General features: G+C 35.2%; 2 protein-coding genes across 2 annotated transcripts; both read left to right on the top strand.

Moving 5' to 3' along the window:
- Window positions 1-43,798: 43,798 nt before the first annotated feature.
- Window positions 43,799-114,477, top strand: LOC115972745 (receptor-like protein EIX2). Its single transcript, XM_031093005.1, has 3 exons — window positions 43,799-44,404; window positions 76,945-79,091; window positions 113,883-114,477. The coding sequence occupies exons 1-3, from the start codon at window positions 43,799-43,801 to the stop codon at window positions 114,475-114,477; spliced, it is 3,348 nt and encodes a 1,115-aa protein (XP_030948865.1).
- Window positions 114,478-132,894: 18,417 nt separating this feature from the next.
- On the top strand, window positions 132,895-134,690 carry LOC115972746. Its single transcript, XM_031093006.1, has 2 exons — window positions 132,895-133,301; window positions 133,445-134,690. Exons 1-2 carry the CDS (start codon window positions 132,895-132,897, stop codon window positions 134,688-134,690), a joined length of 1,653 nt encoding a protein of 550 aa, XP_030948866.1.
- Window positions 134,691-144,179: the final 9,489 nt, after the last annotated feature.

Consider the following 144,179-nt stretch of genomic DNA (forward strand, 5'->3'; position numbering starts at 1 on the left):
TCTAATGGGGTTTTTGTCGTTAGGTTTTCCCCATTCGTAAACAAATCACTGTGTCAAATTTATTTTCCACTGCATACTTAGTTTATTGGTGATTTGTTTGTGCTATCACGCGTTTGCATGTTAATTAACTTAATTAATTCACTTGGCTAAATGAATTGGTTAATTTATCACAAGGGGTCAATTCGTTTTTAACCTATCAAGTGGTATCAGAGCAGGCACACTCTGATCAAGGTTAATTTTTGCTGTGTTGATCCATTGACCCCTGTTTGTCATGGATAAAGGATAGTCTTTAATCATACCTCCTTTATTTGATGGCACTAACTATGCATACTAGAAAGTACGCATGAGAGCTTTCTTCCTATCCTTATATGAGAAACTGTGGCAAGTTGTGGAGATAGGCTGGACTAAGCCTACAAAAGCGTCGGCCGATTGGGATGATGCCAAGATCAAGGTGGCAAACTTCAACAGCAGGGCATTGAATGCTTTATTCAGTGCAGTCACGAATAAGGAGTTCAAGAAAATATCCTTAATTGAAACTGCTAGGGAGGCATGGGCCATCCTTCAGACAACCTATGAGGGAACCAAGGTTGTCAAGGATTTGAAGCTATAGAGGCTCACTACAAGCTTCGAAGAGATTAAGATGGAGGAGGATGAGTCGTTCGATAAGTTCTATGCCAAGATCAAAGACATAGTGAACTCAGCGTTCAATCTTGGGAAAACTATTCTTGAACCCAAGATTGTGAGAAATGTGCTCATATCTCTGCTTGAGAGATTCCATGCCAAGATCATGACGATAGAAGAGTCAAAGGATATTGACAAGATTCCTTTAACTGAACTAGTTGGTAATCTGCAGACCTACGAGCTAGGGTTGACTAGGATTGGTAAGTCGGGTAAGAGCAAGAGCATGGCACTGAAGGCTAAGAGCAGTGAGACAGATGAGTCTTCAAATGATGAAGATTCTAAGATGAAGTCCTACATCACTAGGCAGTTCAAGAAGTTTATGAAGAATGCTAATGGAAAGGGCTTCGGCAAAGACCGTAGGCAATCCAATTCTTCTTAGTTCAAGAGCCAAGACAAAGGGAAGAAGGATGCAAGAGATGGCGGTCAGTACTTTGTTCCCGCAGGACCTAAGTGCTTTGGGTGTCAAGGCTTCAGTCACATGAAATAGTAGTGTCATACATATCTCAAGAGTATTAGGAAGAGTAAGGCACTTGCTGCTACTTTGAGCGATACCGAGCCTGAGGATGATTCTGACAATGAGGATGACAGAATTTTGAATGCCTTTACTGCCACTGTCAATCCTACTAATGGGATTGTTAAAGATGTGGTTTAAGAAGAGGAATTGGTGGAGTCTAAGTTTGAGAAGATGGATGATCAAGATGATATCCATACAACCTATGAGAAATTATACAAGCTTTCTGAGAAACATGAGAAACTTTATAGGCTGACCACCAAGAAGTTTAGTGATGTGGAACTTGATCATGAAGAGCTTTCCACAAAGTTTGATGAAGCTAATTAGACTATTGGAGCATTGAGGTTCGAGAATAATTTCTTGGCTGAGAAGACTAAGAAGCTTGAAGCGGAGTTGTTTCAAGTCAGTGCTCAATTGGAGAGAACTTCAAGTGCAAAGCTTGATGAGATGCTCAGTCTTCAGAAATCTACTTATGATCGAACAGGTTTAGGATATGGTTTCTCTTCCTCTAATATTGTTTCAACTAGTACTACTGTTTTTGTTCCTCCTAGCAATAATGTTGAAATTGAGAATAATAATGTTAAAACTGATTTAGCTAGTGATAACTTAGACAAAGGTAAATCTATCTTAGGAGCACCCCCAAAGCAAGATAAGAAGGAAGCTAAGAACCCTAGGGCTAAGAAGGCTAACTCTTAAAAGCCTAAACAAAAAAAGCAACATCTCTGTCATCATTGTGGAGTTGCCGATCATACTTGACCAAATTGCTATAAGTGGTTAGCCACTCAACAGAGCAACGGCATGATAGCATCTGGGAACTAGAATCAACTTCAATCCTCTCTTGCTCCTCTTAGAGATCTTCTCAAAGCCCTCATGTTCCTTTCGAACTTGAACGGTTTCAATTCTTCCCTCACCGCCGATTCAAGGGTTTAATCAAAGGAAAGGTTCTTCCAAGGTGTGGAAGAAAAAGGACTCCAAGTGATTCTATCACTTTTCTCTTTCTCTCTTTTTGTTTTATTTTTGCATAACTTGTGTGCTTTGCTTTTGTTTTGAGTCAGTCTAGTTTTTATGCTTTGCTTTATTTAACTTGTTTTTGTTTGTTTTTAGTTTTGTTTATTTTGTTTTTGATAGAAAAAAAATTTGAAAAATCAAAAAAATACAAAAACAGTGTGTGTTTGTGTACATTGGTACTTGTGTACCTTGGATGACCATTGAAACAAAGTTTTCTAAACTTTGTATCTTTTGTAGCTTAGATGAGCATCTCTATGCACAACTAAGTAAGTGAGCTTTGTGGCTCTTGTTTGTGATGAGTAAGATTAAGTTATCTCGTATACTTAACACTCGTATTACTCTTTTTTTGGCGGGAAGGACTAGAAAATCTTAAAAGAAAGGCATAAATAACCATCTCACCACTATTGCCTGCCAATCATGAAATGACATCTGTATGGTTCGACATAGCAAAAGTGCAATGTCAATGACATTTGTGTGCTTCGGGGCATAGCAAAATTGGAATGTCAAAAACTTAACATAATTGGGTATTTCTTTTCTCTCTCTTATATGCCCTTGTATGATTTGCTTAAAAATAAAAATATGCAAAGAAAAATAAAAAGCAAAAAAATCAAAAATGCTTTTAAATATGATTGCAAGCATGTATTCTATGAGATGTGGGAGTTATAGGATGTACCTCAAAGGTGATAGTCCCCATCAAACAGTTATGATTGTGTGTGAGTTAAAGTGATTTTCTCATATCTCAAATCGTCATAACATGTATACACTTATGCGATCTTGCAATGTTTTTCACGCACAACACGCAATATTCTTTGTTACTCTTGATACATGTGCAGGTACAATGTGATTTGGCCATCACAAGATTTTACATGTGTTAATGTATGCTCACTAAACTGTCTTAACTTATTTTTGAAATATAAAATTGGTTAGACTTGTTTAGTGTGTGTGTGTGTGTGTGTTTTTGGGATCATTGTGCTTAAAATTGTTGTTGATAGATGATTTTGAGAGGATAATATGGTGTTTGGATCATTGGTTGAGTTGCACGCTTGATTGCATTCATGTTTGTGTTTTTCTCTTCTCAAAAAACTGTTTTTAAAAGCTAGCTCGACACCTCCTCGACACCTGGCTATCTGTTGAGCTTCCAAGCTTTTTTTTTATCGCAATCTCGACACCTGGTGGGTTGATTGAGAAAGTTCCTGTCCCCTCGATAGCTTCTCGACACCTAGTGGATCGATAGAGCCTAAACTCTTGTGTTTGATGTTTTGTACCTCGACACTTGTATCTGTCGACGGCCAAATCCTCAATACTCGGCTCGACACCTGTCGACACCTTCTTCAAATTTACTGAACCTCTATATGTAGGTTCTATGCGATCTGTTCTTCATTTCTGTCGATCTCTCTCTCGATACCTTTGTCTCCTCACCTCCCAAAACACTTCTCTCACTCCAAACATCTACCAAAGTGATTTTCAAGCTTTTTCAAGGCTTTTTCTACACTTGGTAAGTTTCTTCTCCTTCATTTACATGCATTTCATGTTTTTAAACCTAGGATTTGGGGTTTTTGAGAAATTTTGGGGTTTTTCAAAATTGATGAGTTATTGTTGAAATTTTGGGATGGGTTTTCACTTAAATGAGTTTAAAATTTCATGCATTGCATCACATAAGCATTATAACAGTATTTTCATGCATTTAGATGTGTGTAAACTGATTGTGTGCAGGTAGGATTGGATTGGGTTGATCCCATGATGCAATTTACTTTGTATGTCACATGTTCATACTTTTCTCATGCATACGTACTCCATTTCAATATACTTGTTATATTTGAATTGTTTTGGAGCTTTTATGATTGTCTTTCTTTCTCTCCCTCTCTTTCTGTTTACGTTAGTTGTGTCTACGACACCTAAGTGTAAATCTACTCCATCTTGGAACCCTCTTTGTTCCGAGACATCTTCATCTTCTGATCCTACTCCTTCTCATCTTCGGTTTCGTGATGAGGATGCTTGACAGGCTTTCTCAGAGAACTTTTCTCGACAAGGCATTCATTCTGAACGCTAAGTCATTCTGGCGGACTTTGCCGACATCAACCTTCCAGATGTCATTCACAGTCGGTGATGGGAGTCACTATGTGACGTCTCGGTCACTTGTACTCTCGTGCTTATCTAAGAGTTTTACTCTAACATGCACGGGATTGATCGTTCAGTACCTATTTTCTTCACTCGCGTTCGAGGTACGCGCATTCATATCACACTGCAGCTTGTTGCGGATGTGCTTCGGGTTCCTAGGGTATCGTTCCTTGACTACCCTAGTTGTGAGCATCTACGGACTGTGTCCAAGGATGAGCTCAAATCTACTTTTTTGAGCGTCCTTTCGAGTAGGGTAAGCGCCAGTTCACTTATTATTCAGGCTTTGCAAAAGGCCTTCAGTTTTTGAACATGGTGATGACCTTTGTACTCCATCTTCCCTCTCATTATAACTCCATTACAGAACCTCGTGCTCGGTTTTTGTTATCCCTCCTTGAGTATCTTATTATTGATTTCCCTTCTCAATTTATTCTTTCCATTATAGATGTTCATCTGGATTCAGGGACCCATGATAAGCTCATCTTTCCTTCCGCTATCATGAGGATATTACGCCATTTTTCCGTCCCTTTTCCTATGTCCAACCACTTCACTCATATTTGTGCCATAGATTACACTACCATTAAATGTAGTGAGGCTCAGTTCAGGTCACGACAGATGGATTCAACAGCTCTTCTCTTCCGTTCGGTTCCATCTCGATTTACTCGATCCACATCCGCTCCTTCCTTTTCCATGAGCGATGTGTCACTAGGAGACATCATGGCGCAGCTTCAGCGTATGGATGCTTGCCTAGATACACACTCTCTACAGAGTTGTATCAGGTGAATGTCCGTGTTGGCCGCATTGCTAGATGGCAGGCGACTATAGGCGGTTTTGCTCCTGAGGCTTCTCCTCCACCTCCTCCAGTGGCTTCTAATTCTGATTTTGAGGATGATGATGATGGTATTGACGATGATGCTTCTAATGACGATGATCAAGATGCTAGCTTTACCGACGAGATGTCTACTTGACACTTTTACCTTTTGTCACTTGTGACAAAAAGGGAAAGTAGTTTTGGGTATATGAGAGTAGTCATACTTAGGTTGAGAGTTAGTATATGACATTTTTGTTAGGGGGAGTGTTGATATCTTAAGGGATGTAGTGAGGATTGTATGTATCTTTTCTTTTCTTTCTTTTATAGATATATTGTTCTTGTACTTTAGGTCTTGTGACCATTTATTGACATACATTGTACTTTTTCTTCTCTTTATATGGATGTATGTTTTTCTTTCACCTACCCCCTACATGTGTTGTTTCTTTTCTTTCTTTATACACATGGTTCTTATTACCTGTATGCAATCTATTATTTCTGTTTCACACAACGATGCCTTGATGAGTTTTGTTTTAAGTGTTTCAGAAATATAGGTTGTCAAAGTTTACTTGCTATAAACACTCTTCTTGTAAAGTTTTTCAAGAGTTTGTGTTAGGATAGATTTTATTGTATTCTGAAAGTTCAAATAATGTAAAAACACCCTTGAACGTTTAGACCCCCAATTTACAAATTAACCAATTCAAACTTTATGTCAAACAACAAGTGTGCGGAAAATGAACAAAAGCTATAAAACAGAATTGGAAAACAATCTAAGCCAAATTAAAATCACAAGCTATAGCAGATAATAAAAGGTAAAGATAAAAGGGAAGGAAGATGTAAACACAAGGACAACACGCGATATGTTATCGAAGAGGAAACCGAAGCCCTCAGCGTAAAACCTCTCCGCCGCCCTCCAAGCGGTAAGTAATCCACTAGAAAATGTAGTTGTGATACATAGACAGCAATAGACCCTCCAAGCCTAATCTATCCAGTGCACGTAAGCCCTCCAAGCTTCTTACTCCAACGAGGTTGCGCCGAACCTATTTCTTTTCTAACTTCCCGGATTTCGCTACTTGACCATAGCATCAACCAATGTAAATTGGTTCCTTTCTAACTGCTTCCCAGAATACCAAACAGCCCTTTCACAGTAATGGATATGGTGAGAAAAGGTTTTGGTAAAATGCCTCTCAAGGGTTTAACAATGGAGAGGAAGAGAGTTGAGGAATTTGAAGAGACTCTTATGTAAAGATTGTAGATGAATCAATCTTGTTTTACTCTAGGGTTTCTCTCTCAAAATTCTCTCTGGAAGTTCTCTTTCTTTTGTGGGTATAAGGGGTATTTATACTGGGGTGAGAAGAAAATGTGAAACGTTAGGTTTTTTAAAACAGGGGTGGCTCGCGGCTTGACTGAGTCGCGAGATCCAGCCGCGCGATAACAGAACTGCCAGTTGTCCTATTTTGTCCTATAGTGCTCCAGCTAGCATGACGCTTCAACTTCTGGCATGCTTGGCACGTGTGCTACTTCTGGCAGCTTGCAGCCATGAGTCACCCGCGAGATCCAGCCGCGAGACTCTGTTTTATTGCACACTTTTGAGCATTCAACACTCTATCTCACTCACTACCCTTACAACAAACCCACCTAAATACAGGGTTACTAATTGCTGAAATACAAGCAAATTTGGCATGGAATAAAGTCAACAAGATGGTTGATTAAATTCAACCTTACAATCTCCCCCTTTGGCTATTCCATGACAAAACCCTAAAACAGACTTTAGACTTAACATGTGAGTTAAGAACAATTGAGCAAAACTCACTCACACCTAATTCTAGAAACTATGAGGCACTTGAATCATATGAACATGAAACTCCTGAAACACAACAATATACCATGATCATTGTATGCAAAAAACATGAAATGCATATGAAACAGGCATAAGGTGATCAAGCAAGGATGAAGTTAAGAAAAAAACCATGACTTGATCAAACAAGTAATCACTACAAGGTAGTGATCACAATGCTCATTTACACTTGGAATGAACACTTGAACATACAAGCAAACAAGAACAATGCAAGTTACTTGTATGCCCAACACTCAACCAATGCATAATACACTAAGTATATGCATCTAGGAACAATCCTACAAGGGCACAAGAGTGACAGTACTTAACCAGAAAATGCATGACATTTGGATAGAAGTACTGATTTAACAAAAAACATAGAGGCTGCATAAAGCATGGTACAAACCATAAAGCCTACAAGAAAAAAATAAACCCTAAAAGTTTACATAAGCAACATGGGTACAAATACAATATACACAGAATAACAACTTAAACTGAAAAACAACCTAAAGTAAAGTATTGAAACTGCTTACAGAAACACTCCCCCTTAGGTAATATCCTCCCCCTCTGATCAAGCTATCACTCCCTCTTTCATCCCTTATGACATCATCTCCCACTTTTTGTCATGGAATAGCTACACATTCTCTTCTAACTTCCTCTGAATCTGATCCAATTGAGTTTGGAGTGAGGTAAGCAGGGTTCTGAACCTCTCCAAATTGGAGTCTTGAGATGACTGAGATGAGAGTCGAGTCCTTTTAGCAACTGGGGTTGATGGATCATCGGTAACAATGTCTTTGCCCTTAGAGGATCGACAAGACATCTGCAAGAGAATAGGCACACAGTAAAGAACCAAAAACAGCACCGCAAATGACAAATATCAACTTAATTAGATTCGGAAATGAATGTAAGCCATAGAAATCACACACAATTTCAAACATAAGTCATGTCAATATAGAATGAGGCAGGTGCAACAAAATTGTGAAAGTGCAATAGAGCACAGAGTAAGACAAACTTAAAGATAACTGTCAATAAGACAATCTACCATGAGTCTGAAATGCACAATGAAAACCACATACAACCAAAAAAAAAAAAAATTGCAGTGGGACATATCAAACTGAAAATTAAATGTATTAAAGTAATACACTCAAGTCAGAAGCACACACATGTTATGACAACATAAAAACATAGTGATACAAGATAGGTAATCCAAAACCATAGATACAAGTAAACTTTCATACACACAAACAGAGTAAAAACCAGAAAAACACCAAACCCATTTCCCAAAAGAGTATGAAAACCAACAAATGCCAAAGCTCAGAATAGAGATGAGTACATTGTGACCAACAAAACGATACCAGATGAAATCAGCAACAAACACAATCCACCATACCCAGCACACAAAGAGTAAAACGTTTGAACACAATATGACAAAAATAACAACCCAAAAAGCAAGAAAGTAACACACAAAACATACTCACACAATATGACAAAAATAACAACCCAAAAAGCAAGAAAGTAACACACAAAACATAACATATGAAGTGAGGAAGAGAAGACCCATACCATTTCTTGATGATTTTGAGAAGAAAGGAAGCAACGATGGAGTTCAAAATGGGTTACACAGAACGTTTGGGAAGGAGACAGTTGAGAGAGAAGATGAATAGTCACAAAAAGTTCGAGGGAAAACTGAAAAAGATTTTAAAAACTGCCCTCACTGTGTAAAACACGCGTTTTTCGTGGCTGAGGTAAGTCGCCAGATAGTCGCCAGATCCACTTCAAGACAAAAGTTTTGAAAATTTTTCTAAGTGTTTTTCGCGACTGGAAGTTTCACTCACGAGTGAGTCGCGAAAATCTCTGTGTACTCCTCGTGACTGGACCTTCGACTTGCGAACAAGTCACCAAAATTGACCCGCGAGGTCGCGACTGTGGCATGTGACTTGACTTACCCGCGACTGAGTCGCCAAAACAGGGCAAAAATGGTTTTTTGAAATTTTCAGTTTTTGAAGAAGAAAATACTTTCCAAAAACACCTAACACACTCAAAAATCTTTTTGTGCTTGAATCAACAAAGATTGAGCATGTGAAAACATATTTTATCAAGTACAATCACACAAATGAATGTGGCATTTATTGAACATAAACTTGTGTGCTGTGTGTGGATATCAACAATGAGATAGTCCTTAGTCTAATGTGAAGCTTCAATGATCAATTCAACCAAGGCATACACAATTAGCACTAGATCATGTGACCCATCTCAATTATAGAAGTATGCATATATGACCTCCCACAAGACTTGATAACATAACTTGGAGCTTTACATTTGACTCCACTTTCAATCATAACATTTGATCTTTTTGGTCCTTTTAAGACAAGTACCTCTCATTGTGAGAGTGATATTTGATATTTCACCTTGATGAGACAGCCTTTGGCTTTTTGAATAAACATTCATATAAATTTTTGGTCGCTTTCCCTTTTTCCTAGTCAAATACTAGTATGTGCGACAGGCTTTTGCAGCTCAATATCTCTTTTCATTTGGAGATTTACATTTGGTGAGATCTTTAAAAAAAAAAAAAAGAGTGGGAAGATATATAGGCACAAGTCTATGCAAGTCTCAAGATCAACATAACCATTCACTAATCATTCATGACAAGTTTGAAGATCTATTTACAACAATCACATAGATTTCAAGATTTCTTCCACAGTGATAAGTGTGCAAAGAAACAAGCTACGCTCGTAAATGCACAAAGCTATTAGCACAAAGGTACAAGACAAAATAAGTTTTGAGACAAAACATCAACAATGTCGATCAAACTTTTTGATTTTCTACTTTTTATGTGGTTTTTGGATTTTTGACACATAAGAAGGAAACGATAGATCAAGAACAACAAAAAACAATAAACGATAGAATGCAAAAATAAATAAACACAATTCAACCCACACAATTAAAAAGCAAACAACCAAACTAAGTCACAAAGCATAGGAAGAATTGATGCATGGACATGTTGTAATGCTTATGCATGAGTACCCTTTTTCACCCACACGTCACTTGCGTTTGGGGTGATTTCCTTAAAGAATTGGGTACGAGAGTTAGGGCTTTCAAACCTTCGTGTGAAGCTCTCCAAGCAGTTGGTGAAAGCACCAATCATCTTCATCACGTCCATCATTCTGGTATCACCACTTTGATCTCTTGATGGTTCAACAGCCCAATTTCTTCTGTCATTTCTAGGTCCTCGTGACCTTGGAGCAGTTGCATTATTCAGTGCTCTCAGCTTTTGACAATTTGGTCGAGCATGCCCTTGAAGTCCGCAATGATGACACACATAGTTTGATTTAGGGCCTCTTTGTAGTCGTGGTCGAGACTTGGCTCGGGATTCAGACCTGCCCACTGATTGATTACGTGGATTCAACAACCATTTGTTCCCCACATTCCTCTTCTCCTCTTTCTTGGGCTTCCCAGCAGTAGGGCCAACATCAGCTGATTCTTTGGCCTTTATAAACTACATGTCTTTAGTGATATTGCCAGATGAGCTACTTCCTTCGGTATATCCCAATTCGGATTTGTCTGAAAAACTCTTTTGAGATAAAATAACATCATCTAGCTTCTTGGTGGTGACCTTCTCTATTTTAGCATTTGCTTGCACAACCTCTTGCTCAAGAAATCTCACTTTTGTGTAAGCTTCTAACAACTCACCATTCAGTGTTTCTATCTCACATTTGGCCTCCTTATATCGAATTAGGAGACTTTTATAGTCCTCCTCTGCCTTCTTCTTTTTTCTCACAGCTGCCTTTGCCACCCTTGTGTACTCATCCGACCTCTCCAGGAGTGAGTTATAATTGTCTTGAAGATTGGCTATGTTTTCATCTTCTTTTGCATCTAATTCCTCAACAGCTCCAAATGATTCTTCATCACTATGTACTCCAAGCTCTTGTACAAGCAGATTCAACTCGTCTGAAGACTCAACATGGGCAATAGTCATAAAAGCTGAATAATTCCCTTCTCCGTCATAGCTTTCCTCAGAATCTGAGTCGGATGAATCCAAGTCACTTAATGTCGTGGCATACACTTTGCCTTTCGATTTTAAATAATTCGGACATTCTTTCTTAAAGTGTCTATGCCCGTTGCATTCGAAACAAGTGACACCTTGTGTAGATTGGGATTCTTTTCCATCTTTCTTTTTGAATTCCCTTTTCTCCCTTCCTGAACTTTGGAATTTTCCTTTATCACCAAATTTGCCATTATTCTTGAATTTCAAGAATTTTCGGAAATTTTTTACAAGGTATGCAACATCTTTGTCAACCACATCTTCTTCCGATGAGTCATGGTCTTCCACCTTCTCATTGATGGTCTTAAGAGCAAGAGATTTACTCTTCCATTGATTGGGCAGTGACATTTCATAAGTCTGAAGAGAACCAACCAGCTCCTGGACTTTTATGTCATCAAGGTCCTTGCTCTCTTCAATCGCTGTCACTTTGGCACGAAAACTTTCCGGCAAAGATCGAAGGATCTTCCTTACAATTTTAGAATCCTCCGTTTTCTCTCCCAGATTGAACTTGCTTACAATCACCTCATTCAGATTGCTATAGAAAGAGTCAAAGGACTCATCCTCACTCATTTTTAGCTCCTCAAACCGAGTGGTTAGCATCTGCAGCTTGTTATCTTTTACTTTCTTTGTGCCTTCGTATGTGGTCTCCAATATCTCCCACGCTTCTTTGGCAACGGTAATGTGAGAGATCCTGTGAAATTCATCTGGAGACACATCATAGAAAATAGCATTGAGTGCTTTACTGTTAGCATTAGATGCGGCGAGTGCTGCCTTATCCCATGTGGATTTGGCTGCCTCAGGCCTGGTCCAACCTATCTCAACAGCATCCCAAACAGATTCATCAATGGAACACAAAAATGCTCTCATGCGAACCTTCCAAAAAGCATAATTACTACCATCAAAATATGGAGGAGTATTTAGGGATTGAGACCGATCCATCTCAATAGGGAGTCAAGGATCACACTATGGTAATGAAACTACTAGAAATGTACCCGCTCTGATACCAATTGAAAGTTCAAATAGTGTAAAAACACCCTTGAACGTTTAGACCCCCAATTTACAAATTAACCAATTCAAGCTTTATGTCAAACAATAAGTGTGCGGAAAATGAACAAAAGCTATAAAATAGAATTGGAAAACAATTTAAGCCAAATTAAAATCACAACCCACAGCAGATAATAAAAGGCAAAGATAAAAGGGAAGGAAGATGCAAACACAAGGACAACACGCGATGTGTTATCGAAGAGGAAACAGAAGCCCTCGGCATAAAACCTCTCCGCCGCCCTCCAAGCGGTAAGTAATCTACTAGAAAATGTAGTTGGGATACATAGATAGCAATAGACCCTCCAAGCCTAATCTACCCAGTGCACCTAAGCCCTCCAAGCTTCTTGCTCCAACGAGGTTGCGCCGAACCTATTTCTTTTCTAACTTCTCGGATTCCACTACTTGACCATAGCATCAACCAATGTAAATTGGTTCTTTCCTAACTACTTCCCAGAACACCAAACAACCCTCTCACAGTAATGGATATGGTGAGAAAAGGTTTTGGTAAAATGCCTCTCAAGGGTTTAACAATGGAGAGGAAGAGAGTTGAAGAATTTGAAGAGACTCTTATGTAAAGATTGTAGATGAATCAATCTTGTTTTACTCTAGGGTTTCTCTCTCAAAATTCTCTCTGGAAGCACTCTTTCTTTTGTGGGTATAAGGGGTATTTATACTAGGGTGAGAAGAGAATGTGAAACGTCAAGTTTTTCAAAATAGGGGTGGCTCGCGGCTTGGCCTCACGGCTTAACTGAGTCGTGAGATCCAGCCACGCGATAACAGAACGACCAGTTGTCCTATTTTGTCCTGTAGTGCTCCAGCTAGCATGACACTTCAACTTCTGACATGCTTGGCACGTGTGTTGCTTCTGGCGGCTTGCAGCCGCGAGTCACCCGCGAGATCCAACTGCGAGACTCTGTTTTCTTGCACACTCTTGAGCATTCAACACTTTATCTCATTCACTACCTTTACAACAAACCCACCTAAATACAGGGTTACTAATTGCTGACATACAAGCAAATTTGGCACGGAATAAAGCCAACAAGATGGTTGATTAAATTCAACCTTACATATTCAACAAGTGAATATGAGTTGAGTGATTTATGAGTTCTCTCATATATTCATTTGTTTGTTGTGGTTTTGTCACGGATTGCCAAAGATGGGGATTGTTAGGATATATATGATTCACTTGTTAGGAACATATGTCACTATTTTATGTAATTGGCTAATCCTTTGACAAAACGCATTTTACTTGTAATTGGGTAGATCTAGGTGTTTTTAATACTTCAAGAAACAAGGTTTCAAAATCAAGTGTTGAAGTCATTCAAGTCTGTCCAAGAAACAAGCTAAATAGTGCAAATTCATTAAAGCTTGACAGCTGCATCTATCGAGCTTAAGAAAGCTGTTTCAGCCCATGTGCTCGACACCTGCTCGACAGCTGCTCAACACCTTCTATCTGTCGAGGTTTAAAAAAAACAGAAATTATGTTCTGTTTTCTTGGAATCCGTGAATGTGTCTTTGGGCCTTCTTTTCTCCTAACCCTAGACATATAAAAGGATTATTTTAAGGGCCGTCAAAGAATTCATAAGTTGTACAAGTGTTGAGCAAAGTTTGTTCAAACAAATTGTGACCGGAGACAGAATTTGCTCTAATTCATCGTTCTTGAAGAAGTTGTTGTGTATGTGCACCATAGGGTTTTATGACCAAGCATCTTCTTGATCTTCATCGTTGGGATGAACTGAAGAACTTTGCAGCCAACAACCTTCTCTAGTTGGTGATTGAAGTCGCGTACTGGGATCCGCACATTGGTTAGTCACGTACTTGGGAGCCATGCATCGAAAGAAGAAATTGTCACTACAGAACAAATCCAATTAGGTATTGGGGTAAGGGTTCAACTTTAGGTTGGTATAAGGTACTGGGATTCCTTTACTTATAACCGCTTGTTGTGATAATAGTGGAATTTCAGGAGTGGTGACCTGAAAATCACCCGGTGGGGTTTTTGCCGTTAGGTTTTCCCTATTTGTAAACAAATCACCGTGTCAAATTTATTTTCCGCTGCATACTTAGTTTATTAGTGATTTGTTTGTGCTACAACGCATTTGCATGTTAATAAACTTAATTAATTCACTTGGCTAAATTAATTGGTTAATTTATCACAAGGGATAAATTCGTTTTTGGTCTATCAATTTTCCCTCACAAGAAAAGGCTCTCTCTCTCTCTCTCAATTTTTTGGTGGATTTTTTATTTTCTTGTATCTATACTTTAGGTTGATAATTTTTTATATTCTTTAAAATTCTACTTTAGGTTAATGCAATTTAGTTTTGTTTCTTTTTTTTTTTTTTTTTTTTTTTTTTTTTTTTTTTGTTTTCTTTGATTGTTAAATTTTATCCTATCACATTATAAAGAATTAAATATAGCATATAAAAATATAATATTATTCTATTATATAGCATGATTTGGATAATTTGGTATTTATTCTATTACACAGCATGATTTTTTATAGTGCTCAATTTAATGTTAAATTATAGACTTTACTAATTTTGTTTATTTTTTAATCCTTTGTAGTGGACAAAGTACTCTTAATAATTGTATTAGAAGTACTCTATAATGCCATTTATTTAGAGAAAATCAAAAGTTAGCCAAACAAAAATAATCAGATTTTGCAGAACTTTTACATTTTGGATCTTTCCTACAATAAATTTTCAGGTTCAATACCTCATTGCTGGACAAAATGGGCTTTTGCCCTTTTCGGGCAAATTAATTTACTTTATACCCCATTTCCCAAATTAAGTAGGGAAATGCCCCTCTTTTAAAACTCAATTTATGATAAATCGAGTTAGAATTTTTTTTTTTTTGAAGCCCTATAGTGGCGTTTTTAACACCTATAGTGACGTTTTTTAACTCGACTTCAATGAAATCGAGTTATAGGCAATTTTCTATAACTCGATTTTATTGAGGTCGAGTTAAGAAACGTCACTATAGGCTCCTTAAAACGCCATTATAGGGCCTAACTCGATTTATCATAAATCGAGTTTTAAAAGAGAGACATTTCGCTACTTAGTTTGGGAAATGGGGTATAAAGCTAATTAATTTGCCCGAAAAGGGCAAAAGTCCATTTTGTCCCCTCATTGCTTGAGTAACATTACTTTTGAGGCATCCACCCAAGTACAAACTTGGATAGGTTACTCAGTAAATGTTAAAAGGCGGGATCCATAGGCATACTTTAAGACAAAGCCAAGAAATAGGCATGTTTTCGATATGGGTTTAATTACCGTTTTTTCAAATGTGGATGACAAAGAGGTAGTGGAGTTCACAACAAAAAGTATGACTTACTCCTACAAGGGTGACATCCTAGAGCAGATGTTTGGAATTGACCTCTCGTGCAACAACCTAGCAGGAAAAATCCCACCAGGACTCGGTAGGATAAGCAGCTACATTCGTGCATTAAACTTGTCACATAACAATCTATCCGGACCAATTCCTGTAACATTCTCAAATTTAAAGCAAATAGAAAGTCTGGATCTTTCCTATAACAATTTGAATGGTAAAATACCACCTCAGTTGACAGAAATGACCTTTCTAGCGGTCTTTATTGTGGCACACAACTTATCAGGTACAACGCCAGAGAGAAAAAATCAATTTAGAACATTTGATGAAAGCAGTTACGATGGGAACCCTCTCCTTTGTGGACCTCCATTACATGATTGCACCAAAATTGGACCATCCTCTAAAATGCCAGAGGATATTGAGGGGGAAGAAAGTGATAGTTTCATAGACATGGGTGTCTTTTACATAAGCTTTGTGGTGACTTGCATAACAGTGTTGTTGGGAATTGTTGCAGTTCTCTACATAAATCCATATTGGCGTAGGGCATGGTTTAACCTCATTGAAGTGTGTATTGACACTTCCTACTGTTTTGTTGTGGTTCATTACCGTAAGTTCTTCAATTTCAGGATTGCATAGCCTTGCATTGCTACTGTTTTGTTGTGGTTCATTACCATAAGTTGTTCAATTTCAAGCATGCATAGCTTTGCATTTTAATAATTACATGTATGATGTATGTCTCTTCTTGTTGGATTTTGAATCCGGAGATTAAATTTTAATACTATGTTGTGCAAAATTTGTATTTGGTGTGTAATTTTAATGGACTAAGATTTTGTTTTTGCATTGTTCGCTTTAATTGAATATGTGAGTTGTGCAAAGACACAGAAATGCACCTTCCCCCGTGGGGCTACGAGACTATCCATGAAGTGCTATGTAATAGCAAGGAAATCTTAATTCTTGCAAATTCTATCGAAAAATTCTGTCAACTCTTTTTCTACTCACCATGAACTCTGCCAAATCGCATCTATCATGCTCATGAATTCACAATGTTCAAAACCAGAAGATGGGCACATCCAATCCTATTGGAGAAACAAGCACTTGTCAAATCCGACAATGCCAAAGAAAACTAATTAAATATCGTTTAGCTTTCTAAAAGCTTCGCTACATATTTAATAATCTACATAGTCAACTCTAAGATATATTCCAAGTGACATTTTAAGATTCATTCCAAGTTGCTTCAATTGAAATTCTAGGGGTTTATTGATACAAGGAACAAGAATGCTAAAATGTGAAAGGACCAATTATGTCACACGCTACTAGATAGAGAGAAGAATGCAAGTGGCAAGCCAAAATAGAATCATTTATCACACAAAAATTTCTATAAATGAACATAATGAAATTTGGCATGTCTGGTTCACCAACCCTTTATTCTTCAAAACTACCTTCTCACCAGGCTGGGTGCTAGAGTGAACCTGAATATCAAAAATTAGTTAAATCATGAAAGAACCTCTACAAGAAGCTAGTAATCTTAGGCTGAAAGCCAACCCCATAGGAATGACATGAAGGGTTAGAGAGACGCTATTTAGCTCTGGTTTTTCCTATCCCAGTAAAGGGACAAGGACATGAAAGAACCTCAACAAGCAAACCAGATCACATTACTAAGTGAGAAAAGTTGTCTTCACATCCACCTGAAGTACAAATAATTTGTAAATAGGTGCAAGTGCAAAAAAAAAAAAAAAAAAGACATGATCCCATAAGTGCTTTATTCACTATTTTTGTATCCTGGCAAAATTTAGCAAGAATTTTGTCCTAACATCAATACATTATGCACTCCCTGTAAATTCTCTCTTTTTTTTTTTTCTTTTTTTTTGTTGTTGTTGTTGTTGTTGTTGTTGAGAAAGATAGACTTTAATTTTGAGGAAAAGTTGAAATTGGTTAAACCACCAATAGTGCTTTATCCTACAATGAATTCAGGACGGGAGGACAATACTATTTGAAATTCTTGTGCTGTGAGTATAGTTTGTGTTTAATATGAGTAAAGTTTTTGTTCAAATGACAAATATTTTAATTTTTCCCTCCTTGGAAATTTAAAAAAAAAAAAAAAAAGTATTAATGCCCAAAAATTTTAAGGTTTTTGAACTTAATTTCTTGAATACAGAAATGTTATTTAGAATTTGAATAAAATTTTCGGATTTGTAATTAGTGTATAAATGAACAATTGAGAGAATGTGATCGTAATTCTCATTAATATTGTGAAATAATACATCGCTATTTTATATACAAGAATTAGCTAACTAACTACAACGTCTACAATTTTCTTCTAAGCCTAAGCTTATTGCTGGCAAAAGCAGCAAATTAGTGAAAAAACTAGTTTCTAATATCTATTGGTATGGATCATAAGCAACTAACAAAAAAAAAAAAAACTGCCAATATGATTTGTGAGAGGACATACTTGTTCTGTGTTTGGCATATTAATTAAAATCTATTTCACGATTAGAATTCCAGTTTATTATTTCCTAAATTAAAAAATTTTGGCGGAATATTAATTGTTTTAGGTAAGGCGGTTTCCATTTGGTCCCAAGTTTTTTTTTTTTTTTTTTTTTGAGTAAACAGTAATACTTATTAGAGTACACACGAAAATAATAATATTGGTATTTTAAACCGGGTTTATAATACATTATTTAATCAAAGTACAACTACAAAAGGGCCTATCATTTGTAGTTATAGACTGGGATTATAAACAGTGGAAACTAGACACACACAACCAATGTGGTATAAATATCCTTTTTTTTTTTAGTAAAGAGTAATACTGATTAGAACACACAAAAATAGTAATATTAGTATTTTAAATTGGGTTTATAATACATTATTTAACCAAGTTTCTCTATCTAAAAGATTCATGCATTAGATTTTGAACCACGTTTCTATACATGTCACCATTGGTATTTTATTTTTATTATTTTTCTTCCTAATCAAAATATTCAGTCCAGTTGATTAAGTATTAATATGAAGTCTCCTCTGTTCATGGTACATATTAGTGGCTTGAATTTAACTAACATAAAATTGTTGTTAACTGTTTTGAACCTTTTTTTTTTTTTTTTTAAATGTGAATAAGAATATAAGATCACAAAAAATAGCTAATAACCATCTCCATCAATTATTATTATTATCATTATGTATTTTTATAAATACGATAGAATTTTCTTCTAAAAAAAATGATAGAATTTTAACTTATGCCCTTATATCATCAAGTTAAGATATCAATTAATTTTTTTTTATGTACATGGGGTTTGAAATTTGAATTCCAAATTTCTTACTTGACAATAAGAGACTTTATTAGTTGAACTAACCGGAACCCACTACTTTTATATAATTTTAGCTATTATATATATGTTCTATGCTTCCAAGTTGAATCTTCAATTAAATAAAAACTATAGTAATACCCGGCAACTTAAAGTCAGAGTTGGACCTATTTCATTTCAATGATCCTTCGATATATATATATATATATATATTTTTTTTTTTTTTTAAATTTTGATACATGTAATGAATGGTGACTGATGAATGATGATGACAAATCAAAGTTCAGTCTAGAATACAATGCACAATTGGTCAAATTAGAAAATAGAAAATTGAAATGCATTCAAATGAACTAGAGTATATTCAACATTAGTGTGCCTAGATGACTTCCCAGATACAAACACTAACAAGAAAATCAATGTGTGTCAAAATAATTTAGATTTTGACACTTGCACATTCATGAACTTTTGGTTGCACACTAGTATTGATTGGAAAAGATTTTGTGCCAGAGCATCACACATTTTCAATTAATTTGGATGACAATTTTCACAATATATTATCAAATGGAGAAAAAACTAGAGTAAATTCAACATTGGTGTGCTTGGAAATAAATTTGTTCCTAATGAGATCTTTTCTAAGAAAATTGTGCCAAGCACGAGGAAGACTTCCAAGATAGAAACACTGACAAGACTTCTTTTTAACCTTTTTTTTTTTTTTTTTTTTGAAACACTTTCTTTTTAACTTTCAATACATTCTACCCATGAAACTCTAGTTTGTTACCTTATTCTACCTATGTGCAATATTGATGAAATTTCCAATGCTACTTATTTTAAAGTTTCATTTGGATATAATAATCGTTTTCAACTAAATTCAATCGTTTGATTAGGGCAATGCTTCATTTTTTTGAGTAACCTTTCTAAAATTAGTAACAAGCATAACAACTTGGACAGTGGACACTGCTTCATCTGACCTTAAAATGAATTTGATTCATAATTAAAATGCAAAGCCTATTTCAAGGCATATTCTTTTTGGCAAGCACGCACTACTTGTATATTATAAATGCTATCAGCATTGACAAAGTTTGATGCTTTATTCTGCAACCCTCTTTTTCTAATGGAAATGGAGGACCTTGCCTGTTGCCACTGCCAATGAGGCTACCACTTAGTTGATTCTGCGGCGGTTTCAATCTCTGACTCTACTACTACTTAGTTGCTGATTTTTTTTTTTTTGTAGGTAAGATCAAAATTATTTTTGTTTATAATTTTTTAAACAGCAGGGTTGTTTATTTTGGATAAAATTGGTTAATTGAGCTTAATTTTTTTTTAGTTTTATTATTGGTAATTTTTGTTGTTGAGCTATTTTTTTGGGGCTTTTATATTTTGTTTTAGATTTTAGATCTATAAATTTCTTTTATGGTCACTAAAATGAGGAAAATGCTAGACCTACAAGTTTTTTTTATTTTTTTTTATTTATTTATAAATTATTGATGTGATAAATGGTTACTGGAAAATAAAATAATGATGTAAATGATGAGCCCATATGCGAACCAATATGAATTTGCTACCAAAACAGTTAGTAAAAATGTTGTAAAAAAGTTTTTGAGTATAGCATTACTCTTAAAAAAATCAACAGTATTGTTTAAGGGAAACAAAATATAATTTTATAGAACAAAATTGCTAAAATTAGTACATAATAATAATAATAATAATAATAATAATAATTCAAAAAAATTGGGAGGGGTGGCATTTGCCCCCTAGTCCAATTAATGGTGGCTCTGTCATCCGTTCTGCTTATGAGTAGCACTCCTATTGCAGCTTCAACTCTAGCGTTTGTTGCCCAGAATTACAGTACAAATAAAACCCAAAATATATGGAAATATATCATCATGGAGCCAATACTAAAAACTAACATTTTAAATGAGTAGTCACAACTCACAAGGAAGTAAAATTGAAATCTCAAATTCTGAGTTTTTCTGTGGTGCCATATGGAACTAAACCATCTTGAGAAAGCAATTTCTTGATAAATTTGTTCACAAATTTTTTATTATTTTGGAAAGTCTTAAAATGCTATGATTTCATTCAACAAATCAACAAAGTTGTAACCTATAACTTATGTGTCTAGTAGCTTATTTTGATTAGTGGTTGATTGATTAATAATAATAGGGATCTGTTGTGTTAATTCATCAGGTAGTTTAATGTGTGGCACTTTGAGATCCCTTCCCTGCCTACAAAGTATCTCATGATATCAACTTAAAAATGAACATTGGCTGTGGATTCCAGTTAGCTCAACTGGTAAAGTCTTTATATAAAAGATCTAGGGTTCAATCTCCGCCTACACCAAAAATTGATTGGTATCTTGGTCTGATGATAAAGAGCTATCATTAGGAGCAGACGCTATAAATTGAAACTCTAAACAAAAAAAATAAAATAAAATAAAATAACATTGGCTTGATTGTTTGTTTCATCTCACGTTTGAAATATCAGAGGTAGTCATGAAGGGATTCAACTATAATTTTTGCATTTTTAGAGAAAACAATAAATATAATAGATAAAAGTTTTTTTTTTAAATAATTCCAAACGCATCCGTTAACCATTTTTTTTTTTGTAATTCCAATAAATTATATTTGCCTAATGATCTCATTAAAACTGTTGTCCCTTTTTCCACAATATTTCAAAGTAAAATCCAGCTAAACCCCATATTATTATTATTATTATTAATGTTCTATCCTTGGAAGTAGTACTCCCTCCGTCCCACTTTATTTGTCCTATTTGACAAGTCAAATTTTTTAAGGGAACATCATTTATTATCTTGTCTACCTTTTAAAAATGTATAAGTTTACAAAACTATCCTTAAATAAATTTATCAAAAAATTGAATTATTAATAAAATAGGGGTATAATAGGAACATTAGTAAATTAATGACTTTTATTTTTAGAAACATGACAATATTTTAGGACATCCCAAAATAGAATAGAGGAGAAATAAAATGAGACGGAGGAAGTATCACTTTAAAAAATAAAAAAATCACTATAATAAATACAGTCACTTTTTTTTTTTTTGAGTAAAAAATACATGGCCACTTAAAAGTTAAAATCAAAGTGGCACATATTCTATATTAATGACCCTTGAATATTTTAAATTTTTTTTGATAAAGTAATGAATGATGATGACAGATCAAACCGTCGTGTAAAATAAGTTGCACTGCACTTTTCCCAAGTTAGAAAATTGATATATGTATCCAAAAATGAACCTATTAATGTCCAACAAAATTGTCGCATATACAAGACTAACTGAGTCAATGCTTTATGCCAAATCCCTAATGCGTGGTGCAAATTTAAAGCATTAAAAACTGATTAAGCTCAAGTCAACAACATAGAAATTCCCGCCAACTCTAACAGCCTATCACCAAACAACACGTGGTAAAGTCCATAACTAATAAATAGTCTAAACAACGCTTAATTTAGTTTGCATCGAAATAATGTACACGACAAGTAGCACAACAATAGCTTAAAACTAAGCAACACAAGCACACTGGGATGTGTAATTGCTTCAATCTTTAATATATACTTTGTTGTGGATCAAAATTTCAGTTAAGTCTATATACAGTAATAATTAATCAATGACTGGCTGCAAAAAAATTAATAATAATCATTGACGAACATTTTTAGATTTATTTTCATATGAATTTATTTTTCTTTTCAAATATTCTCTACAACTTATAATGAATATTTGAAATTCAAGATATCAATTTCTTTTACAACTAGAAGTTTCATCATATATATTTTTGGCATGAATTTCAAATAAAACAATGTTGTCAACTGTGAATAAGACCACTAAAATAGCTCATAAATAGAATAACTAGGACACCACTTCATTTCGCCTAACATCAAAAAATTACGCGATCCCTGCATTTTTTTTTTTTTTTTTTTTTTTTTTTTTGAGATAGATAAACTTCATTTTTGAGCGAATGTTGAAATTAAGTTAAACCACAAATAGTGCCTGAAATGAATTCAGGGCAGTAGGCCATTACCACCTAACATCAAAAAATTGGCTCATTTTTTTGACACGCTCATAAAATGCATTCTCAATAATCTCAGAGGTAGTCGTGAAGGGATTCACCTATGATTTTTGCGTTTTTAGAGAAAACAACAAAAATCAAAGATAAAAATTTTTCTTATAAAAAAAAAAAGATAAAAGTTTTAAAATGGAAATAACTATCACAAATTATGTAAACAAGTAAACATAGTGGGATTTATCAAAAATGATGAATCAAAATCCTATCTAAACAAGTAAACACAATGGGATTTATCACAAATGACGAATCAAAATCCTGTCTAAAATACGTTACACTTTTTGTGTTATGTTTAGAAAATTGATATAAATCCAAGAACCTAATACGGCCCAAAATATGGAGGGTCCTCATCTACAAGACTTACGGTCAATGCTTGTTGCCAAAACGTGTGGTTACATCAACAAACAAATGCACATGGCCACATTGTCTTTACAATAGCAAATTCCAATATCTCCTATTGCATCAAACTTACAGTCAATGCTTGTTGCCAAAATGTGTGGTTGCATCAACAAACAAATGCACATGGTCACATTGTCCTTACGATAGCAAATTCCAATATCTCCTATTGCATCAATGTAATTAATGTTGAATGTGCATGGGAAGAAATTTCATCCTAGGTCTTTTATGAAAAAGTTTTTCCCAGCACGAGGAAGACTTCTAGGATACAGACACTAACTAGAAAATCAAGGTTTCTTTTTTCCTTCAGTTTTTGACACTTTCAAATTTATAAACTATAGATTTTCTTGATGGTAAAATTAACACTCGGCTCCACTACTCTTGCATTTCGAGAATCCGTTTGAGTAAAGGTAGTAGTTTTTTGTTTTTTGTTTTTTGTTTTTTTTTTAATTTTTTTTTTCTCTTTTAATGCTTTTTGCTTTTTGTCTCAATTTTTTTTTTTTCAAATAATCTAACTTTTTTTTTCAAATAAACTAGTTTTTAATTTTTTCACACATTTAACGTTAAAATTACTAAAAACTATATTTCTTTTGGTAAACACTATAAGAATAAGTACGGACACCAAAACTCAATGCAATATGCTTGACTCATGCACAATAAATATTGATACCTTCAAAAAGAAACCAATATCTAGGACAAAATCCATCCAATGTAACTAATTTGTTTTGCAACTCCACCAAAAAAAAAAAAAAATTGTCTTTGGGAGCTCCAGAATTACATAAATCTTGTCTAATTTTTGTAAGGAAAAAGTTGATGGATACTATAAGAACATTATTTTAGAAAATATTTTAAGATAAGTCGGACTTTTAGCAAGAAAGAAAACTGATGTCTAGACAAATCAAGCTAAGACCGACCAAATGGACTATATTCTTAATTTCTTATCTCGATTTGTTCCATCTACAAGACTTAGAGTCAATTCTTGGCATTTAAGAGTTGAACACCTTATCTAAAGTCCATGCTCTAAAAGGTTGAGAAAAAAATCCATTTAAACCAACACATAACAAGAAATTATAAAGAAATTAAAGAAAAAAAAAAGAATTGTAAAAAATAACGAAAATTTAATCTATGCTTAAATTCTTATAAGGATGAACACAATATAGCCTGTTAAAAAAAATAAAGATAAAAAAGTCTGTTTATTTTGTATGTACGATAAAGTTTCCTGTCACAAAGGTTCATTAGTTTTCAAGGTTATGCCATCATTTTCCATTTGTACTCATCTTATTGCTGGCAAAGCAGCAAAAACAATAGATTGTAAAACATGTTACTAATATCTTTTGGTGTGGATCATAGGATAAACAAAGTTAATGACGAATCTACCATTCTGAGATTAATTACTAGTTAAGTGTTTGACATCCCAACGAAAATCTATTATATGATAATTAGAATTCCAATTGATCATTCTTGAATTAAATTTTCTGGCGGGATATTAATTATTTTAGGTAAGGTAGTTTGGAATTGATCCTAACTCTCTAATTAAAAGATTCATGCATAAGAACTTTTTTTTTTTTTGTTAATTCAATCTTAACAACATGGGGAGGGTATCCTCAATCCTCATAATTCATAAAGAAGGGTCAACAATGTCATTAAAGTAAAAGACTCTTGATCATATTTCTATACATGCCACCATTGGTATGTTATTTTCATTATTTTTTCCCAATTGACGAATTCAATCCAGTTAATAAAGCTATTAATATCTGCAATAGGAACTTTAAAATGTGTGGAACTAGAAGTTTCATCGTACATATTGGTGGCATGAATTTACAAACAAAAGAACAAAAAAATATATTCAATTGTAAATAAGACCACTAAACTAGCTAATAAACATAACAACATTTGGCCGAACATCAATACATTATGCACTCCCTGCAAAATCTCTCTCTCTCTCTCTTCTTTTTTTTTTTTGAGAAAGATGACTTTGATTTTGAGGGAAAGTCAAAATTGGTTAAACCAACAATAGTGCCCTATTCCACAATGAATTCTGGACAGGAGTGCACTACTATTTGACATAAAAAATTCTGTTCACATCCATGACACATTCATAAAATGCATTTTTTAATAATCAGAATTTTTATTAATAATCACTCGTAAAGTACATGACTTCTGGAACTAATCATACTAGACTTTTTAAAAGCTAGCTTAGGCAATTTCACAACATCAAACAAACCTACCGTATATGATAGTGAATTCCTATATCACCTATTCCATCAAAGGAATGTTGAATTGTTCACACTAATATTGATTAGAAAAGATTCTAGGCCAGGGCGCATAATTTTTTCCAATTAACTTTGATGACAATTTACACAGATGGAGAAAAAAATTGAGTATATTTAATGTTAGTGTGCATGGGAAGGAATTTGATCATAGCTAGGCCTTTTATGTGAAAATTGTGCAAGCACTAGGAAGACTTCCAAAATATGGACACTAATAAGAAAATCAATATGTTATATTTTGACACTTTTTTTTTTTTTTCTAATAATTCAATAGTTACAATCAAGATGGAAGGATTTAAACTATAATTGTCTCTAACTCTCTGTTTGAAACACCATAAGGTGCTAATTGAGTAACAAACTTTTAAGTCAAAGCTCAAAAAAAATCCAAAATGATCACTTCACTCATGACTCAACTAAGTAAAACTATCTTATTATCACTATTACTAAATGTTTTTGTGTGTAAGCACAGATTACAAGTTAATATATTATAAATTTTGAGCATTGTATCATCATACCGTCCAATGAAATAAATTTGTTTTGCGATTAGAGGGAGGAATTGACAAACTCAGCCCATTAATCAATTTATGATAATTCACCTTTTGCGCCTTAGAATAGTTCAATCCAGCCTAGTTTTTGTAATTCCAATGAGGAGTATTTGCCTATGATAACATAAAACTTTTGTCCTCTTTTTCTTTGCAATGTTTAAATGTAAGATCCAGGTAAAGTCCACACAATATCCTATTATTATTACTATTATTATATAATTTTAGAATACAAGCAGTGATATTATCAGTTTATCACCTTAAAAACTTTGTTGCCAAACAATCACTACCATAATACAAGTAATGAATAAGTATTGACCAATCAAATTAACTCTAAAATGCGTTGCACTTTTCATAAATATAGAAAAATTGATATGTATCCAAATGAACCTAAGGACTACAAATAGAGGGTCCCTTCTACAAGACTTACTCAGTCAGTCAATCCCTAATGTGTGGTTGAAATTGAAAGCATCAAACAAACCGACTAATATGCTCAAACAAACCGACTAATATGCTCAAACAAACTCCATAGAAAATTGATATGTATCCAAATGAACCTAAAGGACTACAAATAGAGGGTCCCATCTACAAGACTTACTCAATCAGTCAATCCCTAATGTGTGGTTGAAATCGAAAGCATCAAACAAACCGACTAATAAGCTCAAACAAACTCCTTGAGCTCTATGGATGGATGCATCCGCTTCCTAGAAATAAATACGCCATTGGTACCATTTATGTATCACACAACCTAACAAAATCATAAATCAGTTTTATTTTGTTTTTATAAAAGCATATGATGATGAGAATAATAATAGCTGTCACTTTAAGCCTTCTCCTTTGTTTGCTCACTATTCTTCCTCTTGACGGTTTTTTTTTTTTTTTTCTTTTTCAATTTTAAATTATATAAATTTCTCTCCATGAATTCCAACAACAACAACATCATTATTGTTATTATTATTAATGTAATTGTCAGGCTTAATTACATATTTTCAATAATAATTTTTTTTTAAAAAAACACTGATTAAAGGAAAAATAACAAAATAACCTTAACAAAATAGTTAAGTCATTTTTTGGAATTTACACTCAAAACAGCCATTTTTAAAACAACTTATCCAAACGCTTAATATGACTTTAAAAATAGAAAACGCATATTTTCACATTTTTACCAAACGCTTATCTGTGGTTTTTAAAATGAGGTTTTCAAAATGCACGTTTTAAAAACGCTCATTTTTAAAATGCACGTTTTAAAAACGCTCATTTTTAAAATGCACCTTTGTAAACAACCTATCCAAATGGGCCCATAGTGTGTATCTTTGGTTGATAGAGTCGTTGCAATAAGAGGCTTTCTTTTTGTTGAATTGGCTTGAGGAAAAGAGAGATCCCTACCAGAGATGAGGGTTAGGGTTTAAAGCTAAGGGGTCTTTTTTGGTCTGGGGTTTTAGATTCCACTTAATAACTGAAAGGCAAAGTAGTGGAGTATAAGGAAGGAGGATACATCAGTCATTTTATTTTAAGGAGGGTAATTACGGTATAAAAAAAATGAAAGAGGAAATAATAGTATAGTCCAGCAGACAACAGTACAATTTTTTTTTGATAAACGACAACAATACGAATTAGTAACAAAACAAAGCTAGGCAAGATTTATACATTTATATAGTTAAATAACACATTTGTACCTTCTTCTTTTCTCTTTTTTTTCGCTTTCTTTCTTTTTAGAAATAAATTTTAGAGATCTACCACGTCATAGATCTAGAAATTCATGAAATAAACCAAAATAGACCGAATAGATTGAAGTGAACTGAAAATGACCAAAATGGACCAAATGGACAAAAGTGGACCGAAGAAGACTAAAATTGATCAACATGGATCAAAATGGACCGAAGTAGACCGAAAGTGGAAGTGGTCTGAAATTGACTGAAGTGGATCAAAATGGACTGAAGTAGAACAAAATGTACCGAAATGAAACAAAATAGACCGAAATTAACCTAATGGAACAAAGTGAACTGAATGGACCATAATGGAATGAAATTGACTGATATGGACTTACTGGAACGTAAGTAGACCGAATGGATTACCTAAGTTTCTGCTTCTTCCACAAGAAATTAACCAAAAATCTTGAGCTTGGCAATTGTTTAACCTTTTGGGTCAAGAATATGCAGAGAACATGCGATCCCAATGCACTCTCAAAACCAGAAAAATCATAGATATCCATAAAGACCCACACAAAATAAGAAATTGTTAAAAACTAAAAAAAGAAAAAAGAAAAAAGACTCGTCATTTTTTAAAAAAAATTCAGATTTTTTTTTTTTCAAAAAGATTGGACGTGTTAATTTCATCTTTCTTCTGTTATTTTGACTTTACTCCAAAATGTACAATTCAATTCTCAAATGGTATATGTTTAATCATTATCTAAAAAAAAAAAAAAACATTTGTTTGGAAGAAAACAGACGAAATAGAGAAAAGAGAAGAGATTGAGTGACTGCACGAACCGAAAAATGACAAACTAGCCGTTGCAATGAACATCAACAACAGACTTTAAACTAACTAACTGCACCTTTATCAATTGAAATAATACAAGTGTCTATTAATAACTAATCTTGAATACACGACTATTGTAAGCTTTGTAGCTGAACTGCAGACCAAAACCACGACTTGTAGTAGGAGCTAAACGACTTTGTGGTGAAGCTGTGATAAATGGGACGATGACATGTTTTTCTGAATTCTGGAAACATATTCAGTGGCAATTTATTTTTAATAATATTTTTGAGAGGGGATTGTTTTGGAGACAATGAATTTTTTTTTCTTTAAAAATAAAAAGGATTCTAACTTCATTGTTTATTAGGGGCAGGGGCGGAGCTGTGTTGAAAATTTTTAATGCTTTCAAAATTTAGTTTATAAAAATAAGAGTTGGCTCTCCCAAATATTTGAATTAGTCCAATGATGCTCTTAAAAAAAAATAATTGGTCTAATAGTAATAAAGATATAACTTTATTTTTCGCAATTTTATTTTTTATTGTAAAATGTGCTCTTATATCTGTTAAATATTTGATAAAGTTTGGCATCAAACATATTTGAATCTATCTTTTTTAACCTGTTATGTGGTGATTAACAAGTCATTGACTCATTAAAAAAATATTGTCATTAAAACTATACATGAAATGTGTCTTTAGTTGCCACATAATTGGTTAGAGCAAGGTAGCTTCAAATATGTTTGAAGACTAATTTATTCCTCCATGTTTTAGATCATTCATATTTTTGAAAATTTCATTAGTTCAATTGAAAGATTTTTTACTTATTTTAGTATAAAATTTGATAATTTGTATTTAAAATGAAATTTTCTAAGAATTTCACTATGAAAATGGAAAAAATGAATTTTATTTTATGAAAGATCATCATTGAACATAATTTTGATTGAAAATACAAAACTCTATTTATTTTTGCTGGGTGTGTGTATATATATAACTTATCAAATAAAAAAGTGTGTGTATATATGTGTGTGTATATAATAAAAAAAACGTGTGTGTGTATATATATATATATATATATATGTATGTATGTGGGGGTTGTCTTGATAAATATATTAGTGCCACAACTTAGCTCCCCCAAACAAAAATTCCTAGCTCCGCCCCTGATTAGGGGAACATATTTTTGTGACATTTTTGTTAAAAGAGGGATCATCTAGTTCCATACTTGTAACTAATGTACAATAGCTATACCTCTTTGTTATTGATTAATGCAGCTAGACTGAAGTAGACTAAATTGAACTATTTTTTTTTTTTTTTTTTTTTTGGGGATAACTATGGCTACAGGATTTTCTTTTTAAATTTGGGGTGTTATAATGCTTTTCATTGGAAAATTAAAATCCTTTTGCTGCGTTGATGAGTCCATAAAAACTATTAAGGTCGTCCATCTTAATGGACGGTCATTGCGTCATTAGTAGGCCATCAAAGATAGATGAGTAACTGCCCAACACATTCAATTACGATCATCAAAGTCCTTAAACCCTCTTATCAAGACAAAGAATGTTACAATTAGGGTAATAATCACCCTCGTTTATGTCCAACAGCTACCTAAGTCACCTATAAAAGGGACAATCTGTCCATTTGCTAAGGTATGTAAAAAAAAACTACTACAAAATACTATCTATATACAAAATATACGGGTTGGTACTAATTTAAGTATCAGAGGCTCTCCCACCGGGCACAACCTGGTGGTCTCTTCAATCTATCTCTCATTTATCTTGCAGGTTTTATAAGGTTGTCTAATGCTTCGAATTGAACAAAGGACCCAAATGACGATTTTGGCATCATCATTTTGGCGTTGTCTGTGGGGAAAGACAAGTGATTGTTCTCTTCCCATGACAAAGGGTCACTTAGTTCATTCAAAAGATATGAACATCATGATACCGTAGTCAGTCTCAGTCAGCTAGATGGAATGTGGTGTAAAGATCCTCTGATAGAAGCAAATCTACCCACGACAAAGCAGTCTTGCAGTGTCTTCCAACCCAAAGGGACGAGCACACGAAATTTGGAGGCCAAATCAAATCACCTCGATGTGATTTCGCAAAAAATGTCACCGTGTTACTGTGGGTCGATGATCCTGGGCACAAACGAGATGGTTCACATCAAGAACCCAAGGTAACTCTTAAACCTTTATTCAAAAAATTAAATAAATAAATAAGAAGCAAGAGCAAAGATAAAATTTCCCCAAAGATACATAGCCTAACCCACTGAGCCATTCGATCTATGAGTATCATTGCTCCTGTATGTTTATGGGTTTATTCTCCCAAAAGTTATTTTTCTACGTGATACTATTATGTTTTGCATAAGATTTTGAATTCCTAGATTACTCCAAATAAGTCAACCATAATAATGGTAGTCCCAAATCATAGCTTTGTCTTTCTATATTTATTTTAGATCTCAATTTGATCATACCGAAGTTCCTATATATGGTGATATATAAATGGAAGGAATGGAAATCATAGCTTCGGCTAAAGGCTTTATAAAATAACAATATAAAAAAGAAATTAAGCTACAATTGATGAGACTTATTGTGCATATATATATATATATATATATATATATATACATCAATACATGCTTCTTAAGATAAATACAATCAACCCAATGCGGAGCAAATCCCATTTTGATCATTCACAATTTCACATGTACTGTTCAGTTGCATGTTTGATGTTAGACATACTTGTTTGGCACATAATTCACCAATGTTGGTATTGACACGTATGGTGCCACTTACCAGTTTATCACCCCTTTTCTTTCCTAAACGTATCTAGCTTAAATAGGAAAGATGAAGTAAACATGTTATTACCTTGCAATAGGTAATAAAACTCAATGCTTGAATATTAGAAAATATTTATTATCTTAACAAAATTTTAATTTTGGACATTAAATGGCAGGGTCAAATTTTATTGTCGTTTCAAGTTATAAAAATAAATACCCATTTCAAGCATTAAAACCAAACCTTCTCCAAAAAAAAAAAAAAAAAAAAAAAAGCATTAAAATCGGAATTCATTCTATTGTCTTTTTAGAATTTATAATTATATTTAAGGATAAAATTATAGTATTAATAACATATTTAATGAGATTATCCTAAAAAAATTATCACGCATAACGCGCGGGTATGTGACTAGTAATTAATTAAAAAGAGGAAAAGAAGTGAGATTGAATGCATTAACGGGGTTCATCAAAAAAAAGAATGCATTAACGGGCTTAAATCAATAATGGCCCAATTGGTTAGAGATTTTTAGTATTATTGTTTAAGTATTGTAGAAATACGCGTGGGTTAAAAAGTGCAGTAGGAAAACGTGTTTTAGTGTTTAAAAACTGAAAGTGAAAACTATTGTTTAAACAGCAGTACTAAACATCCCCTTGAAGATACAACATTTTTCACCATTTTTTTTAATTATGAAATAAGTTTTCTTTGGATTTATTGTTAAGTTTTTCCTTGTGAAATGACAGGCAACCTCACTTTGAAGATTTTATGTTTTTCTTTTTTTCGTTTTTAGTCGGTAAGTTAAATTACACAAGAAACAATTATGAATTTGGAAGTCTATAGGCGTGTGCGTCCCAAAATTCCACCCCTGTCGAAAAAAAAATGTGGTTTGCATTCAAGTAATGAATGGGGCCAAGAAAATGGAGAAAACAGAGAGTTATCAATTCACACTAGACAAGACTTGTACCGAACATGACAAGAAATAATGGCCAAGTTTTTTGTGAAAGAGACAAAAAAGAAGAACAGCTGTTTTCACTTTGTGAATTGGAGGTGATCATGTGATGACAAAGAAGAACAGCTATTTTCCTCAGTGCTAGACTAATCGAAGTAGCACACAAATTTTACCCCAAAAATCTTCCACATCAATCTTTCTAAAATTGTGTATATTTACACATTTGCTGCAGTAACTGTGCATATATGCACCGCTACTATAGCTTGTGTATACCATTATTTTATTAATTTCACATTTTTGCGCTTTTTTTTCTCTCCCTTCTCCTCATCGTCTTTTTCCTCAAATACAGACAAACACAAACACACCCACACACAAACACACCCACGCAAACAAACCAACAGAGAGACAGATCGGTGCTGGTGGCGGAGATCAGTGCTTGTGGGTCAACAGAGTCCGTGCTTGTGGGTTTTGATTCTTGTGGTGCTGGTGGGTTTTTATTCTTGTGGTTCTTGTGGTGGAGATTGGTGCTTATGGTGGATAAATTATTTGACCATGAGAGGAAAAGAAAGAAGAAGATGCTTGTGGAGGGAAGTGATTTGACCGTGAGGAAAGGAAGAATGAGGAGTTTACGATGAAAGGAAGAAGAAAGAAGTAGAAGAAGCCAGAAGGACAAAGATTGGTCTGAGTGAGAAATGAGATAAGAACAAAGAAAAAGGGATAAGTACAAAAGAAAAAGTAGGTACTTTGGAAAAAGGGATAAGTACAAAAGAAAAATAATAATTAAAAATAAAAAAATATTACTATTTAAATAGAGGGAATTGTAAAATAGATGAACTGATGTGGGTACTTTGAAAAAGTGGTAGGGTGAAATAGAAAAAGTAGGTTTTTAGTGTAAAATAGATGAAAAAAGTCCATAGTCGGTGAACCTTTATTTTTCTATAAGGATAGATCTACGTGGGAAGGTAATCAAGCCTACGATTCTATTAGAATATCATTTTCAACTTTATAGCAAAACCTATTTTTTAATAACGGTCTATTTATTAATTAATTATTTTAGAAAATTTTCTTACTACTATTGTGCTTTTTTATTTTTTAATAAAAAGTTTTTAAAAGAATTTTCTAAAAAAAGGGTATTTATTAAATTATTATTTTTAAAAATTTCATACTACTATTATGTTTTTTTTTTTAATAAAAAGTTTTTAAAAGCATTTCCTAAAAAAGGGTATTTATTAATTAATTATTTTAAAAAAATTTCATACTACTATTATGTTTTTTTTTTTTTTTAATAAATGTTTTTAAAAAAAATTTCCTAAAAAAAAACCAATTCCATTTAAACAAAATACTTGTACCATAAACGACAAGGAATAAATGGCTAAGTAATTGTTTTAATCTTTAAAATAAATAAATAAAACCACTTCAGATGCTTGACTAGAGTCACATTAAACATTTTTTAATATGAAAAAACAATGATAATATATATATATATACACAATTATTTACACAATTTTTTTAAAATGGGATACTTTCATGCAACAACAACATGACTAGGAGTAAATTAATGCAAAACAGAGAGCTAGCAATAGCAACAATACTGACTAGAAATGACTTGTACAGTACATGAGAGGAAAAAATGGCCATTTCATTGTGCAAGGGAGGTGATGGCAGAGAACAATTTACTGGCATCAAGCAGTTATTATACCGTCCAAACTTCCAAGACTTTAGCTTTTCAAAGTCTTTGGGAGTTCCAAACAATAACCAAAGACTTGTGAAACGCTAACAATAAGTCTACTAATCTAAACCACACGTTTTCAAGGTTCATTGAATCTTTTAGTAAGAATAGTCGTATTTTGTTTTCTCTCATACAAATTGATGGCAGATATCTTTCATTCAACCACCGTGTGTTTCGCTGAGTCTTTTGGTCTTTGCTCAGAACTTCCACAAGACTTGGGAAGTTATAGTCTTGTCTATTAACCAGTGTGCATTTTCAAGGTCGATGAATGGCTGAGTCGAAAGCAACGAACAAGAAACTAAAAAGAGAAATAAGAGAGTTTGGGAAGCAAAGAGAAAAGGAAACTAAGAAGCAAGAGACATTTAGATTAAAAAAAATAGAGAATCAATTGAATTAATTCATCTCAATACAAATATATTATTTATATATAAGAGCTAGGCTTAACTACTTGCTTCTTAGTTTGAATCCAAAGTAAATCAAAATTTTTTTAATTTACTTTGGATTATGAGGAAACACTTGATCGAGAAGCAAGCTAGATCAAGTGTTTCCTCATAAACCCCTTTTTTATGGTTTTATATATGAATTGCACATCACACTCATCATGGTGAAGTTCTATTTTTCGTCCATAATTTTTCATTATTTGTGAATTCTAATGCATAAAATTGTTTATTAAAAAAAATATGTCATCATTTTAAAAGGGGAAAAAATAAGTTCATGTAGATCATGAGGATCGAGAATTTATTTAATGTTCACTAAATTGATATTTAATTTATTGTAACATTGAAACTTAATAGTTGATAATGATGCTCAATGGCAAAGTCATCTTGTTGAGGACCAACTAAAGAAAAAACAACTAAACAAACTCTAACAAACACAAGAATTATTATATGTACTAGCCTCTGAGCACGCGCGTTGGGTAAGGGTTAATTTAGAGCATTTATTATAATTTGGAATTATTACATTTTTCAATCACAAAAAAAAAACCTAGGGGTGTGATGAGTGTCATGTGTGGAGAAATAATTTCCCAATCACAATAATTTTTCATCACAAAAAAATCTAGGAGTGTGATTGGAAAAATTATTTCTCCACACATGACACTCATCACACCCCTAGGTTTATTTTTTGTGATTGAAAAATGTAATAATTCCAAATTATAATAAATGCTCTAAATTAACCCTTACCCAAAAAATAGAAGAGCCACGTGCGTGCTCAGAGACTAGTACATATAATAATTCTTGTAAAGTCTTTCACCCGAACTTATCTAATATTCCATTCCAATGACTCCTCAATGCAATCCAAAAAGTTTGTGCGTACGTGAACCTGAGAGAGATAAAAGAATTAGGGTTAAAACAAGTATTTAAAAAAAAAAAAAAACTTTAATTAACAAACCAACGTTTGAATGTATATGTTGTTAAAGATAATAGCTTAAGTTTGTTAGAGTTTGTGTTTGAAATATTTGAATTCAAATAGAAATAGAAAATTCTTCTCCAAAAAAAAAAAAAAAAAAAAAAAAAAAAAAAGAAATAGAATAAAGCAAACATTTGAATAAAATAGTAGTAACCATTTTTTCTGGGTAGTGGGCTTTCAGTGGAGTTAAGTTATCCGAAAATGTTGGTAGTGATAGCTGAGAAGGATAATGCAATAATTTAGGAAATTTGAACATGGTGAGATGCTTACTGGAAATTTGAAATTCGAAAATTTGCAGTTATTTAGGAAACGTTTAGTGGTTGTAGCCTTGCATTGTGTAGATAAAAAAAATAATAGTCATAAATTATGTGGATAAAAAAATTATGGAATAAAAAAATAATAGTAATGAAATTGATAATTTCTCAACAATCAAAGCAACGCAATCCTCTTCTCAAAAAAAAAAAAATAAATAAACAAATAAAAATCAATGCAATACTTAAGGCACTCATCATTGGAATGAATCATTCATCCCTGTTCAAAATTAATCATGCTGTGATGAAAACAAATAAGATTCTAGGTCGAATACTAATAAAAGGACAAAATTTATATACAATTTCTTAAATTACTTAATTACATTTAATTAAATAATCACATTAACCAATAAATTGCATAGTTGATTTTTTTTTTTTAATTATTGAAACTACAGAAATCACACCATTGAATATTTTTTTTTTTTTTATTTTAGATAAAATTTTTAGTACTGAATTGCTCAAAATAAATAATTAATTATAACAATTATTAGACTTTAGACTTTTAAATTGATGATTTTTTCTTTTTTCTTGAACCCACCCGATGACCAAATGCATGTGGGCCCATAAATTTGAGATGGATAACCCTTTTTTAAATGTAGACAACTTTAATTGGATAATTTAGATATACTTAAAATTTACACAAATTAAAAAAAAAAAATCATTCTAAATAAAAAAATTTAGTAGCTGTTTAGTAGTGATAGACGTGTAGATGATTGTGGTTAACCTTTTGATAAAGTTGGATGTATTTAGTGCAAATGCAATTAGAAATAGATAATTGTGGTTAACCTTTTGATAAAATTAAAGACCTTTTTTTTTTTTTTTTTAAGAAAGAATAAAATTAAAAACCTAATAAGAGAGTGATGGACGTTGTTGACCTTATTTTTTTAAAAAAAAACTCACTATCTATTCATGAGGTGATCATGGTTGTAATTTCTTAAAATGTAAACAAAGGCTATTAAAAGAGGTAAGGGAAGCCATACTGTTTAACTGTTGGAGAATGATTTTGAATACTTCTTTTTTTGAATACTTCTTTTGTAGCATAAGACAGCACTGTCTTTGGACCACAATACCTACAACATGAAATGACAATTCATTAAGAAGTACAATGGTAGAGTATATGAAGGAACCATTTATTTCAAAATTACATTTTAAAATAAAGAAGAAGGGAAAAAAAAAAAAAAGAGTTAACGTGATACATATAAGAAAAAAGAAGAAGTAGAACTTAAAGAAAGTCAATCATAAATAAAAGAAAAGAATTAATTATTTAAAAAAAAATTTCATACTACTATTATGTTTTTTTTTCTTAATAAAAAGTTTTTTAAAGCATTTCCTAAAAAAAACCAATTCCGTTTAAACAAGATACTTGTACCATAAACGGTAAGGAATAAATGGCTAAGTAATTGTTTTCATCTTTAGAAAACAAAAAAACACTTCGGATGCTTGACTATAGTTGCATTAAACTTTTTTTATTATGAGAAAACAATGATAATATATATATATATATATATATATATATATTTTTAATGGGCAAAATACATATTTAGTCCTCAACCTTTACACCATATGTCAATTTGATCCTTAACCCTTTAAATGTGTCAATTCGGTCCTTGACTTTTTGATACTGTGTCAAAATAGTCACTGCCGTTAAGTGATGGATGAAAAATGCTAATGTGGCTAACAGCCAAAACAAAGTATAATTTTTTATGTCACATAGACTACCATGTGTACTGCCATACCAGCATAAATTAAAAAAAAAAAAAAAAAAATGTAGATCAAACAAAATCCCTAAATCTCAAACAAATATCTTTGACTCCGCCTCACTAAAACTTGATGACAAATTCAAAGAACATTAATAAAAAAACAAAATCTAACACAAAAATTCCAACTTGAGCATAAATGCGTAATAATAATCGTCCATAAATGCTTTTAAATCAAATGGGTAATTGTTAAAAAAATTCCAATCTTTCCATCAGAGTTTCCGAGAAAAAGAAGAAGAAGAAGAAGAAGTAATACCCAAATCAATTGAGACATGGATGAAGAACAACATTGGAGTTTTTTTTTTTTTTTTTTTTTCCTTATAAAAAAAAGGGGTTTCTTTTCCAGTATTTTCGTTGGAACCAAACACAGCAGAATCAGTACACAAAAACTTGAAAAGGCAGATATGGAAGGTGAAAACGCAGGGGTGACAGAGGTAGAGAGGATATTCACTAAGAAAGGAGAAAGGGGAGACCATCAAATAGCTTAAGCCTCTAGTTCAGTCCTCACTGTGACAGACCCAACAAGTAGTCTCACCTCTATGTACTCACGCCACAACTTTACAATAAAACCCAACAGAGAAATTGGGCTATTCAACTCACAACCATAAAAAAAATGACTTATTACATGCCTCTTATATTAGGTAGTCCCCACCAAATGATGGACAATAAATTTTGGAAAAGTGATTGTGGGTTTTAGGATGCCATTGCAAAAATAGGATGATAGAGAAAAAGTGAGTAATTCCTGGGTTGTTGTTTGATAGATTTTCAGATTTTTTTTTTTTTTTTTTTGAAGTATTTTGCTAATGGTGACGGTAGATTGAGAGGTTCCATTCTTTGGCAAGGCGGGGAGATGGGGATTGATTAAGGATGGGAACAGAGAGAGATTTTTATTTTGTATTAGTTTAATCTTTAATGATGTGGGGATCTAAGTGTCAATTTAATGACGTGGTTTTTTTTAAGATTCTGCTGATGCGGTAGAGTAGAAGTTATGTGGCAAAAAAATTATACTTTATTTATTTTTTTTTTTGAGAAACAAATTATACTTTATTTTAATTGTTAGCCATGTCCACATTTTTCATCTATCACTTAACGGTAAGGACAATTTTGACCCAATATCAAAAAGTCAAGGACCAAATTGACACATTCGAAAGGTTAAAGACCAAATTGAAATATGATGTAAACGTTAGAGACCAAATATGTAATTTACCCTACATTAATATATATATATATATATATATATATACACACACAATATTTTACACAATTTTTTTTAAATGGGATACTTCCACACAACAACAACATGACTAGGAGTAAATGCCAAAAAAGAGAGCCAGCAATAGCAACAGTGATGGTTTTTAGACCCCTTAAAACACAATTGGATTAACTTAAGTAATTAGCCAAGTTGTTACTTAGTCCAAATTCCAAATCTAGGTTATCACAATCAAACAATCATATCATGCAAAGCAGCGGAAAGATAAATAACACAATGAAATAGATATAGGCTCGTTAAAAATTTTAAAACAATTTCAAAACAGTTTCGATTGATCGAACAACAGATTGGATCAATCGAAACAGACAGAGGCTCACAAAAAATTGAAAAGAAAAACACAGTTTTTGAAAAAAATTTTAGAAACATCTCAAAGCATTGAAATTGATGAACAAAATGCATGAGTATGTGATCATATGATTTTCAAAAACAAGGAGTTAAGCCCAATCTTCCCAAAGTTAAAATTTCTTACATTCTCTATAAATTTTCAAACATCAAATCAGTTTTGCACAAAACTCAAAGTATTTGCAAACTTGGTTGGTCAGACCAAAGACACACATAATAACATGTACAATGTTTAGCAAAGAGTAACTTGTGTAGTGTGTGCAACTAGCAAAAGCTTGAGTTACATGTGAGGTGATATATGCATAGCAATTAAATACAAAGTCTACAAAATTCATCACATAGAATTTGAAAGAGACTATCACTTAAAGAGTTACATCATATAACTCTCATATCTTCTAGATCAGAAGCTTGCAATCATGTAAATTTCTTGATTTTGCCCCATATTGTACACACAAATTTTAATTATTCAGAAACTTATTAAAATAGCCGGGATAATGTACACACCAATTTTATTTGATAGATTTAATCATTAAATCCAATAATGTACACACCAATTTTAGCATTTAAACCAAGGCTATACCTTATGTTCTTTTTGTGCATGTGCTACACTTTCTCGAGCACAAAATCTTACAATATGCACTAAAGTGTTCATGATTGGCAAGTAAACAGTAGTGAGATGGTTATTTATGCCTTTCTCTAAAGGTTCAAGTCCGACAGTCAAAAGACATGTGACTTCAAGATCAAGACAAAGTGATCAAAACCATAAACATCTTTCCCACACAACATGCACTACAAAGCTTCAACTAGTAAAGTGCAATAAGTAAGCTCATCAAGGCTAAACAAGGTACAAAAGATATGTTATGTGAAAATAAATTGACCAACCTTGTTCTCAAAAACCAAGAAAATAGTGCAAAACATAATTTGGTTCCTTTTTCTATCCCTTTTTTTTTTTTAAATGAAAAAAAAAAAAAACAAAAACAACCTAGAATAAATGCATGTATGTTATGCAATGCAAATCCTAGATACAAAAAGAAAAACACAAAACCAAATAACAATGGTCACAAAAGGTAGAGTAATGAAGCACAAGGACCAAGAAAGCCAAGATAGATCAGGGACATAGAATCACACCAATTACTTGACGAAGTGTCTTAAACTTACTTCTATCAAGAGGTTTGGTGAAGATGTCAGCATTCTGTCGTTCAGTAGGGATATACTTAAGACACAAAATCTTTCTTTCAACAAGATCCCTAATGAAGTGATACCTAATCTTTATGTGCTTAGTCTTAGAATGTTGAACAGAGTTCTTAGATATATCAATAGCACTAGAGTTATCACAGTAAATAACCATGGTATCCTAGGATATCCCATAATCAGTTAAAACATTTTTCATCCAAAGAAGCTGTGAGTAACAACTTCTAGCAGCAATATATTCTGCTTCTGCAGTAGACAAAGACACAGAATTTTGCTTTTTACTCATCCAAGTAACAAGATTGGCTCCTACATAAAAACACCCACCGGTGGTGCTTTTTCTATCATTAGCATTACCAGCCCAATCAGAATCAGAAAAAACAGCAAGTGACAGATTAGATTCTTTACTATAAAATAATCTATAATCACAAGTTCCACCAACATATTTAATGATTCTTTTGACAGCATTCAAGTGTGAAACTTTAGGATTAGATTGAAATCTAGAACAAACACCAACACTAAAGGCAATATCAGGCCGACTAGCAGTCAAATACAAAAGGATGTTACAATATCAGGCCGACTAGCAGGCCAACACTTTAGGATCATTTGTTAATTTTGCATTGGCAGCCATTGGTGTTCTAGCGTGTGCAGCATTGTCTAGTCCAAATCTCTTGACTAGATTTCTTACATATTTTGCTTGGTTGATGTAGATTCCTGAGTCTGTTTGCTTCACCTGTAATCCCAAGAAATAAGTTAGTTCACCAACCATACTCATTTCGAACATAGCCTTCATTTCATGTGCAAAAGAACAAGCAAGAAAGTCATTAGTAACACCAAAAACAATATCATCAACATAAATTTGAGCTACAACAAAACTATTCTTATCATTACTTATGAAGAAAGTAGTGTCTGCAGATCCCCTTTTGAATCCATGCTCAGTGAGATATGTAGTCAATCTATCATACCAAGCCCGTAGAGCTTGTTTCAAACCTTACAAGGCTCTCTTCAATTTATACACATCATCCGATCTGTGAGGATCAACAAAGCCTTTCGGTTGTTCAACATATACCTCTTCTTGCAACATTCCATTCAAGAAAGCACTTTTGACATCCATTTGATATAGCTTGAAATTCAGATGACTAGCTATAGCCAACAGTATCCTAATGGATTCCAATCTTGCTACCGATGCAAAGGTCTCATCAAAGTCAATCCCTTCCACTTGTGTGTAACCTTGAGCAACAAGTCTTGATTTATTTCTGATAATAGTGTCATGTTCATCTGACTTGTTCTTAAAGATCCATTTTGTTCCAATTACATTTACACCCTTTGGTCTAGGAACTAATTCCCACACATCATTCTGAACAAATTGATGAAGTTCTTCATGCATAGAGTTTACCCAATCAGCATCTTGAAGTGTCTCATCTACCATTTTTGGTTCAAATTAGGACAGATAGCATAAGTGTGTAATTACATTTAAGGCTTTTGATCTTAGTCTCATGTTATCATTCAGACTTCCCAATATGTTTGTGGAGGGATGATTAAGCCTTACTCTAGAAGGACCTTTAACTAGAGATGTGAAGGTACCTTTCTGTTCTGATGAAGGACTAAACTTATGTTGAGTCAGTTGAGTCTCATGAATCGGAGTGGATGGTTCCGGACTTGATGGCACAGAAATTGCATCATTCAACACCATTAACTCTTCATCACTATGCTTCACAACATAATCAACAGGAAGTAAGTCATTAACCTCCATAGGCTTATCTTGAACTGGAGCAGTACTTTCTGAATGTGCTTCTGGACAAACTTCATCATTGATCACAACATTTGACGATTCCATGACTATTTTAGTTCTCAAATTATACACTCTGTATGCTCTACTAGTAGAGGAGTACCCTAGAAAATATCCCTTGTCACTCTTTGCATAAAATTTTTCTAGGTTCTCTCTATCACGTAGAATGTAACAATCACTACCAAATATCCTGAAATACTTAACAACTGGCTTCTTTCCTCTCCAGAGTTCATAAGGAGCCTTCTTGGAATCAGGTCTAAAATACACCCAGTTGAGTGTATGACAAGTAGTGTTAACTGCTTCTCCTCAAAAGGATTTGGACAACTTTTTATTGTGTAGCATGACACGTGCCATCTCCTGAACAACCCTATTTTTCCATTCCACTATTCCATTTTGTTGAGGTGTCTTGGGTGAAGAGAACTCTTGATGTGTGCCTTGATCATTGCAGAAAGTAGCCAGCTTGGTATTCTCATATTCTCTTCCATGGTCACTTCTGATTTTGGCTATCACAGTATCTTTCTCAACCTCTAATTTCTTGCACAGATGTATCATCTTCTCAGGAGCCTCAGCTTTATCTTTCAAAAGCACAACCCAAGTATATCTAGTAAAGTCATCCACAACCACTAGAATATATTTCTTTCCACCTAAACTCTGAACTCTAGCAAGACCCATAAGATCAATGTGTAGTAACTCCAGAGGTCTTGAAGTTTGAACACTTACTACAGATGGATGTTTAGATTTTATCTGTTTACCTATCTAACATGGTCCACATATGCACTTGTCTATCTTCTCAAACTTAGGTAAACCAACAACTGCATCACATTTGGAAATCTTTTCTAACTGCTTATGACTTGCATACCCTAACTGTTGGTGCCGCAAATCAACTTGATCAATCTTTGCACTAAAGCACTTGTTGCTTATGCTTGGTGTCAATCCATAATAGTTGTCCGCTGTCCTTACACCGACACACATACAGTCACCTCCTCCATCAAGTATCTCACATTCATACTTAGTAAAGAGAACAGTCAGTCCATTGTCGCAAATCTGACTAATGCTGAGTAAATTTGCCTTCAGTCCATTAACATACCAAACATCTTCAAAGACCGGCAACCTTGGAATGTCCACAGTTCCAATGCCTCTGATCACAAATTTGCTTCCATCACCAAAGGTGACTGTCCCAATCTTTCCTCCAAAGAGGGTCTTGAATAATCCTTTATTTCCTGTCATATGCCTGGAACAACCACTGTCCAAATATCAAAGACAAGAATCACGTGCCTTTAAGGCGGTTAAAGTAGTATAACACAAATAATTATTATCACATGTGATAAGACCAAGAAGTCCAAGGAAAGATTTAACAAAAGCAACAGGAGACAAATACACAAAGTGAGCAAGTTGATAAAGAAGCAAAAAGATTTTCCAAGAATAGTTTTTACATTGTTCAAAAGTTCATTAGTATCAAACAGTTTTACAAGCAAATTCTTCTTATCAAGCTTAAGAGATTCAATTTTCTTCAGACTAAGTTCAACATTCATAGCATCATTTGTAGCAACTTTAAAAAACGTCACTATAGGTCTTAAAAAATGTCACTATAGGCTCCTTAAAACGCCACTATAAGGCATTTTAAAAGAGAGACATTTCCCTACTTAGTTTGAGAAACGGGGTATAAAGCTAATTAATTTGCCCAAAAAGGACAAAAGCCCATTTTGTCCCCTCATTGCTTGAGTAACATTACTTTTGAGGCATCCACCCACGTACAAACTTGGATAGGTTACTCAGTAAATGTTAAAAGGCGGGATCCATAGGCATACTTTAAGACAAAGCCAAGAAATAGGCATGTTTTCGATATGGGTTTAATTACCGTTTTTTCAAATGTGGATGACAAAAGAGGTAGTGGAGTTCACAACAAAAAGTATAACTTACTCCTACAAGGGTGATATCCTAGAGCAGATGTTTGGAATTGACCTCTCGTGCAACAACCTAGCAGGAAAAATCCCACCGGGACTCGGTAGGATAAGCAGCAGCACTTATGCATTAAACTTGTCACATAACAATCTATCCGGACCAATTCCTGTAACATTCTCAAATTTAAAGCAAATAGAAAGTCTGGATCTTTCCTATAACAATTTGAATGGTAAAATACCACCTCAGTTGACAGAAATGACCTTTCTAGCGGTCTTTATTGTGGCACACAACAACTTATCAGGTACAACGCCAGAGAGAAAAAATCAATTTGGAACATTTGATGAAAGCAGTTACGATGGGAACCCTCTCCTTTGTGGACCTCCATTACATGATTGCACCAAAATTGGACCATCCTCTAAAATGCCAGAGGATATTGAGGGGGAAGAAAGTGATAGTTTCATAGACATGGGTGTCTTTCACATAAGCTTTGTGGTGACTTGCATAACAGTGTTGTTGGGAATTGTTGCAGTTCTCTACATAAATCCATATTGGCGTAGGGCATGGTTTAACCTCATTGAAGTGTGTATTGACACTTCCTACTGTTTTGTTGTGGTTCATTACCGTAAGTTCTTCAATTTCAGGATTGCATAGCCTTGCATTGCTACTGTTTTGTTGTGGTTCATTACCATAAGTTGTTCAATTTCAAGCATGCATAGCTTTGCATTTTAATAATTACATGTATGATGTATGTCTCTTCTTGTTGGATTTTGAATCCGGAGATTAAATTTTAATACTATGTTGTGCAAAATTTGTATTTGGTGTGTAATTTTAATGGGCTAAGATTTTGTTTTTGCATTGTTCGCTTTAATTGAATATGTGAGTTGTGCAAAGACACAGAAATGCACCTTCCCCCGTGGGGCTACGAGACTATCCATGAAGTGCTATGTAATAGCAAGGAAATCTTAATTCTTGCAAATTCTATCGAAAAATTTTGTCAACTCTTTTTCTACTCACCATGAACTCTGCCAAATCGCATCTATCATGCTCATGAATTCACAATGTTCAAAACCAGAAGATGGGCACATCCAATCCTATTGGAGAAACAAGCACTTGTCAAATCCGACAATGCCAAAGAAAACTAATTAAATATTGTTTAACCTAAAAGCTTCGCTAAATATTTAATAATCTATATAGTCAACTCTAAGATATATTCCAAGTGACATTTTAAGATTCATTCCAAGTTGCTTCAATTGAAATTCTAGGGGTTTATTGATACAAGGAACAAGAATGCTAAAATGTGAAAGGACCAATTGTGTCACACACTACTAGATAGAGAGAAGAATGCAAGTGGCAAGCCAAAATAGAATCATTTATCACACAAAAATTTCTATAAATGAACATAATGAAATTTGGCATGTCTGGTTCACCAACCCTTTCTTCTTCAAAACTACCTTCTCACCAGGCTGGGTGCTAGAGTGAACCTGAATATCAAAAATTAGTTAAATCATGAAAGAATCTCTACAAGAAGCTAGTAATCTTAGGCTGAAAGCCAACCCCATAGGAATGACATGAAGGGTTAGAGAGATGCTATTTAGCTCTGGTTTTTCCTATCCCAGTAAAGGGACAAGGACATGAAAGAACCTCAACAATCAAACCAGATCACATTACTAAGTGAGAAAAGTTGTCTTCACATCCACCTCAAGTACAAATAATTTGTAAATAGGTGCAAGTGCAAGTGCAAGTGCAAAAAAAAGAAAAAAAAAGAAAAAAAAGAAAAAAGAAGACATGATCCTAGCATAAGTGCTTTATTAACTATTTTTGTATCCTAGCAAAATTTAGCAAGAATTTTGTCCTAACATCAATACATTATGCACTCCCTGTAAAATCTCTTTTTTTTTTTCTTTTTTTTTTTTTTTTTTTTTGAGAAAGATAGACTTTAATTTTGAGGGAAAGTTGAAATTGGTTAAACCATCAATAGTGCTTTATTCTACAATGAATTCAGGACGGGAGGACAATACTATTTGAAATTCTTGTGCGGTGAGTATAGTTTGTGTTTAATCTGAGTAAAGTTTTTGTTCAAATGACAAATATTTTAATTTTTCCCTCCTTGGAAATTGTAAGGTTGAATTTATTCAACCATCTAATTAGCTTTATTCCGTGCCAAATTTGCTTGTATTTCAGCATTTAGTAACCCTGTATTTAGGTGGGTTTGATGTAAGGGTAGTGAGTGAGATAGAGTGAAATTTGCTCAAGAGTGTGCAAGAAAACAGAGACTCGCGGCTTGGCCTCGCGGGTGACTCGCGGCTGCAAGCCGCCAGACGCAGCACACGTGCCAAGCATGCCGGAAGGTGAACAAATCATGCTAGCTGGAGCACTACAGGACAAAACAGGACAACTGGCCATACGGTTATCTCGCGACTGGATCTCGCGACTTAGTCAAGCCGCGAGCCACCCCTGTTTTGTAAATCCTGACGTTTCACATTCCTCTCTCACTCCAGTATAAATACCCCCTTTACCCATAAATGTAAGAGAGCTTCCAGAGAGAATTTTGAGAGAGAAACCCTAAAGAAAAGCAAGATTGATTCACCCACAATCTATACATTAGAGTCTCTTCAAAATTCCTCAACTCTCTTCCTCTCCATTGTCAAATCCTTGAAAGGCATCTTACCAAACCTGGTTCTTACCATTTTTCATTACTGTGAGAGAGCTGTTTGGATTTCTAGGAAGCAGTTAGGAAGGAACCAATCTTCATTGGTTGATGCTACGGTCTAGTAGCGGAATCCAGGAAGCTAGAAAAGAAAAAGGTTCAGCGCAACCTCGTTGGAGCAAGAAGCTTAGAGGGCTTAGGTGCACTGGGTAGATTAGGCTTGGAGGGTCTATTGCTGTCCATGTATCCCAACTATATTTTCTAGTGGATTGTTTACCGCTTGGAGGGCGGCGGAGAGATTTTACACCGAGGGCTTCGGTTTCCTCTTCGATAACACATCACGTGTTGTCTTTGTGTTTGCATCTTCCTTCCTCTTTATCTTTGCCTTTTTATTATCTGCTGTGGGTTGTGATTTTAATTTGGCTTAGATAGTTTTACCAATTCCATATTATAGCTTATGTTAAGTTTCCGCACACTAGTTGTTTGACATAATGCTTGAATTGGTTAAGTTGTAATTTGAGAGTCTAAACGTTCAAGGGTGTTTATACACATATTTGAACTTTCATTTGGTATCAGAGTAGGTACACTTGTTGTGGTTTTATTACCTAAGTGTGATCCCAGACCCCTGTGTTGTGTTAGCTGTTATGGAAAATACCATGCTGAATTGTAGCTTAAGTATTTGTGAAAATGACTCTATGCATATGTCTGAAAGGGTGTTTTACTAATGATCTTGTAGAGTTGTTAAAAACTAAGAAACATGCTAGAGTATTTGTTCACATGCTGGAATATTTTGAAAATCAGAATCATGTCTTACACAGTAGCATATCTGAATCTAAATCATTGATTAAGAAATATAAAAGAAAGAATAGAATGTTGTGTGAGATGATTGAGAGTCTGAAAAAGAAAAGTCAATCTGAAAGAAGCATGAAAACTGATAATGAATTTGTGTTTGAAGGTCAAGAATGTTTGTCACATGTGAGCTTATTTGTGCATACCTCATTGAAGGTGTTTAATGCATGTTTGTGGTATCTTGACAGTGGGTGTTCTCGCCATATGACAGGGGATAAGTCATTGTTTAAGACACTCAAAGAAAAGGTTGGTGACTATGTGACCTTTGGTGATGGAAGTCATGCTCAAGTCCTAGGCAAAGGAACCATTGAGATACCTGGTTTACCGCTGTTGAAAGATGTGTTGTACATAAAAGGGCTGAAGGCAAATCTACTGAGCATCACTCAAATTTGTGATGATGAATTCCTGGTACAATTCTCTAAGAAGGGATGCTTGATCATCAATGAAGATGGGATTCAGGTTTTGGAGGGAAATCGGACTACAGATAACTGTTATGGAATAGTTCCCACGGCACCCATATCGTGTAGAAGTGCTCGTGTGGATATGTTGGAGTTGTGGCATCACAAATTTGGGCATCCCAACTTCAAACAAGTAGCAAAAGTGTCCAAACTTGAAGCAGTTGAGGGACTTCCTAAGTTTGGAAAGGTGAAGAAGATCGTTTGTGGTGCATGCCAAATAGGGAAGCAAACAAAGGCAAGTCATCACAAGGTGAATGTGATTGCCACTTCTCGGTGTTTGGAGTTACTTCATGTTGATCTAATGGGGCCTACCAGAACTGAAAGCCTAGGGGGAAAGAGATACATTATGGTCATTGTGGATGATTACTCAAGATACACTTGGGTTGAATTCCTTAGGGAAAAATCAGACGCATGTGAGAGGTTGGAGATTCTGTGCAAGAAACTACAAAACGAAAAAGGGGTCCCTATTGCCAAAATTAGAAGGGATCATGGGAGAGAATTTGAGAATGCAAGATTCGAGTCCTTCTGTGAAAAGAATGGAATCAAAAGAGAATTTTCAGCCCCCAAAACTCCACAACAAAATGGAGTGGTAGAGAGAAAAAATCGAGTGATTCAGGAGATGGCAAGAGTCATGTTGCTTAACAAGCAAATACCTCAAAATTTTTGGGGAGAAGCTGTCAACACCTCGTGTCACATTGGCAATAGAATATTTTTCCGAGTAGGTACAAAGAAGACCGCCTATGAGATTTGGAATGGAAAGAAGCCTAGAGTGAAGTATTTTTGGGTGTTTGGAAGTAAATGCTATATCCTAAATGATCGGGAGAATCTTGGGAAGTTTGATGCGAGAAGTGATGAGGGTATTTTTCTTGGGTACTCTACTACGAGTCGAGCATATAGAGTTTTTAACAAGAGAACTAAGACTGTGATGGAGTCCATAAATGTCAAGATTGATGATGCCTTATCTAAGGTGGAGATGATTGATGATGTAGAAGGGCCGAGCACCAAAGAGCCCGATGTTGAGGAAGAAGCTCTGGATATAGAAGGTGAAGAACCTACACCAGAAGTAGAATCGACTCCCATCAACCCAAGAATGGAAACGAGATCGATGTCTAGAACACCAAGTCCTCTTACTCCTCCAGAAGTTCATCCTCCTATCTCTCGAAGTGATGAAGTCTCCACATCAAAGAAGCCATCTTCAAGAGTAATCAAGAACCATCAGGAAAGCAACATCATAGGGTCTCTAGATGAAGGTCTTCGCCTCAGAAAAGGAAACATCCTGTTAGCCAATCATGTAACATATCACTGCTATCTTGCGCAGTTTGAACCAAAAAGGGTTGAAGAGGCTCTTCAAGATGAGAATTGGGTTGAGTCAATGCATGAAGAGCTGAATCAGTTTGTGAGGAATGATGTGTGGGAACTTGCTCCAACGCCTGAAAACGTTCATGTTATAGGCACAAAATGGATTTTAAAAAAAAAAAAACTGATGAAGATGGAGAGATAATTCGAAACAAATCTCGGTTAGTAGCTCAAGGATACACTCAAGTAGAAGGAGTAGATTTTGATGAATCCTTCGCTCTTGTGGCAAGACTCGAATCCATTCGAATCCTCATGTCCATTGCATGCACTTTGAATTTCAAACTCTATCAAATGGATGTAAAGTGTGCATTTCTGAATGGATATCTAAATGAAGAAGTGTTTGTTGAGCAACCAAAAGGATTTGAGGATCCTCACTTTCCAGATCATGTATTGAGATTGAAGAAAGCCCTTTATGGCTTAAAACAAGCGCTTAGAGCCTGGTCGGCTTACACATTACCTTCTAGATAGAGGATTCAAAAGAGGGTATGCCGACCGAACTCTGTTTGTCAAAAATGATGAAGATTATCTCCTTGTGGCATAAGTTTATGTTGATGACATAGTGTTTGGGGCAACCATTGAAGATCGTGCTATTGAATTTTCTGAGGAGATGAAGAAGGAATTTGAGATGAGTATGGTGGGGGAACTCACATTTTTCTTGGGTCTTCAAGTCAAACAACAGAAGGAGGGTATATTTGTATCACAAGAGAAGTATGCTAGAAAATTGTCAAGAAGTTTGGACTAGGCTCCAAAAAACATGCCTCCACTCCCATGAGCTCATCCACTAAACTGAATGTTGATTCTTCTGGAGTAGAAGTAAGTCCTACCTTATGTAGGAGCATCATTGGGAGTTTACTCTATCTTACAGCCAGTAGACCGGACATTGCATTCAGTGTTGGCGTTTGTGCCAGATATCAAGCTAATCCGAAGGAATCTCACCTGACTGCTACTAAGCGAATCATTCGATATGTGAATGGTACTTCAAACTATGGTATGTGGTATTCAAAAGACTCAAATGCTTGTCTTGTCGGGTATTCAGATGCTGACTGGGCTGGCAGTGTAGACGATCGGAAAAGTACTTCAGGCGGTTGTTTCTACCTTGGTAACAATCTTGTCTCATGGATGAGCAAGAAACAAAATTCCGTGTCTCTATCTACTGCTGAAGCAGAATACATCGCTGCTGGAAGTTGCTGCACTCAGCTTCTTTGGATGAAGAAATTACTTCATGACTATGGAATTCCTCAAGAAACGATGTGTGTCTTCTGTGACAACACCAGTGCCATCAATCTTTCCAAGAATCCTGTCCAGCATTCAAAATCTAAACACATAGAGATACGTTACCATTTCATTCGGGATCTGGTAGAGGAAAGAGTTGTGTGTCTTGAGTTCATACACACCGACAATCAAAAGGCGGACATCTTCACCAAGCCTCTCGATGGTCCACGGTTTGAATCACTCCGTAAGACCATTGGTGTTGGTACAATTCCTTGACTCTCTTGTGTGATGTGTACTTCACATATTTATTGTTGTTTGTCTATTTGTGAATACTGTTGCTCCTTTTTATTTTTGATCAATCTTTTTCTTCTTTTATGTCAAAAATCCAAAAATCACATAAAAATTAGAAAATCAAAAAGTTTGATTGACATTGTTGAGCTTTTGTCTCAAAACTTGTTTTGCCTTGTACCTTTGTGCTAATGGCTTTGTGCATTTTCGAGCATTGCTTGTTTCTTTGCACTCATATCACTGTGGGAGAAATCTTGAAATCTATGTGATTGTTGTAAATAGATCTTCAAACTTGTCATGAATGATTAGTGAATGGTTATGATGATCTTGAAACATGCATAGACTTGTGTCTATATATCTTCCCACTCTTTATTTTTGTTTTTGCTAAAAAGAGCTCACCAAATGTAAATCTCCAAATGAAAAGAGATATTGAGCTGCAAAAACTTGTCGCACATTCTAGTATTCGACTAGGAAAAAGGGTAAGCGACCTTATATTAAAGAGAATGTTTATTCAAAAAGCCAAAGGCTTGTTCATTAAAGTGAAATATCAAATATCACTCTCACAATGAGAGGTGATTGCCTCAAAAGATCAAAATGATCAAATGTTATGATTAAAAGTGGAGTCAAATGTAATGCTCCAAGTTATGTTATCAAGTTTTGTGGGAGGTCATATATACATATTTCTATAATTGAGATGGGTCACATGATGTAGTGCTAATTGTGTATGCCTTGGTTGAATTGATCATTGAATCTTCACATTAGACTAAGGACTATCTCATTGTTGATATCCACACACAACACACAAGTTTATGTTCAATAAATGCCATATTCATTTGTGTGATTGTACTTGATGAAATGTGTTTTCACATGCTCAATCTTTGTTAATTCAAGCACAAAAATATTTTTGAGTGTTTTAGGTGTTTTTGGAAAGTATTTTGTTTAAAAAATCTGAAAATTTCAAAAATCCAGTTTTGCCCTGTTTTGGCGACTCAGTCGTGGGTATGTCAAGTCGCGGGCCTCAGTCGCTTCTTCGCGGGTTATTTTTGGCGACTTGTTCGCGAGTGGAAGGTCCAGTCGCGAGGGTTACTCAGAGATTTTCGCGGCTCAGCTCGCGACTCACTCACGGATAGACCTTCCAGTCGCGAAAAACACTTAGAAATGTTTTTCAAACTTGTGTCCTTGAGTGTCTTGGCAGCTTGAATTGGAGACTCACTATAGTCGCGAAAAATGCGTGTTTGGCAAAAATAGGGGCAGTTTTTAAATCTTTTTCAGTTTTTCCCTCGAACTTTTGTGACTGTTCATCTTCTCTCTAAACTGTCTCCTTCCCAAACACTCCGTGCTCCCATTTTCGATCTCCATTTTTGCCTCTTTTTAGCTCAAAATCCTCAAGTAATAGGTATGAGTTTTCTGTCTTGATCTCTATTCTACTTGTTTTTGTGTTTCCCCTCTGGATTATTCGCATTTGTTTGTGATTTTGAGATGGGTTTTTAGCTCGGTTTTTACTCTTTGTCCATGCTTAGCTTATGGAAGCTTTTGTTTCTGTTTTGAGCTATATTAAATTGTTGGTTTTTGTTATTCATCATGTGTTTAGCTAGGGTTTGCTATTTGTTGGTTTCTCATCTTGCCTAATCCGCTGTTGATGTGTTGATTCAAAATGATCCTGTGTTGAATGTGTGTTTGTTTTCTCAGCTGATTGTGTGGTTTTATTCTGACCCTCTCTACTGTGTAGCTACATTTGGGCCATTTTTGTCCCTCATTGCTATTTCCTGGTCATTTTCATCTAGCTATTAAGGTTTCTTCATAATTCCTATATTACGACTAACCCACTGCTAATAAAGTCTGTTGGATTGTGTTCTGTCATTTCCTCTATTCATGATTCAGACTAGACATGTCACCATTCAAGAAAGCAGCTATGAAAGGAGGTAGTTCCAAAGGGAAGGAACCAGTCATTGATGTTGATGATTACCCACCTCAAACAAAAGAGACTCGTTCTTCATCGAAGAGATTCGATCCCAACAAGTTCAGATCCTATGCAGCCTATCAGTCTCATGAGAATTATTTCCAAAAAGCTACACCATTACTAGAAAGAACTGTGGATCAATCAACACTTCATGACACTGACATTCCGAAATGGTTTGCTCACAAGGACTGGAATTACCTTCTCTTTGATCTGGATGACGCGTATGAAGATTTGGTAAAGGAATTTTATGCCAACGCGATTGTGGAAGGAGATGAACTTAAGTGCTGGGTTAGGAAAAAGAGCTTTTCAGTCTCTCCTGCATATCTGGCAGAAATTCTTCACATCAACAGACCAATATTCCGACACTCACCAGTTTATGATGATCTTTGTCCGGATGAGGAGCTTCTCAAAGAAAGTCTTGGACAAGACTTGGAGTTCTCACCCAATGGAAAATCCATCAGTGTTTCCTCTCTTCCTCCAAAACTGAGAGTGCTTACAATTGTGATGTTTCACAATTTGTACCCTTTATCAAGCACTGGGTATATGAACCTCGGACGTGCTTTGTTTCTTCATGATCTAATCTCTGATGTTGAAATTGACATCTGTGCACATATCTTTCATGTTCTGCGCAAAACGGTTCTACGAACTGAGTCCAGAACATGCATTCCTTTCTGCTGTCTCATCTCAAGGATCTTGAAGCTCAAGGGAATTTATCCAACGGCAGATGAATCTCCTTTCTCGAAACCGAGTCCAATCAACATGCGTACATTCAATGCAAGCATTGGACATAGTCGGAAGAGAGTCAAACCAGAAACTTCTGCATCTCACAGTGGCTCTCATTTCAGCACTCTCTCCCTTGATGAAAAGCTTGATCACATTGTATCCTCTGTACAAGAGTTAAATTCAAAGATGTCTGGTCTCACATCTGCTCTACACCATCACAGCACTCGATGGGATATGAAGTTTACTTCACTTCAAACTCAATTGGATCAAATTCAGAGAAGGCTAGAAGAGGATGTATAGCCTATTCCATGACAAAAAGGGGGAGTGATAGGCCTGATCAGAGGGGGAGGATATTACCTAAGGGGGAGTGTCTTTGTATTCTTCTTCAGTTTAAATTGTTATCTTTTATATATTTTGTTGATGTTATTCAGGATAATATTGTGGTTTGTACCCATGTGCTTATGTAAACTTTTAGGGTTAATGTTTTATGCATATTTTATAGGCTTTATGGTATGTACCTTACTTAATGCAGCCTTTTATGCTATGTTGAAATCAGTACTTACATCTAAATGTCTTGCATTTTGATTTATGTACTGTCACTCTTGTGCCCTTGTAGGATTGTTCCTAGATACATATACTTAGTGTATTATGCATTGGTTGAGTGTTGAGCATACAAGTATCTTGCCTTGTGCTTGTTAGCTTGTATGTCCTTATGTTCATTCCAAGTGTGAATGAGCATTGTGGTCACTACCTTGTAGTGATTACTTGGTTGATCAAGCCATGGTTTGTTTCTTAACTCCATCTTTGCTTGATCACATATTGCCTGTTTCATATGCATTTTACAATTTTCTACTTACAATGATCATGGTGTATTGTTGTATTTCAGGAGTATTATGTTCATATGATTCAAGTGCTTCACAGCTTATAGAATTAGGTGTGAGTGAGTTTTGTTCAACTGTTCCCAACTCACATGTTAAGTCTAGAGTTTGTTTTAGGGTATTGTCACAGAATAGCCAAAGGGGGAGATTGTAAGGTTGAATTTATTCAACCATCAAATTGGCTTTATTCCGTGCCAAATTTGCTTGTATTTCAGCATTTAGTAACTCTGTATTTAGGTGGGTTTGATGTAAGGGTAGTGAGTGAGATAGAGTGAAGTTTGCTCAAGAGTGTGCAAGAAAACAGAGACTCGCGGCTTGGCCTCGCGGGTGACTCGCGGCTACAAGCCGCCAGACGCAGCACACGTGCCAAGCATGCCGGAAGGTGAACAGTCATGCTAGCTGGAGCACTACAGGACAAAATAAGACAACTGGCCATATGGTTATCTCGCGACTGGATCTCGCGACTTAGTCAAGCCGTGAGGTCAAGCCGCGAGCCACCCCTGTTTTGTAAATCCTAACATTTCACATTCCTCTATCACTCCAGTATAAATACCCCCTTTAACCACAAATGTAAGAGAGCTTCCAGAGAAAATTTTGAGAGAGAAACCCTAAAGAAAAACAAGATTGATTCACCCACAATCTATACATTAGAGTCTCTTCAAAATTCCTCAACTCTCTTCCTCTCCATTGTCAAATCTTTGAGAGGCATCTTACCAAACCTGGTTCTCACCATTTTTCATTACTATGAGAGAGCTGTTTGGATTTCTGGGAAGCAGTTAGGAAGGAACCAATCTTCATTGGTTGATGCTACGGTCTAGTAGTGGAATCCGGGAAGCTAGAAAAGAAAAAGGTTCGGCGCAACCTCGTTGGAGCAAGAAGCTTGGAGGGCTTAGGTGCACTGGGTAGATTAGGCTTGGAAGGTCTATTGCCGTCCATGTATCCCAACTATATTTTCTAGTGGATTGTTTACCGCTTGGAGGGCGGCAGAGAGGTTTTACGCCGAGGGTTTCGGTTTTCTCTTCGATAACACATCACGTGTTGTCTTTGTGTTTGCATCTTCCTTCCTCTTTGTCTTTGCCTTTTTATTATCTGCTGTGGGTTGTGATTTTAATTTGGCTTAGATAGTTTTACCAATTCCATATTATAGCTTATGTTAAGTTTCCGCACACTAGTTGTTTGACATAATGCTTGAATTGGTTAAGTTGTAATTTGGGGGTCTAAACGTTCAAGGGTGTTTATACACATATTTGAACTTTCAGAAATTTTAAAAAAAAAAGTATTAATGCCCAAAAATTTTAAGGTTTTTGAACTTAATTTCTTGAATACAGAAATGTTATTTAGAATTTGAATAAAATTTTCGGATTGGTAATTAGTGTATAAATGAACAATTGAGAGAATGTGATCGTAATTCTCATTAATATTGTGAAATAATACATCGCTATTTTATATACAAGAATTAGCTAACTAACTACAACGTCTACAATTTTCTTCTAAGCCTAAGCTTATTGCTGGCAAAAGCAGCAAATTAGTGAAAAAACTAGTTTCTAATATCTATTGGTATGGATCATAAGCAACTAAAAAAAAAAAAACTGCCATTGTTAAATATTAACATTGATACACCATGTTGAATATACTAGTATGGATGCGGAAGCGAAAGCATAAAGTATAGAACACAGTAACACACGAGAGTTACATGGTTCAGCCTAACAACCTACATCCACGGAGGAAATCCTAAAGGGCTACATCAATAATATATTAGAGTGTAGTACAAATCCTGTGTTACAATGAATTATAACACGTGTATATATAGTAGACTAAACCCTAAACTAATAGGCTTCTAGTACAAGTAAGAGACTAAACCCTAAACTATTGGATTCTGCTTGTTGCAATCACATGACTCCTCACTCGTCCTTATTTTTTGAAATTAAACCTGCACCACACTATATCTGGTCATAATATAGGTTCCGTTTCAACCTCCAATCTCTCGGTTCCTAGTGTCTTTAATGTTCCTGACCTTTCTTACAATTTATTTTCTGTGGGCCAATTAGCTGAGTTAGGTTATCGCATTATCTTTGATTATTCTGGGTATATTGTGCAGGATCCAAGGACGGGACAGGAGCTTGGGACCGGTCCCAGAGTTGGGCGTATGTTTCCCGTGGATAACCTTCGTCTTCCACTTGTTGCTCCTGTTTCTGTTGTTGCAGCTGCTGCAGTTTCTTCTACTCCTTCCCTTACACTTTGGCATGCTCGACTTGGTCACGCATCTTCCTCTCGTGTACAACAATTGGCTTCTAGAGGTTTGTTAGGTTCAGTGTCTACAGAAAATTTTGATTGTGTTTCATGTCAGTTAGGAAAACAACCAGCTTTGCCTTTCAATACTAGTAAATCAATATCCACTGATATCTTTGACCTTGTTCATTTTGATGTTTGGGGGCCTTCTTCTGTCTCTAGTATTGGTGGGTCTCGATATTTTGTTGTCTTTGTTGATGATTACTCTCGCTATAGCTGGATTTTTAATATGAAACATCGTTCTGAGTTATTGCAAGTATATTCTAATTTTGTGAAAATGGTTGAAACTCAATTTTCAAAACGTATCAAAATTTTTCGATCTGATAATGCTCTTGAGTACACTCAATATGCTTTCCAAGCTGTTTTGCATTCCTATGGCACCGTTCATCAACTAACTTGTCCAGGTACCTCTCAGTAAAATGGTAGAGCCGAATGAAAACTTCGTCATATTCTTGACACTGTTCGTGCTCTTCTTCTCTTTGCCAAAGTTCCTGCTCCTTTTTAGGGTGAAGCTGCCCTTCATGCTGTTCATGCTATTAATCGCATTCCAAGTCCTGTTATTCAAAATCAAACTCCATATGAGCGCTTTTTTGGGTCACCTCCAGACTATCACCACCTTCGCTCCTTCGGTTCTGCTTGTTTCGTTCTTCTTCAGCCATATGAGCATAACAAACTTGAGCCTCGGTCAAGGCTTTGTTGTTTTCTTGGCTATGGCGAAACTCAAAAGGGGTATCGGTGTTATGATCCTGTCTCTCATCATCTTCGTATCTCCCGCAATGTTGTCTTTTGGGAACATCGCTCCTTTGTCGAGCTCTCTCACTTCCGTGCCTCCCTATCTTCCTCCTCTGTTTTAGATCTTTTTCCAGATGAGGCACATATTCCTTCTGTAACTGCTCCTGATCCTCCTATAGTTGCTTCTGATCCTGCTATAGACTTCTCTGTCCAACCACCAGATATCTTTGATCCCTTTTCTAGTTCACCCTTTAATGAACAAGTGGAAGATGCACAGGTTGAAGACGAGCTATCCAACCCTGAGCTTGGGTCCCCTGCTCCTGCTCCGCCTGAAGATCTTGCACAAGACATTCCACCTCGTCACTCAACTCGGGTAAGATCCATTCCTACACATTTACTTGATTATCATTGTTACACTGCCCGTGCTACACTGCATGAGCCTCACACCTATCGTGAGGCTTCCACTGACCTTTTATGGCAGATTGCAATGAAAGAGGAATTTGATGCATTATCTAAAAACCATACTTGGGATTTGGTGACTCTCCCCCCTAGGAAATCTGTGGTTGGTTGTAAGTGGATCTACAAGATTAAGACTCGCTCTGATGGGTCCATTGAGCGCTACAAAGCTCGTCTTGTTGCAAAAGGTTTTACACAGAAGTATGGGATTAATTATGAAGAGACCTTTACTCCGGTTACTCATATCTCATCTGTTCGAGCTCTCTTAGCTGTTGCTGCTGCCAGAAAATGAGATCTTTTTCAGATGGATGTCAAAAATGCATTCCTTAATGGGGATTTAAGTGAAGAAGTTTATATGCAACCTCCTCCTGGTCTCTCTGTTGAATCAAATAAGGTTTGTTACCTTCGGCGTGCTCTTTATGGCCTTAAACAAGCTCCACGAGCTTGGTTTGCCAAATTCAGCTCTACCATCTCTCGCTTAGGTTACATGGCCAGTTATTATGATTCTGCCTTATTTCTTCGTCGCACTGACAAAGGCACTATTTTACTTCTCCTGTATGTGGATGATATGATCATAACTGGTGATGACCTTAGTGGCATTCAAGAACTCAAGGATTTTCTCAGTCAGCAGTTTGAGATGAAAGATCTTGGCCATCTCAGCTACTTCTTGGGTCTTGAAGTCACTCATTCTACAGATGGAATTTATATTACTCAAGCCAAGTATGCCTCTGAACTCTTGTCTCGAGCTGGACTCACTGATAGTAAGACTGTTGACACTCCAGTTGAGCTTAATGCGCATCTGACTCCGTCAGGGGGGAAACCGTTGTTTAATCCCTCTCTTTACAGACGCTTGGTTGGCAGCCTAGTTTATCTCAATGTCACTCGTCCAGACATTTCCTATGCTGTTCACTAGGTGAGTCAGTATCTATCTGCTCCACGATCGACTCACTATGCTGCTGTTCTGCGCATTCTTTGATACCTAAAGGGCACTCTCTTCCATGGTCTTTTCTACTCTGCTCAGTCTCCTCTTGTTTTCCATGCATTTTCTGATGCTGATTGGGCAGGAGATCCCACTGATCGCAGGTCCACCACCGGTTATTGCTTTCTTCTTGGTTCTTCTCTGATTTCTTGGAGAAGCAAGAAACAAACTCATGTGGCCCGCTCCAGTACTGAAGCAGAATATCGTGCCCTTGCTGATACCACATCTGAGCTCCTTTGGCTACGGTGGCTTCTCAAAGACTTAGGTGTATCCACATCCTCCGCTACTCCTCTTTATTGTGACAACCAGAGTGCCATTCATATTACTCACAATGATGTCTTCCATGAACGGACTAAACACATCGAGATTGATTGTCATTTTATCCGTTATCATCTTGTCCATGGTGCTCTCAAGCTGATCTCAGTTTCTTCTAAAGATCAACTTGCAGATATCTTCACCAAGTCACATCCTAAGGGACGTCTTCGCTCTTTTGTTGACAACCTCAACTTGGTCTCACATCCACCTTGAGTTTGAGGGGGGCTGTTAACATGTATTAGGGTATGTGGGCTTTAGGCCCACCTTGTTTACTTAACTTGCACACAAAGTAGAATTAGGCTTGGGCTTATGCTAATGGGCTAAAATATCTCTAACACCCCCTCTCAAACTCAAGATGGAAGTTTGATAAAATCTTGAGATTTGATAAGGTTGAGAAGATCCCTTAAATGAAGTTTGGCTCTGTGACGGTAGTTTAAGGCAATGGTCTTGCAGTGTTGATGCGACTTCTAACGGTGGCTTGACAATACTGGAGAGTTTTGACGGCAGCAGTAGGAAGCCAAAGAAGATGAACGCAGCGAAAAAAAAAACACCGAGGAAGACAAAGATTGCTCTTAAATATACCGTAAGGACAGAAAACCATGGCCACAAGAACCTGGCTCTGATACCATGTTAAATATTAGCATTAATACACCATGTTGAATATACTAGTATGGATGTGGAAGCGAAAGCATAAAGTATAGAACATAGTAACACACGAGAGTTACGTGGTTCAGCCTAACAGCCTACATCCACGAAGGAAACCCTAAAGGGCTACATCAATAATATATTAGAGTGTAGTACAAATCCTATGTTACAATGAATTATAACATGTGTATATATAGTAGACTAAAACCTAAACTAATAGACTTCTAGTACAAGTAAGAGACTTGACTTGCACACAAAGTAGAATTAGGCTTGGGCTTATGCTAATGGGCTAAAATATCTCTAACAACCATTATGATTTGTGAGAGGACATACTTGTTCTGTGTCTGGCATATTAATTAAAATCTATTTCACGATTAGAATTCTAGTTTATTATTTCCTAAATTAAAAAATTTTGGCGGGATATTAATTGTTTTAGGTAAGGCGGTTTCCATTTGGTCCCAAGTTTTTTTTTTTTTTTTTAGTAAACAGTAATACTTATTAGAATACACACGAAAATAGTAATATTAGTATTTTAAACCGGGTTAATAATACATTATTTAACCAAAGTACAACTACAAAAGGGTCTATCCTTTGTAGTTGTAGACTGGGATTATAAACAGCGGAAACAAGACACACACAACCAATGTGGTATAAATATCCCCCTTTTTTTTAGTAAACAGTAATACTTATTAGAACACATAGAAATAGTAATATTAGTGTTTTAAACCGGGTTTATAATACATTATTTAACCTAGTTTCTCTATCTAAAAGATTCATGCATTAGATTTAGAACCATGTTTCTGCACATGTCACCATTGGTATTTTATTTTTATTATTTTTCTTCCTAATCAACATATTCAGTCCAGTTGATTAAGTATTAATATGAAGTCTCCTCTGTTCATGGTACATATTAGTGGCTTGAATTTAACTAATATAAAATTGTTGTTAACTGTTTTGAACCTTTTTTTTTTTTTTTTTAAATGTGAATAAGAATATAAGATCACAAAAAATAGCTAATAACCATCTCCATCCATTATTATTATTATCATTATGTATTTTTATAAATACAATATAATTTTCTTCTAAAAAAAATGATAGAATTTTAACTTATGCCCTTATATCATCAAGTTAAGATATCAATTAGTTTTTTTTATGTACGTGGGGTTTGAAATTTGAATTCCGAATTTCTTACTTGACAATAAGAGACTTTATTAATTTTTTTTTGAGAAACAAGAGACTTTATTAATTGAACTAACCGGAACCCACTATTTTTATATAATTTTAGCTATTATATATATGTTCTATAGTTCCAAGTAGAACCTTCAATTAAATAAAAAATAAAAACTATAGTAATACCCGGCGACTTAAAGTCAGAGTTGGACCTATTCCATTTCAATGATCCTTTGATATATATATATATATTTTTTTTACATGTAATGAATGGTGACTGATGAATGATGATGACAAATCAAAGTTCAGTCTAGAATACAATGCACAATTGGTCAAATTAGAAAATAGAAAATTGAAATACATTCAAATGAACTAGAGTATATTCAACATTAGTGTGCCTAGATGACTTCCCAGATACAAACACTAACAAGAAAATCAATGTGTGTCAAAATAATTTAGATTTTGACACTTGCACATTCATGAACTTTTGGTTGCACACTAGTATTGATTGGAAAAGATTTTGTGCCAGAGCATCACACATTTTCAATTAATTTGGATGACAATTTTCACAATATATTATCAAATGGAGAAAAAACTAGAGTAAATTCAACATTGGTGTGCTTGGAAATAAATTTGTTCCTAATGAGATCTTTTCTAAGAAAATTGTGCCAAGCACGAGGAAGACTTCCAAGATAGAAACACTGACAAGACTTCTTTTTAACCTTTTTTTTTTTTTTTTTTTTTGAAACACTTTCTTTTTAACTTTCAATACATTCTACCCATGAAACTCTAGTTTGTTACCTTATTCTACCTATGTGCAATATTGATGAAATTTCCAATGCTACTTATTTTAAAGTTTCATTTGGATATAATAATCGTTTTCAACTAAATTCAATCGTTTAATTAGGGCAATGCTTCATTTTTTTGAGTAACCTTTCTAAAATTAGTAACAAGCATAACAACTTGGACAGTGGACACTGCTTCATCTGACCTTAAAATGAATTTGATTCATAATTAAAATGCAAAGCCTATTTCAAGGCATATTCTTTTTGGCAAGCACGCACTACTTGTATATTATAAATGCTATCAGCATTGACAAAGTTTGATGCTTTATTCTGCAACCCTCTTTTTCTAATGGAAAATGGAGGACCTTGCCTGTTGCCACTGCCAATGAGGCTACCACTTAGTTGATTCTGCGGCGGCTTCAATCTTTGACTCTACTACTACTTAGTTGCTGAATTTTTTTATTTTTTTATTTAATTTTTTTTTGTAGGTAAGAACAAAATTATTTTTGTTTATAATTTTTTAAACAGCAGGGTTGTTTATTTTGGATAAAATTGGTTAATTGAGCTCAATTTTTTTTAGTTTTATTATTGGTAATTTTTGTTGTTGAGCTATTTTTTTGGGGGCTTCTATATTTTGTTTTAGATTTTAGATCTATAAATTTTTTTTATGGTCACTAAAATGAGGAAAATGCTAGACCTACAAGTTTTCTATTTTTTTTATTTATAAATTATTGATGTGATAAATGGTTATTGGCAAATAAAATAATGATGTAAATGATGAGCCCATATGCGAACCAATATGAATTTGCTACCAAAACAGTTAGTAAAAATGTTGTAAAAAAGTTTTTGAGTATAGCATTACTCTTAAAAAAATCAACGGTATTGTTTAAGGGAAACAAAATATAATTTTATAGAACAAAATTGCTAAAATTAGTACATATATAATATATATATTTTTTTAAAAAAAAAAAAAATTGGGGAGGGGTGGCATTTGCCCCCTAGTCCAATTAATGGTGGCTCTGTCATCCGTTTTGCTTATGAGTAGCACTCCTTTTGCAGCTTCAACTCTAGCGTTTGTTGCCCAGAATTACAGTACAAATAAAACCCAAAATATATGGAAATATATCATCATGGAGCCAATACTAAAAACTAACATTTTAAATGAGTAGTCCCAACTCACAAGGAAGTAAAATTGAAATCTCAAATTCTGAGATTTTCTGTGGTGCCATATGGAACTAAACCATCTTGAGAAAGCAATTTCTTGATAAATTTGTTCACAAATTTTTTATTATTTTGGAAAGTCTTAAAATGCTATGATTTCATTCAACAAATCAACAAAGTTGTAACCTATAACTTATGTGTCCAGTAGCTTATTTTGATTAGTGGTTGATTGATTAATAATAATAGGGATCTGTTGTGTTAATTCATCATGTAGTTTAATGTGTGGCATTTTGAGATCCCTTCCCTGCCTACAAAGTATCTCATGATATCAACTTAAAAATGAACATTGGCTGTGGGTTCCAGTTAGCTCAACTGGTAAAGTCTCTATATAAGAGATCTGGGGTTCAATCCCCGCCTACACCAAAAACTAATTGGTGTCTTGGTCTGACGATAAAGAGCTACCATCAGGAGCGGACATTATAGGTTGAAACTCTCAAAAAAAAAAAAAAAAAAAAAAAAAACCATTGGCTTGATTGTTTGTTTCATCTCACGTTTGAAATATCAAAGGTAGTCATGAAGGGATTCAACTATAATTTTTGCATTTTTAGAGAAAACAATAAATATAAAAGATAAAAGTTTTTTTTTTTTAAAATAATTCCAAGCGCATCAGTTAACCATTTTTTTTATTTTTTGGGTAATTCCAATAAATTGTATTTGCCTAATGATCTCATTAAAACTGTTGTCCCTTTTTCCACAATATTTCAAAGAAAAATCCAGCTAAACCCCATATTATTATTATTATTATTATTATTAATGTTCTATCCTTCGAAGTAGTATCACTTTAAAAAATAATAAATCACTATAATAAATACAGTCACTTTTTTTTTTATGAGTAAAAAATACATGGCCACTTAAAAGTTAAAATCACAGTGGCACATATTCCATATTAATGACCCTTGAATATTTAAAATTTTTTTTGATAAAGTAATGAATGATAATGACAAATCAAACCTCCATGTAAAATAAGTTGCATTGCACTTTTCCCAAGTTAGAAAATTGATATATGTATCCAAAAATGAACCTATTAATGTCCAACAAAATTGTCGCATATACAAGACTCACCGAGTCGATGCTTTACGCCAAATCCCTAATGCGTGGTGCAAATTTAAAGCATTAAAAACTGAATAAGCTCAAGTCAACAACACAGAAATTCCTGCCAACTCAGCCTATCACCAAACAACACGTGGTAAAGTTAATAACTAATAAATAGTCTAAACGACGCTTAATTTAGTTTGCATCGAAATAATGTACACGACAAGTAGCACAACAATAGCTTAAAACTAAGCAACACAAGCACACTGGGATGTGTAATTGCTTCAATCTTTAATATATACTTTATTGTGGATCAAAATTTCAGTTAAGTCTATATACAGTAATAATTAATCAATGACTGGCTGCAAAAAAATTAATAATAATCATTGACGAACATTTTTAGATTTATTTTCATATGAATTTATTTTTCTTTTCAAATGTTCTCTACAACTTATAATGAATATTTGAAATTCAAGATATCAATTTCTTTTACAACTAGAAGTTTCATCATATATATTTTTGGCATGAATTTCAAACAAAACAATGTTGTCAATTGTGAATAAGACCACTAAAATAGCTAATAAACAGAATAACTAGGACACCACTTCATTTCGCCTAACATCAAAAAATTACGCAATCCCTGCATTTTTTTTTTTTTTTTTTGAGATAGATAAACTTCATTTTTGAGCGAATGTTGAAATTAAGTTAAACCACAAATAGTGCCTTAAATGAATTCAGGACAGTAGGCCATTACCACCTAACATAAAAAAATTGGCTCATTTTTTTGACACGCTCATAAAATGCATTCTCAATAATCTCAATTTTGGTCCTAAAATAATCACAATTTTGGTTAATAACCATTTCAACTCTTAACTAGTAAAGCATGACTTTTGGAACTAGGCAGCCTCATACTAGACTTTTCAATGGCTACATAAAGAAATTTCACAATATCAAACAAACCCACTGTATACGATAGGAAATTCTAATGTCATGTTGAATTCTGTGTTGACTAGTTTTGATTAGGAAAGATTTTGTGCCAGAGCATCACACATTTTCAATTAACTTGGATGACAATTTCCACAATATATTATCAGATGGATAAAAAACTAGAGTATATTCAACGTTACTGTACATGGGAAGAAATTTGTTCCTAGTTAGATCTCTTCTAAGAAAGTTGTATCAAGCATGAGGGAAGACTTCCAAGACACAAACACTGACAAGACTTTCTTTTCAACTTTTAATACATTCTACACATGACACTAGTTTGTTACCTATTTTGTACTAATATATATATATATATATATATATATATATGGTATAATTTATTATAACTATATGCAATATTGATGAAATTTCCAATGCTACTTATTTTAAAGTTCCATTTGGATATAATAATAATAGCGTAATCAACTAAATTCGATCAGTAGATTAGGACAATACTTCATTTTTTCAGTAACCTCACTGAAATTAGTAACAAGCCAACAAATCAACTAATTAAGTTTTTGTTTTATATATATATATATAAACTAATTAAGTTGTAACGTATAACTTATGTGTCTAGATTATTTTGATTAGTAGTTGATCAATAATAATAGGGATCTATTGTGTTAATTCATCGGGCAGTTTATTGTGTGGCACTTTGAGATCCATTCCCTACCTACAAACTACCAAGTATCTCATGATATCAGCTTAAAAATGAATATTGGCTTGATTTTTTGTTTCATCCCATGTTTGAAATATCAGAGGTAGTCGTGAAGGGATTCACCTATGATTTTTGCGTTTTTAGAGAAAACAACAAAAATCAAAGATAAAAATTTTTCTTATAAAAAAAAAAAAAGATAAAAGTTTTAAAATGGAAATAGCTATCACAAATTATGTAAACAAGTAAACATAGTGGGATTTATAAAAAATGACGAATCAAAATCCTGTCTAAACAAGTAAATACAGTGGGATTTATCACAAATGACGAATCAAAATCCCGTCTAAAATACGTTACACTTTTTGTGTTATGTTTAGAAAATTGATATAAATCCAAGAACCTAATACGGCCCAAAATATGGAGGGTCCTCATCTACAAGACTTACGGTCAATGCTGGTTGCCAAAATGTGTGGTTACATCAACAAACAAATGCACATGGCCACATTGTCTTTACAATAGCAAATTCCAATATCTCCTATTGCATCAAACTTACGGTCAATGCTTGTTGCCAAAATGTGTGGTTGCATCAACAAACAAATGCACATGGTCACATTGTCTTTACAATAGCAAATTCCAATATCTCCTATTGCATCAATGTAATTAATGTTGAATGTGCATGGGAAGAAATTTCATCCTAGGTCTTTTATGAAAAAGTTTTTCCCAGCACGAGGAAGACTTCTAGGATACAGACACTAACTAGAAAATCAAGGTTGGTTTCTTTTTTCCTTCAGTTTTTGACACTTTCAAATTTATAAACTATAGATTTTCTTGATGGTAAAATTAACACTCGACTCCACTACTCTTGCATTTCGAGAGTCCGTTTGAGTAATAAAGGCAGTAGTTTTTTGTTTTTTGTTTTTTCTCTCTCTCTCTCTCTCTTTTAATGCTTTTTGCTTTTTATCTCAATTTTTGTTTTCAAATAATCTAACTTTTTTTTTTTTCAAATAAACTAGTTTTTAATTTTTTCACACATTTAACGTTAAAATTACTAAAAACTATATTTCTTTTGGTAAACACTATAAGAATAAGTACGGACACCAAAACTCAATGCAATATGCTTGACTCATGCACAGTAAATATTGATACCTTCAAAAAGAAACCAATATCTAGGACAAAATCCATCCAATGTAACTAATTTGTTTTGCAACTCCACCAAAGAAAAAAAATTGTCTTTGGGAGCTCCAGAATTACATAAATCTCGTCTAATTTTTGTAAGGAAAAAGTTGATGGATACTATAAGAACATTATTTTAGAAAATATTTGAAGATAAGTCGGACTTTTAGCAAGAAAGAAAACTGATGTCTAGACAAATCAAGCTAAGGCCGACTAAATGGACTATATTCTTAATTTCTTATCTCAATTTGTTCCATATACAAGACTTATAGTCAATTCTTGGCATTTAAGAGTTGAACACCTTATCTAAAGTCCATGCTCTAAAAGCTTGAGAAAAAAATCCATTTAAACCAACACATAACAAGAAATTATAAAGAAATTAAAGAAAAAAAAAAGAATTGTAAAAAATAACGAAAATTTAATCTATGCTTAAATTCTTATAAGGATGAACACAATATAGCCTGTTAAAAAAAAATAAAGATAAAAAAGTCTATGTTTATTTTGTATGTATGATAAAATTTCCTGTCACAAAGGTTCATTAGTTTTCAAGGTTATGCCATCATTTTCCATTTGTACTCATCTTATTGCTGGCAAAGCAGCAAAAACAATAGATTATAAAACATGTTACTAATATCTTTTGGTGTGGATCATAGGATAAACAAAGTTAATGACGAATCTACCATTCTGAGATTAATTACTAGTTAAGTGTTTGACATCCCAACGAAAATCTATTATATGATAATTAGAATTCCAATTGATCATTCTTGAATTAAATTTTCTGGCGGGATATTAATTATTTTAGGTAAGGTAGTTTGGAATTGATCCTAACTCTCTAATTAAAAGATTCATGCATAAGAACTTTTTTTTTTTTTGTTAATTCAATCTTAACAACATGGGGAGGGTATCCTCAATCCTCATAATTCATAAAGAAGGGTCAACAATGTCATTAAAGTAAAAGACTCTTGATCATATTTCTATACATGCCACCATTGGTATGTTATTTTCATTATTTTTTCCCAATTGACGAATTCAATCCAGTTAATAAAGCTATTAATATCTGCAATAGGAACTTTAAAATGTGTGGAACTAGAAGTTTCATCGTACATATTGGTGGCATGAATTTACAAACAAAAGAACAAAAAAATATATTCAATTGTAAATAAGACCACTAAACTAGCTAATAAACATAACAACATTTGGCCGAACATCAATACATTATGCACTCCCTGCAAAATCTCTCTCTCTCTCTCTTCTTTTTTTTTTTTGAGAAAGATGACTTTGATTTTGAGGGAAAGTCAAAATTGGTTAAACCAACAATAGTGCCCTATTCCACAATGAATTCTGGACAGGAGTGCACTACTATTTGACATAAAAAATTCTGTTCACATCCATGACACATTCATAAAATGCATTTTTTAATAATCAGAATTTTTATTAATAATCACTCGTAAAGTACATGACTTCTGGAACTAATCATACTAGACTTTTTAAAAGCTAGCTTAGGCAATTTCACAACATCAAACAAACCTACCGTATATGATAGTGAATTCCTATATCACCTATTCCATCAAAGGAATGTTGAATTGTTCACACTAATATTGATTAGAAAAGATTCTAGGCCAGGGCGCATAATTTTTTCCAATTAACTTTGATGACAATTTACACAGATGGAGAAAAAAATTGAGTATATTTAATGTTAGTGTGCATGGGAAGGAATTTGATCATAGCTAGGCCTTTTATGTGAAAATTGTGCAAGCACTAGGAAGACTTCCAAAATATGGACACTAATAAGAAAATCAATATGTTATATTTTGACACTTTTTTTTTTTTTTCTAATAATTCAATAGTTACAATCAAGATGGAAGGATTTAAACTATAATTGTCTCTAACTCTCTGTTTGAAACACCATAAGGTGCTAATTGAGTAACAAACTTTTAAGTCAAAGCTCAAAAAAAATCCAAAATGATCACTTCACTCATGACTCAACTAAGTAAAACTATCTTATTATCACTATTACTAAATGTTTTTGTGTGTAAGCACAGATTACAAGTTAATATATTATAAATTTTGAGCATTGTATCATCATACCGTCCAATGAAATAAATTTGTTTTGCGATTAGAGGGAGGAATTGACAAACTCAGCCCATTAATCAATTTATGATAATTCACCTTTTGCGCCTTAGAATAGTTCAATCCAGCCTAGTTTTTGTAATTCCAATGAGGAGTATTTGCCTATGATAACATAAAACTTTTGTCCTCTTTTTCTTTGCAATGTTTAAATGTAAGATCCAGGTAAAGTCCACACAATATCCTATTATTATTACTATTATTATATAATTTTAGAATACAAGCAGTGATATTATCAGTTTATCACCTTAAAAACTTTGTTGCCAAACAATCACTACCATAATACAAGTAATGAATAAGTATTGACCAATCAAATTAACTCTAAAATGCGTTGCACTTTTCATAAATATAGAAAAATTGATATGTATCCAAATGAACCTAAGGACTACAAATAGAGGGTCCCTTCTACAAGACTTACTCAGTCAGTCAATCCCTAATGTGTGGTTGAAATTGAAAGCATCAAACAAACCGACTAATATGCTCAAACAAACTCCATAGAAAATTGATATGTATCCAAATGAACCTAAAGGACTACAAATAGAGGGTCCCATCTACAAGACTTACTCAATCAATCAATCCCTAATGTGTGGTTGAAATCGAAAGCATCAAACAAACCGACTAATAAGCTCAAACAAACTCCTTGAGCTCTATGGATGGATGCGTCCGCTTCCTATAAATAAATACGCCATTGGTACCATTTATGTATCACACAACCTAACAAAATCATAAATCAGTTTTATTTTGTTTTTATAAAAGCATATGATGATGAGAATAATAATAGCTGTCACTTTAAGCCTTCTCCTTTGTTTGCTCACTATTCATCCTCCTAACTTCTGCACTGCCACTGAGGTTCGTTGCATTGAAAGCGAGCGACATGCTCTTCTCAACTTCAAGCAAGGCCTTCTAGATCCTTCAAACCGGCTTGCCTCTTGGACTACTGCACCTGACGTGGATTGTTGTCACTGGGTCGGTGTTGTTTGCCACAACCGCACTGGTCATGTCCTCCAACTCCATCTCAGAACTTTTTATCCGCTTACAAATGACCCCCAATGGAATGCACAATATGAAGCTTATGAGAGGTCAAGGTTTGGAGGTAAGATAAATCCTTCTCTGCTTGATTTGAAGTATTTGATATACTTGGACCTCAGCTATAGTTGTTTCAATTATACTCAAATTCCCAAATTCCTTGGTTCAATGCGGAGTTTAAGATATCTTAATCTCTCCAATGCGGAATTTGGGGGATTGATCCCTCATCAACTTGGGAATCTCTCAAATTTGCATTATCTCAATCTTGGAGGTGATTATAATTATAATTTATATGTCATGAACCTCCAATGGCTCTCTGGTCTTCCTTTACTACAGCACCTTGATTTGAGTTATGCAAATCTTAGCAAAGCCTCCTATTGGCTACAGGAGATAAACAAACTCCCTTCCTTGTTAGAGTTGAGATTGTCATCTTGCAACCTTATTGGTTTCATCCCACCAATACCCAGTATTAACTGAAAGTTCAAAAACGTGTATAAACACCCTTGAACGTTTAGACCCCCAAATACAAAATAACCAATTCAAGCTTTATGACAAACAACAAGTGTGCGGAAAATGAACATAAGCTATAAACAGAATTGGAAATCAATCTAAGCCAATTATAAATCACATCCACAGCAGAAAATAAAAGGCAAAGATAAAGGGAAGAGAGATGCAAACACAAGGACAACACACGATGTGTTATCGAAGAGGAAACCGAAGCCCTCGGCGTAAAACCTCTCTGTCGCCCTCCAAGCAGTCAATAATTCACTAGAAAATGTAGTTGGGATACATGAACAGCAATAGACCCTCCAAGCCTAATCTACCCGATGTACCTAAGCCCTCCAAGCTTCTTGCTCCAACGAGGTTGCGCCGAACCTTTTTCTTTTCTAGCTTACCGGATTCCGCTACTAGACCGTAGCATCCGCCATCCTTGGCATCTTCCAATGCTTCCCAAAGCTCCAAAAACACTCAACACTCTAAATGGGTGTGGGTAGTGTTTGGATAGAAATCTCCTCTCAATAGGTATGACAATGAGAGAGGGAATGAGAAGAGACTACAAAGGTTTCTCTCTAAGAATGAGTAGCTCTCTCTAATTGGGTGGGTGTTTTGAAGAAACCTCTCTTAGGGTTTTTCTTTCTGAATAGCCACACATATCTTGTGGGAATGAGGGGTATTTATACTGGTGTGAGAATGGAATACGAAGAGTCAGTTTTTTTTTCCAAAAACAGGGCTGGCTGGCGACTTGACCTCGCGACTTGACTGAGTCGCGAGTTTAAGTCGCGAGCTAACTTAATGGCCAGTCTGGATTTTTGTCGTGTAGTGCTCCAGGTGGCGTGACTGTTCAGCTCCCCTGCATGCTCTGCACGTGAGCAACTTTTGGCGGCTTGCAAGCCGCAAGCCACCCGCGAGTCCTAGCCGCGAGTCTCTGCTTCACTGCACTGTCTTGAGCATTTCTTTACACTCTCTCACACACTACCCTTACATGATTCCCACCTAAATACAAGGTTTCTAAGTGCTATATTACAAGCAAATTTGTCATGGAATAAAGCCAACACATGGTTGATTAAATTCAACCTTACAATCTCCCCCTTTGGCTATTCCATGACAAAACACCCTAAAACAGACTCTAGACTTAAACGTGAGTTTGGGAACAATGGCAAAACTCACTCACACCTAAATCTAGAAGCTGTGTAGCTCTTGAATCATATGAACATGAATCTCCTGAAACACAACAATACACCATGATCATTGTAAGCAGAAAATCATATAATGCATATGAAACAGGCAATATGTGATCAAGCAAAGATGGAGTTAAGAAACAAACCATAGCTTGATCAACCAAGTGAACACCACAAGGTAGTGATCACAGTGCTCATTCACACTTGGAATGAACACAAGGACATACAAGTTAACAAGCACAAGGCAAGACACTTGTATGCTCAACACTCAACCAATGCATATCACACAAGGCATATGCATCTAGGAACAATCCTACAAGGGCACAAGAGTGACAGTACATAAACCAAAATGCATACCATTTAGATTAAAGTACTGATTTCAACATAGCATAAAGGCTGCACTAGGCAAGGTACATACCATAAAGCCTACAAACTATGCATAAAACATAAACCCTAAAAGCTTACACAAGCACATGGGTACAAAACACATTATATTGAATAAAAACTTAAACAATATAAACTAAAAGTGCTTAAAATTTCTCCCCTTCAAAATGATGAGAAGCTGTGATGCACTTGGAACATATATACTTGTAACCTGAAACACTTGCACAAAACATATTAGACCCTCAAGGTAAAGCAAGCAATACAAGGACAAATATAATGTAACAAGTAAAAAGCGATCAAGTAAACATGTTGTGAAACATATGAGAAACTTGATCAAACACCAAAACAGTCATATAGAAATGACTACAATGATCACATAGCAAAGCAAATGATCATCTGAACATGCATACAATGAAGCATAATAGCATAGGGATATATGCATGTCCAAAGCACAAACATGATGCAATGAGAACAACAAAGCATAACTCAAGGCACCATAAAGCCAACAAGAAAACAAACAGAACAAAGTTTTCAGTTAACACAAAGTCTTCTCCCCCTTGGTATATGCATCTCCCCTATGGAATATCTCTCCCCCTACAAATGTGCATGAGAAATAAAATTTCTCCCCCTAAGGATGTGCACAAGAGTCATATAGAAATGACAAAATACTCCGAAACATTCTCTAGAGTATACTCTCCCCCTTTTTGTCAAGAATAGACAAAAGGTCAAGAAGACACGAGGGCAAGAGATGAAGGAATGAACAATGCTAATGATGCATGAGGGGTGCAAGATGAATGAGAAAATGAAGCTCAAACCTAAGACAAAGTAACATGCTACAAAGTATAAGGTAAGCATGACATGCTAGGATGAAGAAATAAGGTAAAGACCAATGCATGACAAGGGTAACAAAAGTGTGTGCAAGAGGTGGCTAAGTGCAATGCATGACCAATGCATGGAAAATGCACATGTGGGGCAAAGTGTGCAAAATACACAACTAATGAACCAAACATGTTCCTAATGAGGAAACATGAGAAACCCCAAAGTTTGGTACTCATCGGAGTCCAAACAAGCGAGAAAATGTCTAAGAGGCATTTTATCAAACACCTAGCATGCACACTATGAACAAAAATGTGAAACAATGCATGAACATCATGAAATCCACCCTTAATACATGTTCTTTCTGCCACAAGGGGCCAACATCCAATGCATATCAACAAAAGAAACCAATCCCATGAAGAAAATTGACAAAAAATAAGTTTTCCTAACCCCTATGATGAAAATCCCAACCAAGAGCACAAAACTCTCCAAAACATAATCTAAGGATCAAAATCAATGAAAAGAGTTTATAATTACCTTAGAGATGTTAATGGATTGAAAAACCATTCAAAATTGGTTGGGTTTTGATGTAAAAATATTGAAAGAGGGGTTTTAGAGAGGATGGGAGAAGTTTAAAACAAGTTTCCCACGAAAAAGCTCTTTAAAAAGCTGATTCTGGGCGACTCGCGACTGGCGAGTCGCGAGACAAGTCGCGAGTGAGCCGCGAAACCTCTCTGTCTGAACTCGCGGCTTAGACTCGCGGCTTGCAAGCCGCCAAACCGAGTAGCCAAAACTAGCAGCTTGCTGGCAGCTCGCGCAAGTAGCCAAAATGAGTGGCCAAAAATTCTGATACTTGTTTTTCAAAACAGAACATGTTTAAACATTGAAAAACAAAGTAAGCACTAAACATAAACACAAAAAATGATAAAAATCACTTCCAAAAACATATAAAATGATCAAAAATCTTTTTGGATTAATCCATATAAGATTGAGCACACACACATCACATTTAGACAAGTACAATCTAACAAATGAATAAGACATTCATTGAACATTAGGCAAGTGTGTTATGTGTGTGTATCAAATGTGGAATAGTCCTTAGTCTAGAGTGAAGCTTCAATGATCAATTCAATCAAGTCATACACAACTAGTACTAAGTCAAGTGGTCTATCTCAATTATAGAAATGAACATATATGACCTCCCACACAAAAAAAAAATGATTACATAAGATTGAAGCTTTTCATTTGGCTTCTTACAATTCATATCATTTGATCATTTTGAATCAATACAACTCATTTTGAGCACTACATCTCATTTTTGAAATTGATGCCTGAAATTTTTGATATTTCAATTTGATGAACAAGCCTTTGGCTTTTTGGGCATCATACATTTTCATATAAGTCGCTTTCCCTTTTTCCTAGTCGAATACTAGTATGTGCGACGGCTTTTGCAGCTCATTATCTCTTTTCATTTTGAGATAAACATTTATTGAGCTCTTTAAGCAATAAAAATAAAAGAGTGGGAAGAGATATAAGCACAAGTCTACGCATGTATCAAAACCAGCATGACTATTGACTAATCATTCATGACAAGCTTGAAGATCGATTTACAACAATCACACAAAGATGTCAAGATTTTTCCCACAAAGATATAGGTGCAAAAATAACAAGCTAAGCTCGTAAATGCACAAAGCCATTTGTACAAAGGTACAAGGCCAAACTCACATGTGATATGTGCTCAAACATATACGATCAAACTTTTTGAATTTTTTACTTTTTATGTGGTTTTGGATTTTTTACTCACACAAAACTGAAATATAAAAGTAAGATCAAAAACAAAAAAATGCATATAAATAGATGCAAGATGCACAAAATGCATGAAGTTATGACATTTAATGCATGAAGGGTCCTACAAAGATCGAAAGAATTAGATTAAGGACCAAAAGAGCAAAGGCTCAACCATAGGAACCCTTTCTCATCCAAACGGAACGATTGTTTGAAATGAGTGTCTCAAGAGAAGTGAGACGAGGGTTGGAAGAATGAGAACCGGAGATGCACATAGACAAGGAGGTAAGAGCATTAACCACTTTCTTCAACAACTTACCATTTTCCATCCAATCCGGTTTAGCTTTCAAAGCACAACTTCCAAAAAGCTCAAGTTTCTCTTTTCTTTTAATTCTCTTAAGAGCTTGAAACTTAGAGCAATGGGGTCTTAGATGACCAAAGACACCACAATGGTGACACACAATGTGTTTAGGTCTACTAGGCTTTTTGGGAAGGGATCTAGCAACATGGTTTTGTTCCCTCTTCAACTTATGACATTGAGGTCTTATATGAACAATCACACCACAATGGTGGCAAGTTGGAACAAACTTAGATCCATCCAAAGCCTTAGGTTGAGACTTAAACAGAGGCTGTGACTTAACAGTCTTTCTCTCCACATTTTGATTTCTTTTGTGTGGAGGAACGTACACCGATTTGTCCTTAGAGGTAGAATAGACATTAGGCACAAGATCGGGTACCACAACATGATTGCAACACATATTATCATCCATTTTATCAATGGGTTCAGCAATCAAACACTTGGCATGCATCTTAAGAGATTCATTCTCACATTTTAACTCATCAACAAGTTTGTTAGACAAAACAAGTTTAGCATCCAAATCCATATTCAAACATTCAAACTCTTTCAGTTTTTTAAGAGAAATTTCAGCAAGTTTTTTATATTTCTCAACCAATTTGTTGGATTCATTGAGCTTAGCAATCAAATCATCCTTTTCACAAAATAACTTACTCAAATTCTTTTGAAACTTCTTAGCATTTTTCTTCAAGAGTTTGTCAACAACACCCATAGATTCAAATAACATGTCATCACACTTATGAGAATTAACACTCATAGAGGTATTTTCACAAACACGTGGCATGTTACATTCATCACCAACCAAATCATGCAAAGAGTCATACAAAGCACAATCCATGGCAAATAAACACAAGGGGTCAAGGATCACACTTAGGTATTTAAACCACAACAAGTGTACCCGCTCTGATACCAAATGAAAGTTCAAAAACGTGTATAAACACCCTTGAACGTTTAGACCCCCAAATACAAAATAACCAATTCAAGCTTTATGACAAACAACAAGTGTGCGGAAAATGAACATAAGCTATAAACAGAATTGGAAATCAATCTAAGCCAATTATAAATCACATCCACAGCAGAAAATAAAAGGCAAAGATAAAGGGAAGAGAGATGCAAACACAAGGACAACACACGATGTGTTATCGAAGAGGAAACCGAAGCCCTCGGCGTAAAACCTCTCTGTCGCCCTCCAAGCAGTCAATAATTCACTAGAAAATGTAGTTGGGATACATGAACAGCAATAGACCCTCCAAGCCTAATCTACCCGATGTACCTAAGCCCTCCAAGCTTCTTGCTCCAACGAGGTTGCGCCGAACCTTTTTCTTTTCTAGCTTACCGGATTCCGCTACTAGACCGTAGCATCCGCCATCCTTGGCATCTTCCAATGCTTCCCAAAACTCCAAAAACACTCAACACTCTAAATTGGTGTGGGTAGTGTTTGGATAGAAATCTCCTCTCAATAGGTATGACAATGAGAGAGGGAATGAGAAGAGACTACAAAGGTTTCTCTCTAAGAATGAGTAGCTCTCTCTAATTGGGTGGGTGTTTTGAAGAAACCTCTCTTAGGGTTTTTCTTTCTGAATAGCCACACATATCTTGTGGGAATGAGGGGTATTTATACTGGTGTGAGAATGGAATACGAAGAGTCAGTTTTTTTTTCCAAAAACAGGGCTGGCTGGCGACTTGACCTCGCGACTTGACTGAGTCGCGAGTTTAAGTCGCGAGCTAACTTAATGGCCAGTCTGGATTTTTGTCGTGTAGTGCTCCAGGTGGCGTGACTGTTCAGCTCCCCTGCATGCTCTGCACGTGAGCAACTTTTGGCGGCTTGCAAGCCGCAAGCCACCCGCGAGTCCTAGCCGCGAGTCTCTGCTTCACTGCACTGTCTTGAGCATTTCTTCACACTCTCTCACACACTACCCTTACATGATTCCCACCAAAATACAAGGTTTCTAAGTGCTATATTACAAGCAAATTTGTCATGGAATAAAGCCAACACATGGTTGATTAAATTCAACCTTACATTAACCTCTCAACTCTCACCACACTTCATCTTTCATCCAACAAGTTTGAAAACACTTCGATCCTGTTATGGGTCTCTGGTCTTCATAATCTGGTTTCTCTTCATCTATATTTCAATCAGTTTCATGGTTCAATCCCTTTTCATCTCCAGAACCTAACTTCACTTAGGCACCTGGACCTATCTCTCAATGCTTTCAACTCTTCAATTCCCAATTGGCTGTATAGTTTGAGTCATCTTGAACTTCTTAACCTTTACACCAACAAGTTGCAGGGTACAATCTCTAGTGCCATTGGAAACCTAACATCTATTATCAGCATAGATTTGTCATTCAATGAACTTGAAGGAAAGGTTCCAAGATCTTTGGGTAATCTCTGCAACTCAAGGGAGATTACATTGTCAGGCAACAAATGGAGTCAAGAGATATCTGAAGTCTTTGAAAGTCTATCAGGATGTGTTTCAAATGGACTAGAGATCTTGCAATTAAATGATGCAAAATTTAATGGGCAGTTGACTGATGAACTTGGGCAATTTAAAAATCTAGCCATCCTTCATTTGGGGTATAATTCTATTTCTGGTCCAATTCCATGGTCTATAGGAAATCTTTCCTCTTTGAGATACTTGAACCTTGAGACTAATCAAATTAATGGAACTGCTACTCAAATTTTTGGACAACTTTCAAAATTAGAGTATCTAAACATTAATTTGAATTTGTTGGAGGGTGTGGTGTTAGAAGTTCATTTTCCCAATTTTAAGAGATTAAAAGCACTTGTTGCATCTCAAAACCGACTTACTTTAGAAGTAAGTGGCAATTGGACCCCTCATTTTCAAATCAACAATTTAATTTTGGGATCATGGAATTTAGGGCCAAAATTTCCTTCATGGCTTTGTTCACAAGAGAAACTTTTGAACTTGGACATATCAAACTCAGGGATTTCAGATGCAATTCCTCCTTCATTTTGGAAATTGTCCTCTCAGTTCAATTATCTAAATATCTCTCACAATCAAATCTATGGAGAGATTCCACATATCCAATTGGTTTTCCCTACTTCTCCAATAATTGATATGAGCTCAAATCACTTCAAAGGTTCATTACCATCTATATCCTCTAATGTGAGCTTCCTTGATCTTTCTAACAATTTACTATCTGGATCTATTTCTCACTTTTTGTGTTACAAGATGAATGAGCCCAAAAATATGCAGTTCCTCAATCTTGAAAAAAATCTTTTATCAGGGAAAATAAGTAATTGTTGGATGAAGTGGCAAAGCTTGCTTACCTTAAATTTGGGAAACAACAATTTCTCTGGTACCATTTCAACATCCATTGGATCTTTAATTAATCTTAGATCTTTGCACTTATACAACAACAAATTCTCTGGAAGACTTCCATCCATGTTGAAAAATTGTAAAGATTTGTCTACTATTGATATTGGCAAAAATGAGTTTGTTGGGAGCGTACCTTTGTGGATTGGACATAGACTTTCACGCTTGATGATTCTTAGCCTTCCCTCCAATCATTTCCATGGTCAAATACCAAAAGAACTTTGTGCTCTAACTTCACTCCATGTCTTAGACCTTTCACATAATAAACTATTTGGAAGCATACCTAAATGTGTTAACAATTTCAGTATGATGGCCAGAACTAACAATTCAAATTCTCCCCGTTTTTTGCTTGATTGGTCAACAGTTTATAATGATGCCCCTTTTGAAAGTCAATTGCTTGTGATTAAGGGAAAATCTCTTGAGTATTCCACCATACTTCCACTGGTATGTACTATAGACCTTTCAAACAACAGTTTATCAGGAGAGATTCCCGAAGAACTGACTGGTCTCCAAGGATTACAATCATTGAATTTGTCATTTAATATCTTGACTGGAAGGATTCCTGAGAATATAGGTGATATGAGATCAATAGAATCGATTGATTTCTCAGTAAATCAACTTTCAGGTCAAGTTCCTCAAAGTATGTCAAGTTTGACATTTTTGAGTCAGTTGAACTTGTCAAACAACAATTTAATTGGGAGAATTCCTTCAAGCACTCAGCTACAAAGTCTCGATGCATCTAGTTTTTTTGGAAACAAACTTTGTGGACCTCCACTTACCGATAACTGTACTATAAAGGATGTACAACCTAACACTGAGAGGAAAGAAAGCAAGGTCTCTAGTGGACTTAATGTGGATTGGTTTTATGTGAGCATGGCACTTGGATTTTTTGTTGGGTTTGGGGTTGTGTTGGGTCCTTTACTATTGAACAAGCAATGGAGAGTTTTGTACTTTCAATTTCTTGATCAACTAGAGTACAAGCTTAGGGGTGTAGTGTTACAAACTTGTTAGCTAGCATTGTGCTGTAAGACTCTTAATATTTAGTACAAATATCATGTAATCTTATTAGTCAATAGTTTGATGGTTTCTGTATGATCTTCAATCTGGTTAATTCTTGTATTACTTGATATATTCGCTTCAATAAAATGTATGAATATGACGTTTCTTCTTATGAACGTAACCATCAATGGAAGTCCAATTTGTAGTTTTATTAATATTCCTATAGATAAAAAGTACATTTTAGTTTGTAGAAGCAATTGATATATTAAAAATAATATAAAATACCTTGCAATGATGCCCATTTTTTCTGTATAATCTCTTAGTGATCACTCTGTAAAGCCTCAATGAAAAAAGTGTAAGGTTGAATTTATTCAACCATCTAGTTGGCTTTATTCCATGCCAAATTTGCTTGTAATTCAGCATTTAGTAACCCTGTATTTAGGTGGGTTTGATGTAAGGGTAGTGAGTGAGATAGAGTGAAGATTGCTCAAGAGTGTGCAAGAAAACAGAGACTCGCGGCTGGGACTCGCGGGTGACTCGCGACTGCAAGCCGCCAGAAGCAGCACACATGCCAAGCATGCTGGAAGATGAACAGTCATGCTAGCTGGAGCACTACAGGACAAAACAGGACAACTGGCCATACGGTTATCTCGCGACTGGATCTCGCGACTTGGTCAAGCCGCGAGCCACCCCTGTTTTGTAAAACCTGATGTTTCACATTCCTCTCTCACTCCAGTATAAATACCCCTTTTACCCACGATTGAAAGAGAGCTTCCAGAGAGAATTTTGAGAGAGAAACCCTAAAGAAAAACAAGATTGATTCACCCACAATCTATACCTTAGAGTCTCTTCAAATTCCTCAACTCTCTTCCTCTCCATTGTCAAATCCTTGAGAGGCATTATACCAAACCTGGTTCTCACCATCATCATCACTGTGAGACAGTTGTTTGGATTTCTGGGAAGCAGTTAGGAAGGAACCAATCTTCATTGGTTGATGCTATGGTCTAGTAGCGGAATCCGGGAAGTTAGAAAAGAAAAAGGTTCGGCGCAACCTCGTTGGAGCAAGAAGCTTGGAGGGCTTAGGTGCACTGGGTAGATTAGGCTTGGAGGGTCTATTGCTGTCCTTGTATCCCAACTGTATTTTCTAGTGGATTGTTTACCGCTTGGAGGGCGGCGGAAAGGTTTTACGCCGAGGGCTTCGGTTTCCTCTTCGATAACACATCGCGTGTTGTCTTTGTGTTTGCATCTTCCTTCCTCTCTATCTTTGCCTTTTTATTATCTGCTGTGGATTTTAATTTGTTATGGCTTAGATAGTATTTAATCAATTCCATACTATAGTTTATGTTAAGTTTCCGCACACTAGTTGTTTGACATATTGCTTGAATTGGTTAAGTTGTAATTTGGGGGTCTAAACGTTCAAAGGTGTTTATACACATTTTTTTGAACTTTCATTTGGTATCAGAGCAGGTACACTGATATTGGTTTCATTACCATTGTGTGATCCTTGACTCCCTTTTGAGATGGATAGGTCTCAATCCCTAAATGCACCTCCATATTTTGATGGTAGTAATTATGCTTTTTGGAAGGTTCACATGAGAGCTTTTCTATGTTTTATTGATGAATTTGTTTGGGATGCTGTTGAGACTGGTTGGACCAGACCTGAGGCAGCCAAATCCACTTGGGATAAGGCAGCACTTGCTGCATCCAATGCTAACAGTAAAGCACTCAATGCTATTTTCTGTGGTGTGTCTCCAGATGAATTTCACAGGATTTCTCACATTACCATTGCCAAAGAAGCATGGGAGATTTTGGAAACCACCTATGAAGGCACGAAGAAAGTGAAAGACACCAAGTTACAAATGCTGACCACCCGGTTTGAGGAGCTCAAAATGAGTGAGGATGAGTCTTTTGACTCTTTCTATGGGAAGCTAAATGAGGTGGTTGTCAGTAAGTTCAACTTGGGGGAGAAAACGGAGAATTCAAAGATTGTAAGGAAGATCCTTCGATCAATGCCGGAAAGTTTTCGTGCTAAAGTGACAGCGATTGAAGAGAGCAAGGACCTTGATGACATCAAAGTACAGGAGCTGGTTGGTTCTCTGCAGACTTATGAGATGTCGCTGCCCAATCAACGGAAGAGTAAATCTCTTGCTCTAAAGACCATTAATGAGAAGGTGGAAGATCAAGACTCATCGGGCTTGGTAAACTCGAGTACCATTTACACAATACTCGAGAATACCAAGCTTGAGTACTTTTTATAAATAAAATGCAAAAAAAAAAAAAAAAAATTACATAGTACTCGAGTTTGGTAAACTCGAGTACTGTGTAATTTTTTTTTTTTTTTTTTTTTTTTTTTTTGGGGATAAACAACAAATAAACATAAAGATAAAAATAAGTAGCTTTTTTATGTTTTTATTTATTTAAATAGAAGCATTGTAAAATATAGAGATTTTAATTTCGAAATATGAATTTAATTTCTACATTAATTAAAATTGTTCATTGTTTTCTCATAAAAATTGTTCACTGTTTTCTGTATAAACAATTTCTATGATTTTGCATAAAATTATTTTCTGTTCAGCATTATTTAAGAAATTGTTCGCTCTCTTTTTTGTATAAATTATTTTCTGTTCACTATTTAAAAAATTGTTCATTGTTTTCTCATAAAACACCTAGTGAAATCGTGTTTTCTAAATTTAAATGCCAAATCTGAATGCTTTTTCATGTTTGAATTTCACAATAATCGAATATATTTTTCTACATTGATAAAATCTGTTTCTACATTAATAAAATTTTCCCTCTGCACATCATATTTACTATATATTCAAATCTGCTTACTGCATTCATAAAATCTGTTTTCTGCATTAAGTAAAACTGTTCACTGTTTTCTCATAAAAATTGTTCACTGTTTTTTGCATAAACTATTTCAAGCATTCTGTATAAAATTATTTTATGTTCAGCATTATTTAAAAAATTGTTCACTCTCTTTTTTGCGTAAATTATTCTTTGTTCACTGTTTAAAAAATTGTTCTCTGTTTTCTCATAAAACACCTAGTGAAATCGTGTTTTCTAAATTTAAAAACTAAATTTGAATGCTTTTTCATGTTTAAATTTCACAATAATCGAATTTGTTTTTCTGCATTGATAAAATCTGTTTCTACGTTAATAAAATTTGCTCTCTACACATCATGTTTACTGTATTTTCGAAGCTGCTTACCCCATTCATAAAATCTACTTTTTGCATTAATTAAAACTGTTCACTATTTTCTCATAAAAATTGTTCACTCTTTTTTGCATAAATTGTTTTTAGCATTGGCGCAGTTATTGCACTTATATGGTTTTTGTGTTTTTTTTTTTTTTTAAATATGTAACCATATGAATAATGGACAAACTCCATGAAAGAAAAATGAATGATTTGTATAAATCACCTAATGGTAAATGCCTCGAAAAATTCAAATTTGTAAAAAAGTTCGAATTAATTGAATGTAGAACTGTTCACTAAGTAAAACTATTTTCTGCATTAAGTGAAACTGTTTACTGTTTTCTGCATAAACTATTTCTAGCATTCTGCATAAAATTATTTTCTATTCAGCATTATTTAAAAAATTGTTCGCTGTTTTCCCATAAAACACTTAGTGAAATCGTGTTTTCTAAATTTAAAAGCCAAATATGAATGCTTTTTCATGTTTAAATTTCACAATAATCGAATTTGTTTTTCTGCATTAATAAAATATGTTTCTACGTTAATAAAATTTTCTCTCTACACATCATGTTTACTGTATTTTCGAAGCTGCTTACCGCATTCATAAAATCTATTTTTTGCATTAATTAAAATTTTTTACTATTTTCTCATAAAAATTGTTCACTCTTTTCTGCATAAATTGTTTTTAGCATTGGCGCAGTTATTGCACTTATATGGTTTTTGTGTTTTTTTTTTTTTAAATATGTAACCATATGAATAATGGACAAACTCCATGAAAGAAAAATGAATGATTCATATAAATCACCTAATGGTAAATGCCTCAAAAAATTCAAATTCGTTAAAAAGTTCGAATTAGTTGTGTAAGGTTGAATTTAATCAACCATCTTGTTGGCTTTATTCCGTGCCAAATTTGCTTGTATTTCAGCATTTAGTAACCCTGTATTTAGGTGGGTTTGTTGTAAGGGTAGTGAGTGAGATAGAGTGTTTGAATGCTCAAGAGTGTGCAAGAAAACAGAGTCTCACGGCTTGATCTCGTGGGTGACTCGCGACTGCAAGCCGCCAGAAGCAACACACGTGCCAAGCATGCTATAAGTTGAAGCGTCATGCTAGCTGGAGCACTACAGGACAAAATAGGACAACTGGCCGTTCTATTATCGCGCGGCTGGAACTCGCGACTCAGTCAAGCCGTGAGTCCAAGCCGCGAGCCACCCCTGTTTTGAAAAACCTGACGTTTCACATTCTTTTCTCACCCCAATATAAATACCCCTTATACCCACAAAAGAATGAGAGCTTCCAGAGAGAATTTTGAGAGAGAAACCCTAGAGTAAAACAAGATTGATTCATCTACAATCTTTACATGAGAGTCTCTTCAAATTCCTCAACTCTCTTCCTCTCCATTGTTAAACCCTTGAGAGGCATTTTACCAAAACCTTTTCTCACCATATCAATTACTGTGAGAGGGTTGTTTGGTGTTCTGGGAAGCAATTAGGAAGGAACCAATTTACATTGGTTGATGCTATGGTCAAGTAGCGGAATCCGGGAAGCTAGAAAAGAAATAGGTTCGGCGCAACCTCATTGGAGCAAGAAGCTTGGAGGGCTTAGGTGCACTAGTTAGATTAGGCTTGGAGGGTCTATTGATGTCCATGTATCCCAACTACATTTTCTAGTGGATTACTTACCGCTTGGAGGGCGGCGGAGAGGTTTTACGCTGAGGGCTTTGGTTTCCTCTTCGATAACACATCGCGTGTTGTTCTTGTGTTTGCATCTTCCTTCCCTTTTATCTTTGTCTTTTATTATCTGCTGGGTTGTGATTTTAAATTGGCTTAGATTGTTTACCAATTCTGTTGTATAGCTTTTATTCATTTTCCACACACCAGTTGTTTGACATAAAACTTGAATTGGTTAATTTGTAAATTGGGGGTCTAAACGTTCAAGGGTGTTTTTACACTATTTGAACTTTCAAGTTGAATGTAGAAAGTCTAGAAAAATCGATGGAAAATCAGTGAATGTACCAAATCGTGAAGGTGTATATAAGATGTACAGATAGTCTAGACTTGTTGAGAAATTTGATTTCGTTGAAAGTACAAAATAATGAAAATTCAATGGAAAAGTATGTACGTTAGATGTATAGATTGTATGTATTTGTTTAAAAATTTGAATTTGTTGAATGTACAAAACTGTGAAAACTCAAGGAAAAATTGTGTACATTAGATGCACAGATAGTACGAATTTGTTGAAAAGTTTGAATTCGTTGATTGTGTAAAATCGTGAAAATTCAAATGAAAATTGAAGAACATAACAAATTGAGTAAACTTAATGGAAAATTAATTAAATTAGATGTACAGATCATCCAAATTTGTTTCCAAATTTGAAGTCATCAAATGTACAAATTCGTGAAAATTCAAGTCAAAACTATGTACTAATGTACTAATCATCTTGATTTGATGAAAATTTTAAAATTGTTGAACGAACAAAATCGTTAAATCTTAATGGAAAATCGAAATTGTTGAACGTACCAAATCGTGAAAATCCAATGGAAAGTTGTGTACATTAGATGTACAAATATTCTGGACTTGTTGAGAAATTTGATTTCGTTGAAAGTACAAAATCATGAAAATTCAAGAGAAAATTGTGTACATTAGATGTACAGATCATTCGAATTTGTAAAAAACAAAATTTAGATGTACAGATTGTTCGAATTTGTTGATTGTATAAAATCTTGAAAGTACAAAATAAAATTGTGTAAATTAGATGTACTGATAGTCTGAATTTGTTGAAAAGTTTGATTTCATTAAATGAACAATATTGTGAAAATTAAATGGAAAATTGTGTACTAATGTACTGATCATCCGAATTTGTTGAAAAATTCGAAATCTAATTTACACAATTTTATTCTGTACTTTCAAGATTTTATACAATCAACAAATTCGAACAATCTGCACATCTAAATTTTGTTTTTTACAAATTCGAACGATCTGTACATCTAATGTACATAATTTTCTCTTGAATTTTCAGATTCTGTACTTTCAACGAAATCAAATTTCTCAACAAGTCCATAATATTTGTACATATAATGTACACAATTTTCCATTGAATTTTCATGATTTGGTACATTCATCAATTTCGATTTTCCATTAAGATTTCACGATTTTGTACGTTCAACAATTTTGAAATTTTCATCAAATCAGGATGATTAGTACATTAGTACATAGTTTTAAATTGTTCACTGTTTTCAACAATAATTGCGCCAATGCTAAAAACAGTTTATGCAGAAAACAGTGAACAATTTTTATGAGAAAACAATGAACAGTTTTACTTAGTGCAAAAAAAAAGATTTTATGGATGTAGTAAGCAGCTTCGAATATACAGTAAACATGATGTGTAGAGAGCAAATTTTATTAATGTAGAAACAGATTTTATCCATGCAGAAAAACAAATTCGATTATTGTGAAATTCAAACATGAAAAAGCATTCAGATTTGACTTTTAAATTTAGAAAACACGATTTCACTAGGTGTTTTATAAGAAAACAGTGAACAATTTTTTAAACAGTGAACAAAGAATAATTTACGCAGAAAAGAGAGTGAACAATTTTTTAAATAATGCTGAATAGAAAATAATTTTATGTGGAATGCTAGAAATAGTTTATGCAGAAAACAGTGAACAATTTTTATGAGAAAACAGTGAACAGTTTTACTTAATGCAGAAAATAGTTTTACTTAGTGAACATTTCTACATTCAACTAATTCGAACTTTTTTACAAATTCGAATTTTTCGAGGCATTTACCATTAGGTGATTTATAAGAATCATTCATTTTTCTTTCATGGAGTTTGTCCATTATTCATATGGTTACATATTTAAAAAAGAGAACACAAAAACCATATAAGTGCAATAACTGCGCCAATGCAAAAAACAATTTATGCAGAAAAGATTGAACAATTTTTATGAGAAAATAGTGAACAGTTTTAATTAATGCAAAAAACAGATTTTATGAATGCGGTAAGTAGCTTCGAAAATACAGTAAACATGATGTGTAGAGAGCAAATTTTGTTAACGTAGAAACAGATTTTATCAATGTAGAAAAACAAATTCGATTATTGTGAAATTTAAACATGAAAAAGCATTCAGATTTGGCTTTTAAATTTAGAAAACACGATTTCACTAGGTGTTTTATGGGAAAACAGCGAACAATTTTTTAAACAATGAACAGAGAGTAATTTACGCAGAAAAGAGAGTGAACAATTTTTTAAATAATGCTGAACAGAAAATAATTTTATGCAGAATGCTAGAAATAGTTTATGCAGAAAATAGTGAACAATTTTTATGAGAAAACAGTGAACGGTTTTACTTAATGCAGAAAATAGTTTTACTTAGTGAACATTTCTACAGTCAACTAATTCGAACTTTTTTACAAATTCGAATTTTTCGAGGCATTTACCATTAGGTGATTTATACGAATCATTCATTTTTCTTTCGTGGAGTTTATCCATTATTCATATGGTTACATATTTTAAGAAAAAAACACAAAAACCATATAAGTGCAATAACTGCGCCAATGCTAAAAACAATTTATGCAGAAAAGAGTGAACAATTTTTATAAGAAAATAGTGAACAGTTTTAATTAATGCAAAAAATATATTTTATGAATGCGGTAAGCAACTTCGAAAATACAGTAAACATGATGTGTAGAGAGCAAATTTTATTAACGTAGAAACAGATTTTATCAATGTAGAAAAACAAATTTGATTATTGTGAAATTTAAACATGAAAAAGCATTCAGATTTGGCTTTTAAATTTAGAAAACACGATTTCATTAGGTGTTTTATGGGAAAACAGCGAACAATTTTTTAAACAGTGAACAGAGAATAATTTACGCAGAAAAGAGAGTGAACAATTTTTTAAATAATGCTGAACAGAAAATAATTTTATGCAGAATGCTAGAAATAGTTTATGCAGAAAACAGTATACAATTTTTATAAGAACACAATGAACAGTTCTACATTGAAGTAATTCGAACTTTTTTACAAATTCGAATTTTTTGAGGCATTTACCATTAGGTGATTTGTACGAATCATTCATTTTTCTTTCATGGAGTTTGTCCATTATTCATATGGTTACATATTTAAAAAAAAAATACAAAAACCATATAAGTGCAATAACTGCGCCAATGCTAAAAACAATTTATGCAGAAAAGAGTGAACAATTTTTATGAGAAAACAGTGAACAATTTTAATTAATGCAAAAAACAGATTTTATGAATGCGGTAAGCAGCTTCGAAAATACAGTAAACATGATGTGTAGAGAGCAAATTTTATTAACGTAGAAACAGATTTTATCAATGCAGAAAAACAAATTCGATTATTGTAAAATTTAAACATGAAAAAGCATTCAGATTTGGCTTTTAAATTTAGAAAACACAATTTCACTACTAGGTGTTTTATGGGAAAACAACGAACAATTTTTTAAACAGTGAACAGAGAATAATTTACGCAGAAAAGAGAGTGAACAATTTTTTAAATAATGCTGAACAGAAAATAATTTTATGCAGAATGCTAGAAATAGTTTATGCAGAAAACGGTGAACAATTTTAATGAGAAAACAGTGAACAGTTTTACTTAATGCGGAAAACAAATTTTATGAATGCAGTAAGCAGATTTGAATATACAGTAAATATGATGTGCAGAGGGAAAATTTTATTAATGTAGAAACAGATTTTATCAATTCAGAAAAATATATTCGATTATTGTGAAATTCAAACATGAAAAAGCATTTAGATTTGACGTTTAAATTTAAAAATCACGATTTCACTAGGTGTTTTATGAGAAAACAATGAACAATTTTTTAAATAGTGAACAAAAAATAATTTATGCAGAAAAGAGAGCAAACAATTTCTTAAATAATGCTGAACATAAAATAATTTTATGAAAAATCGTAGAAATTGTTTATACAGAAAACAGTGAACAATTTTTATGAGAAAACAATGAACAATTTTAATTAATGTAGAAATTAAATTCATATTTCGAAATTAAAATCTCTATATTTTACAATGCTTCTATTTAATTAAATAAAAATGTAAAAAAAGCTACTTATTTTTATCTTTATGTTTATTTGTTGTTTATCCCCAAACAAACAAAACAAAACAAAACAAAAAAAAAATTACACAGTACTCAAGTTTACCAAACTCGAGTACTGTGTAAATTTTTTTTTTCTGCATTTTATTTATAAAAGGTACTCAAGCTTAGTATACTTAGTATTGTGTAAATGGTACTCGAGTTTACCAAGCTCGAGTACCACATAATTTTTTTAATTGCACAAATCCAACTCAGCAGTGCCACGGTGGCAGAACTGATGAGGAACTCGAGTTTCTGAAACTCGAGTTCTGAAAAAAGAGGTAGTTTGCCATTTATTTCCGAAACAGTGTTTTTTTGCTAAAAATTTCCGAAAAAGGTGGTATATGGCCATTTTGGCCATATAGTCCAGCAGACAACAGTACAATTTTTTTTTGATAAACGACAACAATACGAATTAGTAACAAAACAAAGCTAGGCAAGATTTATACATTTATATAGTTAAATAACACATTTGTACCTTCTTCTTTTCTCTTTTTTTTCGCTTTCTTTCTTTTTAGAAATAAATTTTAGAGATCTACCACGTCATAGATCTAGAAATTCATGAAATAAACCAAAATAGACCGAATAGATTGAAGTGAACTGAAAATGACCAAAATGGACCAAATGGACAAAAGTGGACCGAAGAAGACTAAAATTGATCAACATGGATCAAAATGGACCGAAGTAGACCGAAAGTGGAAGTGGTCTGAAATTGACTGAAGTGGATCAAAATGGACTGAAGTAGAACAAAATGTACCGAAATGAAACAAAATAGACCGAAATTAACCTAATGGAACAAAGTGAACTGAATGGACCATAATGGAATGAAATTGACTGATATGGACTTACTGGAACGTAAGTAGACCGAATGGATTACCTAAGTTTCTGCTTCTTCCACAAGAAATTAACCAAAAATCTTGAGCTTGGCAATTGTTTAACCTTTTGGGTCAAGAATATGCAGAGAACATGCGATCCCAATGCACTCTCAAAACCAGAAAAATCATAGATATCCATAAAGACCCACACAAAATAAGAAATTGTTAAAAACTAAAAAAAGAAAAAAGAAAAAAGACTCGTCATTTTTTAAAAAAAATTCAGATTTTTTTTTTTTCAAAAAGATTGGACGTGTTAATTTCATCTTTCTTCTGTTATTTTGACTTTACTCCAAAATGTACAATTCAATTCTCAAATGGTATATGTTTAATCATTATCTAAAAAAAAAAAAAAACATTTGTTTGGAAGAAAACAGACGAAATAGAGAAAAGAGAAGAGATTGAGTGACTGCACGAACCGAAAAATGACAAACTAGCCGTTGCAATGAACATCAACAACAGACTTTAAACTAACTAACTGCACCTTTATCAATTGAAATAATACAAGTGTCTATTAATAACTAATCTTGAATACACGACTATTGTAAGCTTTGTAGCTGAACTGCAGACCAAAACCACGACTTGTAGTAGGAGCTAAACGACTTTGTGGTGAAGCTGTGATAAATGGGACGATGACATGTTTTTCTGAATTCTGGAAACATATTCAGTGGCAATTTATTTTTAATAATATTTTTGAGAGGGGATTGTTTTGGAGACAATGAATTTTTTTTTCTTTAAAAATAAAAAGGATTCTAACTTCATTGTTTATTAGGGGCAGGGGCGGAGCTGTGTTGAAAATTTTTAATGCTTTCAAAATTTAGTTTATAAAAATAAGAGTTGGCTCTCCCAAATATTTGAATTAGTCCAATGATGCTCTTAAAAAAAAATAATTGGTCTAATAGTAATAAAGATATAACTTTATTTTTCGCAATTTTATTTTTTATTGTAAAATGTGCTCTTATATCTGTTAAATATTTGATAAAGTTTGGCATCAAACATATTTGAATCTATCTTTTTTAACCTGTTATGTGGTGATTAACAAGTCATTGACTCATTAAAAAAATATTGTCATTAAAACTATACATGAAATGTGTCTTTAGTTGCCACATAATTGGTTAGAGCAAGGTAGCTTCAAATATGTTTGAAGACTAATTTATTCCTCCATGTTTTAGATCATTCATATTTTTGAAAATTTCATTAGTTCAATTGAAAGATTTTTTACTTATTTTAGTATAAAATTTGATAATTTGTATTTAAAATGAAATTTTCTAAGAATTTCACTATGAAAATGGAAAAAATGAATTTTATTTTATGAAAGATCATCATTGAACATAATTTTGATTGAAAATACAAAACTCTATTTATTTTTGCTGGGTGTGTGTATATATATAACTTATCAAATAAAAAAGTGTGTGTATATATGTGTGTGTATATAATAAAAAAAACGTGTGTGTGTATATATATATATATATATATATGTATGTATGTGGGGGTTGTCTTGATAAATATATTAGTGCCACAACTTAGCTCCCCCAAACAAAAATTCCTAGCTCCGCCCCTGATTAGGGGAACATATTTTTGTGACATTTTTGTTAAAAGAGGGATCATCTAGTTCCATACTTGTAACTAATGTACAATAGCTATACCTCTTTGTTATTGATTAATGCAGCTAGACTGAAGTAGACTAAATTGAACTATTTTTTTTTTTTTTTTTTTTTTGGGGATAACTATGGCTACAGGATTTTCTTTTTAAATTTGGGGTGTTATAATGCTTTTCATTGGAAAATTAAAATCCTTTTGCTGCGTTGATGAGTCCATAAAAACTATTAAGGTCGTCCATCTTAATGGACGGTCATTGCGTCATTAGTAGGCCATCAAAGATAGATGAGTAACTGCCCAACACATTCAATTACGATCATCAAAGTCCTTAAACCCTCTTATCAAGACAAAGAATGTTACAATTAGGGTAATAATCACCCTCGTTTATGTCCAACAGCTACCTAAGTCACCTATAAAAGGGACAATCTGTCCATTTGCTAAGGTATGTAAAAAAAAACTACTACAAAATACTATCTATATACAAAATATACGGGTTGGTACTAATTTAAGTATCAGAGGCTCTCCCACCGGGCACAACCTGGTGGTCTCTTCAATCTATCTCTCATTTATCTTGCAGGTTTTATAAGGTTGTCTAATGCTTCGAATTGAACAAAGGACCCAAATGACGATTTTGGCATCATCATTTTGGCGTTGTCTGTGGGGAAAGACAAGTGATTGTTCTCTTCCCATGACAAAGGGTCACTTAGTTCATTCAAAAGATATGAACATCATGATACCGTAGTCAGTCTCAGTCAGCTAGATGGAATGTGGTGTAAAGATCCTCTGATAGAAGCAAATCTACCCACGACAAAGCAGTCTTGCAGTGTCTTCCAACCCAAAGGGACGAGCACACGAAATTTGGAGGCCAAATCAAATCACCTCGATGTGATTTCGCAAAAAATGTCACCGTGTTACTGTGGGTCGATGATCCTGGGCACAAACGAGATGGTTCACATCAAGAACCCAAGGTAACTCTTAAACCTTTATTCAAAAAATTAAATAAATAAATAAGAAGCAAGAGCAAAGATAAAATTTCCCCAAAGATACATAGCCTAACCCACTGAGCCATTCGATCTATGAGTATCATTGCTCCTGTATGTTTATGGGTTTATTCTCCCAAAAGTTATTTTTCTACGTGATACTATTATGTTTTGCATAAGATTTTGAATTCCTAGATTACTCCAAATAAGTCAACCATAATAATGGTAGTCCCAAATCATAGCTTTGTCTTTCTATATTTATTTTAGATCTCAATTTGATCATACCGAAGTTCCTATATATGGTGATATATAAATGGAAGGAATGGAAATCATAGCTTCGGCTAAAGGCTTTATAAAATAACAATATAAAAAAGAAATTAAGCTACAATTGATGAGACTTATTGTGCATATATATATATATATATATATATATATATACATCAATACATGCTTCTTAAGATAAATACAATCAACCCAATGCGGAGCAAATCCCATTTTGATCATTCACAATTTCACATGTACTGTTCAGTTGCATGTTTGATGTTAGACATACTTGTTTGGCACATAATTCACCAATGTTGGTATTGACACGTATGGTGCCACTTACCAGTTTATCACCCCTTTTCTTTCCTAAACGTATCTAGCTTAAATAGGAAAGATGAAGTAAACATGTTATTACCTTGCAATAGGTAATAAAACTCAATGCTTGAATATTAGAAAATATTTATTATCTTAACAAAATTTTAATTTTGGACATTAAATGGCAGGGTCAAATTTTATTGCCATTTTCAAGTTATAAAAATAAATACCCATTTCAAGCATTAAAACCGGACCCTTCCCCCCAAAAAAAAAAAAAAAAAAAAAAACATTAAAATCGGAATTCATTCTATTGTCTTTTTAGAATTTAGAATTATATTTAAGGATAAAATTATAGTATTAATAACATATTTAATGAGATTATCCTAAAAAAATTATCACATACAATGCATGGGTATGCGACTAGTAATTAATTAAAAAGAGGAAAAGAAGTGAGATTGAATGCATTAACGGGGTTCATCAAAAAAAGAATGCATTAATGGGCTTAAATCAATAATGGCCCGTTTTGTTAGAGATTTTTAGTATTATTGTTTAAGTATTGTAGAAATACACGTGGGTTAAAAAGTGAAGTAGGAAAATGTGTTTTAGTGTTTAAAAACTAAAATTGAAAACTGTTGTTTAAACAGCAGTACTAAACATCCCCTTGAAGATACAACATTTTTCACCATTTTTTTAAATTATGAAATAAGTTTTCTTTGGATTTATTGTTAAGTTTTTCCTTGTGAAATAACAGGGCAACCTCACTTTGAAGATTTTCTGTTTTTCTTTTTTTTTTTTGTTTTTAGTCAGTAAGTTAAATTACACAAGAAACAATTATGAATTTGGAAGTCTATAGGTGTGTGCGTCCCAAAATTCCACCCCTGTCGAAAAAAAAAATGTGGTTTGCATTCAAGTAATGGAGAAAACAAAGAGCTATCAATTGACACTAGACAAGACTTGTACCTTACATGACAAGAAATAATGGCCAAGTTTTTGTGAAAGAGACAAAAAAGAAGAACAGCTGTTTTCACTTTGTGAATTGGAGGTGATTATGTGATGACAAAGAAGAACAGCTATTTTCCTCAGTGCTAGAGTAATTGAAGTAGCACACAAATTTTACCCCAAAAATCTTCTACATTAGTCTTTCTAAAATTGTGTATATTTACACATTTGCTACAGTAACCATGCATATATGCATCGTTACAGTAGCTTGTGTATACCATTATTTTATTAATTTCACATTTTGCACTTTTTTTTCTCTCCCTTCTCCTCGTCGTCTTTTTCCTCAGATACAGACAAATACAAACACACCCACACAGACAAACCAACAGAGAGACAGATCGGTGCTGGCAGCGGAGATCAGTGCTTGTGGGTCAACAGAGTCCATGCTTGTGGGTTTTGATTCTTGTGGTGTTGGTGGGTTTTTTATTCTTGTGGTTCTTGTGTTGGAGATTGGTGCTTATGGTGGATAAATTATTTGACCATGAGAGGAAAAGAAAGAAGAAGATGCTTGTGGAGGGAGGTGATTTGACCGTGAGGAAAGGAAGAACGAGGAGTTTACCATGAAAGGAAGAAGAAAGAAGTAGAAGAAGCCAGAAGGATAAAGATTGGCCTGAGTGAGAAATGAGATAAGAACGGGATAAGTACAAAAGAAAAAGTAGGTACTTTGGAAAAAGGGATAAGTACACAAGAAAAATAATAATTAAAAATAAAAAAATATTAGTATTTAAATAGAGGGAATTGTAAAATAGATGAACTGATGTGGGTACTTTGAAAAAGTGGTAGGGTAAAATAGAAAAAGTAGGTTTTTAATGTAAAATAGATGAAAAAAGTCCATAGTCAGTGAACCTCTATTTTTCTATAAGGATAGATCTACGTGGGAAGGTAATCAAGCCTACGATTCTATTAGAATATCATTTTCAACTTTATAGCAAAACCTATTTTTTAATAACGGTCTATTTATTAATTATTATTTTACAAAATTTTCTTACTACTATTGTGCTTTTTTATTTTTTAATAAAAAGTTTTTAAAAGAATTTTCTAAAAAAAGGGTATTTATTAAATAATTATTTTTAAAAAATTTCATACTACTATTATGTTTTTTTTTTTTTTTAATAAAAAGTTTTTAAAAGCATTTCCTAAAAAAAGGGTATTTATTAATTAATTATTTAAAAAAAATTTCATACTACTATAATGTTTTTTTTTAATAAAAGTTTTTTAAAAACATTTCCTAAAAAAAACCAATTCCATTTAAACAAAATACTTGTACCATAAACGACAAGGAATAAATGGCTAAGTAATTGTTTTCATCTTTAAAATAAATAAATAAAACCACTTCGGATGCTTGACTAGAGTCACATTTAAACATTTTTTTATATGAAAAAACAATGATAATATATATATATATATACACAATTATTTACACAATTTTTTTTAAATGGGATACTTTCATGCAACAACAACATGACTAGGAGTAAATGCCAAAACAAAGAGCTAGCAATAGCAACAATACTGACTAGAAATGAATTGTACAGTACATGAGAGGAAAAAAAAGGCCATTTTCATTGTGCAAGGGAGGTGATGGCAAAGAACAATTCACTGGCATCAAGCAATTATTATACAGTCCAAACTTCCAAGACTTTAGCTTTTCAAAGTCTTTGGGAGTTCCAAACAATGACCAAAGACTTGTGAAATGCTAACAATAAGTCTACTAATCTAAACCACATGTTTTCAAGGTTCATTGAATCTTTTAGTAAGAATAGTCGTATTTTGTTTTCTCTCATACAAATTGATGGCAGATATCTTTCATTCAACCACCGTGTGTTTCGCTGAGTCGTTTGGTCTTTGCTCGGAACTTCCACAAGATTTGGGAAGTTATAGTCTTGTCTATTAACCAGTGAGCGTTTTCAAGGTTGATGAATGATTGAGTCGAAAGCAACGAACAACAAACTAAAAAGAGAAATAAGAGAGTTTGGGAAGCAAAGAGAAAAGGAAACTAAGAAGCAAGAGACATTTAGATTAAAAAAAATAGAGAATCAATTGAATTAATTCATCTCTGTACAAATATATTATTTATATATAAGAGCTAGGCTTAACTACTTGCTTCTTAGTTTGAATCCAAAGTAAATTAAATTTTTTTTAATTTACTTTGGATTATGAGGAAACACTTGATTGAGAAGCAAGCCTAGATCAAGTGTTTCCTCATTAACCCATTTTTTCTGGTTTTATTTATGAATTGCACATCACACTCATCATGGTGAAGTTCTATTTTTCGTCCATAATTTTTCATTATTTGTGAATTCTAATGCATAAAATTATTTATTAAAAAAAATATATCATCATTTTAAAAGGGGAAAAAAAAGTTCATGCAGATCATGAGGATCGAGAATTTATTTAATGTTCACTAAATTGATATTTAATTTATTGTAACATTGAAACTTAATAGTTGATAATGATGCTCAATGGCAAAGTCATCTTGTTGATGACCAAATAAAGAAAAAACAACTAAACAATCTTTTAGATGGAGTTAGATAAAACATACCCAAATATTGAAATCCCAAACTTTAATTTTGTAGTCTAAATAAGCAACAAGCCAATTTCTCAAACCAAATACATAGTTATAGTGTATAACAAAATATAATTTAAGTGGCCACTTCAATGTTTGAGTTTTTAAGGACAAATTTCAATTTTCGGGACTGATTTTTAATTTTTGGGGGGCCAAGATTTTTTTGAAACAAAATTCTCAAATAACGGTCTATTTATTAATTAATTATTTTAGAAAATTTTCTTACTACTATTGTGCTTTTTTTTTTTTTTTTTTTTTTTTTTTAAATTTTTAAAAGCATTTCCTAAAAAAAGGGTATTTATTAATTAATTATTTAAAAAAAAAATTTCATACTACTATTATGTTTTTTTCTTAATAAAAAGTTTTTAAAAGCATTTCCTAAAAAATACCAATTCTGTTTAAACAAAATACTTATACCATAAACGATAAGGAATAAATGGCTAAGTAATTGTTTTCATCTTTTTTTTTTAAAAAAAAAAACACTTCGGATACTTGACTATAGTCACATTAAACTTTTTTTATTATGAAAAAACAATGATAATATATATATATATATATATATATATATATTTATTTTAATGGGAAAAATACATATTTAGTCCTCAACCTTTACACCATATGTCAATTTGATCCTTAACCCTTTAAACGTGTCAATTCGGTGTCAATTCGGTCCTTGACTTTTTGATACTGTGTCAAAATAGTCACTGCTATTAAGTGATTGATGAAAAATGCTAATGTGGCTAACAGCCAAAACAAAGTATAATTTTTTATGTCACATAGACTACCATGTGTACTGCCATATCAGCATAAATTATTTTAAAAAAAAAAAAAAAATGTAGATCAAACAAAATCCCTAAATCTCAAACAAATATCTTTGACTCCGCCTCACTAAAACTTGATGACAAATTCAAAGAACATTAATAGAAAAAAAAAATCTAACACAAAAATTCCAACTTGAGCATAAATGCGTAATAATAATCGTCCATAAATGCTTTTAAATCAAATGGGTAATTGTTAAAAAAATTCCAATCTTTCCATCAGAGTTTCCGAGAAAAAGAAGAAGAAGAAGAAGTAATACCCAAATCAATGGAGACATGGATGAAGAACAACATTGGAATTTTTTTTTTTTTTTTTTTTTTTTTTTTTTTTTCATGACAAAAAAAGGGGTTTCTTTTCCAGTGTTTTCGTTGGAACCAAACACAGCAGAATCAGTACTAAAAAACTTGAAAAGTCAGATATGGAAGGTGAAAACGCAGGGGTGACAGAGGTAGAGAGAATATTCGCTAAGAAAGGAGAAAGGGGAGACCATCAAATAGCTTAAGCCTCTAGTTCAGTCCTCACTGTGACAGACCCAACAAGTAGTCTCACCTCTATGTACTCACGCCACAACTTTACAACAAAACCCAACAGAAAAATTGGGCTATTCAACTCACAACCATAAACAAAATGACTTCATTACATGCCTCTTATATTAGGTAGTTCCCACCAAATGATGGACAATAAATTTTGGAACAGTGATTGTGGGTTTTAGGATGCCATTGCAAAAATAGGATGATAAAGAGAAAGTCAGAGTAATTCCTGGGTTGTTGTTTGATAGATTTTCGGATATCTTTTTTTTTTTTGGAAATATTTTGCTAATGGTGACGGTAGATTGAGAGGTTCCATTCTTTGGCAAGGCGGGGAGATGGGGATTGATTAAAGATGGGAACAGAGAGAGATTTTTATTTTGTATTAGTTTAATCTTTAATGATGTGGGGATTTAAGTGTCAATTTAATGATGGTTTTTTTTTAAGATTTTGCTGATGTGGTAGTGTAGAAGTTATGTGACAAAAAAATTATACTTTATTTTAATTGTTAGCCACGTCTGCATTTTGACCCAATATCAAAAAGTCAGGGACCAAATTGACACATTCGAAAGGTTAAGGACCAAATTGAAATATAATGTAAACGTTAGAGACCAAATATGTAGTTTACCCTATATTAATATATATATATATATATATATATACACAATTTTTTAAAATGGGATACTTCCACACAACAACAACATGGCTAGGAGTAAATGCCAAAATAGAGAGCCAGCAATAGCAACAATGATGGTTTTTAGACCCTTTAAAACACAATTGGATTAACTTAGGTAATTAGCCAAGTTGTTACTTAGTCCAAATTCCAAATCTAGGTTATCACAATCAAACAATCATATCATGCAAAGCAGCGGAAAGATAAATAACACAATGATATGATCACCTAGGAAACCAAACCGGTAAAAACTTGAGGAGGATTTAACCTAGCTATCCTCAAGGTAAACCTGAATCCACTATGAAAGAATCGAAGTTGTTCAACAGGACTTAGACCGCTAACATCCTATTGCTACCCACCAGTAGAAACTTACTGACACGATCACGTGCAAGCTCCGAAACCACGGACTCCTTCTTTCATGAATTCTCCAGCAAGTACAAGCACAAGCACACCTGCTTGTGTTTCTTTAAGTTCTTATGGCAGCAACTAAATGATCATCAAGCTCTTGAAGAAATCTCCTTCTTGATAATCCTAAGCTTGTGTAAAGAAAAGCTCCTCACAGATCTCACAATAGATTTACACAAACAGCAATATGAGCAACACTAAAACGTGGCTAGGGTTTGCCTTTTATACCTAGGGCAAATTAGAAAACCCTAAACGTTTTAAAACAAAACTAGGGCTGAGTTGGAATTCTGCAAAAAACGCCTCTAACCCGATTTTCGATTGATCGAGCCTAAACTTCGATCGATCGAACTAGGCCGAGAAGCATAAATGAATCATGCAACAGCTTATTCCAACTTTACATAAATGAACCAACTTTGAGCAAGTCTAAACACAACTAAACATATTGTTTTGATCATGGTTTGCCAATAATACACATTAGAGTTCTAAATACATAAAATCCTAAGTCTTTAGAACCTAACAAACTCCTCCTTTGGCAATCCGTGACAAAAAACAACTAAAAGCTCAAAGTTTACAAAAAAAAACCCTTTACAAAAATAATGCTCATAAAAACAAATTCAATCTTAACTACTATCTATCAGTTGCAAGTGTAAACAGCAGCTCAATTGAATCAACCTGTATATTTCCTAAAACACTAAACAAAATGCATAATTACATGTGTGGAAATTACAAGTAAACAAAATAAATTCTTGATTTCAAACAACACACAATAAAGATATATATCAATGAAAAAACTCATAAATATAAATCAATAAGCAGTTGAAACAAGAAACATATAAAGTAAAAAAAATATCTCCCCCTAACATGAATAGCCCAACAAAACAACAAAAATGTGGCAAGAGCTAAAGGTAAAATATAATGTGAAGCACCTAGATACAATCTAAACTCCACAAGCTCCAACCAACAAAAATGCTCTCCCCCTGAAAACAAAACTCTACAAGTGCTCAAATATGTACTCCCCCTTTTTGTGACAGAATGCCAAAGGGCAATCAAAATTCATCATCAAAAGGAGGTGGCGGTGAAGATCGTCGAAACTGTGCCAACTATGCGTGCAAAGCACTCTCATCGAGCACGTCCACCAAAATCTATCCATGAGCCGCCTGAACGGTCAAGACATGATCCAACGTACGTCGAATGTCTGAATCATCCGAAGTAGTCGGTGGAGGAACATCAGTATCAGTAGTAGCAGCAACAGACACCTCAGCAGCAGCAGCACCTGTAGAAGAGGGAAAAGGGGGAGCAACACCAGATGACGCACCTCTAGGATGCGTAGGATCAACTCTCAAGTGAGCAGCCCTCTACCTAAAGAAGGTGTCACCTATGGGAGCGACAACATGAACGGGCTCACCGGAAGGGAAATCAGCTAGACCAAGAAACAACAAAATCCTATGAATGAAAATAGGATGGATAAGCGCATGCCCTACGGCAGAACTCCTATGAACTTCGTTCAAAGAACCAAGAAACAGATATGGAAAGCTGATAGATGCACCAAACACAAAAGTGTACAAAAACACACATCGTTCTAGAGGGATGGTGTGGAGATGAGAAATAGGCCACAAAGAATGACATGCTATCCTAAAGAAAAGATAGGCAGTCTCAGTAAGCTCAGTAGATGTGATCCGAGAATCAGAGCCCCACTGAATAGAAGATCCAATGATGTATGACATGACGACATCTAAGGGAGGAGACTCCTCATACGAATAGACAGGCTCGCTAACGACCGAAACCCCAAGAGCATCAGCCACTATCTGAGGAGTAATGGTGAACTTAACACCTCGTATCCAACTCCTAACAAGGGTGTTGGAATCATAGATGTGGCAAGAGAGATTCAAGAAGAACTCTCTAATCAGGGCGGTCGGGGGTGGATGATCTATCTCTAATAGGGACAACCAACCTTTAGACTCAAAGTTTGCCCTAATGGCCAGATCAACCTCATCTAAAACCACAGAACGCTCAGCCCAAATCTTACGCTTACAATTTAGTTTCTCAAAGGCCTCTCTGCTTTTGTCATTCCTAAACATCTCACTCCTAGAGGGAGACTCAGAGGAAGTGGAGGGGGTCTTATGGGCTCTAGTCTTCCTAGGCATGGTGCTAGGATAAGGACCAAGACACAAAGCAAAAAAAAAAAAAAAAAAAAAAACAAAAATCAAGGGCAGACTGCAAGTTAGCACAACAAAAATATAGAACAAAAATCTATATGATGCATGAACAAATTAAATGTAGTGATGCATGTCCTAATGCAGTGCAATTAAGTTCAAATTAAGTTCAAGTTCACAAAATTGGCTTGAGCATAGAGTTTCTAACAATAACCCAAAAATTTGAAAAACCACTTGTTCAATTTGTAAAAGATTGACCAATTGATCATCACACAAGATAAAGTACATAAAATAATGATCAATTCAACAAGCCAATTTCATCAATTGAAACCAATTTGAACAAAATCCCCAATTCGGGTTCAATACAAGCCCTAGAATTTTTAATTTTTCACAAATCCCCAATTTGATCAAATTAACCATCATAGATCATGAATATATCATTGTAGCAACAAAACCCATTGATCAAATTCAGAAAACAAGGCTTGATTAAACAAAAATCCCAAATTATGCATAGTTCAAAAATTACCCAAAAACCATGAGATAATGCATGAAAATGTGAAAAACAATGCAAAAGGAAGGGTAATATAGACATACCGGCTTAGGGAGAGAGAAACCTTGCAAGAAATTTGGAGGAAAACAACAAAAAATCTTTGTGGAGCCTTGTCAAGTCGGAGAGAGAAAAAAGTTCAGAAAATTTTTGAAAAAGTTTGTTTGAACAAATCAAATCTGATTTTTTAAAAACCTGATTCACGAGTTTCGATTGATCGAAAATTAGTTTCGATTGATCGAAACAGACAGAGGCTCGTTAAAAATTTTAAAACAATTTCAAAACAGATTCGTTTGATCGAACAATAGATTGGATCAATCGAAACAGACAGAGGCTCACAAAAAATTGAAAGGAAAAACACAGTTTTTGAAAAAAAATTTAGAAACATCTCAAAGCATTGAAATTGATGAACAAAATGCATGAGTATGTGATGATATGATTTTCAAAAACAAGGAGTTAAGCCCAATTTTTCCAAAGTTAAAATTTCTTACATTCTCCATAAATTTTCAAACATCAAATCAGTTTTGCACATAACTCAAAGTATTTGCAAACTTGGTTGGTCAGACCAAAGACACACACAATAACATGTACAATGTTTAGCAAAGAGTAACTTGTGTAGTGTGTGCAACTAGCAAAAGCTTGAGTTACATGTGAGGTGATATGTGCATAACAATTAAACACAAAGTTTACAAAATTCATCACATAGAATTTGAAAGAGACTACCACTTAAAGAGTTACATCATATAACTCCCACATCTCCTACATCAGAAGTTTGCAATCATGTAAGTTTCTTGATTTTGCCTTATATTGTAAACACAAATTTTAATTATTCATAAACTTATTAAAATAGTCGGGATAATGTACACACCAATTTTATTTGATATATTTAATCATTAAGTCCAATAATGTACACACTAATTTTAGCATTTAAACCAAGGCTACACCTTATGTTCTTTTTGTGCATGTGCTACACTTTCTCGAGTACAAAATCTTACGATATGCACTAAGGTGTTCATGATTGACTAGTGAACAGTGGTGAGATGGTTATTTATGCCTTTCTCTAAAGATTCATGTCCGACAGTCAAAGCCGTGTGACTTCAAGATCAAGACAAAGTGATCAAAACCATAAACATCTTTCCCACACAACATGCACTATAAAGCTTCAACTAGTAAAGTGCAATAAGTAAGCTCATCAAGGCTAAACAAGGTACAAAAAAACATGTTATGTGAAAATAAATTGACTAACCTTGTTCTCAAAAACCAAGAAAAATAGTGCAAAACATAATTTGGTTTCTTTTTCTTCCTTTTTTTTTTAATTAAAAAAAAAAAACACCTAGAATGGAATGCATGAATGTTATGCAATGCAAATCCTAGAAACACAAACTTTTTAGATGCACCACAAGCATTGGAGTTCTTATTCACATGGGAATGATTACCAACTCCAGGATTGGAATAAAGGTTTAAAGCCTTTACCAATTCACCAATGAGTACCATAGGATCTTGTGCTTGAGGCATAGGTACTTTTGGTTTGTTAGCTCTCTTAGCAGCTTACAGCTTGTAACAGTTTGGACGAATGTGTCCAAACTTTCTACAAAAATGACAAACCCATGCAGGCTTATCATGTGACTTGTCCTTAGAAAGGGTAGGCTGCTTAGGTTTAGACTCTTTCAGATCAACCCTAATCTTCCTAGATGGTAAAACTACTATGAGTTTGACAACCTCACTCACAGGGGGTTTGACAGTTTCACTCACAATCTCACCCACATAAGGTTCAAAAGAAGATGAAGGGACAAAGTTTATGGAATGGGGAGCAGACATAGAGATGCTTTCAACAAAACCTAATCCAGATTTGTCAGAAGGAGACTTTTGAACACTTAGCATTTGATCAAGTTTAGAACTAGCAGACCTAGCAACAGATAAATCAAGTTCCAACGATTTAACTTTATCAAGCAATAGCATATTCTCAGTTTTCACAATGTTCAAAAGTTCATTAGTATCAAACAGTTTTACAAGCAAATTCTTCTTATCAAGCTTAAGAGATTCAATTTTCTTCAAGCCAAGTTCAACATTCATAGCATCCTTTGCAGCAACTTTGCAAAGTTTATTGTAGGCCTCTTGAAGATCTGCATCCTCAAAGAGTTTCCCATCAGAAGGGTTCTCTTCAGCAAACACACTTTCATTGACTACAGCAATAGCATTGAAAGCAATGAAGTTTCCATCCTCGTCACAACCAGACTCATCATCAGAAATTTCACCATCACTAAGGGTTACAGCCATAGCCTTACCCTTAGACTTCAAATAGGTAGGACATTCAGATTTTATGTGACCATACCCTTGACATCCAAAACACTGAGGACCCATAGAATTATTTGAAGATTGACCTACTTTTTCTCTAGGTTTATCATTATTGTTAACCTTAGTGGGATCATTATTCCTAAAGTTTCTAGATTCAGCAGTGTTCATACCTCTTACCCCTCTATTACTATTCCTGAGAAAGTTTCTAAAGTTCTTGGCAAGGTAAGCAATCTTTGTAGCAGAAAGCTCATCATCAAATCCACCAACCTCAACATCATCAACTGACTTAAGAGCCATTGATTTGGATTTGCTAGTTTTGGGTAGGTCCAACTCATAGGATTGAAGTGATCCTACAAGTTCATCAATAGGGATAGAGTCCACATCCTTACTCTCAGTGATGGCAGTTACCTTGGGTCTAAAGTCTTCAATTAACGATCTTAAAATCTTCCTAACAATTTTAAGTTGATCATAGATTTCACCCAAGTTAAAAGCAGAATTATCAATATCATTAAGTTTAGCATAGAATTCATCAAAAGATTCATCATCAGACATCCTAATGCTTTCAAATTTAAAAGTTAACTGCTGTAATTTGTTCATTTTGATAGCCTTTGTGCCCTCATGCATAGTCTGGAGGATATTCCAAGTAGTATGAGCAACCTCAACATTAGAGATTCTCTTAAATTCCTCCAAAGAAACAACATTAAAGATAGCATTCATAGCCTTGCTATTGAACGCGGCTGCTTCTTTTTGAGAAGTTTGCCATTCACTAACAGGAGTAGTAGGCTTCTCCCATCCATACTCACAGAGTTCCAAACTCTCTCATCAATAGATTTCAGGAATGCTTTCATCATTACTTTCCAATAAGCATAGTTATTCCCATCAAAGTGAGGAGGAATAACTAGAGAATGTCCGTGTTCCATGACAATAGGGGTCAAGGATCAGCTCAGTGATCAAAAGATCAACAAGAAAAGAGCTACCTACTCTGATACCACTTGATTGTTTTTAGACCCCTTAAAACACAATTGGATTAACCTAGGTAATTAGCCAAGTTGTTACTTAGTTCAAATTCCAAATCTAGGTTATCACAATCAAATAATCATATCATGCAAAGCAGCAGAAAGATAAATAACACAATGATATGATGACCCAGGAAACCAAACCGGTAAAAATCTGGGAAGGATTTAACCTAGCTATCCTCAAGGTAAACCTGAATCCACTATGAAAGAATCGAAGTTATTCAACAGGACTTAGACCATTAACATCCTATTGCTACCCACCAGTAGAAACTTACTGATACGACCACGTGCAAGCTCCGAAACCTCGAACTCCTTCTTTCTTGGATTCTCCAGCAAGTACAAGCACACCCGCTTGTGTTTCTTTAAGTTCTTATGGCAACAACTAAATGATCATCAAGCTCTTGAAGAAATCTTCTTCTTGATAATCATAAGCTTGTGTAAAGGAAAGATCCTCACAGATCTCACAAGAGATTTATACAAATAGCAAAATGAGCAACACTAAAACGTGGCTATGATTTGCCTTTTATACCTAGGTCAAATTAGAAAACCTTAAACGTTTTAAAACAAAACTAGGGCTGAGTTGGAATTTTGCAGAAAACACCTCTGACCCGATTTTTGATTGATCAAGTCTAAGTTTCGATCGATCAAACCAGGCTGGGAAGCATTAATGAATCCTACAACAGCTTATTCCAACTTTACATAAATGAACCAACTTTGAACAAGTCTAAACACGACTAAACATATTGTTTTGATCATGGTTTGCCAACAATACACATTAGAGTTCTAAATACATAAAATCCTAAGTCTTTAGAACCTAACAAACAATAATGACTATAAATGACTTGTACAGTACATGAGAGGAGAAAATGGCCATTTCATTGTGCAAGGGAGATGATGGCAGAGAATAATTTACTAGCATCAAGAAATTATTATACAGTCCAAACTTCCAAGACTTCAACTTTTCAAAGTCTTTGGGAGTTCCAAACAATGACCAAAGACTTGTGAAACGTTAACAGTAAGTCTACTAATGTGAACCACACATTTTCAAGGTTCATTGAATCTTTTAGTAAGAATAGTCATATTTTGTTTTCTCTCACACAAATTGATGGTAGATATCTTTCATTCAACCACCATGTGTTTCGCCAAGTCTTTTGGTCTTTGCTCGGAACTTCCACAAGACTTGGCAAGTTATAGTCTTGTCTATTAACCAATGTGCGTTTTCAAGGTTGATGAATGATTGAGTCGAAATGAACGAACAAGAAACTGAAAAGAGAAATAAGAGAGTTTGGGAAGCAAAGAGAAAAGGAAACTAAGCAAGAGGCATTTAGATTAAAAAAAATAGAGAATCAATTGAATTATTTCATCTCAGTACAAATATATTATTTATATATAAGAGCTAGGCTTGACTACTTGCTTCTTAGTTTGAATCCAAAGTAAATTTAAAAAAATTTAATTTACTTTGGATTATGAGGAAACACTTGATCGAGAAGCAAGCCTAGATCAAGTGTTTCCTCATAAACCCCTTTTTTTCTGGTTTTATATATGAACTGCACATCACACTCATCATGGTGAAGTTCTATTTTTCGTCCATAATTTTTCATTATTTGTGAATTCTAATGCATAAAATTGTTTATTAAAAAAAATATATCATCATTTTAAAAGGAAAAAAAAAAAAAAACAGTTCATGTAGATCATGAGGATCGAGAATTTATTTAATTTTCACTAAATTGATATTTAATTTATTTTTTACTAAAAAATTTATTGTAACATTGAAAATTAATAGTTGATAATGATGCTCAATTGCAAAGTCATCTTGTTAAGGACCAGATAAAAAATAAAATTAAAAAAGCAAAAAAAAACAACTAAACAATCTTTTAGATGGAGTTAGACAACACATACCCAAATATTGAAATCCCAAACTTTAATTTTGTAGTCTAAATAAGCAACAAGCCAATCTCTAAAACCAAATACATAGTTATAGTGTATAACCAAATATAATTTAAGTGGCCACTTCAATGTTTGAGTTTTTAAGGACAAATTTCAATTTTCGGGGCTGATTTTTAATTTTTGGGGGCCAAGATTTTTTTGAAACAAAATTCTCAAATAACGGTCTATTTATTAATTAATTATTTTAGAAAATTTTCTTACTACTATTGTGCTTTTTGTTTTAATAAAATTTTTTTAAAAGCATTTCCTAAAAAAAGGGTATTTATTAATTAATTATTTTAAAAAAATTTCATACTACTATTATGTTTTTTTCTTAGTAAAAAGTTTTTTAAAGAATTTCCTAAGAAAAACCAATTCCGTTTAAACAAAATACTTGTACCATAAACGATAAGGAATAAATGGCTAAGTAATTGTTTTCATCTTTAAAATAAATAAATAAAAACACTTCAGATGCTTGAGTATAGTCACATTAAACTTTTTTTTATTATGAAAAAACTGATAATATATATATATATATATATATATATATATATATATGTATACACAATTTTTTTTCTAAATGGGATACTTCCACGCAACAACAACATGGCTAGGAGTAAATGCCAAAACAGAGAGGAAATGGCTTGTACAATACATGAGAGGAAAAAATGGCCAATTCATTGTGCAAGGGAGGTGATGGCAGAGAACAATTTACTAGCATCAAGCAATTATTGTACAGTCCAAACTTCCAAGACTTCAACTTTCCAAAGTCTTTAGGAGTTCCAAACAATGACCCAAGACTTGTGAAATGTTAACAGTAAGTCTACTAATCTAAACTACACATTTTCAAGGTTCATTGAATCTTTTAGTAAGAATAGTCGTATTTTGTTTTCTCTCATACAAATTAATGGCAGATATCTTTCATTCAACCATCGTGTGTTTCGCTAGGTCTTTTGGTCTTTGCTTGAAACTTCCACAAGACTTGGGAAGTTATAGTCTTGTCTATTAACCAGTGTGCGTTTTCAAGGTTGATGAATGACTGAGTTGAAAGCAACGAACAAGAAACTGAAAAGAGAAATAAGAGAGTTTGGGAAGCAAAGAGAAAAGGAAACTAAGAAGCAAGAGACATTTAGAATAAAAAAAAAAAAATAGAGAATCAATTGAATTAATTCATCTCAGTACAAATATATGATTTATATATAAGAGCTAGGCTTAACTACTTGTTTCTTAGTTTGAATCCAAAGTAAATTCAAAGAATTTTAATTTTTCATGATTTATTAATTCTAATGCATAAAATTGTTTATTAAAAAAATATATATATCATCAATTTAAAAGGGAAAAAAAAAATAGTTCATGTACCTCTTGAGGATTGAGAGCTAAACTTTTTTTTTTTAATAAATAATTTTATGCATTAGAATTCATAAATCATGAAAAATTATGGACAAAAAATAGAACTTCACCATGATGAGTGTGACATGTGCAGTTCAAGAGCTAAACTAAAATTAACTTCATTATTTGTTCATTAAATTGATGTTTAATTCTTTTATTTAAGAATTTATTGTAACATAGAAAATTAATTGTACAAGCCAAGATTTTTGGTTAATTGGCTAACTCCTATATTGGGCTCAAAATTTATTTGTTATGGTAGGTGTATGGATATCCTACAATGGGAAGTTCCTTAGAACCAAAGTTAGTGTTTATGATTTGGTTACCTACATTCCACCTAAGACTGTTTGTTTTCAGTTTCTCTCACTCTCTCGGCTCGTAATGTTCTAGTTCTTTACTCTCAGTGTCCAACCCCTACTTGTTCTCCTTCTTTCCCTATATATATCCTTAGTGGATTAGGAATGATTAGGTTTAGTATTTTTCGTGCAAGTGGGGCCCTTCAGGTTATTCCTAACAGACCTGGGCCCACTTTGGAAATGGGGATTTCAGGCTTTAGGACTTATAATAGATGTCGAATGTTGCTCGGCGGCGATATCTCCCAAGGCATTACCGAGGTACTCCTTGAACCGGACCTCAGACAAGATTAGACCCCGAGAACTAACCAATCCAGGGCCCAATCTCTCGAGCACTATGGATTGGGCCCACCATGAAATTGATATCAACCCCTTAGCCCATGGGCCTACTAATAATGGGCCGATGACCGTACATTAATAGTTGATAATAATGCTTAATCGCAAAGCCATCTTGATTGAGGACCAAAAAAAATAACAACTAAACAATGTTTTAGATGGAGTTAGACAACACATAACCAAATAGTGAAGTCCTAAACTTTAAATTTTGGAGTCCAGATAAGCAGCCAACCAAAGTCTCATACTTAGGTACTCCCGAAGTATAGTGAAATAGTGTTCCCTTCTCTCATATTTATGGTAAACATCACGATGAATTTAATAAATGGGAATATGAGAGGAGGAAACACTATTCATTGTTCTCTAAGAATACTTAAGAATTACTCGCAAAGCGCACACACAAATTAGCGATGTAAGTATGCACTTTCATTTGGTGGCTGCATTTCTGGGGAAAGTGATTTACCACAATAACCACCGCAGCGTTGAAGCGCTGCCTATTAACTCCACCATCCTTCACTCTCATGATCTCAAGTCTCCTCACGGATCCCTGTGGGCTGCAATAGAACCCATCACTATTTCTAAAGAGACAGGACCCGTACTAAAGAAAGACCTGACCCAGCCCATATTTAAATTTTTTGTAAACAATATCTCACAAAAACTTTGAAGCTAATAAAGGTCTAACCTGTTAGGACATATGTGTTTCACTTGTTAGAAACATATGTCACTATTTTATGTAATTGGCTTATCTTTTGACAAAACGCACTTTACTTGTATTTGAGTAGATTTAGGATATGTTTAAATACTTCAAGAAACCATGTTTCAAGATCAAGTGTAGAAGCCTACAAGTTTGTCCATGAAAACAAGCTGATAGCGTAAATTCATTAAAGCTCGATAGCTGGCTCGACAGTTGCATCTATCGAGCTTAAGAAAGCTATTCAAAGCCCGGTGTGCTCGACACCTGCTCGACAGCTTCTCGACACCTCCTATCTGTTGAGGTTTAAGAATTTCAGAATTCTGATATGATTTTCTTGGGATCCGTGAATATGTCTTTGGACTTTCTTTTATCCTAACCCTAGACATATAAAAGGATTGTTTTAAGGGCCGTCAAATAGTTCACAAGTTTCACAAGCATTGAGCAAACTCTAATCAAGTAAATTGTGACCGGAGATGAAGTTCTTGCCCTAGTTCATCTCTTTCTCTTGAAGAAGTTGCTGTGTATGTGCACTATAGGTTTTTGTGACCAAGCATCTTCTTGATCCTCATCGATACCTCAGCTGTCGATGACCATTTTCTCAACACCTTCCTCGACAGATGTCTCAACATCTCTCGACACCTTCATCTGTCGAGATTTACTAATGCACTATTTAAACTCCCTATGTGATCCGAACCTCATTTTCTTCGATCTCTTTCTCTCGATACTTCTCTGTTTTCTCTCCCAAACTATCTCATCTCACTCCAATCTTTGTTCCTTAAGGTTTCTTCAAGCTTTTTCAAGATTTTCTTCACTTGGTAAGCTTCTAATCCTTTCACATTCATGCATTTCATGTTTTGAAACCTAGGTTTTGGGGTTTTTCAAAATTGATGAGTTATTATTGAAATTTTGGGATGGGTTTTCACTTAAATGAGTTTAAAACCTCATACATTGCATCACATTAGCATTATAATGGTATTGTCATGCATTTAGATGTGTGCTGTCTGTTTATGTGCTGACAGGTTTGGATTGGGCTGAGCCCATGATGAAAATTCTTTTGCATGTCACATGTTCATGCATTTCTCATGCATACGTACTCTCTTTTCAATATACTTGTTATATTTGAAATTGCTTGAGACTTTTCTAATTGTCTTTCTTTCTTTCCCTCGCTTTCTGTTTACGTTAGTCGTGTCTATGGCACCAAAGCGTAAATCCACTCCAGCCCAGAACCCTCTTCGTTCCAGAGCTTCTTCATCCTCTAATCCTACTCTATCTCATATTCGGTTCCGTGATGTTGATGCCTTCAAGGCATTCTCGGAGAACTTTTCTAGACGAGGCATTCATTCGGAACGCCAAGTCATTCTGTCGAACTTTACCGACACCGACCTTCCTACTATCATTCACAGTAGGGGATGGGAGTCATTGTGTGACGTCCTAGTCACCTGTCCTCTTGTGCTTATCTAGGAGTTTTACTCCAACATACATGGGATTGATCGTTCAGTACCTTTTTTCTTCACTTGCGTTCGAGGTATGCACATTTCTATCACACTGCAACTTGTTCCGGATGTGCTTCAAGTTCCTAGGATAGAGTTTCCTTACTTTCCTAGTTGTGAGCGTCTGAGGACTGTGTCTAGGGATGAGCTCATGTCTGCTTTTTGTGAGCGCCCTTCTATTTGGGGTGAGCGTTTGTTTACACCATGTAGACCTTTTGCTAAAGGTCCTAGATTCATAAACATGGTGATGACCTTTGTTTTGCATCCACACTCTCACTACAACTCCATTACAGAACCTCGTGCTCAATTTTTATTATCTCTTCTTGAGCATCTTACTATAGACTTCCCTTCTCATTTCATTCTCTCTATTATAGATGGTCATCTAGATTTTGCGTCTCATGATAAGCTCATCTTTCCTTCCGCTATCATAAGGATCTTACGCCATTTTTCTATTCATTTTCCCTCTTCTGACCATTTCACTGTTATGTGTGCCATAGATTACGCTACCGTTAAACGTAGTGAGGCCCAGTTACGGTCAAGGCAATTGGATTCAGCAGCTCCTCCCTCCCGTTCGGCTCCATCCCGTTCTGCTCCATCCACATCCGCTCCTTCCTCTTCTTTGGGCGATGTGTTGTTAGGAGATATCATGGCGCAGCTGCAGCGCATGGATGCTCACCTAGATACACTCTCTACAAAGTTGTATCAGGTGAACGTTCGTGTCGGTCGTATTGCACGGCGATAGGCGTCCATGGGTGGTTTTGCTCCTAAGGCTACTCCTTCATCACCTTCTCCCATGGCTTCTGATTCTAAGGATGAGGATGATGATGATGGTTATGACGATGATGCTTCGGATGATGCTAATGGAGATGCTAGCTCTACCGATGAGATATCTACTTGACACTCTTACCCTTTGTCACTCTTGACAAAAAGGGGGAGTAGTTTTGATTTGAGAGTAGTCATTCTTAGAGAGAGAGTTAGTATAGGACCATTTTTTTAGGGGGAGTGTTGATATGTTTTGAGGGATGTAGTGAGGACATTATGTATCTTTTCTTTTCTTTTCTTTCTTTTTAGATACATTATTCTTGTACTTGAGGTCTTGTGACCATTTATAGACATAAATTGTACTTATCTCTTTATTTATGTTGATGTATATTTTTCTTTCACCTACCCCTTCATGTGTTGTTTCTTTTCTCCCTTAATACACATGTTTCTTATACTTTTATGCAATCTATTATATCTGTTTCACACAAAGATACCTTGATGAGTTTTGTTTAAAGTGTTTCAGAAATACAGGTTGTCAAAGTCTACTTGCCATAAACTCTTTTCTTGCAAAGTTTTTCAAGAGTTTGTGTTTGGATAGATTTTGTTGTATTCAACAAGTGAATATGAGTTGAGTAACTTATGACTTCTCTCATATGTTCATTTGTTTGTTGTGGTTTTGTCTTGGATTGCCAAAGGGGGAGATTGTTAGGACATATGTGTTCCACTTGTTAGAAACATATGTCACTATTTTATGTAATTGGCTTATCCTTTAACAAAACACACTTTACTTGTATTTGAGTTGATTTAGGATGTGTTTAAATACTTCAAGAAACCATGTTTCAAGATCGAGTGTTGAAGCCTTCAAGTATGTCCAAAGAAAACAAGTTAATAGTGCAAATTCATTAAAGCTCGACAGCTGCATCTATCAAGCTTAAGAAAACTATTCAAAGCCTGGTGTGCTCGACACCTTCTATCTATCGAGGTTTAAGGAATTCAGAATTCGGATATGATTTTCTTGGGATCCGTGAATATGTCTTCGGGCCTTCTTTTCTCCTAACCCTAGACATATAAAGGGATTGTTTTAAGGGCCATCAAATAGTTCACAAGTTGCACAAGTTTTGAGCATATTCTGTTCAAGCAAATTATGACCGAAGACGAAGTTCTTACCCTAGTTCATCTCTTTCTCTTGAAGAAGTTGCTGTGTATGTGCATCATAGGGTTTTGTGACCAAGAATCTTCTTGATCTTCATCGTGTGAATGAACTGAAGAACTTGCAGCCAACAACCTTCTTTGTTGGTGATTGAAGTTGCGTACTGGGATCCATGCAATTGGTTAGTCACGTACTTGGGAGTCCTACATTAGAAAGGGGAACTATCACTATAGAACAAGTCCAATTAGGTATAGGGGTAAAGGTTCAACTGTAGGTTGGTAAAGTACTTGGGATTCCTTTACTTGGAACCGCTTGTTGTGATAATAGTGGAGTTTCGGGAGTAGTGACCTGAAAATCACCCGGTGGGATTTTTGCAGTTTGGTTTTCCCCATTCGTAAACAAATCACCGTGTTATTTATTTTTCGCTACATAATTAGTTTATTAGTGATTTGTTTGTACTACCACGCGTTTGCATTATAAATTGATTAATGAATAACTTGGCTAATTAATTAATTAATTTCTATCACAAGGGGTCATTCAGTTGTAGCCTATCAAGTGGTATCAAAGCGGGCACACTTTGATTAGGGTTTAATCTTTGCTGTGTTGATCTATTGACCCCTGTTGTCATGGCTGTAACCGGCTTGAAAAGATCATTGTTTTCAAATACAACCTTTTTTTCTAATCTCTATTTGTTTGAGTATTTCAGAAAATGCAGGTTTAAAAGTTATTTGAATTCTCTTATGATGACTATTGAAAAAGATCTTAGTTTGGCTAAGAAGAAACTAGACTGTCTCAGAATGAAAATGTGCAAAGGAGTTCGTTTGAGAAGAGTGAAAGTTAAATGCTTAGCTTGTATAAGGCAGTTGAGAAAAAGTACCATTCCCACTGATTTATCATCAAAGCACGAAGTCTGTTTTATGATGAAGTCTGCATTTAAAGTAATGGACACATGCTTGTGGTACCTTGACAGTGGATGCTCAAGACACATGACTAGAGACCAATCTCTCTTCTAGGTTTTCAAGTCTAAGAAAGGTGGCAATGTCACTTTTGGTGATGGGAGCAAGTCGCAAATTAAAGGGAAGGGAATCATCTCTCTACCTAGACTGCCGAACATTGCAAACGTTCTATATGTTAAAGGTCTGAGGGTGAACCTGCTAAGTATAAATCAGATATGTGATCAACACTTCATGGTGCTATTCTCCAAGGGAAAGTGTCTTGTCATGAATGAGTCTGGAAAGAAACTCATAAGTGGTGTTCGCACTCTTGACAACTGTTATGGATTGGTTCCTAATGCTGATATTGTATGTAATAGCATTCGTTTGCCAAATGAAGATCTATGGCATCAACGGATGGGATATGCTAGCTACAAACATCTTTCTATTGTATCTAAGCATAAGTTAGTTTTATGGATACCAAAGCTTAGTAGAATGAGCAATGTGGTATGTAGACTGTGCCAACTTGGAAAACAAATTAAAGCTAAGCATCCTGGCACTCAGACATCAGCTACATCTAGACCATTGGAGCTTCTACATCTGGATCTTATAGGTCCAACTAGAACCGAGTCTCTTGGTGGAAAGAGATACATCATGGTTGTGGTAGATGACTTCACTAGGTACACTTGGGTCATTCTTCTACGATCCAAGTCTAATGCTCCTAAGCACATTGAAACTTTGTGCACAAGATTGCAGAATGAAAAGAGCTTGAAAATTGATCGAATTCGAAGTGACCATGGTAAAGAATTCGAGAACTCATATATGGAATCGTTTTGCACAAGATCAGGCATCTCTCAAGAATTCTCTACTCCTATTACTCCTCAGCAGAATGGTGTATTAGAAAGAAAGAACAGAGTTATTCAGGAGATGGCCGAAGCCATGCTGCACAATAAGGATGTGGCTAGAAACTTGTGAGGAGAAGCCGTTAACACTACATGTCCTACAGTTAATAGGGTATATTTTAGACCCGGTACCAAGAAGACTCCATATGAGTTATGGAAAGGAAGGAAGCCAAATGTGAAGTATTTCAGGATCTTTGGAAGTACTTGTTTCATCCTAAAGGATAGGGAAAATGGGGGAAAGTTTGATTCCCGGAGTTATGAAGGAATATTTCTAGGTTATTCCTCTACAAGTAAGGCGTATCAGGAATACAACAAAAGAACCATGAAGGTAATGGAAACAGTGAATGTTGTTATTGATGAGTCTTCAGATTCCAATTCTGAAAAAGGTATTGAGGAACTCACTAAAGAAATTCTTCCTCCTGAGCCTAGGGAAGTTCAAGAAATTGTTCAACAAGAGCCTGCATCTCCTAGCACTCCAGGTACTCCTAGTGTTGTGGAAGATCCAGCAGATATAACCACTTCACCAGATTCTGAATCCCATGAGGAGAAAGGACCATCCTTAAGGATTAAGCTAAATCATCCTCCAGAAGATATTGTGGGAAACTTGAATGAACTCACATTAAGGAAACGTATAGTTGATAAATGTGTTGCTAACTTTGTGTCTTATTCTTTTATTTGTCACAGGTTGAACCCACTAAAGTTGAAGAAGCTCTTCAGGATGAAAGTTGGGTTGAAGCAATGCATGATAAACTACTTCAGTTTCAGAGGATTGATGTCTGGACTTTGGTGCCTAGACTGGAGGGTGAACACATCATCGGCACAAAGTGGATATTCCGCAATAAGACTGATGAGGAGGGCAATGTGATCCGCAATAAGGCTCGACTTGTAGCTCAAGGATACTCACAAATGGAAGGAGTAGACTATGATGAAACCTTTGCTCCAATTGCCTGTATGGAATCCATCATAATTCTTCTTGCTTTGGCTTGCCAATTGAAGTTCAAGCTTTATCAGATGGATGTAAAGACTGCTTTCCTAAATGGATTGCTCAAAGAAGATGTCTATGTGGCTTAACCAAAAGGATTCATTGATCCACACTTTCTGGATCATGTATTGTACCTCAAGAAAGCACTCTATGGGCTAAAGCAAGCCCAAGCCCCTAGAGCTTGGTATGATCAGTTTACACAATATTTGGTGTCACATGGGTTCACAAGAGGAAAGGCTGATCAGACTCTCTTCATCAAAAGAGAAGATAGCGAGCTGATAGTTAGGGATGGCAATTTAGATCTGACCCGCGGATACCCGGTCCGGCTCGATCCTAATGGGCCGGATTTTACCCGGTCCGATAAAGAATAGGATCAGGTATGGGTTTAAAAAAAAAACCCGAAGCGGGTCCGGGTCGGGTCCGGGTTTTATAAAAAAAAAAAACCCGAAACCCGACCCGGATAAGATCCGGTTATATATATATAATTACTAAACTACCACTCACATATATATAGCTAAAAACCCTAAAATTTTCTATTCCTCTCCTCATTTCAGCTCACACATCTGCCTCTCCCTCTTCATCTCTCAACTCTCACACACACGCCTCCCTCAGTCCTCACTGCCTCACTTTCCTCTCCCTCTCTCCTCTGACCACCACAGCCACAACCAAACCTCACTCACTCTCTTCTCTTCTCACCACGCCAACCCCAACCAAGCCCAGAAAACTCGTACACTAGCGATGCAAGTGCAGCATCATCCGATGGACTTTTCATACTCAACATTTCCTTCACCCTCTAATCAAAACCCCCACTGTTCCTCAGCGAATTCGAAGCCTCCAAACCCCCAAAAAACTTGTTGTTGAAGAATATCTATCGAACCGCTGTACTGTCTCTGTAATTCGACTAAAAAGAAGCTGAGAAAATGGGTTGGTTTGTTAGATCTTGGATCCGTTTGGATGGCAAGAAAATAGCCGAGAAAATGTTGTAATTATTTTTATTTAAACATGTATATTCAATGATTTCTGTGTTTGTGATTTTGGGTTTGTTAATCGTGATTTTCTGGCTCTGTTTGGTTACCGATTAAGTGTGAGAAAAAAGAGGAATATTTGGTTTTGATAGATTGCTTTTTCAGGAGGAAAAAAGAGGAAAGTGTGATTAGATTTTCGTTAGACTCTGTTTAGGCTTCAATTCTCTTCTTTTTTTCATTTTTTTTTTTTTGGGTTGGGCCTAAATCTAGTTGGCCTAAATGGGGCCCGTGGGGCCCGACGAAGGCGGGTCCGGGCCCAGGGAAAAAAACCCGTTTAGTAAACGGATCGGGTTTGGGCCACGGGTTAAGACCCGCGGGTCGGGTCCGGATATGGAAAAACCCGGCCCGAACCCGACCCGTTGCCATTCCTACTGATAGTTGCTCAAGTCTATGTTGATAACATCATCTTTGGATCAACTAAGGATGAACTTGCTCATGGTTTCTCAAAACTCATGCAGGCTAAGTTCAAGATGAGCATGATTGGAGAGCTGACTCACTTCCTTGGGTTGCAAATTCGTCAACAAGATTCAGGTATATTCCTATCTCAATCTAAATATGCTAAGAATCTTGTGAAAAAGTTTGGTTTAGAATCTGCTAGTTTTGTCAGAACCCCTATGAGCCCAAATGTTAAACTCACTGTTAACTTGTTAGGTAAAAGTATTGATTCACCTCTTTATAGAAGCATGATAGGTAGTCTCCTTTACTTTATTGCTAGCAGACCTGACATTAGCTACAGTGTTGGAGTGTGTGCTAGATATCAGGCTAATCCCAAAGAGTCCCATATGACCGCTTTAAAAAGAATCATAAAGTATGTCAAAACCACTGCTGAGTTTGATGTGTGGTACAGCAAGGACACAAGTGATGTCTTAGCTAGGTACTCTAATGCTGATTGGGCTGGGAATGCTGATGGTAGAAAGAGTACTTCAGAGGGTTGTTTCTATGTGGGCAATAATCTTGTCTCTTGGATGAGTAAAAAGCAGAATTTCATCTCATTATCCACTACAGAAGCTAAGTACATTGCTGCTAATAGCTGTTGCACCCAACTCCTATGGATGCAAAAACTCCTCCATGATTATGGTATTTGTCAAGAACATCTCACTATCTATTGTGACAATACTAGTGCCATTAACATCTCTAAAAATCCGGTTCAACATTCTAGAACCAAACACATAGAGATTCGACATCACTTCATTAGGGAGCTTGTCGAAGATGGTATTCTCACTCTTGAGTTTATTCACACTGATGATCATAAGACTGACCTGTTTATCAAACCTCTTCATAGTAAATGTTTCGAATTCCTTTGTCAAAACATTGGTGTTTTCTCCATGGGATGATCTTGTTCTCTTTTCTTCCTTCCTCATGCATTTGCATCTAGTTTTTATGCTTTGTTTGTTTAACATGTCTCTCTTTGTTTTCAGTTTTGTTTATTTTGTTTTTGATATAAAATAAAAAAAAAATTAAAAAATCAGAAAAATACAAAAACAGTGTGTGTTTTGTGTACATTGGTACTGTGTACATTGGTACTTGTGTACCTTGGATGGCCATTGAAACAAAGTCTTCTAAACTTTGTAGTATTTGTAACTTAGATGAGCATCTCTATGCACAACTAAGCAAGTGAGCTTTGTGGCTCTTGTTTGTGATGAGTAAGATTAATTTGTCTCTTGTACTTAACACTCGTATCACTCTTTTTGACGGGAATGACCAAAAAATTCTAAGAGAAAGGCATTAATAACCATCTCACCATTATTGCCCGCCAATCATAATATGACACATGTATGCTTCGGCATAGCAAAAGTGCAGTGTCAATGACATTTGTGTGCTTAGGCATAGCAAAATTGGAATGTCAAATATCATTGGGTATTTCTTTTTTTTCTCTAATATGCCCATGCATGATATGCTTAAAAGAAAAATATGCAAAAGAAAAATCAAAAGCAAAAAGATCAAAAAATGCTTTAAAAATGATTGCAAGCGTGTATTCTAGGAGATGCGGGAGTTATAGGATGTACCTCGAAGGTGATAGTCCCCATCAAGCAGTTATTATTGTGTGTGAGTTAAAGTGATTTTCTCATATCTCAAATCGTCATAACATGTATACACTTATGTAATCTTGCAATGTTTTTCACACACAACACGCAATATTCTTGGCTGTTCTTGATACATGTGTAGGTACAATGTGATTTGGCCGTCACAAGGTTTTACATGTGTTAATGTATGCTCACTAAACTGTCTTGACTTGTTTTTGAAATATAAAATTGGTTAAACTTGTTTAGTGTGTGTGTGTGTGTTTTTGAAGATCCATGTGCTTAAAATTTTTATTGAGAGATGATTTTGAGAGCTTAATATGTTGATTGGATCATTGGTTGAGTGTTGGATTGCATTCATGTTTGTGTTTTTCTCATCTCGAAAAACTAGTTTTAAAAGCTAGCTCGACACCTCCTCGATACCTTGCTGTCTGTCGAGCTTCTTCAGATTTTTCTTATCGCAATCCCGACAGCTTCTCGATACCTAATGGATCGATCAAGAATGGTTCTGCATCCTCGACAGCTTCTTGACACCTGGTGGATCGATCGAGCTTCTGTTCTTGGTTCTGTTGGGTTGTTCCTCGACACCTCATCGATACCTCAGCTATCGACGACCATTTTCTCGACACCTTCCTCAACAGATGTCTCGATACCTTCATCTATCGAGATTTATTGATGCACTATTTAAACTCCCTGTTGAATCCAAACCTCATTTTGTTCGATCTCTCTCTCGATACTTCTCTGTTTTCTCTCCCAAACTATCTCATCTCACTCCAATCTTTGTTCCTTAAGGTCTCTTCAAGCTTTTTCAAGATTTTATTCACTTGGTAAGCTTCTAATCCTTTCACATTCATGCATTTCATGTTTTGAAACCTAGGTTTTGGGGTTTTTCAAAATTGATGAGTTATTATTGAAATTTTGGGATGAGTTTTCACTTAAATGAGTTTAAAACCCCATACATTCCATCACATTAGCATTATAATGGTATTGTCATGCATTTAGATGTGTGTTATCTATTTGTGTGCTGATAGGTTTGGATTGGGTTGAGCCCATGATGAAATTTCTTTTGCATGTCACATGTTCATGCATTTCCCATGCATATGTACTCTCTTTTCAATATACTTGTTATATTTTGTTTACGTTAGTTGTATCTATGGCACCTAAGCGTAAATCCACTCCAGCCTGGAAACCCTCTTCGTTCCGAAGCTTCTTCATCCTCTGATCCTACTCTATCTCATATTCAGTTCTGTGATGTTGATGCCTTCAAGGTATTCTCGGAGAAATTTTCTAGACGAGGCATTTATTCGGAATGCCAAGTCATTCTGTCGGACTTTGCTGACACTGACCTTCCCACTGTCATTCACAATAGGGGATGGGAGTCACTGTGTGATGTTCCAGTCACCTGTCCTCTCGTGCTTATCCAGGAGTTTTACTCCAACATGCACGGGATTGATCGTTCAGTATCTTTTTTCTTCACTCGCGTTCGAGGTACGCCCATTCCTACCACACCGCAACTTGTTGCGGATGGGTTTCGGGTTCCTAGGATAGAGTTTGCTAACTTTCCTAGTTATAAGCGTCTAAGGACTGTGTCCAGGGATGAGCTCATGTCTGCTTTCTGTGAGTGCCCTTCTATTTGGGGTGAGCGTCTGTTACACTATGTAGACCTTTTGCTAAAGGTCCTAGATTCATGAACATGGTGATGACCTTTGTTTTCATCCACTCTCTCACTACAACTCCATTACAGAGCCTCATGCTCGATTTTTGTTATCCCTTCTCGAGCATCTTACCATAGACTTCCCTTCTCATTTCTTTCTCTCTATTATAGATGTTCATCTAGATTCAGCATCCTGTGATAAGCTTATCTTTTCTTCCGCTATCACGAGGATCTTACGCCATTTTTCTGTTCCTTTTCCCTCTTCTTACCATTTCACTGTCATGTGTGCCACAGATTATGCTACCGTTAAATGTAGCGAGGCCCAATTATGGTCAAGGCAATCAGATTTAGTAGCTCCTCCCTCCCATTCGGCTTCATCCCGTTCTGCTCCATCCACATCCGCTCCTTCCTCTTCTTTGGGCGATGTGTCATTAGGAGACATCATGGTGCAACTGCAACGCATGGATGCTCACCTATTTACACCCTCTACAGAGTTGTATCAGGTGAACGTTCGTGTCAGTTGTATTGCATGGCGACAGGCATCCATGGGTGATTTTGCTCCTGAGGCTACTCCTTCACTACCTTCTCCCGTGGCTTCTGATTTTGAGGATGAGGATGATGATGATGGTTATGACGATGATGCTTCAGATGATGCTGATGGAGATGCTAGCTCTACCGATGAGATGTCTACTTGACACTCTTACCCTTTGTCACTCTTGACAAAAAGGGGGAGTAGTTTTGATTTGAGAGTAATCATTCTTAGGGGGAGAGTTAGTATAGGATCATTTTGTTAGGGGGAGTATTGATATGTTTTGAGGGATGTAGTGAGGATATTATGTATCTTTTCTCTTCTTTTCTTTCTTTTTAGATACATTATTATTGTACATGAGGTCTTGTGACCATTTATAGAAATACATTGTACTTATCTCTTTATTTATGTTGATGTATGTTTTTCTTTCACCTACCCCTTCATGTGTTGTTTCTTTTCTCCCTTAATACACATGTTTCTTATACTTGTATGCAATCTATTATTTCTATTTCACACAAAGATGCCTTGATGACTTTTGTTTAAAGTGTTTCAGATATACAGGCTGTCGAAGGCTACTTGCCATAAACTCTTTTCTTGCAAAATTTTTCAAGAGTTTGTGTTAAGATAGATTTTATTGTATTCAACAAGTGAATATGAGTTCAGTAACTTATGACTTCTCTTATATGTTCATTTGTTTGTTGTGGTTTTGTCATGGATTACCAAAGGGGGAGATTGTTAGGACATATGTGTTCCACTTGTTAGAAACATATGTCACTATTTTATGTAATTGACTTATTCTTTGATAAAACGCACTTTACTTATATTTGGGTAGATTTAGGATGTGTTTAAATATTTCAAGAAACCATGTTTCAAGATCAAGTGTTGAAGCCTTCAAGTCTGTCCAAGAAAACAAGCTAATAGTGCAAATTCATTAAAGCTCGACAGCTGGCTCGACAGCTACATCTATCGAGCTTAAAAAAGCTGTTCAAAGCCCGGTATGCTCGACACCTTCTATCTATCGAGGTTTAATGAATTCAGAATCCTGATCTGATTTTCTTGGGATCCGTTAATATGTCTTTGAGCCTTCTTTTCTCCTAACCCTAGACATATAAAAGGATTGTTTAAAGCGTCGTCAAATAGTTCACAAGTTGCACAAGCTTTGAGCAAACTCTGTTCAAGCAAATTGTGACCGGAGATGAATTTCTTGCCCTAGTTCATCTCTTTCTCTTGAAGAAGTTGCTGTGTATGTACACCGTCGAGTTTTGTGACCAAGCATCTTCTTGATCTTCACCGTGTGGATGAACTGAAGAACTTTGCAACCAACAACCTTCTTAGTTGATGATTGAAGTCGCGTACTGGGATCTGCACAATTGGTTAGTCACGTACTTTGGAGTCGTGCATCAGAAAGGCGAACTATCACTACAGAACCAGTCCAATTGGGTATTGGGGTAAGGGTTTAACTGTAGGTTGGTAAGGTACTTGGGATTCCTTTACTTGTAACCGCTTGTGATGATAATAGTGGAGATTCGGGAGTGGTGACCTGAAAATCACCCGGTGGGGTTTTTGCTGTTAGGTTTTCCCCATTCGTAGACAAATCACCGTGTTATTTATTTTTCGCTACATAATTAGTTTATTGGTGATTTGTTTGTGCTACCACGCGTTTGCATGATAAATTGATTAATTAATAACTTGGCTAATTAATTAATTAATTTCTATTATAAGGGTTCATTCAGTTTGTGGCCTATCAAAAATAATTTTTGTTGAAATCCAAAAAATATGATACATCCTTGTGACCGATGAACAAAAAATTTGGTATATCCTAATAAACATTGGTACCCAAAAAATTTTCTGGTCTAAAGAAAATCAATTGTCTCAAAAATAACATCATTAACCTCTAGATAAACCAAAATTTAACCAAATAAAATACAACTCTGGTCTACAAAATTAACCACAAATCAAAACAAATCAAAAAAATCTCAAATCTCTAAAATTTACTTATATTACCATTTCTCTCTTTCTCTTGCTCTCCGCCTCTCTACCTCAGCTTTTGCTCTCTACTTCTCTCATTCCTTCTCTCCACTGGTCTTACTCTTAAATCCTTCTATTGCTTGTTGGCTTCCGCTGATCTGATCACATACTCCCCAAGTACTTTTTAATTCTTTCTTTGAGTTTCTCTTTCTTATTTGATTTTTTCTGCTGCATTATGTAGATTTTGTGTTTTTATTGTGGGTGGAGTCTTGTCGAATAAGACTTCTAGATGGAGCTGTGGGCCTACTTGAGTGCTTGAGTTCTGGCTGGGGCCGCTGGGCCTTGAAGTTTTTAGTTTTAAATTTTTTTTTTTTTTTTTTTTTTTTTTTTTTTTTTTTTTTTTTTGGTGTGTGTGAATCTTATGATCCAATAAGACTTGTGTGGCTGTGGGTGGAGTTGTACACTTGTACTTCTGGTTGGCTTTGGAATTTTTTAAAAAAAATAATTTTTATCATGCATTTATATATATATATATATATATATATATATATTTTTGGTTATAGGTAATATAATGAATATGTATTTATTTATGCAGGTTGAGATTGCTAGATACTTGTTATCGTTCGATGAAACTACAATAGTACTTTTTATATACATCAAGTTCATTGCTCTACACTTGAAAGTTATTTTTCATTCCAATCATTATAAATATATTGTTTGATTAGAAATGTCTACTAGAAAGTATGCATCTAAATATGAAAATCTTTTTAAAAAAAAAGAAAAAAAGAAGAAAAATTAATCTTGAATATTTTCTCAAACATGATGTTTATTACGATATTGATGGTTTAGATTTACTTTCAAAGTTAAAAATTTTAAAAGAAATTTTACAAATAAAAGAATATACTCCAATTGACATACTAAATTATATAAAAATGTTAGATTCATTTCCAAATACATGCATTGCTTATCGAATTTTACTAACAATACTTGTTACAGTTGCTTCTACCGAAAGACGTTTTTCAAAATTAAAAATAATAAAATCATATCTAAGATCAACAATGTCTCAAGAAAGATTAAGTGGATTAGCTATATTATCGATTGAAAATGAGATGTTAGAAGAACTTGAATACAAAAATTTAATTAGTCAATTTACATATTAAAAAGCAAGAAAAATAGATTTTAAATGAAATATATTACTATAATATAAAAATATTAAATAAATATTAATTTAATTAATACATAATTATTAAAAAAAAAAAAAAAAGTTCCATTTTAGTTCCTGCCTAAGGCTCCAAAATGTCTAGGGCCAGCCCTGGTTGAATATAGAAGACAAAACAGGGGTATAATAAAGTTGTTGGTGACGGATAATGTCTATATTCCCCTTTTTTTTTTTTTTTTTTAAATTTCCTTTTGGCACTTAAATGTGAAGAGAAAGCAATAGTAGATCAGCAATTGTTGTTGAACATTCCACTTGACAAAATGCAATTAATCCTAACCATGAAGAATAGATGATCATTGTACAAATACATATTATCATTTCTTAAAGTATGAGTTTTTGATGGCTGTAGGTAATATTTTGAATATTATAATTCACCTTTAATCTTACGTAATGAAAATTATCATAAATAGAGGGGTTATATGTCTTTAGTAAACTTTGGTGCTTAGTCTTACTATAGTTTGACAATGTACTACAATTTGACAATGGGCATAATATTCTGTTTTTGTTTCAAATTTCCAGTTGTGCTATATTGATCCTAAAGTTTCCAATGGGGAGGAGATGGAATTGCTTAACTAACTTTATTGGGGAGGAGATGGAACTGCTGAAGAGAATACATAGCGCATAATTATAAAGTAATTTATTCTTCCTTAGTGCATCTTTTAGGTACTATTTATCTATTTCATTATGTTAGTTACCTCATTCAATGCCTTTTCTATTGTAATGTAGGACAAACGATATTCCAAAGTTATTATATGAAGACTAAAAGAAAATTACACTTGTATGATGGTTTGTAATTTTGTATAGCAAGTCAATTTAGTTAAGTTTTGTTATAGGTGATCTGCAAGTTATTATATGGTAGTTTTTGTTTTATTTTTTTAGGTTTGAGAAAATAGTGTTTATAAGTTAATATATTGGAAACAAAATTTAGAGTTATGAACCTCAAATGGAAGTTTAAGGCCTAGGGTAAAAGTGTTTGTGAACATGTGCAGAGAGAGAAACCTATTTTCTAATCTTCCTATTTTCTATCGTTATTCACTATTCCTACTTATGTGGCTAATAAAATTGAAAAGTTGTAAAGGGACTTTCTATGGGGTAATAGCAAGACTCATCTGGTAGGATGGGATAAAGTTTGTGCGCCTATAGCCAATGGTGGCTTGGGGATAAGGAAACTTACTCCTTTCAATAAGGCCTTATTGGGGAAATGGTTGTGGTGGTTTGTTAAGGAAGAGGATCGGTTATGGAGGAGGGTGGTAGCTTCAAAATATGGGGAAGAATTGGGGGGGATGGACCTCAAAGCTGGGTGGGGGAGTTCATGGGTGTGATTTGTGGAGAGGTATTCGGATGGAGGAGTTTAGCAAAAATTGTCAGTTTGTTGTTGGGTTGGGGAATAGAGTGAGGTTTTGGCAGGATGGGTGGTATAGGGATCAACCTTTTCAATTGGCTTTCCTAAGGCTATATGGTATTGCCATTGATAAGGAGGTATCTGTAAAAGCTTCTTTGTAAAGGCAGGGGGCAGAGGATAGAAAATTTTGGGATGTTCGTTTTATTCAAGAATTTAATGATTGGGAGATGGATGAAAGGCTGCATTTTCTTCGTATATTGGGAGCTAATACTCCTCCAATGGATGTTGGAAACTGGATGAAATGGAAGTTGAAGCCTAATGGGGATTTTGACATCCAGTCGTATTATAACAAATTGTGGGATTCTCCCTCAATTGTCTTTCCTTGGAAAGGTATATGGAGAGCAAAGGCCCCTAGGCAAGTTTTTTTTTTTTTTTTTTTTGGTTTGGTGTGTAGCTTGGAATAAGATCCTAACAGGTGATAACTTGAGATTGAGGGGATTGGATTTTGTGGACTGGTGCATTATGTGCCGACATTGTGGAGAGACTGTAGACCACTTACTTCTTCATTGTAAGATGGCTTATCGGTTATGGAGCTTTGTCTTTATAACTTTTGGCTTGTCTTGGGTTATACCTAGATCGATCTCAAATTTTCTTTTTGGTTGGTGGAATTAGTTGGGGAAGCATTCGTGTCAGATTTGGAACTTAGTTCCGTTGTGCATCCTATGGTGTATTTGGAAGGAATGAAATCAGCAGACTTTTGAGGATTTGGATAGTTCCGGTGATCAGATGCTTGCTTCTTTTAGTGGGACTCTTTTTGATTGGTCTCAAGTATGGGGACTCACGACTAGTGATTCTCTCCCTTCTTTTCTTAGCTCTCTTTCTCTTTTGTAATTAATCTGTTGATTGATTTTCTTTTATGTTTTAATCTATTTTCTTCTTCTTGTATTTTCTAGGTTTGCTCTATGTTTTTCATGCATAGAGTAGTCATTCGTATATATAACATTCTTACTTATCAAAAAAAAAAAGAAACATGTAACTGCCATATAAGAACAATGGCTAAAGAGTTACAAAAAGGTTTTTTTTTTTTTTTTTTTTTTTCCTTATCAAAATTCGTCTTTCCTCTCACCCTATCTGCATAATTACCAAGGTTAGGTACTTTAAACTTTTGTTTTAATGGTAGACAATTGCAAACAATGTGTTTTGTTGTTGTAGCTTTACGATTTCTAGTGTGTGAATTTGCATTAACAAAACAATGAGTGTAGTTGCTATTAAGTTGACAGGTTTTGCATGTTTCATTTAGTAGACCATGTTTGGTGGGAGGACACCTCTTATTCATTGAGTTTCACACTATAGAATACATTCAAAGATTTCAATCAAAAATTTTGATAGTTTACATTAAAAAACTGCAAAGACGCTCTATTAATGTACTTCTTTTCTATAGAATAGGTACAATATAATTCTAATAATTTTTGTTTATTTGTTCCTTAAGCTCATTGGCATATGTAGCTGAATCCCAATGAGCCAAGAAATTGTATTTCCTAATAGCTTTGAAGTCGTGGAAGTCTTGGCTGCCAAAGGGACCATGATATTATTTGAGATAGTTATGGATGTAGTGCCACCACCACTGTAAAGCCAGCCTTCAGCTAATGACCGATTTCCTACCACCTTCATATTGCCAAAATTACAAAGAGGAAGAACCCCATAAGGCAGAGAGAGAGAGAGAGAGAGAGAGAGAGAGAGAGAGAGAGAGAGAGAGAGAGAGAGAGAGAGAGAGAGAGAGAGAGAGAGAGAGAGAGAGAGAGAGAGAGAGAGAGAGAAATCTTAAGATCACCTCCTACCACACTCTCCATCTCTTGGCTCATTCTTACCCCAACAATCCCAAACGTTACTTATGTCAGTTATAGTCTTATATAAGGTGAGTTTTTCTCTTATTATCATTATTATTTTAAACATTTTTCCAATGGATTTATGTTGGTTTGTGGTTGGTATACTTTGGGTAGTTGTGGATTTGTGTTTAGGTGTTGGGACATTCATTTGTTGCTAATGATATGACCATTTTGGGGCTTTGGTTTACTAAAAACTTATATATGTTTGTGCATCCTATTCATTTGAAAAAATCTTTTTTGGAAATCAGTTACATCAATATAGGCTAACTGCATGAATTCAACATTTTTTGTAACAAAAAATTTGTTTATTGCTTTTCTGTAACTATGGGCCATCTGCATCTCATAAACAGTGGTCAAACTTTGCATATGTTGCAGCCTGTAAATAGCAATAAAGCAAAAATTTTAGTTTCTGCCTATTAGAGGAACTTTCATTCATATTTCCCCCACACACACCCAAACTTCCAAGCCTTGACTTCACATTTTCATCATTTTTGTTTCTCTGTTGCTCTTTTCTTTTTTCCTTTTTCTATCTTCCAAAATAGTTTCTTTTGTGCACAAGATAAATGTATTAGACAAGAAAACATATCAATGTTAGCAGATGTAGAAGAGTTCGTCGGGCCAAGTATCTCTAATGGTTCCTAATTTGTAAAATAAATAATGCAATTAAAATCATGATAAAATTTGGGGAATTTAAAACGTGATAATTTACTATTTGTCAGATTGGAGACAATGAGGTTTTTTATTTTAATTTTTTCATCAGACTTCCAATTCTATGTATTTTCTGAAATGTCTTTCAATTACCTCCTTTTGTGGGCAAGAAAATGAGTACAAACTACATTTTATGCTTACCATAAAAATAATTGTTTTTTTTTTCTTAAGCTCATAGTGCAAGTTACAATAGTATAAATGCCCAAAGAATTCTCCAACTAACATTGGCTGAATTTTCTTCTACATTGTAGATTGATACTGAAATTGTTGAAGTCATTTAATTCTCCTTTGTATTACATCACTACCACAAATGATTGACAATCTTTTTATTATTATTATTATTTGGTAGTTGGTAGATACCTTACTAATAAGTTGATTAGTTAATAAGAGTTAAATTAGAATCCAATAGACCATTAGTAAGAATACGATTGACTTCAAAATTAAATAAAATTCTTTTCATACTCCCTGCATCATTCATATTGATCATAGAATGGAAATTTGATAGGTGACATATATTGGGTAGAAACTGCTGAAGTAAATTATTAATCCATTAAAAAGAAATAGAGTGTCTTTGTTGAATAGGAAACCCCACAATTAACGCATGCAAGTGGGGTGATGTCTCACTTGGTAAGTTCAAATCTTATGAAGGGTAAAGGATAGGTATTCTTTGAGATTTCACAGAAGTAATTTAATCCTATGTGGTAGAGATAAGGACCAGACTGTAGTCTATTTAGCACCGGCTACATTGTCTTGAGCTCAAGTTAGGATTAATTTGTTGGCTTAACCTTGATAATAGGAAACAAAACTATATTGAAATTCTGTTGAGTAAATTTCTGACATCAGAATTGTTTTATTCCCAAAGTTTTGGAGAGAAACTGGGATGGATTGGATAGGATATGTTTGCCTACGGGCTAACTAGATGTTTTGCTTTTCAAATCCTTCCTGTCAATGCACACATCGTTTAATTTTTTTCTCTTTTGGCAGAAGATCAATAAGATCTAATACATTTGGTAATGCCAAAAACATAGCTTTCTTGATTAGGCAGAATTCCAATTAATCCATTAAAAATGGTTTTGCATGTGTCCTTATGACATCTCTAGTAGAAGCTTTTTATTCATGTATGGACTCTATGGGAAATTGATGACATATGAGTTGAACCAATTACATTTGTTAATAGCCTGATAGGAAGCTTCATAGTAGATATGACATACAAGTGGACAACAAAGAGGACTGACATTACTACATTAACCCTTCTGTAGATTAGAAGCCTACTTACCTTGCAGTTTAGATGCAACTTTATTAGTAAAAGAAGAAAAGTGCTAATCGGGTATGCATGCTGCACATTATTGTTGATGTTCAATATTATCAAAAACATATTGGATCATCATCCTGATTGATTGCTTTTCAATTCATTATAAAAGTCATACTAATTGTAAGTCTCCATTAACAGAAGAAAATATATATTGATACTTTTAATTTCTTTGTAAATGAATTATTTTTTAGGAATGAATTCTCTTATTTTGCATTTAATATTCTTGATATACAGACTACTTGCTGAATATTGAATTTACTTTTTAAATCAGTTAAGTCTTGGTCCTATGAGCATTCAACGTTACAAGCTTTTTATTTTTATTTCTTTGCCTATACCTAAAATTTTTTACATGCATGTGTTTGCTGCACCCATACCCAGTCAGTGACAAACATATTGGATAATTTATGATATAATCCTTTGAATAGTGCATCATTCTCTAATTTATGTTTTAATTGCTAATTGTATGACTCTTTGTTTATACAGAATTTGAAATCGGATGACAGTGTCCTACCAAGAGGGATTCAGAGGATAATTGGCAATGAATATTTCTTCCAACTACATCTTGATGAATATAATTTGAAATATCGAAGAGAAAATTATACTGATTCGAAGATTTTGGAAACGGAAATCTCACATAAAGTTGAAAGACATCACGTAAACTACTCTTTACATGGTATCTCCAATATGCTTTATATACTGTTCATTGAAATTGAAGCATACACTCCACCTTGCTTGCTATATGATTTTAAATTTTGTATGACATCGTCAAAGTCAGTATAGTACAATGAAAGCACTCTAAATTTTAAGTAACATGCATATATTCTTTCATTATTTCAAACAACATTAAATAAAAGTGCAAATTATTGCAAGACAAACATCTATTGAAAGACCTCAATTAATTGTTGCTGTAACTACAGAAGTTGAAGAAACTGATGATAAAAGTATGCCGCTCCAAATGCTTCAAAAACATCAAAAAGGTACTAAGTAGATTGCATCAAAGAAGAAAAAAAAATTGAAGTCTAATCATCTCAATGTATTTTATAAATAACATACTCTTACAAGCAAGATAAACAAATGGACGTACTAGATTATCCTATGAATTTTAATGTATTTCATTGTATTGTTAAGTTTTTTTTTTTTTTAAGAAGAGTAAACTAAATATATTATTAAGTTATTGTATGTCATTTTCTTTGTACATATTGCCATGAATTTTAGTGAAGGATTATGAATTGGTTTAATTGTGACAGGTGGAATTCTATATTGATTATATATTGTGGGTTGAGGGGAAAACGTGACTAATACTATCAAGTGCCAGATTTCAGATTTGTAATTGTGTATCATTGCAGCTTTTTTGTAATTGTGGACTTGAGATGCATTTAAGCTTTTTAGTGGTATCATCTTAATATCTTTTGGTTAATTTTTTGTTTATAGTTTGTGAAATTTCTATTGCTATGACTACCTTGCAGCTATTCTTCCATGATAACTTCATATTATCCAACCAACTGATGTGAATGCTCTTAGGGTGTGTATGTGTTGATCATCCTTATGTTTGTTTTATTGCTTTACCATGAAGTTGCAATTAAATAATGTGCCAAGAAAAAGACATATTTTAAAACTTGAAAAAAGCAAAGTCACCATCAATTATTGTTCTTATTATCACAATTTGTTTGTCACTGATGAATAATTATTTGAGGATTTACAGACAGTTCAGCCTACCTTAACTAACATACATAGATGGTTACAAATTAAAGAATGACAATATATACTTCCTTTTCTAATTTTTTTTTTTCCTTACATCTTTCCTTTTCCCCCTTTTATGTACAACACCCTAACTGGTCAAGTGTAAATATTCTCTCTTTTAGACTTCCAATGAAATTCGTGTTTTAATAGGTTTCAACTTTAGGCCCATACTTTTAGGTGAGAGAAGTTCTGGGGCAATGTAAGATGAACTCAAGGGATTCCTTAGGCTGACACTTAATTGAGATGGCCGGTGCAAGTCATATCCCATGAGGAAGTACTCCAATGGTATTAACATAGCATGGGGCTACTCCTCTGTCACCATTGACCCACATACCTGAACCTGTATGTCCCCATATTCATAACAGCTTAATGTATGTAGTTTTAGGTATTGGACACTATATGCTTAAATATACTACGTTATTTAAGTTTGAATATATGTAGTAGAAGTATGATAATTAAGTTTATGTTAGATGCAAAGTTCATTAATATGTAAAACGATATATAATAGCAGAAGTCTTCTCTTGCAATTAAGGAGGTGCTGCCATGTAGGAAAAATGCCCATCTAAAATTCAGCCACATATAAGTTAAAAAGCGATAAATTATGCTGTTTGGGTTACACTAAAACACTGTTTAATACCGCTAAATATAAAAAGAAATCTAACCAGCCAAAATACAATGAAAACAAAGGCTTGCTATATGAAGAAAGAGAGAACATAGTTTGTAATCATAAGCCATAGAGTTTCCTGCATTCGCCTGTTCCCTCGCCATACTCCAACTACCAGAACACAGTCTCTTCCGTTCCGATTCTCCTTCTCCTTTGACAAATTCAACCGTTTTCTCTATCTTTCTTAAACAAAAATCCTAGCCATTGAGTTCTCTTTCCATCAGCCCAGCCTCCACCCATGTACCGCTGAGAAAAACATCAAGTGATTGGAAGTAAAGCCTCAATCCCAATCAACCCGATTTAAAGGAAAAAAAAAAAAAATCAAAAGCTTCCATTGCCCATGTATCCATAGTTTTACAATCAGAGAACGTCTATCAATTTCTCTACCAATTAATTTTTCCTTATCTAGGTATTTTAGAAGCATTAACGTGGATCTCTTTGAGGGATGCTATTATTATCTAGGTTTTCTGATTAGGAGTAGTTTTGTTTAATTAGTTTAAACAAATGGGTTAGATTTGGGTTTGAGGGATTTTGGTTAATAGTTGTTTTGTTTAGGGTATCTGATTTGGCTAAAATTGGATTTAAGTATCTAGAATTGATTTTTCCCATTTGGGTCACTTTTATTTTGAATTTGCTTTCCCATTCAAATTAAGATGAAGATTTGTTTTGTCACTCAAAACAAATTTCTTTAATAATTAAAACCACTACAAAATTTTATTTTAAAATTTTATTTTTTTTGGGTCTGTTGTTTCTGAATGGTCACTTTTTAAAAGCCAATGGGAATCTGCGAAGAAATTTTATATTGGATGCCTCTTCTGCTCGATCACTTTAGAAGTGTAAGATGTTTAATTGTCTTTGAAGGGGCAAAATTTAGCGCAATGGACTTTCACCACATTGGGCCTGACGGATCCAAGCCCATGGACCGGCAACAGTAGAGCCCAGTGGCCTAGAGCAGTTCCATATTCTTGTCGCACATGTAGGGTCTCCAAGGAAATCAGAAACCTAGCGCAAAGAGCATTCCGGAAGATACGTGCGTTAATCCCCTCTACAAGGAAATGTCTTGTCCATCACGTTTGGGATTACTGAAGAGGATTCCTATAAGGAAAGGACTTTCATATCAAGGAGGAGAGGTCAACCTACTACTATAAAAGTCTCAATACCCTCGTAAATCAAGGTACGCATAATTTACCCTCTCTAGCACTCTAGAGTTGAGAACAATTCTAACTTGACCGTCGGAGGGTATTTGGCCAACACCACACCGATGCCCTCGGTGAGATCACTTATTTCTTCTTGCAGGTTGTTAGCTTGAGCGAGCGTGAATTGTATAGCTCACTGGTGATTTTACGGCATCATCAGTTGGCGCTGTCTGTGGGAAGGCGAAGAATTTGAGCCAGATTATCGCCTCTCGGATATAAAATTCGCATGGTACTCACTCGCTCGATGGCTACCACCAACAACGCTCAAGAAGAAGAGCCACCGAGATCTACTACATTAGAAAGGCAGGTCCAGACTCTCATGACAGCAGTAGAACGACTCACAAAGCAGAACCATGACCTGGAGGAGCAGCTACGCCAAAGGGATGCAGGACCTAACCTTCAGGAGCAAAACCAAGAAGGTAACAGTGCCGAGCGAAGGGAGCAGGAGAGGCCAGAGGGCAACAACGCCCCAAGCCGACCGGAGCGGCAAAACGTAAGCCTTCCGTCTCTCATGGATTTTGCCCCTCCGCCTATCATCCCAGAGATGCAGGCGATGAAGGAGCAGATGGAGGTCATGATGAATGCCCTTAAGGGACGAGTATCTTCTGATCTCGACGATTTAGTGAACAGAACCGACTCACCATTCACTACGTCCGTCAATTCATTCCCCCTGCCACCAAAGTTCGGGATGCCTCAGATCGAAAGCTATGATGGGGTCAAGGACCCCCTCGATCATCTAGAGACCTTCAAGACCCTGATGCACCTTCAGGGGTACCAGACGAGATCATGTGTAGGGCGTTCCCGACCACGTTGAAGGGGCCTGCGAAGGTTTGGTTCAGCAGGTTGACACCAAACTCCATCAATACTTTCAAGGAGTTGAGCGCCCAGCTCACCTCACACTTCATAGGCGAACATCGGTACAAAAGGTCCACCGCGTGCTTAATGAGCATCAAGCAGCGAGAAGATGAGATGCTGCGGGCCTACATAACTCGTTTCAACAAAGAAGCCCTTTCGATTGACGAAGCTGACGATAAGATACTCGTAGCCGCATTTACTAGCGGGCTACGGAAGGGTAAGTTCTTGTGTTCCTTGTACAAGAATGATCCAAAAACCATGACGGACGTTCTCTACAGGGCTACCAAGTACATGAATGCAGAGGATGCATTGTTGGCCTGCGAGGAAAAGCCTAAAAAGAGGGAGAGGCAGGACACGCGACAGGATAGGGGGCGAAAGGTCGCTAGAACCGGGGATCAACGTGATGAAAAGCGCTCCAGACCCCCCACTGGAAGATTCACCAATTTCACCCCGTTAACCGCCCCGATCGACCAAGTATTGATGCAAATCAAAAATGAAGGAGCATTGACTTTCCCTGGAAAGTTGAAGGGAAACCCCAACAAAAGACCGAGAGACAAGTATTGTCGCTTTCACCGAGACCACGGGCACGACACAGCCAACTGCTACGACCTAAAGCAGCAGATTGAGGCCCTAATTAGGCAGGGGAAGCTACAAAGGTTCGCCAGCAAGGAAAGAATCGATACACCGGAGGAACCGGCCCCACGACGGGAGAACGAGCACCCTAGACCACTCATAGGGGACATAAGAATGATTGTAGGGGGCACAGCTATAGCCGGATCTTCCAAGAAAGCCCGCAAAACCTACCTAAGGATGGTCCATAGCGTCCAACTCACAGGATCCGTACCAAAGATGTCGCGAATAGAAAACCCCGTCATAAAATTTTCAGAGGATGACGCTTGGAGACTTCACCATCCTCATGACGACGCGCTAGTGGTCAGCCTGCAGATAGGGGATTATAACATGCACTGGGTCCTCGTCGACAATGGCAGCTCAGCAGACATCCTATACTATCTAGCATTCCAGCAAATGAGGATTGACAGGGAATGGTTGTTCCCAAAAAACGCCCCACTCGTGGGATTTGGGGGTACGAAGGTGATCCCTTTGGGCACAATAACACTAGCTGTGACGGCGGGTGACTATCCTCAGCAGATCACTAAGGAGATAATGTTTCTCGTAGTCGACTGATCGTCCGCCTACAATGCCATCCTCAGGCGACCCACTCTCAATTCCTGGAAGGCGGTAACTTCAACATACCACCTGATGATCAAATTCCCGACGAAATATGGGGTAGGAGGACTGCGGGGAAATCAAGTAGCAGCACGAGAATGCTATATTGCCATGTTAGAGATGGAGGATCAGCAGCAGACGATGTGTATCGGGAAGCAGCGAGCATTAGCAGAGCTAGTTGAAGAGCTAGAAGAAGTAAGACTTGACAATATGCGGCCTGAACGAACGACTAAAATTGGCACACTAGCCAGTTGGCTAGACGATCACGACTTTCCTAAGAAATAACCAAGACGTCTTTGCCTGGAGTCATGAAGACATGCCAGGAATCGACCCTCGGTCATGGTCCACAGGCTGAATGTGTCGCCCTCCTTCCCTCCAATCCGGGAAAAGAAACGGATCTTCACCCAAGAGCGGGACAAGTTTCATCCGGGAAGTATACTATCCCGACTAGTTGGCAAATGTCGTTATGGTTAAAAAGGCCAACGGAAACTGAAGGATGTGTGTAGATTTCACCGACCTCAACAAGGCTTGCCCCAAAGACAGCTACCCGCTTCCACGAATAGATACCCTGGTGGATTCGACTGTAAGAAACCAGCTCCTAAGCTTCATGGACGCTTTCTCTGGCTACAACCAGATTAGGATGGACGAATCTGATCAGGAGAAGACCTCTTTCGTCACAAGCCAGGGATTATTCTGCTATAAGGTGATGCCTTTTGGACTCAAAAATGCTGGAGCAACATACCAGAGGCTAATGAACAAGATGTTTGCACATCAGATCTGTAGGAATGTTCAGGTTTATGTTGACGACATGCTGGTTAAAAGCATGCACGAAGAAGATCACCTAGACGACCTCAGAGAAACATTCGATACACTCCGATCGTTCAACATGAAGCTGAATCCGAACAAGTGCGCATTAGGAGTAACGGCAGGAAAATTCTTGGGTTTCATGGTATCCCAAAGAGGAATAGAGGTCAACCCGGAGAAGGTGCAGGCCATAATGGAGTTATAACCACCAAGGACAGTTAAAGAGGTCCAGAGTCTAAATGGAAAGATCGCAACTCTAAACAGGTTCGTCTCAAGAGTGACAGACAGGTGTTTACCGTTCTTCCACACTCTAAGAAAATCATTTGAGTGGACGGATGAATGCCAAACGGCCTTCAACGACTTAAAGACGTATCTCTCATCTCCACCGCTGCTCAGTCCGTCCGTGCAAGGCGAGGAACTCTACCTTTATTTGGCAGTCTCACATGCCGCAGTAAGCGCAGCTTTGGTGAGGGAGGAGGACGGAATACAGAAACCCGTCTACTTTACCAGCCTTGCACTCCGTGGAGCAGAAGAGAGGTACCCTCAAATGGAGAAGTTGGCTTTCGCGTTAGTAATCGCTGCGCGAAGACTTAAGCCATACTTCCAGGCGCATACAATCATTGTTTTAACGGACAAGCCACTGAGAAAAGCCATGAATAGCCCAGAAGCAGCAGGAAGAATGGCTTTGTGGGCAATAGAGCTAGGTGAATTCGACATCCAATACCGCCCGCGGACTGCTGTAAAAGGGCAGGCAGTAGCTGACTTCATCGCCGAGTTCACACTCGGGGAAGACCAGTTAGTAGAAGAGAAGGAACAGTGGAATATCTATACAGACGGATCCTCAAACAGATGAGCCGGAGGAGCCGGAGTAGTGATCCAAACTCCTAGGGGGACAAGATACAATGCATGATCCGACTGGATTTCCCAACAACCAACAACGAGGCAAAGTATGAAGCCTTGGTCGCAGGGCTAGACCTTGCAAAGGCCGCTGGAGCAGAAAACATAATTGTCCACTGCGATTCACAAGTGGTAACGAGTCAGATCAATGGTGACTACGAGTGTAAGAACGATAGAATGAAGAGGTATTTAAAAGAAGTGAAGTACCGAATCAGCAACCTCGAAGTCGAATTCATTCAGATCCCAAGAGAAGAGAACGAATGGGCCGACCACTTAGCAAAAGCTGCATCAGCCGAATTCATTCTGGTTCCTGAACAGGTATTATCATTCGTCCAAATATCCTCACTTATCGATGACGAAGCAAATATGCAGGTGGTGAACTTTGAATATAACTGGACCACGCCATTGACCTCCTACCTAAAGGCTGGGGTGTTACCAGAGGAGAAGGGCGCCGCAAGAAAGCTGAAAGTCCAGGCATCACGGTTCGTGCTAATAAAGGACGTCCTATATAAAAGGGGTTTCTCTCGACCGTACCTGAGGTGTTTGTGCCAAGAGGAAGCAGATTACGTAATGAGAGAAGTACACGAGGGTATCTGCGGGAACCACTCGGGCGCACGATCACTTGTACACAAGTTGATCCGAGCAGGATACTACTGGCCTACAATGATGAAGGATGCGCAAGCCTATGTCCAGTCTTGCGACAAATGCCAGAGGTTCAGCAATCTCATCAGGCAGCCATCCGAAGAACTGACACCTATGACGGCACCCTGGCCGTTCGCCCAATAGGGACTTGATATCATGGGCCCATTCCCAACGGCGATCCGACAGCTAAAATTCTTGGTCGTTGGCATAGACTACTTCACTAAGTGGGTCGAGGTGGAAGCCTTAGCCACCATCACGGAGAAAAACATCTGGAGTTTTGTTTGGAGAAATATCGTATGCAGGTACGGGATACCCAGGGTACTAGTCTTTGACAACGGTAAGCAATTCGACAACAGCACATTCAGAGACTTCTGCTCGGAGCTAGGGATCAAGAATCACTACTCGTCACCCGTACACCCACAAGCGAACGGGCAAGTTGAAGTCACGAACCGGTCCTTGCTCAAAACAATCAAGACCCATCTTGAGGGGGCAAAGGGTATCTGGCCGGACGATCTACCTAGCGTCCTATGGGCATACCGGACCACAGCAAGAACACCCACTGGAGAAACACCATTCCGACTTGCATATGGAACCGAAGCTGTCATTCTAGCAGAAGTGGGGCTCACGAGCTACCGGGTGGAGAGCTACGACGAAGATATGAACAAAGAGGCTATGCGCCTCCAGCTCGATCTAGTGGACGAAGTCAGAGCGATAGCAGAGCAGAGGTTGGCGCGCTATCAGAATCTTATGGCGAAACACTACAACAACAAAGTGAGGCGTAGGGACTTCCAAGTCGGGGACCTTGTACTACGGAAAGTAATAGGTGCCGCTAGAGATCCTTCACAAGGAAAACTCGGCCCCAACTGGGAAAGACCCTACAGGATTGCGTCATGGCAAAGGAAGGGCACCTACCACCTCGAGACAATGGACGGAAAAAAGCTGCAGCACCCTTGGAACACGGAGCATCTTCGGAGATACTACCTGTAGAGAGAATATGAGGAACCAGCGATTTCCTAGTTTATTTTATTCTATTTTTTTTAGCTACAATTTACTAATTTTTCTTTGACTTTTGCTACAATCTTTTTGTGCCTTTTTAAGCCCAAGGGGGCAGGTACTTTTTCTACAAACGCATTTTCTTTAAAGAAGAATATTCAGACACAACTTTGATTTTCCACATGGATGTTTATTACAAATGGATATGCTACAGGCAACAAAATCCACAAAGTGGACGGATAACCCAAAGGGTGAAAAAACTGTCCATAAAGTGGACGGATCACCAAAATGGTTAACTAATTTACAAGTCCACAAAATGGACGGATCACCTAAAGGGAGAAATAACTGTCCACAAAGTGGACAGATCACCAAGATGGTGAAAAAACTTTCCACAAAGTGGACGGATCACCAAAACGATGAACTAACTTACAAGTCCACAAAATGGACGGATCACCCAAATGGTGAAATAACTATCCACAAAGTGGACGGATCACCAAGATGGTGAAAAAACTGTCCACAAAGTGGACGAATCACCAAAACGGTGAACTAATTTACAAGTCCACAAAATGGACGAATCACCCAAAGGGTGAAATAACTGTCCACAAAGTGGACGGATCACCAAGATGATTAAATAATTTAGTCCACAATGTGGACGGATCACCAAGATGATTAAATAATTTAGTCCACAAAATGGACGGATCACCATAGTGGTGAAACAACTTAGTCCACAAAGTGGACGGACCACCCAAAGGATGACATACGAGTCCACAAAGAGGACGGATCACCCAAGGGTGAAGACTTTCTACAGTCCACCGAGTGGACGGATCAATCAATATTGAAATTTAATTAAACTCCACAAAGTGGACGGATTGAGCGTTGGCTAGAAATACTCGTGTTAGACAGATAGCGGATAGACGAGTATTTTCTCAATCTCCCCTTCATAAAGAGGACGGATATTTAAGAAAGTTTCAAACAAAATGTATTAGAAAGCATAAAAATAAAATGAAGCATCAATAACGGATAAAACCCCCAGGGGGCAACTATTTAATACAAAAATAAAGGACGGATTGTTCTCAAAATAAATACAAAAAAAGATGTAATATCGATCTACTTTTTTGGGTCGGCATCTTGGACATCCTTCGATGGGACTGATTCTCCGTCACCCTGAACCGCATCATCACCAAAGAGGTCGTCTGTATTCTCTGAAGCGACGGGCAAAACAGACGTTTGATCTTGATCATTGACATTTATCATTGATACGTCTAGTTCAGGATAGGCTTTCTTAAGTTGACGGAGTGCATCATCGAAGCCTTGAAGGAACGATCCCCCCAGCTCTCTCAACAAAGCGTCGGAGTCTCGGTATTCACAGACCGCAACCTCCTTAGCTTGACGGAGCTTTTCCTTCAAGTCCTGGACTTCCATATCTTTGGCTTCCAAGGCCTTCCCAGCTTCCTCCGTCCTCTGCTCAAGCTCTTTTCTCGCCTGCTCTGACAGGTCAAACTTCTTCTCCATTGTAGACTTCCACTTATGAAGTTGACCGGGTTCATCCTCCGTCTGCTCTGCTTTTGCTCGTACACGTTCCAGAGCTGCCTCACGGTTTAGACACCGGTCCATTAGGCCCTTCATCATAACCAAGGACTGAAATAAACAAGTTAAAAGGTGTTAAACAGAAAGCTAAGCAAAATAGACGGACTCAAATCGACGGATAAAGTTACCTGTGCAACGGCAAAGAGACCCGTCTCCCCCATTGCCCAGGTCCTCGTAGTCCTCTGAGGAAATAATTGACAAAAGTCTCTCCAAGGCAAATTTGGAGTCATCACGGAGAAGAGGAGGAGACTTCTCCTGGCTAGTAGATGGGGCCTTCATTAAGCCCTTACCAGACCCTTGTTTTGCTGGGGTGACGGTCTTCACGCCCTCAGCCATCAACCCTACAATGGGTTCCAAAGGGACCTTCTACTGCTTATGTGGACAGTCAGACTTGGACGGCTGTTTCCTCTTTGCCGACAACACCGTCCCCTTAGGAACCATAACCTCACTCGACTCCTTTTGCTTGGCGGCCTGTGATTTTATCAGTGCCCTCCTCTTTGCGTCGTCCATCTCTGTAATACAGGATGGATGAAGTTATCTACATAAATTAAAACTGTTTACGCAAAGTAAAAGATGACGGACTTACGTCTATGAACTCTTTCGTCATATTTGATAGCTTCACGGGTAGGTTCGAGACCGTCACAATACCAATGGATTGTTCTCGGATTTACCAACTTCGCCCAAGTCCGTTCTTCCGGCTTCGTCTTCTAAAAGATTCTTTCTAGGAAGCCAAACTCCTCAACGCTGACTTGCGGGCGCCGTCTACCTGCAGAGGAAATAGACGGTTAAAGAAAACGACTATAGCTGACAAATGTAGAATATTAAGCAAATGTGACGGATGCATACGAGATGAATGTAAAACACCCCAAGTTGTGTCGACGGGCATAAACTCCGTCTCTCCTGGACGGCTCATCCATCTGTCACCCTCTAGGAAGAAATAACGACTCTTCCAGTCTCTATTTGAGTCAGAAGTTTCAAAAATGACCTTCAGAAACGGGCTCCTACTGGCAAAATTATAAATTCCCCTTGACCTATCAATCTCGTCTGGACGGTAGCAATGAAGGAATTCACGCACCGTCAGCCTCCGTGCACCATCTGTCATTGCACCATAGAGTATCTCCATGGCTATGAAGACCCTCCAGGCATTTGGGGATATCTGGTTGACGGACAGACCCAGATATTTTAAAAGCTCTCTATGCAGTGTACTTAGCGGGAACCTAAGTCTCGCCTTCAGCATCTGCTTATACACTCTGACACCTTCTACCCCGTCGTAATAGCATTTTTCTGATACGTAGGGTAGACGGATTGGAATGTAGTCAGGAATTTGAAAGTTGACCCTAAACATGCTGAAGTGTTTCTCCTTAATGATGGAATTGAATTTATGCACCATCCACTCTAGTAGCATGATGAACTCCGTAAGTCCATCAGCACAGATGACGGGTCCCGACGGTAGATCCTCGCCGTCATCAGACGATTCTTCTACTTCGACCATCTCCATATCATCATTTATTGAGGACGAGGAAGAGGCAGATGGACTCCTGTCTTCGCCAGGACTCTCTTGGTCTTTATGACCAGACGGGTATACTTCCTCGTATTCCGTCCCGTCACGAACCATTGATTGATTACTTGACACACTAGACATTTCCTACAATGACGGTAAAACCTAAGACTGACGGATCTAAGAGTATTTACGGTTGTATAGATCTAGCTAAATATAAATTGTCAAATACAAGACTTGTGCATGAAACTAGTGATACTCACCATTCTTTGAAGTAACTGAAGGTCGACGGTTGTATGGTCGACGGGTTTGTATGGGCGACGGATTGTTCTGACAAGGATGGCGGTTGCGCTCTGGCAATGTGTTTTGGCTAAAAAAATGAAGAAATGAGGATTGAGAAGTGTTATATATATACCTGAAGTGCACGGAAGACGAAGCGACACTTCGATCCGATAGAAAATCCAATCAAAAAGCGACATGTGGTATGCTCATAAATGCTTGACAACCTGCCATCAAATAGTCGCAATCCGTCTTCTCCTGGAGAATCGTCAACTTAAGTAATCTTAAGCCACCGTCCTAAATTTTCTTTGACCATCAAACCCAAATAATATAAAACTGTCACCCTAAGGGTCCATCCATATAATAAGTGACGGACCCGTAGGGTGAAGGGGGCAGCTGAAGGGGCAAAATTTAGCGCAATGGACTTTCACCACATTGGGCCTGACGGATCCGAGCCCATGGACCGGCAACAGTAGAGCCCAGTGGCCTAGAGTAGTTTCATATTCTTGTCGCACATGTAGGGTCTCCAAGGAAATCAGAAACCTAGCGCAAAGAGCATTCCGGAAGATACGCCCGTTAATCCCCTCTACAAGAAAATGTCTTGTCCATCACGTTTGGGATTACTGAAGAGGATTCCTATAAGGAAAAGACTTCCATATCAAGGAGGAGAGGCCAACCTACTACTATAAAAGCCTCAATACCCTCGCAAATCAAGGTACGCATAATTTACCCTCTCTAGCACTCTGGAGTTGAGAACAATTCTAACTTGACCGTCGGAGGGTATTTGGCCGACACCACACCGGTGCCCTCGGCGAGATCACTTATTTCTTCTTGCAGGTTGTTAACTTGAGTGAGCGTGAATCGTGTAGCTTACTGGTGATTTTACGGCATCATCAGTCTCTATCCAACTTCACTACTGACTCTTTTGTTTTTTTTTTTTTTTTAGTAGTTATCTTCAAATTTGACACTTGGTATCTTTTCTTTTCATTCATGATTCCTTAATGTGATATCTTATAATTAGAACTGTTTTTGGCTTTAACACAAGAGAAAGTTTTAAGATTCAAATAACAAAAAAATTGCCAAATCATTTGACTCAAACTTTGTATATTATGAATACTTCAATTTCATATTAATTTGATAAGATTTTTTTAATGTTCTTGCTGCCTATGTCTTAGCTTATGTATTACTTCAATTGTTTTCTTTGTGGACATCATTATAAAAAAAAACATGTATCATTTGTGTATGGTATGTTAATGCTCTCAATTATGTTATGAAACTAGAATCATAACAGATTGCAATACAAAAAACCAGAAAACCATAATTTCACTTAGAAAACATTATAAATTGCTATACACTCTAAACTTTCAGATTTTACAAAATAATGTTGTAGAGAAGAGATGTGGCAGAGCAGCGAATTGTATGGCAGTTGCAATGACTATTAAAAGGATGGAGGGAAGGTGTTTTCTTTTGTCTTGAATGAGTGGGTTTAACGTTCGGGTGAGTGAGGACCACCACCATGTCAGACATCACCCACCTTCAACCCATCCCCTTGCCACTGATATATACTGCCTGAACCACTACTGGTACAGGTTTCATTAATCAATAAAAATTTGTATCAAATATGATTTTGATTTTGTTATTTTGGGTTGATTGTTATTAATCTAGGTATTTGGGCTATTGGTTTTGATTAAGGTTGAATGATGAAGAAAGAAAGGGCACGATCAAAGACATTTGAAATCCATTTAGCTTAGGGTTAACAACTATTAAAGGTATTGCCAAGAAACAAGGAATTTTCTTTTGCTTAAATGTTGTTTGGTTGTCATCCTATGTGATGTTGTTCTTTTCTTCTTCTTATTTCAATTTCATTCCTTGAATTTTATTTGGTTTTTTTTATCATTTCTTTTTTAATCCCTTTTGATTTTGGTATCATTTTTTTTTTCAAAATTTTGTATCTACTGGTTTGGGTGTCAATGTTATTAATCTAGGAAAAATCCCTACTAGAATTTTTGACACATCAACCACAAAACCGTCAGTTCGGCCCACATATTACCTTTTGGAAGGAACAAACATATCAGTGAAAAGTGTAAACTATGGTACTTGGTCTTGCTACATTTTGAAAGTACTGCAATTTGACGATGGGCAAAATATTCTATTTTTGTTTCTGATTTTCAATTGTGTTATATTGGTCTTGGAGTTTCTAGTAGGGAGATGGAACTACTGAAGAGAATAGATAGTGCACAATTATAAAGTAATGTGTTCCCCTTTAGTGCTTCTTTTAGGTACTATTTATCTATTTCATTATGTTATTTACCTCATTTGATGCCTTTTCTTCTATACCATATGAAAAAAAAAAACACCAAAAGAAAATTACAGTTGTATGTTTTTTTGTAATTTTCTTAGCAAGTCAATGTAGTTAAGTTTTGTGATAGCTAATATGCAAGATTAGAAAACACACAATCCTATTATGTAATTCTCAACTTAAATTACAAAAGGTATCCATCCATGACTAGAGTAGCCAACAAAAGCACAATTGCAATTTGATTCCGCACACCAACTTAGAGTCCCATTGAGAATCTCATTTAGAACTTTTAATTTATCATTATAGCATTACAAAAAAAGTATAGACACATACTCTCTTAGAGAGAGAACATTACTGTCAAAATCATCAGAACATTTCTCCCTGCATTCTCTCAATTTTGCTTTTCTTTTTTTCTTTTTTTCTCTTTTTCAAGTCTGAGAAAATCTTC

This window comes from Quercus lobata, unplaced genomic scaffold, assembly GCF_001633185.2.
Source record: "Quercus lobata isolate SW786 unplaced genomic scaffold, ValleyOak3.0 Primary Assembly Scq3eQI_73, whole genome shotgun sequence".
NCBI classification, from domain to species: Eukaryota; Viridiplantae; Streptophyta; class Magnoliopsida; order Fagales; family Fagaceae; genus Quercus; species Quercus lobata.

Coding starts and splice junctions, on each gene's coding strand:
- LOC115972745 (XM_031093005.1), top strand. CDS start 43,799: ATGACAAAAGAGGTAGTGGAGTTCACAACAAAAAGTATAACTTACTCC. Junction 44,405..76,944: donor CATGGTTTAACCTCATTGAA/GTGTGTATTGAC, acceptor TATTTCAATCAG/TTTCATGGTTCAATCCCTTT. Junction 79,092..113,882: donor AACAAGCAATGGAGAGTTTT/GTACTTTCAATT, acceptor TGTATGTAATAG/CATTCGTTTGCCAAATGAAG.
- LOC115972746 (XM_031093006.1), top strand. CDS start 132,895: ATGGCTACCACCAACAACGCTCAAGAAGAAGAGCCACCGAGATCTACT. Junction 133,302..133,444: donor ACCGACTCACCATTCACTAC/GTCCGTCAATTC, acceptor GATCATGTGTAG/GGCGTTCCCGACCACGTTGA.